This window comes from Lipophrys pholis, assembly GCF_963383615.2.
Source record: "Lipophrys pholis genome assembly, chromosome: 19".
In the NCBI taxonomy this organism is placed as follows: Eukaryota; Metazoa; Chordata; class Actinopteri; order Blenniiformes; family Blenniidae; genus Lipophrys; species Lipophrys pholis.
The window spans coordinates 7,613,532-7,735,427 of record NC_137647.1 but is presented as its reverse complement, the minus strand read 5'-3'; the positions used below and the strand labels follow the sequence as shown (position 1 = coordinate 7,735,427).

At 41.8% G+C, this 121,896-nt stretch overlaps 4 protein-coding genes and 1 long non-coding RNA gene across 7 annotated transcripts; 2 read left to right on the top strand and 3 right to left on the bottom strand.

The window, feature by feature from the left end:
- Nucleotides 1-2,181: 2,181 nt before the first annotated feature.
- On the bottom strand, nt 2,182-29,677 carry brsk1b (BR serine/threonine kinase 1b). The gene is made up of 20 exons (XM_080487067.1): nt 29,566-29,677; nt 29,037-29,131; nt 24,046-24,131; nt 23,793-23,933; nt 22,381-22,497; nt 20,878-20,911; nt 20,720-20,788; nt 19,540-19,686; nt 15,552-15,583; nt 14,262-14,426; nt 12,841-12,938; nt 11,815-11,965; nt 11,652-11,712; nt 9,132-9,402; nt 7,636-7,684; nt 7,105-7,228; nt 6,910-7,011; nt 6,345-6,453; nt 3,950-4,039; nt 2,182-3,864 (listed from the first exon to the last, which is right to left on the bottom strand). The coding sequence occupies exons 1-20, from the start codon at nt 29,651-29,653 to the stop codon at nt 3,641-3,643; spliced, it is 2,253 nt and encodes a 750-aa protein (XP_080343193.1). The 5' UTR covers nt 29,654-29,677; the 3' UTR covers nt 2,182-3,640.
- An 8,249-nt stretch (nt 29,678-37,926) lies between these two features.
- On the bottom strand, nt 37,927-51,123 carry LOC308124706. 2 transcript variants are annotated; one of them, XR_013936317.1, is made up of 4 exons: nt 50,985-51,123; nt 48,412-48,573; nt 39,663-39,773; nt 37,927-38,307 (listed from the first exon to the last, which is right to left on the bottom strand). It is a non-coding gene; the product is annotated as an uncharacterized lncRNA (long non-coding RNA). The 2 variants fall into 2 exon arrangements; XR_013936318.1 differs by lacking the exon at nt 50,985-51,123 and having other exon boundaries at nt 48,412-48,606.
- A 6,098-nt stretch (nt 51,124-57,221) lies between these two features.
- Nucleotides 57,222-58,848, top strand: prl (prolactin; the record flags this gene model as incomplete). Its single annotated transcript, XM_080487220.1, has 4 exons — nt 57,222-57,323; nt 58,164-58,271; nt 58,358-58,540; nt 58,657-58,848. The coding sequence occupies 4 exons, from the start codon at nt 57,222-57,224 to the stop codon at nt 58,846-58,848; spliced, it is 585 nt and encodes a 194-aa protein (XP_080343346.1).
- A 1,956-nt stretch (nt 58,849-60,804) lies between these two features.
- Nucleotides 60,805-67,398, top strand: LOC308124686 (dual specificity protein phosphatase 3-like). The gene is made up of 3 exons (XM_080487879.1): nt 60,805-61,088; nt 64,378-64,610; nt 65,698-67,398. Exons 1-3 carry the CDS (start codon nt 60,928-60,930, stop codon nt 65,904-65,906), a joined length of 603 nt encoding a protein of 200 aa, XP_080344005.1. The 5' UTR covers nt 60,805-60,927; the 3' UTR covers nt 65,907-67,398.
- Nucleotides 67,399-84,890: 17,492 nt separating this feature from the next.
- Nucleotides 84,891-107,529, bottom strand: LOC308124925 (thyroid hormone receptor alpha). 2 transcript variants are annotated; one of them, XM_080488319.1, is made up of 8 exons: nt 107,119-107,529; nt 102,928-102,989; nt 100,292-100,413; nt 96,786-96,933; nt 93,981-94,186; nt 89,891-90,037; nt 87,426-87,684; nt 84,891-85,692 (listed from the first exon to the last, which is right to left on the bottom strand). In XM_080488319.1, exons 1-8 carry the CDS (start codon nt 107,148-107,150, stop codon nt 85,442-85,444), a joined length of 1,227 nt encoding a protein of 408 aa, XP_080344445.1. In that variant the 5' UTR covers nt 107,151-107,529; the 3' UTR covers nt 84,891-85,441. The 2 variants fall into 2 exon arrangements, with proteins under 2 accessions (XP_080344445.1, XP_080344446.1); XM_080488320.1 differs by having other exon boundaries at nt 100,292-100,392; nt 107,119-107,466.
- Between the last annotated feature and the right edge of the window lie 14,367 nt (nt 107,530-121,896).

Sequence of the window (121,896 nt, the reverse complement as noted above, 5' to 3'; positions counted from 1 at the left end):
TCGCATTACACTCTACTTTGCCTCGGGTGTCAATAAAAACCAAAAGAAACTGAGGGGGAAAAAGAAAAAAAGAAAAAGAAAGGTGGCCAGAGCCTCGGTTTGAAGGCAAAACAATGGAGATTTTCACATTATAGTATCTCCTCCTGAAAGTGGAATTTTGGTTTGTGCCCAGCAAACTGGTTGACAGATGAACGAAATCCAAACTCAACAGGTGAAACACAACAAGATATTTTTGCAGCATCAGTTTCCAAAATGGCAAATAAAAAGGGGGAGGAATTATTTTAAAAGATTTGTTTTTTTTCCCCAGGGAATGCTGCTTGGTTTCAGCAGCATCGGACATCTATTGTTATTGACACCTCCCCTGTTCGAAAGCCCGTCTCCTACTTTTGCATTCATGAAAAGATAATCACACTTTCAACAAACACATGGCAAATAATAAATACATACATAAATAAATACATTTCTCAATAAATATATAGAACAAAAATATGTCTACGCTCTTGCAGTAATTTGAAAAATTTTCTTTTTTTTTTGACATTCAACATGGTTAGTGCCACTCTGGTTTGCTGGTTGCAAACAGAAAAAACGTAAAACATACACACATACACGCACCTTCTCACACACCCACACATCCACGCAAAGGCTGGAGCAGAGTAGAAAATATAAGGGTTAGACAGTCAAAAATAAAACAGATACATTTCATTCTTTCATAGTGGCTTTGTTTTTCCTCCCCGGGTGTGAAGTGTGCAGAGACACACCTGAGTCCTTTCTGTTTCTCCCTCTTCCATTGTTGTGTGTGTGTGTGTGTGTGTGTGTGTGTGTGTGTGTGTGTGTGTGTGTGTGTGTGTGTGTGTGTGTGTGTGTGTGTGTGTGTGTGTGTGTGTGTGTGTGTGTGTGTGTGTGTGTGTGTGTGTGTGTGTGTGTGTGTGTGTGTGTGTGTGTGTGTGTGAAGTATTTGTTACTTTCTGTCCTCAGTTTTTTCCTCTCCATTCAGAGAGGTAGCGAGTTTTTGTCGAGGCTTCTGAGTCTCAGTCTTTTGTCAGAGGAAATTAAACATAGAATGGGTTTCTGTTGCCTGTTTGTGAAGCTAAAAAAAAGCTTAAAAGACCTGGTGGTCTGGTTTGACCAGCCCGTTCAGTTTGTGAAAGATTCAAATAGTTTCCCATCTCTGTAAAGATCTGAATTTTTTTTGCCCCCAAGTCTGTCTGAATGCAATATTCACATGCCAGCATATACCTATTGGGTGATTCCTTCTCTCTAAGTTGCAGTTGAAGTGATTCTGCTCTCATATGTTGTAAATTTCACAACAGGACAGCACAAAAATGTTTGGCTGAAGCAGATATGAGGCTCCGGCTCAGCAACAAAGGAGTGTATCAGTTGTTATGGGCTTCTTTAACATGTCCAAACTTTTAAATGTAAACTTTTCAGAGTGACTTTTGAGATTTACTCATTATTGTGCCATTTGTCTTCTAAAACACATTTCTCTGAATTTGAAGAATTTGCAGATTTACTGGTTTGTATGGGGATTGATTGATATTGTCTCAGCGAGAAGGTCCAGGCTCAAATCCTGGTCGGGGCCTTTCTGTGTGGAGTTTGCATGCTCTCTCCCCATGTGCGCTTGGGTTTCTTCCGCATACTCTGGTTTCCTGCCACGGTTCAACAACATGCATGTGAGGTGAACTGTTGACCCTAAATTTCCCCAAAGTGTGAACGAGTGAGGTTATGTGTCTGTGTGTTTTCCCTGTGATGGACAGTTAGCCTGTCCAGGGTGAATCCTGCTCTCACCCATTGTGAGCTGGGAATGTCTCTGGCAACCCTGAACAAGATTAATTGGTATATAAGATAGATGGATGTAAATAAGGTAAAACAATTCCAGACTGCCGAAATGGTAAAAATGCACTATATAAGTCAAGTTCATTCATTCATTATCATAGCAAGCGATGCCAAAAGCACTTTTCATGCGGGTTAGTCCAGTAAAAAGTGCTTCAAATGGGACAGAAAACATAATTCAACAGCTTCAAAGACATTTTACTTGTTCATATAAATGTCAACGTGTTGAATGTTCTGGCTGTTTTGGTCGTATGTACTTATATCGTTTCATGTTAAACATTTTGTGTTTTTTTAAAAATTCATATTTATGGTTCATATAGATTAAAAAATGGCTTCTTTTTTTTTAATTTTGTGTGTTGGCAGGGGCTCTATGACAGCTGGATGACCCAATCAGCAGAAGGATGAAACTTCCATTAAATCCAGTCAAAAGAAAAGTTTGGGATAAGCTGTTGATGGTAAAATGGGTGCTTAAAATGTCACAAGCAAATCAGACATTGACAAAGTCTGCTGTTCTGAGTTTTGGCTGTTGAGCACAGACTGGATCAATGCAGCTTTCTGGCTGTTATATAGTTTTGCTCGGGCCTCATATCAGGTTCACCTGAACACCGATGATCACACTAACCAAGAACAGGAATCTTTTGGTTTTGGTCAATGTTGGAAGGTGCGACCTTGTAGAGAACAATAAATCATCAAGAAAGAAGCACATGAATGTTGCAAACGACAGATAAGAAGAAAAAAAAAACCCAGACCTGTCCTTTTTACCTGACTGACTCTTATTTCCTTCTATGAGTTTTCCTTAAAGGCTACTTGTTCTTCTTTTCTATTCACCTCTCCATCTGCGAGCTCTTTCCACTAGTGAGGGATTCTACCTGTGGTGTGACTATAGTGTCCTCGAAATGGAGCTAAATCTAACTAGTGATCCACTTATTCTCCTCCGTTAAAGGCAATATGGTATCATAGCTTTATCAGTGTAATTCAGAAATCATTGCGGGGCCTCTCGTACACTCAAGGAAAAGCTGCGTCCGTCCCATTTGTGATGTTCACCTCGCTGCAGGGCTGCAGTAGCCCTGCACCAGATCTGTCGTCTCTTGAAGTGCTTTCCCTCTGCTCTCACACTCTTGGATTGTTAAAACACAGCATTAAATGTTGCTGATTATTGAGAGGTAAAGTCCATGTTGACAACCAAGTCAAAGCGCGGACTCCCTCGAATAGTTCTTGTCCTTTTCTCGGGAGACGTCCAACTTTTGTTGTCCTTGATTGGTAAGCCAGAAGAAGGCAGGAGAGCAGACTTCCTGACATGTGACATCAGGTGTATTTGAGGAGATTTGCTGATTCAGTCTACAGCTGATTGACCAGGAGATGATAAATGAGAATGGATTGATGTGCTCCGTTACGCCCCCGGGTCTTTCTCCCGACCTGTACTGTCAAGTTTGAAGAGGGTGTCGCGTGTGACTGGTTGGTGGGAATATCATGTGCTTTCTTGACTGGTTGGAGTGGGTGAATGTGTTTCCCTGGCTGATATCATGGTGAGGTGGAGCTTTTTTTGGACATCCTCTCTTAAGGTGGGGTGAAGCTGCCCTTGAAGTCTGACAAGAGATCAGCTCAACCCGCCGAGACGAATCCTCCGTCATGTCCCCAGATCAGCTTCAAGGAAAAACTCTGCCCCCCTCTCCCCCCGTTCCATCCCATGGTTTGGGACCTGGGATTGGAGGCAAAGGCTGGAAGTAACAAAACAGGGAGGGAAAGAAGGTGGAGAGGACCTATTGGAGGAAGAGGAGACGACCCTCGTTTGTCCTCCATGACATTCTTTTCAGGTGTGAGACTGTGTCCCGTTGGACGACGACAGGAGTCTGGTCTTGTCTTTCCCCGAGCCCCGCCTTTGTAAAACGGTCCCGCTGCCGCTCCCGGAGCTGCTCCCACCGTCCGCCGCGCGCTCCCCCTCCGTCCGATCCCGATCCGACCCACTTTCGGAACGCCGGGAGTTCTGACGCGACGGGGTGCTGGGCTGACGGGAAGGCTGCCCATTCTTCTCATCTGAAATAAAGGGAACTAAACTTGAGATCAATTGATTGCGTTGGCGTTTGGTTCCGTGTGTGTGTGAAAGTCTGAGGCTACTCACCGGCGAGTGCCTGGACAGACGGCTGGTCGTGAGTGCTCAGGAGCTGAGCCTGGATGGTTTCCACCACTCGTTTGAATCTGCGACTGGGGCCTAAGGGAAAAGACAATTGACTCATCACTGCGAGCAAGTCAGAGATTTACAACCCAAGGTTTTCTACAGCCACATGGTGTTCCAGAAGGTGCCAGAAGGCCATTAACCCCCAACTGTTCAGGTTGCATTAGGAGGTGCGTCCAACACCATACATACATTTGGATGATACAGGGAGGAGGTGGTTGAAACAGACTCTCTGATTTACTTTTGTGGACAGACTAACAAATATGCACGTGGTTTTACATGGATGTAAAGATAGATAAATCAAACAACAACAAAGCAACGCTTACAGAGTGAAACACCTAAAAATAGAAACACCGCATCAAGAGTTTCAAAAAGTAATTCTTTAATTCTGGAGTTTTTCCACAATAAAGGCTTTTTACAGCCACAGACAAATTCGATTTGGTGATAGAGAAGCAAAAAAAGCCTTTCTGACTGAAAAGGTTGCAAATAGCCTGTATTAAGATCTATTCATATATATGGTTCAGTTTCATGGTTAAAATTATGTGAAAGGAAATGAGTGCGAGACAGCTCTTGTGATGTTTATCCCCAGTGCATCGTCTGCCTCCATCGTACCATAGTCTTCACCTCCTCCGCCGTTACACCAGCAGGCTCATGACAGTAAAGCCAATCTCCACTTTCACACTCGTCTCCATCCTGCCTGCACTCTCTTTTCCACCTCTTTTCTGGCCTGTCCATTGCTTTGGATGACTGACTCCAGACACTTGAACCAATCCGCATTCAGTCCAACTACCTCTCATCCTTTCATCTTCACCTTTCCATGGATCTCGCTCACATTCACTCACATGTATTCTGTCTGGCCTCTCTTCGCCTTCATTCCTCTCCAATCTCTCCAATGCAGACCTCCACCTCTCTAACTTCTACTCCCGCAAAAGATTCATATAGATTCAAGCATGCAAGATAAGAAATCTCTAACTGATTGTTCCGGCCACTTGGAGGCAGTAAATACAAGCTGAAAAAAAAAAATGCTAGAAAACAATATTCTCTGAAGAGAAGAGAGCAAGTCAACACAATAATAAGTCAGCAACCTCAAAAATGTTAATTATTAGGTACAATATTAAAAATATGACAAGTAAAATGCTCATGCTGTTTATAAATAAAGGATAAATGTTGTGTGTCACATCATTAACATGATTTATGAATTGTTACCACTCCAATGAAATCATCTCTATTCCTCAGAGTATCATCATTAGTTGTTTTACACGTGGGAAAAAAATCTTGCTCCTCAAGTGGTGTTCAAGTTATTTTCCGTGCACGCCTGTAAACATGCACTCATTTACCTGAGGATCCCTTGCAAGATTACAAGTACAAGTGCTGAGGATTTTCTCTTTTCAAATCTAGAAATTGTAGATGTTTTCACTGTTAGTCTCAATTCGTTTTCTTATTTGCCTTAAAGCAGACTACTTTACTTCATCAAGCAAGTGGCCACAATTTGAAGCTACGATATTTCCTCACATTTAATAGCTATTGATAGAAATACCTCCGTTACACTCATAGATAAGTGGTGCTTGTGAAGGATTTCTAGAATTGGAGACAATATTAACACGACCCAACATTTCTGATTTGCACTTCTCATGACAGCCTCAACATTTTTGTTTAGCCACACTTTTCCTTGATGTAAATGCACCTGATTTATACATTTAACCTGAAAATGTCAAAAACAGTGACATGATGTTTGATCAGTAACAATCGGCAAGTAAAACTGGTGCGATTTACAGTAGGGACATTTTTAACATAAAGCCAAAATGTCAAAAAGTCACATGTAGTCACCAGTAAATATCACATATAAATATCATCAGACAGTAATGATATTGATGTCATAGGAAGTTTGGTGAGAAATGTTTCCTATTTACACACATTTTAAAGCTCCAAATAGGGATTTATCAATTATTTCATTATCGAGTGCCCATGAGAGATAAGGAAAGAAAATGTGAAACTGTGAATGCCTTTAAATGCACAGTAGTCAATAACAGATGTTTGGATGTTGGTAATTTTACATGCAAACACTCTTATTGTATATTTCGGTGTAATTTAATGCACAGACACAATGAGATTACATCCAGTTTTTGTAAATAATATTTCTGGTTTGATTTCAACTATATTGTTCTGATTATAAAAAAATCAAAAATCACACGAGTGACTGACACATGTGGGTTAACTCAAAATTATTACCTTTTGCATACCTTGAATGTAATTCTATCTAGTTGCATCACTTATTGAAATGTTATGTCTCCTTCTATGAATCCCTCCATCTGTGACCTGATAAACAAAACCTCCTTCCTACCTGCTATCAAGGTGAATGTCACGCTGTAAATGCCCATTTCTCTTCTTCCTTCCCTCTCTGCTCGTTCCCTTTCGCGCTCCCGCTCTCCCTCAGAGAAAGCAATGTCCACCTACAAGAGAAGAAACAAAGCAGAGGAGAGTTTATTTCATAAATGAATGTGTGATTTTATCGCTTTTAAACATGTATTATATTTCTTGTTTTGAGGTGGAAAACATAAAAATTGAGCAAACCTCCCAGAATCGGTCAGTGTTTGATTTCACAGGTAATGATGTGATGATTTTGTACACAATTACACCGGTTATGAACTGAAATTACTCCAAGTATTAATTACATGCTTAAAATCAGAGACAGAAAATGAGTCATTTTCATTAAATCAGCTGCGATAATTCTCACAAATCATTGTTGTAAATGTGCTTCATCACAATTGGCTGTCTGACTGTGAGATTGAACGGACCCTGGCCTATATTGACAGCGCATAGTCCTTTCAATGAATCGCATGTAATGGAAGGGAACTAAAAACTCATGTGAGTAGTGAATGTGTAAATAAACAAAAGGGAACTCGTACTTGGAACTTGACTGGCTTCTGGAAGACAGAGGGACCTCCGGTGGATTTGTACTCTGCCCGGAAACTATTCTGAGAAACCACACTGTGGCTGAGCGATGGGATCTGCAGGAGTAAATAAAGTCTTAAATTAGTGTCTGTAAAGACGGGGGTAATACAGTGCAAAGTCGGAAACTGTTGACGCTTTATTGTACTCACCGAGAGGAAGGCGTGGACGATGTCAGCCTTGATGGAGCTGAGCGGCTTGTCTCTGATCAAAACAAAGATCTGCTCCTCTTTTTCCAGGCTGATGAAGTTCCCGAACCAGGATCTTTTCGCCAGTCTGCAAATCAATGGGTTGTTTAGGTCAAATTAAAAAGAAAGTCCATTTTGACCTGACAATAATAAATGAATGTCAGGGATTCAGGTCAAGTTTGTCATTCAGGTTTCTGGCAATTTAATCTCATCTTTCTGAAAATTAAAAAGATTTTCAGCTGATTCATGCATGTCTCATCTTATTATTTGATTGGACATAACTAACTCCATCCATCCATCCATCCATCCATCCATACGTCCATCCGTCCATCCGTCCATCCATCCTTCCATCCATTCATGGAAAAGCTAAATCAAACTCGTCATTCGACATGGACTAAATTATGACCGTCCCTTCAACAAAGGAATTGCTTTATATAGTGTTTACGCTGTTACATTGTTTACAAAATAAAATAAAATGTAGACATGCATACTTACTCTGGACTGGACTCTGGAGTCAAACTGGACATGTCCTCCGATGTAGGGACTGAAAAATGAAAGAGAGAGAGAGAGAGAGAGAGAGAGAGAGAGAGAGAGAGAGAGAGAGAGAGAGAGAGAGAGAGAGAGACAGAGAGAGAGAGAGATGGGAGGAGAAGGAGAGTAAAATGAAAAGGGCAGAGAATCCTGATGACAGGCTCTAATTTAACTGTGCAAATTACAGATGATCACAGAATCAGACATTACTCAACACAGCCGCAGGCTGCGGGCTGGGACACGTGCTCGCTTCTTGGTAATAATAGACCTCTGGTAAAGAGGCAAATGCAAGATGGAAGGGCTCTTATTATTTAAATTACAAACAGGGAACACAGTTCACGCTGACGGAGGGTTAGGGTTATACTGATGGGGCTTTGTGATGTTATCATATTTGGAATTTGAGAGCAGCATCACATTTTTAAATAATGTGTTGGGGTTAATTGAGATTTCTTCATTGAAGCATTAAAGAGTGGCCAAAAACGATTAACGGTGTATGGAAATAACAGTCGTGGCGTTATTTCAAGCCAACCAGCTAATCCTGGCTGAACCAGCCTTGCAGTACCATTTCAAACAGCATGGTGGTGTCAGTGAGTCACTAGTATTGTAGTCAAAAACCAATCAACAATAATAAACGAGGAAGCTCATGAACCTTCTGATTAAAAGTAACTGAAGGGGAACTGCTGAAATAAATGCAGAGTTTGTAAAAACTCAGAAGATTTTACAAACTGTTAAAGTAGACACTTTCATCTAACTTTATGTTGCTTGCTCTTTCCAACTGAGAGATCAGATTGTTCCGTTTAAATGACCAATTAAAGTGATTGGATTGATGCGAGTCTTTATATGCACCGAGAATATCATTCCATTCAGTCAGTGGATCGATCCCATAATGCTTTGCACTGTGCTGTTGACTGATCTCACCTGCAGTTTTACCCAGATTGACGTGTTGCTTTTCTTTTACAACTGAAGGACTAAAGAAACATTCTGCTTGAGTCTGATCGAGAAGAGATAATAACATGTTTAAGAGATGCATTGTCTCCTGCGTCCATCAGATGACCTTTGTAACAGTTTTTTTTTCAAAAGAACTGTGTGAAGCATCAAATAGTGACATGTCAAGTAATAGACATTCACAAAAAGCTCAGACAGTGGAAACCAGTCGAATCCATCATTTGCAAACACTCTGATCCCATCACAAACACAGTTACACCAACCGGACAGGGACAATCTAATGGAATAGAAATGATTGCAGCACAGGATTTTAATCTGATCTGTGTTTAATCGAACGCATCAATTTAACCACTGGCAACAGCTATGATCTGGACTAATCTCCAAAGGAAAAACTAGTTTGAAAAGCATCTCAAAAGCAGATTGTCACACAGGCTGACCTCCATGAATAAACAACCTTAAGAAGACGTGGCTGCTCTGCTGCTCACTCACACCAGATCTCTGAAGTCTCGTCTCACCTTGCAGTTTGCGTCGATGGAAGCGCGGCGAGCCCAGCAGGTTGTTTTTGATGGAGCTGAGCCTCGTTCTCCAGTGGCCCGAGCTGGAGGCGGCCATGCCGCCGCTGCCCCCGGGGCTGGAGGGCGGGGTCAGTGAGGCCCCGCCGGCTCCGTCGGCTCTGGAAGAAGAGGACGAGGAAGAGGAGGAGGGAGGGGTGGTGGAGGAGGGGTGTTGGATTTGGTGCACGGGCGTGCCCAGCGGGGTGGGCAGCGGCGAGCCCTGCGGCGTGACCTGCGACACAGGGGGAGGGGTGACAGAGGAGTTAGAGGACGCGTGGACGTTCTTGGACTTGAAGACAGATGGAGAGGGGAAGTTGAAGAAGCGCGGGATGGGGGAGAGGACGGGGGAGGGGGACGGGGAGGGGGAGCGCGGTGTCTGGAGGGGGAGGGACTTCATGGAGTGGAGCTGGGGCCTGTCGGCGGGGCACTTTGTGGGTAAGGTCTGAGTTTTTGGGTCGGGCGCCGGGCGGATCGGACGCGGGGTGGTGGCAGCACATCCTGGTTTGGGGTCTTTGGTGGTGGAAGATGCGGACGTGACTTCTGATTGGCTGAAAGTGAAGACCGGGCTCTGATGGACACACAGAGAGATGGAAAGATGGAGGGAAAGAGGTATGGATAGATGAGAGAGCAAGCAATGGTCATGAAATATGATTTATGGATGCGATTCATTAGCAAGATTCAATGAATGAGGATGAATTTGAGTTTAATTCTTAGTGTGTCTATAAGACTCTTTTCATCCGTGTGATGAAAAGTACAGGAACTTGTGCACAGGCCTCGTGGTGTATCTATGAAATGAAATCATGCATGACTGAGAATGTGACATTATGATGGAGAGGCATGACTCGAAATAACAGCATCAGCAAGCATTATTCCAGAAAAAAAGGCACAGCACAGGAAATTTATTTTTGTGTCTTTGATGATCACAACTGATATTTATGCCCTGAAGCTGCTGAAAACATTTTTTTTTAACAATATTGAATATACACTATGAAAAAGATGGTAATCAGTCAACAATAAACCACCCTGCAGGGGGCAAGGACTTGGACACTGCTAGTTTAAAAAAAACAACAACAATACATTGTGCCATGGGTCTGTTACTATGGATCTTAAAAAAACACTAAAGCAAAAGGTGCTTTTGCTAATTTCATAAACGGAAAGCTCAAGATAAGAATTTTATTGTTATGTAACCTCAAACTGCAAAAACTAAATTTTAAAAAGGCCTGTCCATGAGATTATGACTAAGAATTTAGGAAACTATGATTGATTTATTGTAAGATTTTTGCTTTATTAAATGTGTTTGCAATATTTGGTGTGATTCGCCTACAACTGAAATGACACATGACTTTAACAGCTATTTGCTTGGCTTGCACTGTAGATTTGGCTCATGTTTTCATTGAATGGGAATCGAAATCTGCATCACTTTACACTACAAGTCCTAGTAAACTTGACGATTACCAGGATGGACTGTTTGCTGGATCAAATATGAATGAAAAAGAAGTTTTTTTCTCTGCAACTCGACTGGAAAATTCCAGTCCAAATCCAAAGTTGTGCACTAATGCATGTAAGCGTGGGGAAATATGAAGTTTATCTTTGTGACATGTGATACCACTAATCACTTTTCCAATCCAAAAGTAAATCCATGTCACTGATACCAAACAGATACTTTGTACAAAAACGTAACGTGTGAGGTTAACGCTGGGCTTATTTAAATTACAGCTGATGCAAAGACATCAAGCAAATAAACAATATTCTTATTTTTGTCATTCATGCTAAAATACTTAAAATAGGTGAACAAACTCAAACACTAAAGCAATAAAACAAAAATAGCTATATTTCAATAAAATTAAACAGTTAACTTTGGGTAAAATAAATAGGTCAGAAAATGTTACTCGATACTCTATTATCTATAAAGTTAGTGATTGTTAATAAACACAACGACTTTAGTAGTATGTCATGATAAACATTTTTGGAACTCAATAATAAGCAGAATAAATGTCACTAACATTCTATTTGAATTATGTGACTTGTGCCAGCCTTATTATTTTGGTAACTACACTGTTTGGGTTAGGGTCTGTACTCATTTGATTTCTCTGGTGTTTTTCTCTTTTCATTAGTTTGATCAGTTTGTAGTGTTTGAACACAGACAGACAGACGTGAATCAGCTAAACGAACGTGCCACAAACGCGACATGGTAAATATCTGTATTTGAAAATGATAATCAATCTATAGGCAGACAAACTGGTCTGACTAATCTGTATCCACTGTATCCACTATTATGAAAATATAACAAAATCTAATCTCTAAACTGGTGCATCATTACAATAGAAAAAAAAAACAACCCACTGAAACATGTAAATTTCAGTATCGGACTGAAATTCCTCTTCAGTGAGATGCAGGCCGACATATACAGTATGGAGGCAAAGCAGCGGTAGGAGGCAGATGAGCATTTCATTTGTCACAACAAACATGTGAATTTCTTACCCTGGGACTGCTGAGAGGACTGGAGGACAGACCGGTTGATGCTCCGCTGACCGACCGAGACCTTTGGAGCAGATTACAAGAGTTATGGAAGTGAATGAGAATTGTGGATGCAAAACACAATTATTCTGCCACTTCAGCTTCTGGAGCCTGGATCTGCTGGTACCTCTGGCTGTGTGCATTAGTGTCCAGGGCCCTGCGTGGCGGTGTGGGAGATCCCTGCTCCGTGACACTCAGGACCTCCAAGCTTTTCCTCTCTGGACGACAGCGGCCGTGGCGGGTCAGCATGGGCGAGTCCACCCGCTTCCTGGGCGGGTCTGGGAAGACAAACACATTAAAACTGAAAATGACTCATGGTTTTGTTGCAACATTTCAATTCAAATTTATCTATACTCACGTAGTGAACAGTGGGATGTTTAACCACATCATATCAGATCATTGTTGAGCACCTGATATATTAAAGGTTTGTGTATGTAAAAATGATGCATGTATACACACGTGGAAGCTGATTTGCCGAATCAGCAGGACTGTGTTTAAGATGTTGCAAAACATTGGAAGAGGTTAAATGCTCATAGCTTAATGCACAACCAGCAGTGTGATTTACAATGTCTGACTGTATTTAACACATTTGGCTCAGTCTTTAGCAGAGATGCTGATATTGATGAGGCGAGATGCTTTTCCTCAGCTGACCCTCCACAACTTTTAATGCCGACTCCGTCACAAGATATTCCCTGTGTTGTTATCACGTTTGCATTATTTGCTTCAATATCTTTTATATGTTTCTTAACCGGGGCTTCAAATTTTCCCTTGCGCTATGTTCAACCACTACAATGTAAATGCAAGCAAATTGTTGTCATCTTCGCACTTTGGCATGTAAAACCCTCATTTGAACTCTGTGCAATTCTGGGCTTGCTGGTCTTAAAAGGACGTGTGGTTTAGATGCACTGCTACCTTGAGACAATAGACCAGTTAAAACCAGGTCAGTATTTTCTTATTACTTTGATGAAACAATTACGTGAACACGTACCGAACTTATACCCGCTCTTTTGATGTCACACAAGCAGTGGGCCGAAATTCTATGTTTAAGGATGTGACAAAAGCTTTGATTTTCAGTCAAGACAAAAAGATGCCACTAATATTTGGCGTTTCTTGTTGGTTAAATCAGATGGGTCCAAAGGTGGCTTTATCTCACCTATGTCATTTCTCGGAGGCAAATCTTCATCTTCACAGCTCGGGTATCGCTCCTTCCGGTCCAACAGGAGGTAGTAGATCATCTTCTCCTGATTCTCCCTGCACAAAGACAAAGAGCCGGGAGATCAGAGGGTGTCGAAATGAAACTCTCTCCTCGGACGGTCATGCATGAGACAGTTCGACATACGTGTGGTGACTGAGAAGAAATGGATCTTTTGGTTTGGTTTTTTCAACTTTCAGTGAGCAGAATCTAATCAGTTCATTCTTGCAGAAAGATTGACTCACTACTTTCACAGTAGTATTCATAATAAATATGTAAATATACACTCAATGCTTTCTTGAGACAAACATTAGGTTACAGTGACTTTGACTAGTTTCCTGAATTTATGTTCTTAACATTTCAAATACAGAAATTGAAGGTGTTAAAAACATGATGCAAATTGGATGGATGGGCACACAACTGCTTAAACAGAGAAGATATATACTGTGAAAGTAAATTTGAAAGGATGTTTTGGCAATGGTTTGCAGGTTCATCCATGTAATTGTAAATCTTCTCTACTTTTAGTGCTGCAGGAGGCTGGATCTGAGCCCAGCGGACTTTCGGACACAATCTCACATTCATTCCACCGATTATCCTCGAACACAAAGAAGAGATAGAAAAAAATCAATATAATGTCGCCTGATCACAGTCCTGATCCTGATGGTGAAAATATCTTGTGAAATGAGTCGACAATCATCCTTTCATAGAGAAGACAACCTTTTATCCAACAATCTCAAGGTCTATGGATTTGAAATGTTGAATCTTTTTCTTGATTTGGGTCGCAGCCTTTTATTGAAACATTTAGAACTGAATCCTTTAAAGACTCAGATGACGAAAAAGAACATTTCCAAGAGCTGTTTTTTTTTGTTTTTGTTTTTCATTGCCTTTTAAAGTCAGCTTTTGCAATAATCTGACTAAAATGACATAATCCATAGTTCCCAAAAATATATTTTGAAATTCAAAAAAGTTGCTGTCTCATCCTGATCACCACATGATAGCAGTCTGAGTATATTCCAAATTCCTTCTGCTTGATGGTTTATTGCTCGGTGCCGAGCGAACGGAGGCGACTCGAGGACTAAAGAGCTACAAGAGGCGCTGGTTATTGTGTTTCTCTCAGCCCTGCCATGTCAAGCAGCTAATGATGCAAGTAATTGGCCGGCCACAACGAGACAAAGCAGCTAATGAGGAAGACAGAGACCGAAACAGAAACAGAACTATTCACTCCGGCATGCTTACGACTAACTCATGTGTTGCTGTGTGTGTGTGTGTGTGTGTGTGTGTGTGTGTGTGTGTGTGTGTGTGTGTGTGTGTGTGTGTGTGTGTGTGTGTGTGTGTGTGTGTGTGTGTGTTGTTGTTTGTTTTTTGTTTTTTTTTTTACTCACTCCTCACTTGTAAGATCCTGTGTGAGTTTGACCCGGTCTCTGAAGCAGCCTAAAGAGTACATGCTTTCCAGGACGTCGGGATCCAGCTCCGACAGGGACACGATCCTCTTCACACACACTCGGCGAGGGGGCGGCTGCTCCGGGCACGGCTCATTACGACCACTCCTGATGGGATCAGGTCGAGTGTTTAGAAATTTGTGATAAAGACAAAAGAAGATGTCAAAAGCAATAAATGGAGTGTACTTTTTTTTTTTTTTTACTAAAACAGAAAGATTTATGACTGTGGTTTCACATTTTATGGTGTAACTTAGACAACAAAAACTGCAAGAACAGGTACACTGCAGAGAACAGGCTGGATACTATTGAGGGCCGGTTTTTGCCCGCGAGCCTCATGTTTAACATACGTAGTTCAAATATGCAATGATGTGATCGTTCTTTAATTATGCTTGTACATTAAAAAAATTTGAGTTGGAATACATTATTACTTTATTGCGACAAGAAAAGCTCCCTTTCTCTTCTGATTATTGTTAATTGGAGCGATGACGTTACATTTTTACTCGCAGAAGTGGAAACAGGAAAACTATTTAATTTTTTTGTTTTGGTTGCACAGGGAACTTAAACATCAGGTTCTTGGATGACCTTTGTCCTGGTTGTCACACCTCACAGTCGCTGCAGGTCATCATAAATCTTATTTTACGTGTCATTTTACCAAACTTCATAATTTCACTGTTGAGTAATACTATTCAAATGAAAACAAAATCATAGTATAAAGAGAAAGTCTTCATTCAAGCCACTTTATACTCAAAGCTTCACTATGTTTGCATCATCCATATTGCTGGGGAGCTTCTTTTGGCCTCCATTTTTGTCTATTCTTGCTCTCACATCACGGTGGCAGAGAGGAAACGTCCTAAAATAGATGAGAGGATTCATTCCACTCCTTGGTGGTTCTTCCACCTCCATCCGGACACGCCGCATGCGTGAAACATGTTAGTTCCAGTATAAAAATCCTCAGCGTCGCCGCAGCTTCTGATGTTAACGAGGTATTTTAAACACTTTCCTCTCCTCTCACCCTATATCACATATTTCTCTCTGGACCGGTTTTGAACTTCTCACTAGATGTTATTGATTTTCTGCTTTGAAATCTTTCTCTTTCCGGATAAAGTGTAGGTAGGTGGAACATGTTGATATAATAATAAAGTATATGTGAAAGAGGTGTTGATGCAGTGGGCGGACAAACTAAAGGGGAAAAATAAGAAGAAGCCAGAAGACGGAGAAAGTCGGTGAACTCACTGGTACCAGGCGTGTTTCTGTATTGCTTCTAGCTGTGAATAAAAGACAAAAGAAACCATCACAACACAAATCAAAGCACAGTTCCCTATTTCCTATCACACCCTCACAATTAACACATCCAACAATGTATTTTATGCCTGGATTTGTCATTTAAACCAATTGTTTTCCTTATTGACAGTCCATTTAGATGCTAAATGCACATTTGGAAAATAATAAATGACTTGTGTTAATGATTCGGCAAATTGTTTCCTCAAAAATCGCGAAAAACGGAAACATTTTCCATTCAAAGCAGATGGGATCCTGGTGAAATTTGAGCAGGTACACAAAAAGTACACCAAGACGTGCAGATAACTCAGTAATAGAATGCAAAAAACTGCAAAAGAAATTGGCCAGAAAAAGCAGATGGCATTTTGGCGAAAAACACAAAAAGGAGATGATACTAGTCAGCAGCGAGCGGCAGGCACACACCAAATGTAATCTGAACTTTACCAGCCATTCATATATTGTTATTATTTACTGGTCTGTCCCACTTGAGATTAAATTGCGCTGTGTATGGCCCCTTAAGTAAAATAAGTTTGATACCCCTGGTTTAGAGCTTAAACTTGGCTGTCGGAACATTTTACATGGCTTGTGCTACTTATAATTTAGAAACTATCTCACCAGTCATCTGTTCTTGCATTGCATATTTTTTTTGCCAGTGACCACCTGGCCATTGTAAAAATACAGTCAGTGAGCTTTAAGTGTTTCATTGAGTGTGCCCAGTTCGTAAACTCATCACGTTAATCAAAATAAACATTCAACTCATAAAGTGGATTAATGCAAATACACTGTTTATTTGTCCATTGATGGCAGAGTACGGCCTTCAGAACTCATCCATGGCTGATTGATTTAAAAAAAAAAAAAAAAAGTCACCATGACTATGTTGGTAATGTTGCATCAGCGGGCGAGCTGAACTCTTCTGCTGCCGTCCTGAATCTCCCCTTGTACATTATATACTCTGCATTACTGGACAGCGGAGGCCATCACGTTAGTGCGGCGCAGCCGTCTCTTGGGGTTGGAGTAATGGAGCAGCTGCAGTTCTGCGAGCACGTGAAAAGGGGGAAAAAAATGGGCCCGCTGTGCCACGCTGTATTTATACATCCGCAGAGAGGAAACCGGCCCGCAGCTGCGCGCACTGAGGGCGTCGACGTTTGTGAACTGCGGAGGGGAGATGTTCCAGCGTTTTTCTAACTTCATGAGGAAACACTGAGGATGCGCGCGCGTGTTTATTCCTTAACGCGGACTGCTGATGCGTGGCTCCTTTCCACGGAGGCTACGAGCTGACAGAGGCGGAGAGAGGGAGTCGGTCTGACCTGGTTTCAGGCTCCATTAATCAACAGCTCATCAGACAAACTCCCAGCTTTGATTAAATCTGCTCTGCTGTAGCTGGATGACAAACTAACCACACGTTTGTCTTTGCCTTTATTTCACATTACCCCCCCCCCCCCCCTTCCCCGTCCTCCCTCTTTGCATAACACATTAGCACAGTTGTCCCCATCTCCCTTTCTCTTAAGCTTGAATTAAAATCCCACGCCGCATGATTGCTTTATCCAGGTTTCTGACTGCAAGTGGAACTTCCTCCCGGCTTCCCGGCTCACTTACGCGTTCATTCATTCACTCAATCGCCCTTTTCCAAGCCGCTACATGTCTCTCTTTGTGAGGAGTCGAATTGCTTTCAGGAGTCGGTTTCAGTGCCTTCGTCTTTCATTCGGAGCGCTGATGAAATCACTTGATGATCCATTCTTGTTCGATCATGCGAGTGTGTCCCTCCATCACTCTTTGAACTTGTGAGCTTCAGCGAGAACGGAAGTTAAAAAAAAATAAAAAATGGGGGCAGTTCTTAAAAACGTCAGACTCCGTTCCTGCTTTTCGGCAAAGCCTCGGGCCCCTCGCTCCACTTCCTTTATTTTCTCATCATCTTTCTTATCAGGTTTAAGTCAACGCACATGAAGAAGCAAGGCCCAGAGCGTTCTCTTTTCGAGCAGACCTTATATTACAGCTGCACGATATCTGATGAACATGTGATGTGTAATGACGAACACTTAGAAATTAATAATTTGGTATAATACATCAACAAATCAATTGTCTTTCGTGAGTGCCTTTGCAATGATTACATGAGGCAAGACAGTGATGCTTTGAGGTGTATTTGGTTCATTCTATTTGTATAAAACCCATGAAAGCAAAGATTCTGACTCCATAGACTATAATAGATAGATTATAGTGGCTTCAATCTGCAAAATAATGTGATGATTTGACGTGTTTTACTCCCAAGTTTCCCAACCTGTTCTGGAAAAAACACTGAGGCAATCGTTTCAAGTGAAAACAGAAACATTTCGTTGCGTTTTGGGCGTCCGTACACAACAGCAGTGCTCGGAGTGACTCGAAAACGCAATTTTTTGAAAATGCCTCCCAAAGCTGGAACTCTCCGACTCCGTCTCCATGGAAACAGAGGAAAACTTTTCTGAAATGCTGGTACTGGGCAAGTGCACAACGGCCATTGTATATATTTCTTCTGCACAAACGGAAGAACAGTGGATGGACAATAGCACCGATGGCGGCTTCCAGAGTGTCATGACTCCCAGTCCATATTCTCCTGGGACTTTTTATAGCTATATATGTGACACACGAATGTCCATGTACTTGCCATAATTAATGTTTATATCATGTTGTTCTCTGCGCACAGGTGTGTTTGGGTTCATTACAAAAACAAACAACAGCACCCACTACTGGCCTTACCTGCTAACTATGTAGTTTTCAGCAATTCTGTCGTTTCAGTGTAAACCTTTTTCAAAACATTGCCGTGCAAATGCAAAACGTTTCTGAAACAAAAACTCCAAAATGATGCGTTTTCACTCGAAACGTTGGCCCAACTTCACAACCTGATCCTGTCAGAGATGTCCAGTCTTTTTCAATATGTATATTGTGCATGTTGACATCTTCTTTGCATAATTCTGGGAAGGTCTAATTTGTCTCTGTCTGCCTAATATTGCCTCCAACCTGCTTCCGATACCATAACAAGGCTCCAAGACATGAGCAGCAGATTGGACACTTTTTTTTTTCTGGCACTTTATCAGATTGGAGAATTTAGACAGAAACACTTCGAACTGTCTTGCATTCTGGCCTGTTGCAAAGTGTATAATCCTTTCGATAGAGGCCACTGCATTCAGAGCACATGGCCACTCACATGCCTTGTTTCCCGGCACAACGTAGACCAAAGCTTTCAAATACCTTCACTGACGTGCCTCATCTTGTCCAACTGACTGGTTGTTGTATTTACGGTGTGAGGCAGAAATCAGTGGAGAAAATGACGAATTATGTCAAGAAAAACTTTGTAATGCAGCACAAGATAAAATGCCCTGGAAATATTCCCTACAATCCAACATACAGAAATGTTTCCTTGATTGCTTTGGGTGCGCTACCAGCTCGTGGAAGCAGAACTTGAAAAAAAACCCCAAAAAAACGGCACCACCCAACTTGACATGAACTTGGAATACACCAAGTCACCTGAAATATTAGCTGATCAACCAAAACATGAGGCTGGTGTCAAATTACAAGCAATAAATCCTGAATTTCAGCCCATTCTGTGCCCGAGCAGGTAATTTTCTTTGGAAACAGTTCAGTAATATGACAAAATGAGTCCGATAAGTCCCAGTAGGGAAGACAAGTAGTGAAATTGTTCTAAAAGGCAGAATGTTTATAAATATACTTGTTGAGTTGCTTAGTCATGTCTGGTCTTTGAGTCGTGCGATGTCGCACCGCCTTTTCTCTCCTCCCAGTGACTCAGTTGGATATTGATTTTCATGGGTTTCTGCCTGCGCTCGCTGCGTGATGCACAACATTATATTGACACTGCTGTTTTTGAAGAAACATGGATGCCGTCTGTTTGATGATAGAGCAAAGACACACTCGCACACACAAAAAAACCCCTGTAAATTGTTTCTCTCCTTACTGTGAGTCTCTTGTCGGGATTCACTTCGATCATCCCCTTGAGCAGAGCTTGGCAGTCGGGAGGTATAAAGTGGGGCATGTGGAACACGCCACTCTTCACTTTTTCTAGAAGCTGCCGCAGGTTGTCGTGGTCGAAGGGCAAGGCACCCTGGGAAAGGAACGAAATGTGAGAAAATATTGTGGGTGGGTTTATTCCCTCTACGCACCATTTCATCAGGACTACAAGTCACAATTTGTTTGTTTTATTATTGTTTTGCTGGTTAAGTGACATATTACGAAGCGACCTACCGACCAAAATATACAGCTGTATACCATCTAGAACCACTAGATGTCACTGTATGACAACAGAATGCTGCTATCGCCATTATTACCGTATTTCGCTTACAGAGCAAGAAAAATGTCACCAAAAGGAAAATAAATCTGGTTTTAAGTGTTGCTAACATTTAGTAGTCTAAGTAGAAGCGCTGTGTACGACACAGAAGAGACACCGAGAAAGAAGGACTTCGGCCTCCAAAAGGTAATGAAGCAGAAAACATAAAATGTAAGCTCAATGATCACACAAACTATAAATGGGACAAAGGCCAAAGAGTAAATCAGTCAAAATCGGGGGTTTGTGTTACAATCTCTTACACACAAAACTACATATTTTCCATCAAAATCCATGAAGGCTGATTGTGGGCTAAAAGCAGGACTGCCAGAACTGAGGAAAATATACACAGAAGGTTCTTGTTTATCGATATAGTACTGGTTTGTTTTTGCTATGTAATGAAACTATCTATAACTGGGGGATTTACAGTACAACTCAACTTAACCAAATGGGCTCAGGCCGAAAACTAATCAGACCAGCTGAAACAAAAGGAACGAGAACAAATTTCCCCCAAAAAATCACTGAGTAAATCAACTCTATTATACTTCAGTGTAACTTCTATGGGTTTTTTTGACAAATTAAATTTCTATTCAGCTGCGACTGAATATTTTCATCTTAGGGGCACTACTTAGTTTCTTTGATATTTTATGAAATCTTGTTCTTGTTGTGAACCTGTTTCTTGGTTTTAGTGTTTACATGTTTGAAATAAGGCAATAGTTGGTGACTGCAGGTCTCCTCATTCCATAAAAGTGTTTTTGTCATAACTGCCTGCTTGGACTGGTTTGACTGAGGAGAACAAATAAAAACTTCTTACCACAAGAAGAGCAAAGAGGATGACTCCACAACTCCAAACATCAGCCCTGCGACCGTCATATTTCTCCCCCTGCAAAAGTAATTAAAGACAATAGTCCTACATCAGACAAACCGGAAAGGCATGACGTACAAAACGTCAGAAAGAGCTGAAGAACTTACTCGTATGACCTCTGGGCAAGCGTAATGTGGAGATCTGTGGAAAACACAGATAAATTAACCATGGTGAAATATATATATATACATATATATACATCACACAAAAAAAGTGAGAGCACCTGAGTGTTAATCCACAGGAAAGACTGAGCAGGTGAACCCAGATGGAAGCTGCTTTCTAATTTTATCTGGTACATCCACGTTCACACTGACGGTTTTTAAAAAGCTTCTAATGAACACTGCCGTCGATGGAACAGTCCAGAGGTGGAAAAGGATTTACTTTTTTTTTTTTACTTAAGTAGAGTAATTGTGTAATTCAAACAGATTAAAATGCTTTTTTTCTTTTAAAACATCTTGACCATTTTTTTTTTGTTTTTATGTTGTTTTGGTGATACTATTTTAACCAGCTGAATCACTAAGCAACAATATGGATCATGATTTCAATTTCTATAATAGTTTTGAGTCAAAAGCTTTTTTTTTTCTTTTTTTTCTAAATTTAACAAATAAGAGCCTGACTTATTTTTTTAACAGGAAGTCTTGGTATGATATTAATGTAACCTGATCCCTCTTCAATTCAACTTCCATATGATTGTCCTGTGTACTTTAAACTTATGTGGGTCTATAAAGTTAGAAAAGGTTTCTACATGGGAAAGTTTTTTTTTCAAACTTTTTTACAATTATTAAAAAGAAATGAACTGGTTGTTTTGTGCACTAGTTGTATCTGCACAATGCATATAATCAAATATGGTGTCCAAAGGACAAAACACCAACGGTGTGGGATGTTATTATAAGAAGCTTAGGGGATGAGTGTTTTCATAACCGTCACAATTTTTATGGTAACCTCCAGAAGCTACACCGATCTCATTGTGTGGTTTCACCTCTAGTCGCTCAGCATTGTTATATTTAAAGTTACGGGAACAAATGTGAAAATTACCAAGGGATAAAACTAGGACAGTTCCAGTTTGAAGATAAAATTACATGGAAAAAATCGTATTAACACTTCATAGTTCACTGATGTATCCCTGCAAACTTCAACGGCACAGTATGATTAAAGGACTTTGAAGTCGAGTGTAGTTAAAAACCCTTACGTTCCATTTTTATATCAAAAAGCCTGTTGAAAAGCATTAAACTGACCAAAAATCCACATATCTACTATAAACACTCTATAAATGTGACACATTTTTCTACCGACGTCTGTGGAATATTGGCTAAACACCTCTGTCGGACTCTTTATTGTCTTTAGGTGCTCTATTTATGATCGCAGCCTTATGGAGTGTACATATGTTTTACTATCACTGGTGCTGGTTTTATGTGCACAGTGCACGTGTTCAAGCACATTTTGGCGACTGGACGGTTTCTCTGACTATGAGAACGAGATGCTTTGACAAGCAGTGCAAGAAGATTACGTCTGACCATTTAATCCTCAGTCACTCTCTCAATAACACTAATAAACATTAAATATGAGTTAAATAACCTGAAACTTCCTGGGCTAATGAACCCAGCACTCACCCACAGCTGGTTTCTAGTAGACTGTCGCCGACTTGCAGCGAGGCCATGCCGAAGTCTGCTATCCTGATGTTGTTCTTCTCATCCAGGAGAAGATTCTCTGGCTTCAGGTCTCTATGACTGCAAAAAGGACACAAAGTCAGTGAACGCACCACGTAACTGACAGGGAAGACACCTGAATGCACAGTATACGTGAGATCCCTTGTTATCAGGGTTTTAACAGTATTTTCTTAAGATATTTGTCCATCAAGTTCATGTTTAATGTGTCAAGTCTGTCTTCATGTGTGCTGGATCTCGCCCCTCATGTGAAATGCAATAATTGAAAACTCCGATTAGAACTTCCTGTTACTTCTAAACATCTGATTCTACTAAATCAAATTACTGGTATACAGGTGCATAGACATTAGATTATTGTGGAGAAATCTAGACATGCTAATTTGATTTCTCATCATCACTGATGAAAACTGCAGATTTACATGATGATTGGAATAGCTTGATAACTCCAGAAATTGCATAATGGTCAGGTTTGCAAAACCCATGTAAAATGACTCACTGCTTACTTCCTGTGACGTCTGTCCAGGTCACCTCTTTAGCCTTTATTTAAGTTCTTTCTGGTATTCCTGTTTTTTGACTGCCTGTTGTTTTGTGGATCCTTTGGATTTGGGTTTTTATTAACCATTAAAGATTGCTTTTTGTTTCTAAAGTTGCCAATCTCGCTCTCTAACATGAATCTGGTGCAGTTTGTTACATTAATGAAGCATATTTTGTCTGATTTTGTAATTAAGAGAGATTTTAAGGGATATTTAGTGATTTATTTTACAACAAAATCTGTAAAGTAACTGACAATTACTGAATATTTTTGTGTTATGGATAGTAAAACAGTTCTGCATTTATAGTTGCTTTTATGTTGTTTATAAATGTTGTGATTAAATTGATGTGTTGTTGCTCTCTAGGATCACCTCTTACTTCCAGTTAGTGTAAGGGATTGATGCTTTTGGTCGTCTTTGTTGGAGAATTTCCCATTAAAATGCATTTATGACCTAGAAATCTACAAAATATGTGTAATTCTGGCCAATTCTATAATTTTCCAAAATAATTGAATATAAAAAAATATACATATTATGTCCAATTGTTACTTGTGTGACTTTGAAAAGTGCCAGGTGGAATTTGACCCTTGAAATATCCTTCAAGAAGTGTTTTAGTGAATGCTCTATAAATGGTAGTACCTTCAATTATACTTGGGTATTTATATTTACACAATACTGTATTGGATCTGATTTCTCGTGGCACATATAGAAGGAAAACGTTCACACATCTTGATCAAAAAAAATTATACATTCGTAGATTACGAGACAATTTTAGACCTGAAAGTGAAAATGTGCCGGAGAAGAAAAAAACGGCGGTTTATTACTGACCATATGGAATGACTATGGCAGAAATCGAGGGCGGAGATGATTTGCCTGAAGAACTTCCTGGCTTCTTTGGGGGTCAACCTGCCCTTCTTCACCAGGTAGTCAAACAACTCTCCACCTGACACATGCTCCAGCACCAGGTACCTGCGACACATATAGCTTCTGTTCAATGTTGTTATTCAACTCAGTTTAATTTCCCAAACTCTCCGAGGTTGTTGAAGGCAAGCGCACATGAGAAAGCCGCAGAGGTACTCACAGGTATTTGTTATTCTCATAGACATCATGCAGCTTTAGGACGTGAGGATGCTCTATTAGTTTAAGAATAGCTATTTCTCTCTCCACCTGCATTGGACACAGGGAGGGGGAGACGTGGAGAAAGGTTAAGAGAGAGAAAGAGAGAGAAAGAAAAGACGGTTAAAAATGACAAAGCTGGAAAATGTCAGCCGGGGAAAGGAAGGTAAACACGGTGAATAAAAACACAGTGCGAGGGGAAGAAGCGCGTATAAAGATGGAGTTAAGGGGAGAAATGCAGAAAAGATGGAGACAGTACAAAAGCTTTTAGTGAGGGTCTTTTTTTGTTTTTTTTCATTTCATTGAACTCCAGAAAGGAAAACAATCAGCCGCTGTAAGAAAATGAAGTCAACAATGCGGGGGTGCGATACGGCATCCAAAAGTTTAAGAAATGTCATGCCTAGAATGAAAAATACAAATATATGTTGCTTTTTTTTTTTTTTTTTTGGGGGGGGGGGTTTGCATTGTTCCCTCTGTGCATTTGTAGGTTTTCCCCCAAAACAACATTTTTCAAACAGTCTTAGGTTTGCTTAAGAGTAACGAACAAAACACGACACTGAGATCCGACCTGTGATATCGGCGATGCTGCCATTAAGAAGAAAAAAAAAGCTACGTCGTTACTAGAAAACTTCAAAACCATGTTCTCAGCCTGAGTTGTAAAAACATGCATAGTGCAACAGCAATAGGGGCAGGGATTTTCTGGGGGGGACATTTCACTGTATTTTGCACCACAATCTTTCATTAAAATTGAATTTATGTTGAAATTGTAATCATTTTTATGTAGTAATTGTTTGGTTTTGTGAAAACACATGAAAATGTATTAAAAAAAAACCTTCAAATTTAAAGGATATTGTGGCACTATTTTACCTGTCCAGGCCAATCAAGTTGAAATTGGGCTAAACGTGGCCCTTGAAATAAAACGTGTTTGACACCCCTGTTTTAAAGCAACGCATGACATAAACACGTCCCTTGCCTCTACCTTCACCCTTAAGTTCTCCCTCGACTTGGATCAACCTCTTCAGTCTCTCTAAGATATAAGAAAAATCAATTCATTCTGATTGGCTGGTTTCCAAAAACCCTCTTGTTCAGCTATACTTGCTTGCATGTGGCTTAGAGTACTTGTAATTTGACACCAGCCCCATCGTCTTGGTAGGTGCTACTGTTCTAACGTTATTAAAAAAAAGAAAATGTGTGCCGGGGTTACGCTGGCTCAAACATGCTCACAACCATTGACTATAGAAGGATGAACTCCATGGCAGATCTTTAAAAGTGATGTTCACTGGTCAAGCTGTTCCAACGCATCAGGCTCTCTGCAGCGTTTAATGATGACACATGCATTAGCCTGGGGTGTGTTAGACCAGCAGGGCATTTAAAACATGCAGCAGAGTGGCCCTCCAGCAAAATATCGCACAGCATTGATTTGAGTGGAGGGGACACAAGCAAAACCTTTAAAAAAATACACAAAAAAAACATGTTTTTTTTTAATTTTAGGTTCTTTGTCTCAAGCTGATGTTTGAGTTAGGTTTTATTTCCGCTGTGAATAAACTTAATTAACCATTGGAATAAGGTATGAATAAAAAAAAAAGTTACGGAAGGTAGGCAGAGACGGCAACTCCTTACGACACTGATGAAAGTCCTTGAAAGTTTTGCCGTCTCTAATAGAAACATCAACATTGTGTCATAGGTCCTCATCAAAGTAAACTCATTAAAGTCTGTGTTTCCTCACACGGAAGCAAAATCAAATCAATGCTGACTAACCTTCACTTTTATAAAAAAAAAAAAAGAAAAGAAAGAAAAACGTTAATTAATAATAGTTGTGTAACTTTTCCCAGGTCTGTTTCAGCCACTGCTGCTGCCCATAGCATGACCTATAAACGGAGTCCCCCATGGCACAGAATCAGGCCCACTATTGATTTGCTCGTCACATTGGCCAACTACAATCGTTGGGCGGTATATTTGCGTCATTCTCAGTCTGAAAAAAGGGTTAAAAGCTCAGGCTGAACTCTCCTTGAAGCTCAGCTGTATTCAGTTATTGTCATTTGAAAACAAACTGAACAAACAAAACAAAATCATCCCAACACCGATCTGCTGCAATCGAGTTTAACTGATTGGGATATACTGGTATATATAGTTTGAAACAATCAATTGCACGATTACCTGTAAATGTTAAAATATTCTGTATCTTGAACTGGGAAACAAAACAACAACTGCTTTCAACGTAAATTTACTTTAACTGGCTGAAGCTCGGTAAAAGAGTTAAGAGGTAAAGACGTTGAGTATACACACTAACATAGAGATGCGGTCATTTGACACAGAATAACACAACACATATTATCTGAGCCTCTCTTCTTTTAAAGCATCTTTTCTGCAAAGCAACAATTTTCATTGAAACTTGACACATTTAAAACGAGCCAAAGCCTTGATCCATCAGCTTTTGACAAACAAACAAAACATTACTAAAACAAAGACCCCTTTATGGAGCAAGCTTCCTGTGCATCGGTCACGTCTTGTTTCTTTTCAAACTAAATTTTACGAGTTGTTAACAGTTACAGAATACATCAGATGAGGTCACAGCTTTTTGAAGACTTTGAATGATCATTTTAACCTATTTACGGTCATTTATAACTATAAAATGTGCAATACAATCAGTTTTACACTTTCCTCCAGATTTAGTTCACATTTTTTAAGATTGTCCCCAAAAAGTTTCAACCCCCCCCCCCCCCCCCCCCCCCCCCCCCCCCGCAAAAAAAAGTAGTTCTTCTTCTTGCCTGTTTAAAACCAGACATAATCTTGAAGTAATGACCCGTAGCCAGTATAGCTTCATTTGAATGAAAAAATATGTGCAGAGCATGAATGCATCATGGATGGAAATATATAATTATTGGCTGTTCCGTGTTTTACCACTATATGCATATTGCAAAAAATGTATTATAAATTTCAAATACACCATACAGTATATGAAAGCCACACAACTATTCTTGTCTTTTGCAACCTGCTTGTACTTTTACAAAAGCCAAAGTGACGTGAGCACTCAGCCACAGTCAAAGCATCAACATGAAGGGGGGGAAAAAAAAAAAAAAAGCTATTTAAATTTCATTTCAGTCCAGTGTGTTTAAGCTGCAGCAGCTCTCATCAGAGGACTTAATTAGCAGAATGAAATCATCCCTATTGTTCGGTGTACAGAAGCAGTGCCCACACACTCCACAGCTCCAAGTTACAACACACCGACGGGCTTTTCTGAACAGAACTAAAGACTCCTTTTCTGTTGCTATTTCTGCAGAGTGCACGCTCCCATGGGGTGAACATGGCGAATGTGCCATAATTACTCCGCCACTCGGGTTGAAATAATGACAGATTCGCTGGGAAACAGACAAAGGATTTCTGATGGATGGAACTGAACTTTATTGAAGCTGAGTTTTTGGAAAAGGTGATTCCAAGGGAGTAAATACTTTTACTAAAAGTGTCCCCCATGCAGCCGCAGTGTGTTCGTACCCCGGCAAGAGGCTCGTTTATTGGAGTTTGGTTCCTGTATACGTATTTCCTGGGTGGGCCTAATTGGAAGGGGCTATATTGAATATGCATGTCGTGCTTTTTTCTTCACATCTTTATTTAACTTAGATTTTATTCAAGAGAGAACATTCATAATCCATTTACATTTGAGCATAACATGGGGGGGGGGGGGTAGTTCTTTCTGAAAACTGTGAGCTTATAAATTATGCTAATGCAAGAAAACCACATTTTATATTCGGAGGGATTGCGATTTTTTTAAAAGCTCAAACAATTTTTGCACAAAATGCTTTGATGCAACTGGTATGTAAGGTGATTTCAAACGTGATCCCATCTAATACAACAGGCAATCTAAAGAAATGTCAACAATTTAATGCAATTTATTTATATCTCAATGAGAAAAATGCTAAAACATTCTTGGATTTTTTATTTTTTTTCTAATTGCAAGTAAAAATTGTGGAGATTTCTTATATGAGCACCCATTTTACCTTTTCCTACTTTCTGGTTGTTTGTACATTGTGATGACGCACAAACAAACTTCCTTTCAAGACCCAAACTTTTGAGCGTAAAGCTGCAGGGAAAATACTCTAATTCTTCTGACATGAATAGAAGACAGTTACTTTTACCAATGTACCTCACATGTTCTTTAACAGTCACATTGTCTCGTTTGAGATTTGCAATATTTGATAAGTAGCCTTGTTGGAGGCCATGTTTTCAAGCTTATTAAAAAAAACCTAAAAAACCCTGATATTGCAGAAGCTGTGTCGATTCAGTCAAAGCAAGCCAACGCAACTTGCACCAAAGATTCATTGACCCAGTGCACTCGGGGCTGTGCACTGAATAATATTAACAATGATGATATTTGTAACAGAAACGTGCAGAATAGTCATAATTATAGCAAGTATTTGTAATAAATGTGCAAACCAGACTCTAATAAAGTAATTGCTCTATGGCTTCAGCAGGTCACACCCTGGACAGTCACACACACACACACACACACACACACACACACACACACACACACACACACACACACACACACACACACACACACACACACACACACACACACACACACACACACACACACACACACACACACACACTCACATCCACACATACGACAAATTCAGTCGATGAGTAGCCTCAAATGTATGTTTTTAGTGGGAAACCACATAACCTGGAGAAAACCTCCCCTAGATAGATCATGCAAACTCCACGCAGGAGATCACACCAGATATCTTCATGCAAAGAGATGAGAAACAGTCAAGTAAAGTCAATGACTAAGACCACAATCTGATTACATCATGATGACACCAAATACCTCCGAAATGTTGATCATTACCATCTCTACAGGCCAACAGCACACAGGCAGTATAAGACAAACAAACAAACAAACAAAAAAAAGACATGTGAGTAAGTAGGTGAGAGTAATTGTGGGTACTGAACCTTCATCAGGACCGATTCGGACAGCTTCTCCCTGTTGACAATCTTAATGGCCACTTTCTGCCCCGTGATACAGTGGACACCCAACTTCACCAGCCCTGAGAGGCAGACAGAGGGAGGGAGAGCATGTTTGAACATCGCCAATCATGATGCAGTGTGAAAACAGGAAGGAAGTGATGGCATAAATAATTCAAAAAGCTTAAATTACATTGTCACAAAGTCAGCTATGCCTCCGCCCCCCCCCCCCTTCCCAATTCCCTTCCCAAAAGACACATTTAATCAGACGCTTGATGGAATATATGCTCCCAACATGTGTTTAACATTTGAGGCCCTTTAAAGAAGGTTGTAAGAGGAATGAAAGCACTGAAGATAAGAAGGAATGAATGAGGATTACACGATGAGCCGTGATTATTGACGAAAATGGTTCGGGTGCAGCTCAGTGGGATCTGCTCATGCACCTTGCAGACGCCCTGCTCCTTCCTGAAGGGAGGGTTTTTGGGAAGGGGGGGGGGGGGGGGAGTCGGGGTCCTACCTGTCTGTCCCTTCCCGAGAGTCTTCTCCAGCCGGTAAGGCCCCACGTACTGGCTGGATTGGCCAACCGACAGCTCCTTGCTGCTCATCTTTCCCGGAGATGAAATCCTATTCCTGGTAGAAGGCAGATCAGGATCGCGCTCGGTGCTCCGTGCGTAATGCCGTAACGCACATCACAGGCGGCTGCACGGCGGCGGAGAGGAGACGGGAAGGAGAAGGAGGTGCGGAGGACTGGTCGTGATCTAAAGCCGGGCCCTGCAGGCTACTCCCATGCACTTGTATGTCATGCGGTCAGGTCTCTCTCTTTTTTCTTTTCTTTTTTTTGATCTCCAGATCGCAGGAATCAGAAGGGATGTGTAGAAACGATCCGATCCGGAAAAAGTGTGAACAGTCCCATCAAACCCACCCACCCTGCTATAAATAACTACTTTAAAGCTGATTGATCCAATGTAGCTTATGCAGCTGGACAAAATATGAAAGTAGAGCAAAGAAAAACCTTAAACAGACCCGGACTGGACGCTACATTTACCACAGGATTGATTTCTGTAAGAGCAGAGTCTCCAATAGCCAAAGTCAGATTGTCCTGATTGAATCCATTCACAGATCGATTTCAGGGACCCCGGTCCTTTTGCGCCTGCGACCGTCCACGAAAAATATTTTCGGAATCTTCCACGAGCTCTCACATCCCTCCTGCGGGCCTTCAGTTTGGTCAGGATCTGTCTGTCTGTGTGGATGCGGCGTTGTCCAGATAATAATCTATTATCACAACAGCATCAGCAAGAAGAATGGGTTTTCCAATATCCGGTGCACACTTTGGCTCACCCCCTCCCCGGCCCTGCATCAGGAAATAGAGGAAGAGGGGGTAGAGCATTAAAAAAAGGAAGAAAAAAAAGAATAGAGAGAGAGAGAGAGAGAGAGAGAGAGAGAGAGAGAGAGAGAGAGAGAGAGAGAGAGAGAGAGAGGGAGAGAGGGAGCGAGAGACAGAGAGAGAGAGAGCGAGAGAGAGGGAGAGTCTGGAGGCAGGGACGGTGGCCAGACAGCCGCAGCGGGGAGAGGGAGCGGTGCGCACGGAGGACGATCACAGCTCGGCCCGGCGATGAATCCGGTTTCTCGAAACAACAAGCATCCTCAGCTGGCCTGGTGGTAGCCGACTCCCCGCCTCTCCTCTCCCCTCCCTCCCTTCCCCTCTCGCTCCCTCTCTCTCCCTCTCTCTCCCTCTCTCTCTCCTTTGGCTCATGATATCACCGCATCTCCTCCCTGCGCCGGTTCAAGTCTGATGATGCGCAAACCTTGTTTTCTTTTCTTTTCCTTTTCCTCTGACGGGGTGAAAATCTGCTCTCAGGGTGTCAGAAGTTGGAGGGTAGCGCTCATCACTGACGGGATGTCCTCCTCTGCTGCCCGTAATAACCCCCTTTCTCTCTCTCTATCTTTTTTTTTTTTTTTAACGCACCCCCTCCTCCTCCTCCTCTTCCTCCTCCCTCCTCTCAGGCTTTCTTGTCTCCATCAGCCAGCATCAGCATCCGGGTTCCTTCATCTCCAGAGCCCCACCCCTCCCCTCCTCTCCCACTAGCCCCTCCCCTCCCCTCCTCGTGCCCCCCCCCCCCCCCCCCCTTTCACTACAGCAAAGTTCCTCATTATGTGATTGGCTGCAACAACCAGGGATGTAAGAAGTACCACATGGTTCAATCAGACGCACACAAAAAACCCCAACAATATTTCAGTGACAGAAATAATGTTGTGAAAAGTCTTTTGACTGCAAGCAAAGTGTCCCAAACCTTCTCCACACACTACTGATGAATGGGTAGACATCATTTATGAAATACGTGTGATGAGAATCCTGTTATTTTCTCTTCAAAGTCCCCAAGTGTTTACAAGAATCCAGACAAAAAGGAGTGTGTATGTACAAACACATACAGTAAAAACAGATTTCATCTCATTTTTACTTTCTTTTGCCTGTTCTCATGTCCTGTTCTAAAGAATTCACATTAATGTCCTTGGATGTGCACAATAAAGAAAAGAATACCAGAAGAGTTCAACTGTAGACCAGAGGCGTGAATCAGATCGCCATTGATGCTTGGTAATACACGAGGAGAACTGCATTTTTAACTGGATTTAAAAAAAATACCTAAAGAAATTATTAAAATCGAAATATTTGTTACACAATTTAAAGATGTCCCATCTCTTTAAAAGATGGTTTGTACAAAATATAATGACCCAATTATCGATTAAATGTACTTAAATTGTGTGACTTTTTTTTATTTGCAGCTCAAAGAAACTCCATGTTTAAAAACCAATTATATTCAATCAAACCTGTTTAATATTTCATCAAGCCAGTGACCATATCTGCTAACTTCCTACTTTTCTTCCTGTGATTTTAAAACCAAAGGCGGTAATGAAGTTAAAGTTGTGCCACTTATTGACATAAGCTTGTTGCGGGATTTTAGAGAACTGGTGAAAAATTGTGACGTCACGTCTCATAATGAGATAAACAGCTTTGTTCGATACAAAGAAGTCTTGTTTGTATATTTTTGTTGTGAGGCGAGATCAGGCTAATCCACAGTTCAGTACTGACACCAACTCTCCCCTAACATTCACTGGGGCAACTGGAAACAAAATTCTTTGACAATCAGGATATTTTCTGAGCTGGAATCATACCTCCTCCTGTAATACTGACTGTCCTACAAAATCACGGGTCACTTGCAGAGAATTCACTGGAGAGAAACGCACCTAGAAACGTGATCCAATTCCACGGCAGCATTTAGCCAACAGCCCCTATAAGTAAACAGGCTGGAGTTGCATTTTACAGCTTTCTTCTCTTGTACTGGTTTAAACTCACCCTACATGGTTTGTCACATTCAGCCATTTACACGGTGATGGCTGCCATCCAGACGCTGGCCCAGTTCATTCACGGTACTTCAACATAAAGAACAAAATGGAGACTTGAACCCACGATTCCAACCTGCTCTGCCAACTGAGGCGGGGTAAAATATATTTTTTCCACTCAGATGCTTGATGGTCCTGTACACAGTCTATCTTGAGTTATGCAGCAGTGAAATGACAAAAGTTGTTTCATTAATATGAGGCAATAAGGACAATCTGCACCTTCTGAAGTAGTACTATTTTTTTTTTTTAATTCTTTGTCGAGGCCATTGATGGAAGTTGTAACAGTAAATCGTCTCTATGCTTCCAGCTGCTTGGGGCCTTCCTGTGTTTGAGTTTGCATGTTCTTCTGTATGCATGAGAGGTTTTTTTTTACTCCGAGTAATCCCACACGAGATTAGGGTTAATTGTTGACTCTAAACAGCCCCTCTCATTTAATTACAGCTGAAGAGAAGATGAATATTTTAAAATCCCTTCTCATGAAATGTGTTTTTTTCTTTTCCTACATAGAGGTCCTCGTCTCTAGAACATGTACACATTATTAAAGAGCAGCCGTCAGTCACTCCTGACCTCCAGGACAGAACATAATGTGCACTTGTGATTAAACTTCACATTGTGATATCTGTATGACGTTGATTCCCAAATCTTAATCCCTTTTTAGTCTTAATCTCCTGATACAGTCAGGTTGATGCAGCTCAGATTATCTAACAGCGTGAGCCCGTGTACGTCCGCTGATCTCACCACGATTGTGCCGCATGAAAAACATCCATTCGCACTTGATTTTTGTTTCTTCATATCATTCCAGTATTGATGCAAGATCGAGATTGACGGAAAGGAACGTGCTTCCTTTGATAATATCTTGGAATTCCTCGGATAATCCTGAATAGCAGTCAATGCGACTGTTCCCCCACTGGGTGGTGCTGTTGTGCTATGATGTGCGCACATATTCACGTGTCACGCTCCTTTTCAGATATAAAATGAATTGACCGTGGCAGCTTGGTGTTTCTGTGGATAAAACTGAGGAGTTCCATTTGATTCCGGTGGAGATTATTGAAAATTGACGTATTTTTAAATAAACATATTAAAAACATGCGCATTTTATTCCTTCAGTATTTACATTTTTAAACTATCGATGCCAAGAAACTATCAGGCTTGAGTGCAGTGCAGGTCGGTTTTAAAGCTGCTTTGTTCTTTGCTATTTTAAGGTGGAGTTGTTCCAATAACTGTCACGTTTGTGTGGTTGCCTCACAGCAAAGGGTGAAAGTTCAAATCTGCGCAGGGGCCCTTCTGTGTGCAAGTTTCCTGCAAAATAGATCCTCCCACAGCGACGAACATTTCAGGTTTTATGGAGGTTAGAGGTGCACAGGTGTGTACGTGCGTGTGCCTGTGTGTACTGAGACCTGTCCATGTTCTTCTGGGATTCCATCTACTCTCTATGCTCTTCACGTGAGCTGTTAACTTTTTATTATATCTGGTTTTTTACACATCTTGTTTTAATTACAATTCTTTTACTGTATTGTCTATCTTTTATCTTTTTTTTTTGTCTGAACTGTGCACCTTCACTTCCAATTCATTCGTTCATACAAACACTTTGATCCGCTGAAGTGTTTTAAATGTGCTTTATAAATAAAGTTGATTTGTTTAAAACAAAAACAAAAAATGGGTTACTTATGGCATGTTGAAATGTTTTGAACTCAATCTTGAGAAAGGAAACTGATGAATGGTTTACCTAACAAAGTGCCTGAGTCCGAGAATTAATTATAAACTTTCTCAGTCCTTGTCCACATGATTACTTTTGTTCACGGTTAGCCGGAGAGAAGAGGTGAGTAATCTTACTCCCTTCTCCCCAACACAAAGGTTTCTTCTATTTATTTATTCTATTTTTAATACCTGGTTTATGCACGTCACGGCTACAGGGAGGTGGAATCTACTCCATAAATCCAGCCAAGACAGGTCTCCAGTCCATCAGAGCATGCACACACACACACACACACACACACACACACACACACACACACACACACACACACACACACACACACACACACACACACACACACACACACACACACCTCGAGGCCAGTTAGTCACCAATTAACCTAACGCTGTGGCTCAGGATTGTGGGTGGAAGCCTGAGTACCTAGAGAAAACCCACACACGTCTTCTGGCTGTGAGGTTGCATCACTTCCATCGCCACTCAGGCCTCGTAATCCGACCAACATGGATCTGATGCTGGACGTGTGTCAGGACACGGAATCAAAATGAAGAGGGAATCAAAATGATCTGCCAAACCGAAAAAGAAGTAAAAGTACGGCTCTCCATTGTAATTGAAATGAATAAAGCGGAGGAGGCGAGTCAGTATCAAATATTTCTCCTCTGCTACAGTGATTAAGTACTTCTATATTTATGCTTCAATGAGGCACAAACTGGCTTTTTTTGGGGGGGTTTTAATCTCGATGACAGGGGTGTCAAACATGAGGCCTTTGGGCCAAAACCAGCCTGCAACAAGTAAATTGTCAAAATGTCAAATAAAACATACATTTTTAGATTGTGTGTTCTTGTTTATTAGTTTTTTTTACATTTCACTGCATAATGCACGTTTCATTAATATTGGATTTATGTCAACACTGTTGTAATTGTTTGGTTTTTGCAAAAACAAATGAAAAAAACAACCCAAAAAAACAGCGACAAATAATATTTTAAATTTAAAGGTTATTATGGGATTGTTTTAAACACTCAAAAATGATCTTGGTCTCTATGTGGCCCCTGAACTAAATTGTGTTTGACGCGTCTGATCTACTGTATGAAGACGATTCAGAGAAACAGTTAAAGCATCAAAGCAGCTGATTGTAAAAGTTTCACACACTGAAGCTGCAGAAGGTGATGAATTTAAGAGACACGCAATTCCACAAGAAGTGGTTGAACCAGAGACTTCCTGTTTTGAAAGTAATAAATAATTTTTTGACTTGGTTATTACGTGTGTTTCATTGAAAATGATAGATTTAATGGTGATTTATGTCATTGCTAATGATTAAGCCTGCTGATAAAACAGCAAACATCATTATTATAACAATAGTTATATGAGTTTGTGTGCATAAAAACAGGTTGACAGTGCATCATAGAAAGGCATCAATAAAGACACATTCTTATTTTTGTGCTTCTACTCACTTAAATAAAGATGTTGAATCAATATTTTTTACAAGCAGTAGTACTTCTACTTACTTTAGTATAATTTGCTTCAGCTTTATTTGGAGGAGAAATGTACAAGTGCTTCACTGCTGAGAAAGTCTAGGATTACACCCTACAGAAAGATTCACAGTATTCATACACTGTGCTGTTTATTAAAGTAGATTATCGGTATATTTGAGTACTAACGTCCTCTGGCTGGAGCCGCTTTCATGCTCCAACATGCAGACAAACACCCTTTGCCCTTTAGGCTCCTCTCTGCACAGGCAGACAGAAATATAGTATCCCCCCCCCCCCCCCTCGGTTAAGCTCTCCCGAGACATTTAACATGAAGCGTCGGCACATGGTATATCTGATGTCAAGCACAGAGCTGTGCAGCTTGTTGCAAAGTCACACATGCACATTGTGGTATTGTTCAAAGTTTGTATGGAAATTAATGATTGATGTGGCTCTTTCTAGTCCTCTGTAATAAAGATAAAGAGTGTGTGTGTGTGTGTGTGTGTGTGTGTGTGTGTGTGTGTGTGTGTGTGTGTGTGTGTGTGTCGTGGCTTGTTCTTTCATGTGTCGATAGCTGGGGAACATTCTGGGAAACATGGCAGGCTGTTTACACAGGCACATATATACAGTATGTACTGTATGCACACATGCACCGAGTTCCATCACCTGGACCGTGTTCAAGAAAACTACGCTGAACACAACCTGTGCAGTAAAAGTTGTCACAGTTGTAAAACCTAAGAATGGGAACATAGACTGGGACAGAGTGGCTTTAACGCCCTCTTGTGGACACTATCGTCACATAAAAATTAGGGAAATATGCTTCAAGGAGCTTTTTTTTTTGGTCTATGTTCATCAAGTTTGGGGGTACACCTTGCAAATCCTTTCCAGGAAGTAATTTTTTTTAATGCATTAACAGCAAAAAAATAATAAAAAATCAACACCCTATGATTCATTGTTTCATTCATGCACCCACTGGCTTAAAATCTTGACCTCTGACCGGGTGTGAAAGTAGAGGACAGACTAAACTGGGAATGTGTTGGTGTCATGTAGAAAAGCCTGAATTTACCCCCTGAGGGGGGTCAGGACAGTCCAACGGACAGCTGACAGTATTGATGTCCGGTAGCAGCTCTGTGGCCAGGCCGACGTGATGAACGTAGTTCATTGGACAACCTAATCAACTGATGGCTTTAATCTGTTGATCAAAACATTCGTTTCGGTTCTGCAGTTTAATGCAACACGTTGAGAACTTTAACTTGCAGTTATTTGCACAGCTGTCAGTTGGAAAGTGAAATGACTGGACTTTCCTGTCATGCATGCTCATAGCTCATGCACGCCTCGTTCAAAAGAACAACGTCCTGACATGTGACCTTCATGCCCTTCATGCAGAAAGGCAGGTCAGAAATGGCAGAGCAACAAGTGCAAGCTAATGAGCCTCAGGGATTATTCTCCAGGAAGAAAAGTAATTCTGATTTTCAAAAGGCAAAAAAAGTACAATTTGTGGTTTTGGATATTCAAAAGTACGTATAGTGAAAGGAAAAGACTGTAATCTTAAAGGGTGTTGCAATATCACTTCCCACCACAAGATGGTGTGTTGAGTTATAATTATGTCTGATCTGGATTTAGAAGAAGTAATTTAGAACTAGTTCCTTCTCATTGTCAATCGCTGCATTAAAAAACAAAACACTTTTTTTTTTAAAAAACATGAGTTTTGAAAAGATACGGTTCTTCTCTACTTTCCATATACATCTGATAGACAGAAAGTTGCTGGTCAGAGATATCAGACTAGTTGCAATAGCTGGTGAGCTCTGTTAGCAGGTCTCGTTAATGCTCATTGTTACGTAGGATACAAATCAGTCATACTGCTGTCAAAATTGCAAATTTATATTCTTTAGCCGCAGCTGTTTTCATACGACTGTGGTCCTGGTAAAATCTAGTTTATGTTACAACTGTGCAGTTAACTGTGTGCTGATGTAAAGTTTTCAGGATAATGGAAGACTTGGTACTTTATCCAGTTCTTGATCCAATCATTTCACATAATCATTTCTACATTTTGAGAAACTAAAGGTGAAAACTCAGACCGAGTGACTCAACACTGCCACCCAATGGCCAAAAGTAGTATTGCATAATCCTGCATCATGTAACTTAAAATCAACTTGTGAAAGTAATGATATCGAAGCTAATAAACATATGGGTGGACTTCGAGTTTTGCTTTTCAAACTCTTGACATGTATAGAGAGATTAATCTTTGTCCGGGGTCCGGTCATCTCAAAGAAAAGGCGAGAAACCACAAGTTCTTTTTATACCAATTATTTGATACTTTTATTTCCATTTATAAGTTTTCATTTCAAGTCGACAATTTACATCACAGCCCATCGGCTCACTGGAATTGCCCAGGTACTGCATGTCAGCCATAGAGGGAAGAAGGGGAGCGGTGGTAAGACTGAGGGACACCAGATAAGGCTAAAACAGAGGGGGGGAGGGACAGGGGGGAGGAAACTGTGGTTACTGCCACCAGATCCCAAACTCAGCCCGAATCAACACAGTGTTTTTCACGCTATGATCATCATCATCTTCAACATCATCATCATCATCATCGTCATCATTGTTGTTGTCATCGTTCAGTCCAGTGCTGTTGTGCAGAAGGGAATGCTGGGAATTTGGAGGACTCAGTGCGGTGGACCTGGAGGAGACGAGATGTGACACGAGATGATGATGAGACACAATTTGAATTAGCGCTCATATCAATAAGATCGCTTGACAACAGATTATTTGCAATTAATTTATCAGATCTGTTTCTGTTCGTGAAGAAAAAAAAACATGGGACTTGTTACAAAATGTTTTAATTCGCTGTATCACTGATTTGAATGTTATTGTTGTACATGTTGGTAAGATATGGACCAATGAAGACTAAGTATACATACTGGAGCCAGAATTTTTAATGTTTTGTCCCGTACGTATTACTAACTAACAAACATTAACAAACATGGTGGAAAGTTTATTTATTAAGGTACAGAATGGAATATGATGTTGTTTCATTTTTAATATGAATGAATTACCCGGGTTTAAGTCCCATTACGTTAAGAAGGACTTCTGATGTAAAAACTACGTTTATGGTGCGATGACTCCCTGTGCTGTTTTAATCTGTGGCTAAAACATAAACAAAAGCAGAGTGATAACAACTATTTGATAGATATCTGCTTGTCATTATTATTTCCACTGAGCTGACCAGTAAGTTAATGCACACACAGTATTCAGCCTAAAATCATTGCATTTAAACATAAAAAGGTTCCCAAACTTGTCTGGATGTGAATATTATTACCATGACATTGAAATCTTCTACGCTCCTTGGCATTTATGAATAGCAACCAAAATCCCCTTGCTGCTGTCATGTGAACTCACTACTAACATACAACAACAAAACCATCCACTAGAATGAATGAAATCCTTAAGACTCATATTCAACTCCGTGTTCGTCAATATTGTTGTGAAAAAATTACTGTATTGTGTGAGTTACCTTATAAGCACCATGAACTGAATGCACAAAATTCAACTTTTGCACTGAAACTGTAACCGAAATAAACCATTCATTCATTCATTCATTCTCTATGAAGTGAAAAGTCTGTTATGAATAATAACGTACATGTTCAACTCATAAACTATTAAGTTATTTGTAAGCACAACCTTACAAATGCTTACAGTATTTAGTGTAGATGGCAGCAGCATGATTGATTAATTGATAAAAGGTTGAATATTTATGGATTTTAAAGCTTTTTTTTGTAATGTCCAGATTAAACTTTTCGGGCCTAATAGAAACTCTACTTCAGCAGTTTGCGGTTAAAGGTTGCTTGATTTCTATTTTGGGGAGCACAAAGCATTGGAAAAGCAATAGAAATGGCACCACACATCAGCATCAGCCTGCATCATGACGTGTCATGTTAGTAAAACAAGACCCCGAAACAACTAAATGTTTGCATTCGTTGCATTTTTGCTGTAAATCAACAGAAGACAGGTAAACTGCATTTTTCCAGTTCTTACATTTGAGGCTGGAGGGTGACTCCTCATGACGTCCCCTCAGCCGCACTCTTCACACAAGCAGCGAAGGCCTCCATCAGGTCTTTGCAGCCCTCAGCTCCCTTCTCTGCCACACTGAAAGAAACAACAAAGTTGTGTTAAACTGACGTAGCCACACTTTTCAGAGGACTCCTGACGGACGCTATTGACAGATCTGATGCCGGAAGGGCCAAAACAAATGCAAAGACGAGTAAAATCACTGTAAAAGGAGAAGCAATCTGAGGAATAGAAGGGAGATTCGATGCCAACGACATACAAAGAGCGAGAGAGAGAGAGAGAGAGAGAGAGAGAGAGAGAGATTATTTCAGTCTCCCATTCAGGAGTGAACACAGCAGCCGACACTGACACAGTGCATTAGGTTGATGGAGCGAAAGTGGGGGAGAGAAGGAGGGAGGGAGGAAGCTGAGGCAGATGAAAAGGGAGGTGAAGAGAGCAGAGCCATGTGCAAGGTCCCATCTGTTTGACTGGACATCAGAGAGGGAGGGGGGAAAGGAGGGGGGAGGGGGGGGGGGGGGGGGGGGGGCACGATAATGCTGCAATGACAAGATGCGGAGGTAAAGAGGAGGAGGAGGAAGATGAGGGAGGAGGAGGAGTTTCAAGTTACATCAATATTAGCCTACAAAGACCGGCTCCTCCTTCAGCTTCATGGCATCTCATCATCTCCCTGTGCAACTCGGATACATTCGAAAACAGCTTTTCCAATAATGCAAATCCAAAAGCTTTGGGATTCTAATCACAGTAAAATGGACAATATATCGGGGCACTAATAAAATCAGCTGAAGGAGCTTTAAACCATCAATTAGGGTGATTGGTATCAGGGACACTTTTTAGAAGTTTCTGATAGAAAGCATATGTCTGCTTTAGTGTATAGATTCTCCGTTTTGTTTCTTGTGACATGCTTTTTTAATCTTACATATGTATTCAATTGTTAGAAGCGTGTTTACTTTTATTTCGGTGTATCTATTATTTTGTATTTTCACACTTATGGTAAAGCATTTCATAAAATAAGTACATTTTACTAGACGTTTCTCTGTGCTCTGTTGTGATTAAGTGTTACTTTCATGAAAACTAACACAAAGAGATCAAAGAGAAAAAGTATTGAGGGTTTCCACTACATTACCCACAATGCAATGACTCCTGAGACGAAGCGGGAGCGTCAGAGGTCTGGTTTCTGACTGAAACTTAAATCAAACGGACTCAAATGCATCACCTGGGGTTGTACAGTTATTTGAATACGCATGCATCCTGAATACATCAACTTCTTCTTCATCTTTGATGATGAGTTAAGTTACCCACAAACTCGGATATATTAGCGGTCCTACAAGTTTATCATCCGATAGAAGTCGGATCTCATAAACTCATTGGCTTTCAAATATGTAGTTTATTGTCGCAAAGTTCTTACAGTAGTTGCAAGTTTTCCCTTCAGGACAAACAAAGAAATGGGACAAGTCGCCTCAGTTATGAAGAACTTGAATTACCATCCGAAGAGCAGAGTTGAAAGGGACTTTCTTGTTTGAAGTTCGGCAAATAGAGCACAAAGATAAGAGTTAACGTCTGTCTCTTATGGAGCACATTGTTTTGCTGCCAGTCTCAAAGTGTCTCCAGGCCTCAATACCAACATTTACACAGAGACGTCAATGGAGCTGCAACGCACCAGGCTTATTTTCAATTGGGATGTTTGGCAAAAAGACACAAATGAGACTCAAACCAACAATCCTGCGATGAGAGGCCATGCAGGAATACATGCAATGACATCAGGTTTTTCACTCTGCAATCCAGTGGTGGTTGTGGTTTCATTTTGCGGCAGTAAAAATGTTGGAAAGCGGCGTCGTCGATTCACTTTGCTGTGCCACATTCATTCAGAGGGTCACATTTGCTGCTTTATCTCTCTGTGTTGTGGCCGGTTGCCTGTTTGTGATGTAACACACAGCTGGCTGCAGCAGATTATCATTCAGCGCTTTAGTTTGCCAGCAGAGATGGAGCGAATGGTGTGTGTGTGTGCGTGTGCGTGTGCGTGTGTGTGTGTTGCTTGGAGAGGTCAATGGGATCCATTGGACTGGGTGGAGACCGTGCGGATGCTTTTCTGAGGGTGGGTGCTTGCATGGGCAGAGTCGATGAGTGCCTGCGCTTGATGCAACGCACTGATGCACCAAACATTAGATCAGCAGCAACCCCGAGGGTGTGTTCTCCCATAATCCACAATACACACACACATGTACACACACATGCATGTATGTCCCTCTAAATCTTGAGAAAACGATTGAGAAACTGTGTATTTTGTTCAAACTAGACGCACAACACGACTGTATCTGTAATCTAAAAGCAGCCAGTGTGTTTACACTCCTCGAACAACAGCTTTGAATCTATATTGTCCTGAAGATGCTTGCCTGCATGTTTAATAAGTGAACGGGAGGATTAAGTCCTCAGTGCCGGGTGGTCACATGCACAAGCCGGAAGGGGGATGGGGGGGGGGGACTAGAAGCTGATGTCATCATTACTGCCATCACGCAACCTCCGGAGAGAGAGCTCGACTGAGCGAGGTCACGTCACAGAGTCACCATGCAAAGCTTTCGGGGTCGCCCTGATCCGATGAATTCGCTCACGTAATGCATAGTCCTGCTTTCAGGAGACCGGAGGCACACTTTCAGGACATCCAGGACCCGAGCTGGACCCCGCGTGTGCAGGGATGAAGCGAGTGGTAGTAAAGTGACGTCACCCTCCTTCACTCGGACACAATCAGGAAATGAATTGTGAATTATTCAGGCAGGGCTCGTCGTATTCGGTCCTCTGGGACGAACATGAATAATAGATGACCGAGCAGGTTCAGCGGTAAAACATGATGCAGGGGCCAAACTGTAGTCAACAGATCATTTTCGAGTGTCATTGTCTTCTCGAATCGATAAAAAAAATATTGCATTTTTGGAGAATTATTCTTTTTTTTTTAAACTGTACTTTATTTACAAATCAATACAAGTTCACAAGTTTCCAAAAAAATAAAAAGATAAACCCGAGTGAGGATTGCTTATCAGATCTTGTCTTAGTTTAGCCCCTCATGTATTGCCACAATATACAGAAGACATGAAAATACCAAGTAATCTTTTTGAAGGTCGCGTAACAATGCTGACGGCTGTTCAATGAAAGAGGGATTAAATCTATTTTTTCACACTGGATGGCCCTGAAAGTATTGAATGTGGCTTGTGAACGGCGAATTGGAATGTATTTTGAAATTGACTAATATACACAGATACATATTCCAACTAAAAGGTTATTATATAATGATATAGTTTTTTTTTTTTTAATCTATGAAGTTGGTTTTGCATTGGAAAGTGTGCAACCGAATGACCTTAAATTACACCTTTCGTAGGATTATGACTTCTTTGAATGCGATAACATTTCAGCTGTGATGAAAAAAGATTATAATGAATTTTAATGATTTTGTTTAAAAGTGTGTAGCTATTAAAATTGACTTTATTGCCATTATACCATGTTCATGATAGATTATTCTGTTTCCAGATCATGTGTTTCAGTCAAAGATCATCTCAGTCTTATATTGGAGATTGGAGGTGTTGGGGTTGGCTGGGACGCAGAACATTTAAAAATGTTTTCTAGCGATGATCTGGAGACTGCACTTGCTTTAAACCAGCAGATGATAGTTTTAATTGCCAAAGGAAGTTGATTATAATGTATTTTTTGATATTTGGGGTTGAGGCAGGTTACTCAGCAGGATACTGGGGGCATAAAGCATCATAAGAAGTGTACAAAGGGGGGTTTGCAAACCCCCAGAAGATTATCTTTTCCACCCCTCCTCCATATATATCATTTGAAGACCTTCCCCCAAAAAAAAGTTCTTTGGAATTTTTCCTGTTTATTGCACAACTCACCCCTGACATGGAATCCCAGCCCTTGCCTGTAGGGGCGGTAATAAACTCTTGTTTGGTGTAGTAGTAATTACTACTCATCCCCTGTGTGGAGTCTTTACCAGGTGCTCCCACAGTCCAAACATCATGAGAATTTGTGTGACTGTCTCTTTCTCAGTTTTTTCAAGCACGTCTCTAAGCTGGAAATGTGTACATGAATGCACGGTTTAATATCAACAACACATGTTTATCAGATCAGACCCAAAAACAGAAGTTGATAAAAAGTCACATTCAAAGAAATCAAGGTATTTTGGGGATGTGATTATAGTGTAATGTTGAGTAGGATTTTATACACTTTTGTCAATTATAACAAGATAATACCTCCTTAAGGATTTCCTTCCACACTGGTGAGATGCTTACACACACACACACACACACAGACACAGAAAAAGAAAACCTGCCCCCCAAAAAAAAAAAAAATCTAATAATACTGACTTTACACTTTAGTGCTCGTGTGTGTAGCTCCATTCAGAGGAAGGAGCCTGGAGTCGGCCACAGCACTCAGATTACTGGCTTGTGTCGAGTCGCCAGATTCCACGAATAAAACCAGCACGCTTTCCACAGGCGAGAATGTACACACATGTCTGCACATACAGTCGCGGGCAGCCGGTAACAGAGAGGAAAACCCCCGCATGTGAACATGTGCTCCCGCTCGTCCCTCATGAAAGTGGACACAGTCTCAAAGTACGGAGGTCCGGACCCTAATCATAATCTTAACGGTGTGGGGTAAAAGTTGAGGATGCACAAATGAACTCAAAATCAGTATTTGGTAATGCAATCAGCTTTTTGTCGGGGAGGAAGATCTCAAAAAGCAATAAATTATTAAAAAAGAAAAAATAATATTTTGAGTAGTGACAAGCTTTTCCCAAATATGTAGATTCAAGTAACACCAATGTAGACTTTTTGGAATATAAGTTGACTTTAAGTTTAAAATATGTTTTGCAAGCTGAACTTTTACTTCTTATTCAATGGAATCACATCGATTAGTAGGTTGTAAAAAAGAAATAAAAACAAAAAAGCACATCTAAAGCAGGAATTCATTTGAATATCTTTAAAGCGTCACTTGCTCACTTGCCTGTTGCACACTTCATTGTGTGACTTTGCCGTTGTGACCTTGACAAGGTCGTCACTCCCACTCTTATTTATAATGAAAAATATCGTGAAAATGTCATCTCTTTGAAAAATCCTATCAAAAGTATGTCAGAAATGTGTGTTGAAATGATTCAACCTGTTGCAGGGAGGGATTTTTAAACTTGTTTATCATCTCAACATGAAGGCCTGAATCCAACATGGCTGCCTCCGTGTGTCCCCGGCTGGGTGCGGGGCCTCGGCTGGTCCGGGTGGCTCCGGGTGGGAAGGAGCAGGTGTCAGGTGGAACAGAAACATGATCTACAGCCCGGGAACATGTCAAGGATGTCATAGTATCCTGCACGTACAGTCTTCCTTGGACACACGTCAATCCATGTTCTTTACCATTCGGCCGTCTATAAATATACATGGAGTTCTGGTTTTCATTATATAGAGTGAAGTCCATTTCAATCTATATCTGGCATTAGAATCGGTCCTAGACGGAATCAAAGTGACGGTCCAGACCGGCCCGTTGGGGTTTTTCTGTCTGCGTCGACATTTTGGGAGATTTAATGAGGGAACCACTTATAGTCGGAGGCTGGAGTCCAAATTGAAACGTAACCTGTTTCACTTGAATAAAACTAATAATAGCATATAGTTTACGATATAACACGCATGGAAATATTTTCAACAACCATAAATAAAAATAAAATCAAGCGTTGGATAAAGAAGTCTCCGTTATTGGCAGTTTTCCAGAAGGTCGGTTTGACTGGCAGCGAGGGCTGCCCGGAGAAGAGGTCACTGTCAGCGTATTAAATTTACCCGCATGGCCACATGTAACAAAGGAAACTTGGGAACATGCTTGACTGGCAAAGACGAAGCGGGTAATGTTTTGCATTGAAGTTTGACCAAAAAAAGCTCCTCACTCGTTATCGCTGCTTAGAGGCGAACAAATTTAAGCCTTTTCTCATAATGTAATAAATGATCAAATCGACAACAACATCAGTTTTGAGAGGAATTCCAAACAACCTTCTGGGTTAATATAGAACGAACCCTTTTCGCTAGCTTGCTAGCAAATTTTAAAAAATTGAAACGGAAAGTCTTTCTTCATCTAAAGAACATCAGCTCCATATTTATTTGGTTCTCGCTTCACGTTTTAATCCAAACAGCCCCACAGGAAAAGGAAATGGTGCTTAGTCTTTAGCTGCTTCATTAGCGAGTGGCTAATGGACATACTGCGAGGCCTTTAGCCGCTAAAGGCTAATGTGTATTGTGTGTCGGCAACTGTGCCAATCTGTTGCTTGGAAGTCATGAAAGAGTCAAACTAAAGGTATAAACTTAACCCGAACAACAGTTAGCTCAAGTCGGGCGAAAACTGTAAAACTAAACGGCAAAACAGATTCAGGCGACGGCTTTTTTCCAAGTTCACATCACTTCCTGCTTAAACGTTCATTAAAGATGCTTTAGAGATCACACCTGATAGCTCTGCATAAACATAATATGCTCTTTTCTGGTGAAAAGAAATCTGACATCACAGGAGGCAGAGGTCATGTGAGAAAGGTCGGGTGCAAGCAAGGTCAAGTTTATTGATACTCCAATGGGACGACTGTGGCCTTGAGATGAGCGCTGGCAGCTTAACACATAACTGCAGGGTCATATAGCTACACAAATGCGGCTGCTGCCCGACCGTCTTCCTGCTCATATGTTCAGCTGAGAGCAGCTGCATTCATATATTCTCCGCGTAATCATTTCACAGTGGGACAGGCTACAACCTCGAAACAACCACAACTTTAAAACTATAAAAGTGCAATTCATCTCTTGGTTGCTCCATGAATTCTCTTTTAAAAAAAATCCTTGCTAGTGACAATGTGATAACTTCTTGGTGTTTATTGATGCTTAATCTGTAAAACAACTCTGTCGAAAGTTCTGCATGTTTAATGAATTCTGCAGGATTGTAGTTCTTTCGGGCGAGCTCGGATAGGTGTTTAGGTACCGGTAATTTTCCTAATAGCATATTTTAGCGAGTCTGTCTAAAGAAAAAAATTGCTTTATGCATTTCTTCAAATCAGGGATGCTATGAATGCAAAGTAAAACCACTCATATGAAAGAAATCCCCTTGTATTGAACCTGAACCTTTTTTTTTTTTTTAGATGAAAACGACAAGCCGTTTTGCTGTAGGTGTGTCACAATGTTGTTGTTGGCAAGATCAAGAAATGATGTTGGCTATGAACCTTTGATGTGGGAGCGTGTTGAGGAGGTTCTGTTTGGATTCTATTAGTGTTGACAGAACAGCTGTTCATGACAATCCACTTTGCCATGGCTGTAAAGTGGTACTTGACCTTAACACTGCAAGTTTGCACACTCTCCTCCAATCTAGTTATGAATGGAATGGCAAGAGAGGAGTTTCCTTTGTAGCAATGCAATACAATAAACTAAACACTGCAGATACCTCAAACAACAAGGTTCAAAGTATCGTAAATATTCTGAGAGTCCAGAATGAGCCTACGCACATGAAAAAGTGCCGCCGAACAGCCCGGCTACATACCAGAGGTGCTCGTAAAAAAAACTCGGCATCGTCTTCAGAACAGCTCAACCTGCGCTGGAGAATCTATCTATGTAAACCCTAAACATAGAACACTGTCCAACTGAAGTGTCGAAGGCGTCTTGGTGCGGCATAGGCAATTGTACAACTTTAGCACATGATTAGCCAACCTTACACGCCTTGCTTTCCTCCCCAAGTGCGACCTGCTGTCTTATCTGCAGGCCTCACACGCCGACGCCTTATCAAGACCCGACAGTGTTCCCCAGACTAGAAGCAATACTCACTGTCATAATATTGGGTTGTCCCATGAAAAAGATGTAATTATTGGATTTGTAGCTACATCTCTAGATATTGCAATCGTGATCCAATGTCGAGAGACAATTTTCCTACAGGACTTCGAGCTTGATGCTTACTCGCAAAGTCTGTCAGTGGTTTGATGTGTTGAAGTGTTATATAATTTCAGCTTTTTGCTCATCGGCTGAAGCTAACTCCATACCGGTGTCCCTGACCGTTGACACAGCAAATGTCTGAAGGATACACCAGGGACGAACAGAACGAGCTAGTGCAAGGTATTCTGGGGAAAGGGAGGCAAGTGACGCAAGCAGATTCCCAGGCGTCATCCATGCGTGCAGACATCACCCCACCGCCACTCATCATTAACCCCTCAGATTGTTCTGCCCGACAAGGGGTACCCCAAGTTTTCAGAACTTCCACTGTTGTTATTCAGTGAGGATGTCAAATTCAGTTACATCCCAACGGGGACAATCGTCGTTTTTTTTTTTACGCGTAAACCGAAGCATCGCTTCAGGAGACTCCATTTTAACATGGCGCCTTTGAGGTCGCCGTTTCCCTCAACTAATCTCTCCAATTTGAAGGAAAAATTTAAGGGGGATTTTCGCTATCGTCGCATCTTTTTCTGAGCTTGTTAGAGAATAGTCAAGCACTTCACGGGTGATTCGGGTGATCGAGTTCTCAGGGTTTCGCTGCATGAACGTCACAAAGGACAAATGATTGAAGGCATCGAAAGAGTGAAAGCTAGACAAAGAATTTCAAGATGATTCAACGACTTGATTTCATGGTATGAACCTCGTCTCCTTTTCTGAAAGTTTGGCTGAAGTGGAAGAGACGAATGTGGACATTTATGATCTGCACACAATCCCTTTGCAGCATGCAAGCCATCACCTACCATTTGTCCAGGTCAGCCTTGATGGTCGCACAAGCAGCAGGGACGGGGGCCTCAGCGGGGGCAGCGGCGGCTTCAGAGTCGGACATGTCTGTGGTGCTGGTGGTGCTGCTGCTGTGTGGTGTCAGGGGTGCGTGTCCTGTCCTGTTCCTGTCCTCTGAATGCCTGTAGATCCCAGTCCCACCAAGAGAGAGAGAGAGAAAGAGAGAGAGAGGGACAGAGAGACAAGGGAGATAAGAGCGGGTTGGCTAAAGGGGAGGGTAGTGCTGGAGGAGGTGGGTGGAGATATAACATGTGAGAGTCAAGCACACGTGTGTACACAGCAGTCAGGGGAGGGGCGGAGGGGTGCAGGATGGGTGAAGGGGCAGTGACCCGGAGTGAATTGCAGAAGAGGGGGATTGTGAAACGAGGGCAGGAAGAACAGGGGCTGTTGGGGTTCCTGGTTGGCTGAGGTTCATCATGAGGTTTATTACCGTCTGTGCTATTTTAGTGGAAACGGGGCAGCAGAGTGCAGGCATGGAGGAAAAAGTACAACACTGCAGGGAGAAATGCAAGTTAGGACGAGACAAGGTGCATAAGAATGTGTGTGTGTGTGTGTGTGTGTGTGTGTGTGTGTGTGTGTGTGTGTGTGTGTGTGTGTGTGTGTGTGTGTGTGTGTGTGTGTGTGTGTGTGTGTGTGTGTGTGTGTGTGTGTGTGTAGCATGATCGTAATTATGTGCAGTCCCTCTACATGAGCTTCTACAATTGACAGCTGCCATCTAGTGGTCACTTTGTGCCGTCAGCTGTAGCAACTCTGCAGCGGTGGCATTCATGGCAGCACATGGCTGCCGTTCGGTAAAGGTCAGAAAATATGATCCAGTAAAACACAATAAAAGACCTGTATGATTTGAAATTTGTGTCTAAAAGTAGTTTAAAGTATTTGTTGCTTTCTATCAAGATAAGTACAAAGGGTTTTCTTATGGCTTTGAAAATTGGATCGCAAATGTTTTCAAGGTCAATGTCAGGACTGGGAACCTTCAGAATTTATGATAAAGGTTGACACAGAAATGGCTTTAACCATCAATAGATTTGTAGTAATTTCTCAACTTTTAAAAATGTATGTGCTAAAAGTGATGATTCTCCATTTTTCTTGGGCCTGAAACACAGTTCACAGCCAAACATATTCAAAAGGAAATTGCATTAAACTCTGAGGAATTTGTCTTTTTTCACTACTTTTACAGGAATTTTTTCATTTCTATTTCACAACTTATCGTCTAAACTTCGGTCTTGAGACACAAAAAAGAAGAATAACATATTTTTTTTAACATTAAAACAGATTTTCAGGGGTTCTTTTCTTAGCTTGTTCACCAAAAGCTGAACTTTTCCCAGCTTTCTTGGAGGAGGATTTGCTTTGGTAACATGCTGAAGAAAAAGGTATTTATCAACAAGTGGAACCAGTTTTCCTCCTTCGGTAGCGAGAAGAACATTTTTCAAAACGCTCTCTGTAGTTTTAATGGGACGTCAACCCGCTTCCCCAGGGTCGTCCTCCATTATCCTTCATTGCGAGACATTATGGCCCCTTGTGTAACGTTACAACATGAGGTGGCACTGCGTCTTAGTTGTTATGTAATGCAACAACCTGAAGGAGTCTGGCTCCGGGGCAACCCTTGCCTGGTGTACAGGCTTCAATCGCTTTTGTGAAGCACAAAAAGCTGTTTGCAAGGACTGGATTTTAAATGTATAACCACAACAACCGCTCAAACCTCTTCTACTTCAACCTTAACATGTTTTTCTTCTCATGTGGAAATTTTGACCTCGTGAAGACCTTGAACTCTGACACGAGTCTGAACCTCGCTTGATTTACATGGCTGATTGCTTCAATTTGACTCGGACAAATGAGTTGTCATCAACCTCTGCAGGGGGCCGAAGGCCACCTATTCCTTTGAAATGTGTGCAGAAGAACAAGGTGACAACTAAACCATGCAGAGCTGTGGATTCCCGGGTCCAGGAATGGGAAACATTCCCATAAAGAAGGCATTTCGTTGATTTTTACAGCCTCGTTCAAAGAAATGTTTTTCTTTCTCTATGTTCCAGCTTTCTCTTCACTCCTAACTTTAGACACATGTCCACTTGAACTGGTTTGTCCCAGTTCCTGAAATACTCCTCCCCCCTCATCCATATTCCACTGAGCAAAGTGCCTCTAAATTACATCAGCATCAAATGTCAACTAATTAACTCCCTGCGTGGAAAAACCTCTTCTCATCCACTTTCTCATGCATTGAAATGTGAAATAAAGCAGGTACACATTATGATCTATAATGAAGACGCATAAAAGTGAAATTATAAAACAAAAAACAAAAAATTAAAGAGTCTTTAAAGTACAGGGAATCCTCCAGAAAAAAAAGTTTTGAAAGAGCAGCAGGAGCTTGTAATGTGAGCAAACAGAGATGAGCTTCAATCAGAAACCAATTCCTCACCTCCATGTGAGCTCATGTGCATCTGGACAGGAGGGAACACTGTGTACTTTAAGTAGCACGAGGGTCTTCCTGTGTGGAAAGACGCTCGTATCAAGAGTGCAAGTGGTGGTGAATTCCTACCTATCTGCAGATGGGACGCCTCGGTCCTGAGTTGCTGGAAAAGTGTGTAAGTTGTGTTGCAGCAGTCAGAAGGAGGGGAAAAAAAAGCCAAAGGGGGACTTTGACGGGCTGCAGACTGCTCTGTAGTGAGTGTGATCTCAGTGGAAGGGGGTGTGTGCAGGCTCTGGTTTATGATCATGTGTGTGTGTGCATGAGTGTGCATGTGTGTGCACTCAATGTATGTGGGGCCGAGAGACGGAGGCGCTTGAGGGGAGGGGGAGCAAAGAAAGGGACAGAAGAGAAGCTTGAACTTATAGAGCAACAGACTGAAAAAAGAAGAAGCCGATGTTTGAGATTCCACAAGAGTTAAAGACAGAATAAAGGAAGGACCGTGCATGTGTGGCACATACACTGCATTCAGGCTGGCTGTGGGAGACTGCGGCAAGGTCGACGTTTCAGCCCATAAAATTGTGAAATACGGCTACTGATTGAATTCTGTTCTCTGAAGGTCTCTCTCTCATGCATTCAAAACCTCCAGGCTCCATGCTTGCTCTGCATGAGATAACACTATATACATGTTTAAACACTCACACACACACCCACATAAATTGTTTTCCTGTCAACATGCAGGCATTCGCCTGCAGCAGTTTGGCCGCGCCGGAAAAGGCGGCGATAAAGATCGGAGGATCTTTGAAAGTCAGTCGGGAGGTTACATATGAGACGGCTGCTGCGATGGCGTACACATGTGCATTGTGTCATGTGCGCTGGTGTAGACTGAATGGAAAAGGACGGAGGCCGCACTGTAAAACAGGAAATGGCGGATTTGGTCTTTCTTTGCTGGAAGGTCTCCTCCCTGTCCGGACTAAAGCAAAGCATCCCCACCGCATGATGCTGCCCCCACCATGCTTCTAATTATGGCCAAAAAGTTCAACTTTGAACTTCTTTGATCGGGGGACATGTTTCTACATGTTTGACGTATCCTCTGCACAGTGACCGAGGATCTGTATCCCAGCCTCTGAGTTTAAGCTGTGCTGGATAAGTTTCTTTTCCCCGACCCTGCTTCAAACTTCTCCACAACTTCATCTGTGACCCTGTCATTCATTCATTATTTATACTGAGAAGAAATGACGCACAGGTGGACTCTTTTTACCCAGGTGAGTCCTCTCTACTGATTAGGTGACTCCTGAAGGTGATTGGTTGAGTTTCATTGAAGGCAATGGGAGTTCAGAGGGAGCTGAATAGAAACGTCATCCACACTTTGAAAACTATGTGGCATGTTTCTTTTCAGGTCATAATTCTGCTTTACGTTGTTGTTCCTCACATCAAATCCTAGTTGGTCGGTGTAATGTAAAAAAAATAAAAAATAAATTGTTCAAGGAGCATGAATACCTTTTAAAGGACGAACAAGTTGAAGCAGTGGGTCAATTTTTACAGTGTTGCACGTTGTTTGGACATCCGAAGTGAAGACCTATGGGAAGTTCTGAATACAGGACGCAGGGGACCTGTTGAACTCCGGAGGACGGCCGTGACCTTGACGTGCTCAGAGGTCTCACACACGTTACTTCACATGTAAAGGGCAAGAAGACAGATCCTGAATGACCTGTTCTTGTGTGTGAAGCTTCACGACTTTCTGATTCTTTTTCAGCAGGAAATGTCCCCAGTTTGGAATAATAACATTTTGTCTGCAACCAAATGTATCGGAGACCATAAAATTAATGTCAGCATGAGTAAAGGTTCTTTTTTTGAGCCATTTTAATGTTTTACCGTTGATTTGAATGGTACAATAACCTTTATTGACGCTGTGCATTTTCACGACTTTTGTAGTTTCAAAGTGCTTCAGATTATAATCTGTCAGCTGATCTTTGAAGAGTTATTTTACCAGATACCAGAAATAATAAGTAACTAGTGACTTGATGAAAGGAACATGACTGTACTGTAAATGTTATTGAGAACGATGTTCTAAAAATATCAAACATCGGTCACTTTCATCTATTTGCTGATTAGAAAATAATATTTCAATAATTTCACATGTTATTTAAGTAGGAAACCATAGGTTTTTTTTATGAAGACAAAGCAGAACAAAGGTTTCATTTCCAGATAACTAGTTACTGTTCATTTAGACTAACCAGAAAAGTAACCCCACTACTTTATTAGATAAATAGCTAACATCACAAGAAACAAGTTTTCCACTTAAGCAAAGCAGCTTTTTCTATCATTCATTTTCTGTACCAGCGTTATCCTGATTAAGGTCAGTTACTCAACTCAAACGGGTCACCAGTCCATCGGACCACCTCCAGGGACGAACACACTCGCCTCCATAACCACATCCGATCCACATGCCAGGCATGTTTAGATTGCTAGAAACTAAATGATGTTAGGAAGACCTGTGCAATTACAGAAAAGAACGTGCACTCGCCACACAAATGGAAATTCATGTTTCTGGACTGCTGAATGAAACCACTGCACTGCCCATGCACCAACCACTACTGAAGCTTGTTGTTGTGCTTCAGGCCATGAAGCCTGTGATCCAGTGCGATCAAGCTCAGGTGTGAAGAAAGACCTGAAGAGAATTACAAAACGGTAGATCGGTTCATTTCAGTTCATTTGTGAATATGTCCATGCGCCACCCTCCTAAGATTTTTATTTAGAAAAAAAATAAAAATTTTAGAAAACCATGTATTATTTACCTTCCGCTTCACATTGTGATGGTTTATCACACACAATCCCAATAAAATACATTTACATGTATGGTTGTAATGTGATTTGGTTGTAATACTTGTGCAAGCCTCTGTATGTCGACATTTGAGAGCAGCACTTGTTTTGTAGCTTTATTACGAAAGAAGCTAAATATATATGAAATTGAAGAAAGTGGCTCAAGCAAATAAACATAAACCACAACTGATGATATTTGTGTTCATTTATAGAGACGGTGTGCAGAAAATAAGGGGTGTTAACGTGGAATAACTCACAAAAATATGATATCAGCATTTCATGAAGGTACAGAAGAAGAAGAAGAAGAAGAAGAAGAAGAACCTTATATACAGTAGCGCCTCTATTTCGTCACTTGTTGCTATTCCACATATGTCCACCAGATGTCACTAATAATCTGACACAGACCAACCTATCACAATCAGCTCAGTTGAACCACAATGCAAAAAATCTATATTATTCCTACATAACTGACACAGATCTGTAACACCACGCTGCTCCTCATGTAGACTTTAAGCTAACTGCTGCAAACATTAAAAAAAAACAACACACAGTCTAACTAAAGTTGGAGTGGCCGAGGCCAGTAAATTGACAGAAAATCACAAATTGCAAAGAACTAATTCCATATATTTAATGGAACTTGAAAAATTGCAAAAACAATCCATTGACTTTTTTTCACATCAAATTCTGAGATTGTCTTCATCGCAGTTCCTCTGCAGGTTAAAAAGTTCCCTGGTGCTTCTCAAGACACAATTTCTGCAGCTTTAAGTATGTATGATTTAGTTTTTTTGTTTTTGTTTTTTTGTTTACAAATTCATCCTCACTCTGTGCTATTTTTATGTTTTTGCTGTAACTATTCATTATTCTATGAAAACATTATTTGTTATAGAGGAAAACTCAACAATCCCAACTGACGAAGCATGGAGGGAAGGTGGAAAAGAAAACCTGACTTTCAACAGGAGGAAACCTGCAGAACCAGATTTTGGAGGTGGAAACATTGGGATGAGAGGATAGAAAGAACAAAAAAAAGAGAAAGAGAGAGACAGCATACGCTCATTATTGGACAAACTAATCCACTGGGTTGGAGCAGGAGGCTCAGATTACAAACTTCCAGTTCCGCTGGCCGAGATCCTGCAGGAAGGGAAGGACAGATTAAATTAAAAACATCTAATTAGCACGAGCAGAATTATGTCTCTTATCATTAAAATAGTTTATTATTAATAATAATAATAACAATAATAACAATAATAACAACAACAACAATGATAATAATAATAATAATAATAATAATAATAATAATAATCATAATAATAATAATAATAATAATAATAATAATAAATAACAAGAATGATAATAAATAATAATAATGATAATAATGATAATGATAATAATAACACTTGGGGTGAAACAAAGCATGCAATCATCAATTTAATTTAATTTAATTTGTATTTATCAATGCTCAGACACTCAGTAGTCACATTTAGCTGTTATATTTTCATGTAACATTAATCATAAGTATGTAGTTGATATACTGCTGTTTATATATTTTGTACACGGTACATAATTTATGGTTATTTAGACATGAAAACTCTTGGTGCTCGCTGATCCAACGGTAGATATTGTAAATGTATGTGTGTTTTATTTAAATTATAAGTACTGTTCAGGTCTGCACAGTGTCAACACAGCTGGAAGGTCGGCACGGGAGTTGTAGCATCTCATATACAAATACAAAAAAAAAGGTAAACGTTTAATGGAATAGAATGGAGGTTATTTGTGAATGGGGATAATGAGAGAGAGATTTTCTCATCACGTCAGAGTGTCCTGAGGGATAGTTTGTAGATTTTTCCATCTAATTAGGAAATGAAATTGTGTTTTATTTAGGTTTGCTTACAGCAGATGGGGGTGAAAGGTGGGAGGAGCCGCGCCGTGGCCTCCAGTAAGAACAATAACCGGTAATAATGTCGAATTAACGTCACTGCATTATTTCACAAGCTTGTTTGCACATTCACGTTTTCTGTGCATCATTCAATCGCAATCAGAAGGAAACTTTTTTCCACAACACACACACACACACACACACACACACACACACACACACACACACACACACACACACACACACACACACACACACACACGCTGCTGCATCCATTCAAAGCTCCACCACCATGTTTCTCATTAAAAAACTGGTCCAAGCGAGTTCCAGACAATTAGCACACGTTCACCCAAACGCTGCATAACCAAACCGCTGGAGCCAGGAAACTATAAAAAGGGAGGCAAAATGGAGCAGGAAGGAAGAAGAAGGGAGCATAAAACGAAGAGGAGCGAGAGAGATGGCTGACAGGAGGAACAATGGACGCGAGCTCTTTATGACAGGTGAGGTGATGAATCAGAGAACTGAAGTGCTTTATTTATAATATGGAAGACTTGATGTGCTTAGGGAGACAAAAGGGAGCAAATTTAAAGATTTGGGGAGGAGAAATATTTGGTAATCTTGAATTAAAAAGCAATTTAAAAAAAGAAGTTATCTATAATGGTTATTAACACGTTTAGGTACATTTCCTCTCATTTGAGAAGAGTCGGAGAACTTCTACCTAACTGGTGTAAATCACTCTGAACCTAATGAGGGGATCTCTCAATAGACTGACACACACACACACACACACACACACACACACACACACACACACACACACACACACACACACACACACACACACACACACACACACACACACACACACACACACACACACACACACACACACACACACACACACACACACACACACACAACAGCATAAAAAATAATCCCAATATCAGAAACATGCGATTAGAAATAATGAATTTCAACACTTGGTTGTTGTTACATTTTAAGACCTACTTTTTTTTTTTTTTTTAACATTTGTGTTTTTTTAGAGTCAGCTTTACAAACATGCAACTAAATGTTATTTATACGTCATTAAAAAAAACAAAACTGTTCCCAAGTATGAAACTCACAAAATTCACACTGTATTTCACCACTTAGCATTAAAATAGTATCTAAAAGGGCTAAAATGCTCAATGGATGTCTTATAAAAGCTTTCACAATCCTGATGCATCATGTTATTAGTGTCCAGCAAATCATGTTTTTCATTAGAAAGTGATGCGTTCTGTAGCTGTCATTAAGTTATAATGATTACTTTAAGTAAAAACAAGAAAAAGCTGAAAGTGACCACAATGGGTTTAAACCACCCTGGTAAAGGCCAAAGGTTGTTGCTGTGTAATAAGATCGTCTGCAACACTTCAAAAGTTTCCTAAATCCAGCAGAAATCAACAGACCTGCAACTCTGAGCTTTAGCGACATAGTGGTGTAACTAGTAAAGTAACTCCACTACTTTTTAAAAAGAGTTTTTTATGACATTTTCAATGCTGCTCATCATTGACGCAAGTGCAGTGTGAAAAATCATGCCATAATAACTTTGAAAGAAAATTCAGGTTCTGGGAGTAAAAGAAAAACTATTTTTTTTAGGAATGACCTCTGTTTTTATGTTCACAGTTTTGTACATGATGGCGGCGTGCAGCGCCATCCCCATCGGCGACCTGCTCGACCGAGCCTCACAGCACTCTGACAAGCTGCACTCCCTCAGCACTATGCTCAGCCAGGAGCTGGTCAGTGTGTGTGTGTGTGTGTGTGTGTGTGTGTGTGTGTGTGTGTGTGTGTGTGTGTGTGTGTGTGTGTGTGTGTGTGTGTGTGTGTGTGTGTGTGTGTGTGTGTGTGTGTGTGTGTGTCATGTGATTGGAAATAACTGCCACATCAGTGGCCTTCAACCTGTGGCCATTGTGTTTATTAGAAGTATTATTACTAGTACTGATACTAGTACTATTAGAAGAAACATTTACTCCAGCCGTGGTGCACATGTGTCGCAGCAGCATTTCAGAAAAGTTGCATTTTCCACCATTTCCACTGAGTCCTTTTGAAAAGTTCAACCATGGGAGCCACTTTCAAAGAGATGCGTTTTCAGTGGCTCCGAACTCCATTGCCATGGAAACGGACACCAAAAGAAAATACAAAAGCAACTAAAAAAAGAAAAAAAGAAAAGAAAAATGGGAAGAAAAACTTGCACAGGTAGTAAAAGAAAAACTCAAAACATTTAAACCTGTTAAAAAATATATATTTCAAAACATGTTTTTGAAAACAAGTCAAAATTCAAAACAGGTCTAAGTTCAAAATAAATTGTTTACTGTTGTAAATTGTGTCCTAGTTTCAGCTTATGATGGCCAAATGAAGCTTCATGAAACACTTTCTTTATTATCTGGAGCCACTAGATGGCGCTGTTTGTTGAACAAATGTCTGAGAAACACATTTCATTGCCAGTCCTTCAGCAGCTATCTTCAAACCAAGCGCGCCCTCTGGTGGAGCCAGAGAATAAAGAAAGGGCTTCATGAAGCTTCATTTGGTCTTGACTTGCTGAGTTTTGTTATGACAATCATCCTTTTCGTCCCTTCCAGGACTCTCATTTCCCCCCGATAGGCAGAGTTATCATGCCACGCCCCGCGATGTGCCACACCTCCGCTCTACCGACGCCCAATGACAAGGAGCAAGCCCTGCGAGTATCAGTAAGTCAGCCTTCACAGCTCCATTGTCTCGCAGGAGACGTGCAAGATGCCGGGATGTTGGATCTTTGGTGTGTTTTCTCTGGCAGGAGTCAGACCTGCTGTCATTGGCTCGCTCCTTGCTCCAGGCCTGGGCGGACCCCCTGCTCGTCCTGTCCACCTCCGCCAACACGCTGCCCCACCCGGGCCAAAGCCGAATATCCAACAAGATCCAGGAGCTGCGGGAGCAGTCCAAAAGCCTGGGAGCCGGCCTGGATATACTGTCCGGAAAGGTGCGCCGACGTGCAATGAAGCGATGCCGAGAACAATGATTTTGTCAATAAGAAGCGTATTACGGGATGAATAACTGTCCATCCCCCCCCCCCCGTCCCCCCCCCTCTGCTCTCAGATGGGCCCAGACGCCCGGACCGTCTCCGCCCTGCCCTACGGAGGAGGCAACGACCTCGGCCAGGACAAGATGTCCAAACTGATCAACTTCAACTTCCTGCTGTCCTGCTTCCGTCGGGATTCCCACAAGATCGACAGTTTCCTGAAAGTCCTCCGCTGCCGGGCGGCGACGACCGACCCTCAGCTGTGCTGAAAGCGCGAAGCAGAGCTGCTTCGCTCCGCCAACTGCAAATCGGCACATGCTGGGACTCTATCGTAGACTCTGTTCTCATCGCTCAGGCACTGCGACGCGCTCGAGGGCCAAGATAAGGATGAGATGTGAAGCACGCGCAACATCTCCAGCAAATTCAAATGTGGTTTCACCGATAAAACAGCTATCGGTGCAAAAATCATAGAGTCAAATACACCAGAGCAAAACATCCAGGTTTCATTTTGGCATTTTTAGAGACGCAATCTGGTTGAGGTTGTGTCTCTAACGGAATGTAAATGAATCCCTTCACAGCTCCCTTCAGGCCTTTTTGTGATGTTTGGCAGCAGAAGATTGTCTTGTCCAATATTCTGAGGAGTTGCAGCATAATGTGGAGCCTTTCGGGAATTCTTTCCATGGGCGATTCGCTCATTTTAGGGATTAAAATAGTAATTTAATGCTGCAGAATTCTTAAAATGACTAATGAAGTGACTGTAAAAACCTTCCAGCACAACGTGTCAACGTGGCAGCCACGGCTAATCCGGCATTTAATCAGATTTAATTCGAGGTCAGTATTTTTCTCACAAGATCATTATAACCACATCGAAATTCTTTAAATATTTCTTATTGTCACACGATAAGCCAAAAATATTTTAAGTCACAAAATTTTTATTTTTTTTTTGCTGTTTGACAAATACTAAACTTCACAAAAGTCATTTATGACGACTTCTTGAGACATTGGGATTTAGTACACATGGGGAATTTTGACTTCGTCATATGAAACAACATTAATGCTTTTTTTATCCACAGACACGTTCGTCTTGAAATTTTCAGATTGGTTACACGGGAGATTAATTCAAAGCGAAACACAACATTCCTACAAGGTTTTGGTTTGCGGGCTTCACTATGCCGTTGTCACCCAGCGGGTCTGGCGCTCGCACTAAAATCTCATCCTTATCTTTTTCTTCAGCTTAAATCAGACGACTCCAACTGCAGCCTGTCGGAGCGGCTTCCTTAAGGAATAACTTTTTCTTCCGACCTCGCGCTTCACAGATGTTATCCTGCAACATTTGCACTTTAGATTTGACTGAATGCAATGCCCATTGCTTCGAATCCTGCAAGACTAATAATCATTAAAAAAAAATCTATTATTGCATAATGAGAATGTGTTGTTTTTCTTTAACTGGGAATCAATCATTTGAGAAATTGAAGGATCCATTGGACACGTACTTTGAGAAGCTGTGCATGCTCTCTTCGCCTATAACTAGTCATTTCTACTAGCGCAGTGAAACGATTACAATTTTAGAATGAGATTAATCACACAGTCGCTGTGGATTAAGTTTGATTAATCACGGTTAACTAATTTTTAATCTCAACAATCGCGTTTTGTCTTGCATGAGCAAACAGGCTCCAGAGAGAAGAGACTATATCTGCACTTAACAAGTTTATTAAACACATTTAACAGTTTATGTTAACAAAAAAATTATCTATTATTCAAAACAAACATTTATCCACACAGATGTGACTCTAACATTTGTAATCAGATTGAAGATGGTCGTAGATTAATACATGTTAAAGCCTTATATATATATATATATATATATATATATACTTTTTGTAGATGCTCCAGATCGTGCTGCAGAAGCTTCTGATGCTGATTGGTTTATTAAGGCGATATGACAGATTTGTTTCCGTTTTTGCATGGTTGGTCTCTTCTTCGCCGTTTTTGGGATATCTCTGGGGCAGCGTTACAGCGCCACCTATAGGCCTGGCATACGCACTACATCGTTTAAAGTATTTTTTCACTTTGTAGCATGGACGCAGATGTTTCCCGTGTGTACGGGAGACTTATTTATGAATGGCGAATAGAAAAGAAGATCTTTTTTTTTCCCTAACGGGTGGCACTGAGGGTGGGCTGGTGGCCCCCCGCCCCGCATGGAGCTGAGCTCCGGCCCTGGCGGTGGGCTCCTGTTTATCTCTCACGCGTACAGACACACAGTCGCTCCGTCTGGAGGCGCACTGACATCAGCCCGGTAAACCGACACCTCTCCGCCACCTGCCACCGCCTCCGACCGGCCTGACAACATGAAGAACAAACCCGGCCAGCACGTGAAGCCGGCGGCTCCGGAGAGCTTCGAGGTTTCGCTCCAGCAACTCAACGACCTGCTGACGGACGACAGCGGCTTCTACAGCTGGCCGACCAAACACTTCCACGAGGTTTACAACAGGATCTACGTGGGGAATGCGTGAGTCATTCAACACATTATTCCTTATTGTTTTTATTAATTTATTTATATTTCCTGCCTTTGCTTCATATTATAGAGAATTTAGGTCATGCAGCAGCAGCAGCAGCAGCAGCAGCAGCAGCAGCAGCAGCAGCAGCAGCAACCCTTGTTACTATTTTGGGATTATTTTGACTGCAGTCATGTGCACACAGCATGAAATAATCTGATCAAGGGTTATTATTAGATTATTGTGCAATTCCCCCAAAAAGCATTGTTTATTCACGCAAAGATGCTTTGGGATTACCCTTTTATGTCTCTAATTAATTAACATATATTGACATTATTATCCAAAGCAGTTACACCGTTGGAATTTTCAGAAGCGCAGAGGCATGCAGGGAAGCAAGTCGTTTCATTTTTCTGAAGGTGGGACAGATTTTTCTTTTTTGGAGGCGAAATGAAGCAGACAAGGTGGGTGTCAGAGGGGGTGGGGGGGGGGGGGGACGAGACGAAAATAGCTCTGCAACTTCATCAATGGTTCTATTGTTGAATTCAAGGCGTCTTTAAGGGTTTGCTGCATATTTCAAGTTTCTCCAAAGATCATTCCAGACTCCTTTGTGTCCCAGTGCCCTCAGTCTTTGGGTCAGAGAGAAGAGACACTTAGTTTTTATTAATCATGGAGCTGAACGACCTGAGACTGGTTTTAGAGCCTTATTTAGAACTATATTGTTCTTTTTTGTCATGAATTTAGACAAAATAGCTCTATCAGCTTGAGTTTTTGTTGTAATAATAAAAAAAACCCTGCATTTTCTGTCTTTTTACATATATATATATATATATATATATATATATATATATATATATATACACACACACACGTGTTGCATTAATTTGATAAATGCAATAACTTGTGGTGGAGGAGAACTGCATAGATGTTCCCGCATTATGAATCATGTTTCAGCCACTGGTGGCACACAGTATATCATGTTCGATTGCAGCGATGTCGTAAGCGTCCATCCATCTTCTCTAGTGCCTCGTAAACTTTCAGGATCGATCGCAGCGGACACGTCTCCGGTGCAAACACAGCGACGGTCACACACAACCTCAGAGTCACCAAAAATACCTTCCTCTTCACGTTTGTGGTAGGAAATACATGTGCAAGGGAAGAACATGCAAACTGCACAAGCGAGAGGAATCTGAATTTATAAAACATTTACATGCAACACAAATGACACTAGAGCCTCTGAGATTGTTACTCCATGTAACGTGAACGACTGATATTTAACAGGGTTATAACAACTCTAATGGACATTATTTCAACCTGGAGGTATTTACTGGGTTCACCGACACACGTTTACTTTGGATTGTTTATCTTGTTATCCTCTCCCCATTAGAAAAAGCAGCCTGTTTAACAACACCTCCATAAATTCTACCTGTTTTAGGTCTATTTCTCTTCCCCAAACATCAACGAGCTGCTTTCTTCTCCTGTAAAGGAGATGTGGACTTAAAGATGCATATTTCTTTGTTAAATGACACTGATCGCCACTGCTAATATCTGATCAAATGTCTTTTTTTTGTAATTCCCATAGACGAGGATTTCCTTATTGTTGCATTACAATGACGGACCACTGAGGGACGTTGCCAACAAGTTTGAATGCCAAAGCTGCATAATGTTGTCTCCAATATAAGGGTCTTTCTTTGTTCTGAAAAATCACGTTATCAGTCTTCTCGGCCAGTGGAAGGTCTCTGGTTTGAAGCCGGGTTTGGCTCGCAGGCCTTTCCGTGTGGAATTTGCATGTTTTCTTGGAGTTGTTCCAGTTTAAGCCCGCGGTCCAAAAAACATGCATCTGAGGCTAAATGGCGACTATCAATTGTTTGTAGGTGTAAACGTATCGTCACCTGGAATCAGTTCGGATCGGCTCCAGTCCCCTACAACTTTAAATTAGACAGAGTGGTTATGAAAGGTGAGCTTTAGAAGTTTGTCTCCCCCCCCCCACTTATTTTCTTTCAATAGGAATCTCTTCTCAAAAGTTGAAAGAAAAAGTAACGCCAGGAAAAAGCCACCCACAGAGAAGACGCGCCCCACGCTCTGAAATGATCAATCGCTCAAGTAAGGCCTGAAGTTTGAACGAAATGACATCATGAAGCGTTACCTGTGATGCCAAAGCATCACTTTGCAGGTAATCTTGCAGTCTGTCACATGTTAGACAACAGAGCGAAAAGAAAAGTGATAATTGGGAGGCAGGAGAGGTCCAGAACAGGAACGTGTGAATAATTCAGCGTGTGGAGCATACAGTATTTAAAGTCCATTACAGCTCTGGCACACAGAGCGGGCCAGGGAAAGTTCTGGAAACACACCTTCTAAATTTTACATGACTTATCTGAAAGCCTCAAAAGACAAACTCCGGGATGTGTTTTCTGAGCGATGAGTCATAACTTGTGTGTGTTTGAGGAAGGGGGGAAAAACCTCCCGTGTGCTCGCTTTTATTCTTCCTGCAGAAAGGAGTCGAGGAGGACGGAGCAGAAACACTCCAGCCTGTTACATTACAGCCAGTATCCTCACAAATATTGTCTGGGACATACAGCCTCCCTGCACACGCAGCCTCGTGACGCAAGTGTGCGCCCACGCATCGCTTTCTCTCTCTCTCCCTCTCTCTCTCTCTCTCCGAGCGAGTGATTTATGGTTTGAACGATCTTGTCCTGATTCCACCAGCGTGCCTCGACTCTATTTTTAGCTCTCCACGTCGACTGTGTGATGCAGTTCTGCCAGAGGTTCCCCCGTGAACAGCAGAACTTCTATCTATCACGGCAAGTGAGTTAAATGGCAGCCGCAGACTCCTGTAATCTTCCCTTTAGAGGTGAAGAGATGAGAAAAGATCAACAGGTGGAGCTTCATTCATATTGGCTCATGTTGGCTCGTGCAAGGAAACCTACATAGTTTATTGAAAAGACAACCCATTCTAGGGACGGCTGTCAAACACACACTAATGCAAAGACACAGCACAGTCCAGCCCCAAACTCCAAATAATGTTATCAAGAAAAGAGAAAGACAAAAAAAAAACAGGTTAAAGAGCTGGACGGGGTGTTTAAAGGTCTGGAAAAGCAGGACACAGGAGCATAGAAAACCACACAAGCCAACAACCAGACCACAGAAGATGTCCAACATATACTCTGCGGCCGCCAGGTGCTGACAATCAGCTGCTTGTACAATTGTCATTGTCGATAAATACTTGATGAATGGCATCGAACTTTATAATCGATAGAGTGACTGTGCCTGGTGGCGGCGGGGCACCTTGTTTTTTTCCTGATACAGATTCGTCGCCACCAACGTGATGCGTCTGAAGCGTCTGGGCATCACGCACATCCTGAACGCGGCGGAGGGAAACTCCTTCATGCACGTCAACACCAACGCAGAGTTCTACGCGGGGACGGGCGTCGTCTACCACGGCGTGGCGGCCAGCGACACCGACCACTTTGACATCAGCGTGTACTTCGAAGAGGCGGCAGATTTTATCGAGAAGGCGCTGGCATTCAAAAATGGACGAGGCGAGTCTTTCATCGATGGTCGTAAATACAGTTCATGTAGGGAATCCCAATACGAGATATTAAAGATCATCTGTAACAACTGGAAAAAATGTTCACTGAAATTGCTTGGTTGGTTGGTTGGTTGCTTGGTTGGTTTGTTTGGCTGGTTGGTTGGTTGGTTGGTTTGTTGGCTGGTTGGTTGGTTTGGTTGGTTGCTAGGTTGGTTGCTTGGTTGGTTTGTTGGCTGGTTGCTTGGTTTGTTTGGTTGCTAGGTTGGTTACTTGGTTGGTTGCTAGGTTTGTTTGGTTGCTTGGTTGGTTGGTTGGTTGGTTTGTTGGCTGGTTGGTTGGTTGGTTGTTCGGTTGGTTGCTTGGTTGGTTGGTTGGTTGCTAGGTTGGTTGGTTTGGTTGGTTTGTTTGGTTGGTTGCTTGGTTGGCTGATTGGTTGCTTGGTTGTTTTGTTGGCTGGTTGGTTGGTTGGTTGGTTGTTCGGTTGGTTGCTTGGTTGGTTGGTTGGCTGATTGGTTGCTTGGTTGTTTTGTTGGCTGGTTGGTTGGTTGGTTGTTCGGTTGGTTGCTTGGTTGCTTGGTTGGTTGCTAGGTTGGTTTGTTTGTTTGGTTGTTTGGTTGGTTGCTTGGTTGGTTGGTTTGTTGGCTGGTTGGTTGGTTGTTCGGTTGGTTGCTTGGTTGGTTGGTTGCTAGGTTGGTTTGTTGGCTGGTTGGTTGGTTGGTTGGTTGGTTATTCTGTCAGTTGTTGAGTTTGTTGGTTGGTTGCTTGGTTGGTTCTTTGGTTGGTAAAAACTTTCATTAATCTTCACTGCAAATTGTAATTTTGATTCACAAATGAAGGAAAATGTAGTCAGGCAGCTCACAATTTCACTCTTTCGCGATATAATTTGCACAAATAGAACAAAAAAGTTCAGAAACTGTTTGAATCTGGAGAAAAGTAAACAGATTTCCCGGGTTTGCATCGCGACGCGACGTGATGGTATTTGCACGCGGGCTCCACTATCAACAAGACGGCCCATGAGTTCCACACTGCAGCTGAAATTGTTCTCCGTCTCACATATTTCCTCCACCAACCAGTCCGATCCGCTGCTTGTTTTCCAGGGAAAGTCTACGTTCACTGCAGGGAAGGCTACAGCCGCTCGCCCACCTTGGTCATCGCCTACCTGATGCTCCGTCAGAACATGGACGTCCACACCGCCCTCGCCATGGTGCGGCGGAAACGAGAGATCGGACCCAACGACGGCTTCCTGCGCCAGCTCTGCCTCCTGAACCAGAGGCTGTCGGACCCGGGGCGGCTCTGGAGCAAGTGAGGCCCAAACAGGAGCGTCTGGAGGAGAGAGAGAGAGAGGGAACGCGCAGTGTTTCTTTGACGTGTTGAACAGCGGGAACTCGCCACGCATCGGTTCTGGAAACGGAGGCGCTGCGTGTATCTCCATCACACCATAATACACACAAACTACTAACACGTACATGTACTATTGTAATTGTTCCCACGTGGTGAAGGTGACAGTGCTCAGCAGAGTGTCTTGTGTAAATTCCAGTCGTTTACATCCGCCGCTGCTGCGCTCACGCTGCAGGCCGGAAGATCAAAGTCTGATTTTGTGACGAGTCGTGTGCGGGAATAGTGAATTTTTTAAGTTTTGGTGCAATCTGAATCCACAAAATGATGACCAAATGATTAATGGATTTTCCATTATGTTGCTCGTCTTGTTAGGAAATGTGGCGCTTTTCTCATTCCAATGAATTTCAACAAAATCATTCAGGCTCAGTTTGCCTTGAAAAACTTCGGATGCAGACGATATCCAATTTAGAACCAAATATGAATTAAAAAAAAATGTATTTATACTGATAAGACTGTCATTAAAAAAATAAATAAAAAAAGAAGAGAGCGCTACGGCTCAAACTGGGCAGACAAAGTCAGATTTGGAGCACTTTCGTCCTGCAGCGAGAACGTCACGGTAGTGCGCTCGCGTACCGTCACTTATATTCTGAATATTAGACATGTCAGAACTTCATCTTCTGTACAGTTTGGTGTGTTTTCCTGCTGCTCACTCTACTAGAAAACCATATCCAAGTACAAAGAGTAACGTTGCTGTGCATACAAGTACTGAGAGAAACAAAAAATCGTGAAAAAAAGCAAAGAGAAGTGACGTCTGCAAACACTGCCAGATGTCTCCAGTGGGACCCTGTGATTTCATTCCTCCTGAATTGTGAGATTTGTCGACCACTGGGGGATTTTGTCTCAGTGATCAATAATACATCTTAGGGAATCTTGTTTAACCTTTTGACCTCCTGTTCAGAAGCCTGCCTGTATCAATCCAAACTTTGTATTGTGGCTCCCTGGCTTCATAAAGGAAACGTTCTCGATTATAAAAAGGTGAAAATGCACTTTTTGAAGTCACTTTGAGAGACTCAACCGTCCACTGATTGTAACGTTAACCACTGCCAGAATGTGGGACCTGTTTGCCAGCGACCGATAAACCTCTGTGTCGACCCCTTTTTGCACTTTTGTGCGATTGGTGAATTTTTTTATTTTTTTTTTTTTGTCCGCCTGTCCGCAGTTTCTTAGTACCGTGCATGCTTTTGTGACACGTCTGTCTCTATGGACATGGCTGTGCATATTCGCCCCCCCGTCGTGATGTGTGTCGTTGCGGCTGTGGATCTCGGTGTGTCAGTCTGATGTGTCAGCAGGCTTTCGTCGACTCCCACGGATGATCCCACCGCTCCTATAAGTGCACTTTATCTAATGACACCGGTGATTGTTGTAGCTCGCTTTTCATACATTCTGTAATAAATGGTGGGAAAAAGACCCGGTTGTTTCCTCTTTACCCGACAAATCCACTCATCACAAAGAGTGTCGATGGAGGGAGTCGATCTAATGTCCTGCCCGGTCACATTTCACACAACTGGAACCCGCTCCTGAAACTCTAAAGATCTAGTCCTCGACACAAGAAGCAGCTGCAATGGAAGCCCTTCATCCAGTAGAGGGCGCAGTAGGACAGCTTCATCTGTTGCGCCATTAAAGCGCAGCAGCTCTAATCACAACAAGCCCAATGACAGGAATTGAAGGATAAGAGTCAGAATACAGGCAAATATCAAGAATGTATCCAAAACACCTGGTGTGCAACATGTCCTCTGCAAAATTCAACATCAGCAGGAGAAGGCAACAATGAAAGAAACAAAGCAACAAGAAGAAAATACAAAAGACAACTCAGCTGCAAAGGTACCTGGAACAACTACTGTACATAATAGGGATACAAAACAACAAGAAAGACACACAAAACAACAATGAATGATATGAAAGTTGACACAATGAGACACAAAGAGACAAACTTTCCAAACAAAGGAAAAAAAAAAACAATTTTCCTGTCAAAAAAACATAAACATGTGTGCATCAAGATGGTTTTACAATCAAAACGCCCCAAATGTTGGTAAATAAAATTAAAATCTGCAATAACAATGACCAGGAAGACAGAAACGATGTAGAGAACATCGTGTTATAACCCACTCAGGTGGCGCTTGGTGATGTCAGTCCTCAGATTGGTCGCTAGGGGGCACAGTTGGACTCAGAATGACTGAGGCCTCCTGTTAATCCAAACCTTCGGTCACTGGGATTCTCATCACTTATCGTTTCCAACACATTTACCATATCAACTCGCCACAATACCAGGAAATGACTTTGTTATAATGAAAAGTCTCATGCAGCCATTCAAGAAACAGAGATATTGTAAAGCAATGAGAGGTCTCACTCTGTCAGAATAACCATGGTTCACTGTCACAGCAGACTGAGGCAATGTGTTCCGCCTCCAACGCTGCAATGAAAGTCCATATCATCTAAGAAAATAAAACTGCTTTAGATAATCACCACCGACGGGGGCAGAACAGGAGCAGGGGTAAAGTGACAATGGGGGGTCAGGGGGTCATTTTATAACACGATCTGTTTCCATTTAAGTTCAGTTGCTCCTTCATTTGAGACCAAATGTGCAGTAAGTATGGGTTTAAGTCTTTTTTTTTTTCACTTTGTCTGAGTTGATGTGATGTACTTGGAAAGTGGTGTGTCGTCTGTGTGTGTTGGTTTGGGTTTAATACTGCTGCAGGGACCGAATTCATGTTCACACACTCACAATATGGGCTCTTGTCATCAGAACTTCTGCTTTGACGTTGGCCCGTTTTAGCTGGTGGAAGTTGTTTTGACTCATTTGGGCTGTTTTTAATTTTCACAAATGGCCTTTTCTCAAAATGAGACACTTTTTGGGGCCAGTTTATTTTGGACACGTGGCTCCTGAGCAGCAGGTTGCAGTCCCCCGGTGTGGAGGTCAAGGTCAAGGTGGAGGAAATGACGGCGAGTCGACGCTGTATCCTCCCAAACCACACGTGTCTGACTTCATTCCACATGCTGGGCAGATCCTCGATGGTGCTCGTCTTCCTCACATGTTTTTTCTTTGTTTTCTTCTGCCTCGGTTGACACGGGGACACGTCTGGCCGGAGAGGAGGGCAACTCCCTTACGCAACGCCAGTCTGCATGAACGCCTCCTCGGGGGGTGGGGCAGCCATGTGCTCCTTCTCTCTCCCGCTCCCAGTTGTGTGTTTGCACACGTGGGCGGATCCTCAAAATCCATTTCCTGCTCGTAGTTGTGTCGTTGTGATGCGCCTTAGCAGTCGTAAATAAGCGTCAACTTAATTCTCCTATACCTCTCAGGCTCAGCGATTTGGAGCGTTTGAGATTCACAAACTTCCAGGAATCAACTATCTACATTTTGAAATGACTTTTTGCCTATTTTGATATGACATGCCTCATTTTCTAATCAACTATTCACATGTCAACTATAATACTTACATTGCTCAGGTTATTTGGACCCGTTTCAATGCGACAAAGCCAATAGTGGTAATAAGAGATTTGTTCCATTACCATAATGACATTTTGCCAATAAAGTTATTACATGATTGAAGTTGTGTCAAAATGTAATAACAGCAGCCAGTCATGTAATAATACATAAATAGAGCGGGAATAATTTGTATTTGTTTTTTGCACCTTTTGTGCAGTTTGCATATAAAGAAAAATGATAGGATAGAGACATATAAAAATAAAAAAATTCTACATTTTTTACACATCCCAGCATTTGGAGCTACCAGTGGATTGTTTTTCATGACAGTAAACCCAGAAAACCAAAAACAGCAGAGTCCTCGTTCATTTTTAAACAAGAGCCGAATGTAAACGTCTCGTCATATCATAAAGAATGCGTGTTATTAAAAAAAAAAAATTAATAAAAAAAAGAGGTAAAAAGAGACAGCGTGTGGTTTTTCTAAGCAAACTGATGAAAAACATGAGCAATGTCAGTAAACGTGAGGAGGATGAAACTCCAGTGAGTTATTTATAGACCATGGCTGGGAGGCCTGTTTCCTTTAGCTGAGAGGAAAAATCTGTAATGTGGATGTCCCAGTCTGTCAATCTGTGTGTGTGTGTGTGTGTGTGTGTGTGTGTGTGTGTGTGTGTGTGTGTGTGTGTGTGTGTGTGTGTGTTCCCTCCACACACACACACACACACACACACACACACACACACACACACACACACACACACACACACACACACACACACACACACACACGTTTGTAAATGACTCTGCGCTCCCATAAAAGTTGGGACACTGTATAAGGGTGCAGAAATAGAAAAGAAGGCGAGAAAAGAAGATGAATGTTGAAACGGAGCAAAATGGGTCAGCAGTTTCAATAAAAGCTCATTTTTATCTGGACGTTTTCAACAAGTTTCCGAAATCGTTGGAGGAGCGGCATATTAAGAAATGAAAAAGCCATACATCCACCCACTTGTTTTTTTTTATAAAACGATGCTTTTCCTGTTTACTTGAGTCCATAACCATCACAATTACATTTTTTAATATGCCGTAAACTTCTAACACTTCGTCTCTGTTATCGACCACATTGCACATCAGTTCATTGACTTTTTTTTTTTTTTTTTTTTTTAATCTACATTTCACTCAACTTCCAACTTCTGTGATGCTTCGTTTGTATTAATGCATTCACACTGCACAGTGGGAGTCACTCGCTGGTTAAATATTAACTCGCGGAATAAAGCAGCTTTGGAAACGACAGATCTCCAACACAAAGCCCAAAATCAACACATCTGTTAAAAAATAAATAAATAAAAAAAATAGAAAAAGTGAGGCTCTTTCAGGTCCTGTGAGTCCGACCTGTCACCACCTCACGGTTCCTCCTCATCAGAGCTGCATCAGGCAGGATCAGTCGTCGATATCTGCGGCCTGACCGTGTCTCCATCCCTCTTTTGTAATCGGATTAATTTGCTTGAGTTTGAGCGGACGCGTGGACGCGTGGACGTGTCTGCGGCTGGAAGGGAAAACAAGGTGTTGCCCGTCTGCGCAGGAAATGTCAAACACTGTCAAATCGAATCACTTTTACTGAAGTGATTTTTTTTTATTTTTTTAAAGCTTTTACTAAAACAACTGCTGCTGAAAGATCGTTTGATTTTTAATAAAACAGACTTTTAGAATGAAAATGTATTAAGAGAAGTAAAAAGTGTAAATCTAGATTTGTGAATGGATTTCCACCCAATGAATCACTGTTCTATCCAGGAAACAGACGCTCATCGGACCAAAAAAAAAAACAATCAAACTCCACCACATGACGGGAGAATCAAGAAGAGACGCTTGGAAGCAGAATGAGACCTCCATGTGTGCCCCCCCCCCCCCCCCCCGCTGTCACCAGGTGCAGACAATCAGGTGAAACACATCAGAGGAGGGAGCAGCAATCAGACAAAGAGGGGACGTGAAACGCAGTGAGATTCTGTGTCTAAACACTCAGAGGTGCAGTATGAATAAAGCCATTGTTGTGACGCCGCGAGAGGGAGCGTCGGGAGAGTTTGGTGCTCTTTAAGTTTATGATTTAAGAGTCTCGGCCAAGCAGAGTCTCCGGGGCGAACGGCTCTGGCTGGAGTTTTTTTAACTGCGTGTCAGCCTTTATTCGCCATGTGTTTATTGCATGAGCGTAATTGACAGGACAGGAAACCGAGCTGGAAAATAAAACCCAATTATCCTCATCAGGAGTTGTTGGGTCGTAAGCAACTTTCTGAGCTTTGGACTTGGCGGCGCGACCCGCCCGCACATGTTTCTTTCTGCCGCGTCCCCACATCCCCGCTAAGCCCTTCCACCGACGGAGCAACGCCAGGAACGTTTACCTCACTATTCAAGGCTCTGGCAAAGAGTCAGGTACAGATCCAACCAGAGAGGAAAAAAATAAATAAAATAAAAAATTCTTAATTAATCTGGGGGATTAAGTTTCTGGCAACGCGTTTTAACCAGACAAACTCCATGTGTTGTTTTACCAGAGCGCCAAAAGGTCGTTCACATTTCCCTCGATCCAGGTTTATTATCCCGACATACCGCAGGTGAAAAGAAGCGTTTGGTTTAGACTGAAGGGGTGTGTGTGTGTGTGTGTGTGTGTGTGTGTGTGTGTGTGTGTGTGTGTGTGTTTGACCTCGTTGGAGAACCAAAGCCATGGAAAAAGAGCTTCACACACGCGGTTGAGACACGAGGAGCAATCACAATCAGACCAGACGACTCCTGCAGCCTTTTCTGATTAATGATGAAGAAAAAAGAAGCCATTGTCTCCAATTCTTGCATAACGATATGGAAATAAATAAATAAATAAATAAATAAACAAACAGACTGGGACTGAAAAAAATCCAAAAATCTTCCAGATGGACAAACTGCAGTTTTCTCAGACACGGAACACGTTTGGTATCTTCGGCGCTACGGACTGAGGAAGATAAAGTCAGTACTTATTGTTTTAATTTGACCAAAAATAATCTCTGTTTAGACATCTCTAATCTCTGGACTCACGTGTGCTGAAGATGTGAAGTGAAGCGGGACCTGGAAGTCCGTGTGTCTCCTGATCTTTCAAAAAGCTTTGAGGTTTTTCTCCCTTCTCCTCCTGCTCTCGGTCCGCCTTCTCCATCTTGTTTGTGTTTGTCTCTTGTCATGCAGGGAGAGTCGCGGCAGCTCAGGAACCCCCAGCGTCGGCCTTTTGTCTGTCCAATCAATTAAATTGGACCACAGGTGGACTCATTTGCGACGCGCTTCAAGGATGATTAAACCAAACAGGACGCACCTGCAGCAAACTGTGGAATCACTCTGCGGAATAAGAAACTTTGCCGCTTTGCTTTTCTAATAAAGGTACAAAAGGGAAAGAAAAGAAGCTTTTATTTATTTATTTTTTTTAATTCTTCCTGCGCGTTACTTCAGCCCAGAGGAAAGGGTTTGACTCCGACCGTTCAGAAAATCAGACGTCCAGTTTAAGACTTTTTCATGTGTGAAAACATTGATCACAATGAGCCGAGAGGATAAACTCCTCAAATGTTTTCTACTTCTAAGAAATAGTGATTTTAATTAAAGAGATGGGATCAGTTAGTTATTGAAGATGAATGAAAGGAGACATATGACAAATATGTTTAAAGATATTTTGTCGCCAATTCGCTTCATTCAGCCACCATGGCTATATTCTAAAGTTTCTATCTATTTTATGCACTATAGTAAAATTAAAACTCAAAGGGGTCATATCGTTCAGCCTTTTCAACACTTTCACTTGAGTCTCGTTGGTCCAAACACGTTGTATTCAAAGTTTCTTGCCCCAAATTCAGCTTTTCCTTGATTTTTGTCTGTGTGAGCTGGACTGGCTCCGCCCACACATGCCCATCTTGGGAAGAGGCGGAAGTACTTCCTCTCGTGGTGCCATGTGCCAGAGCAGAGCTGCCTAATTGTGGGAGGAGTCAAATGGAGGGGCCTCCCTTGATTGGGATTGGCTGAACCCCCCCATGACACTATACAGGGTTTGATTTCTGATTGGCCCGTTGGAGCAACACACTTTTTAAAACCTGAAACAAGCCAGGGAGAGAGAGGACAAACTTTGTTCACTTCTGGGGCGTCATTCCTGGTATGGGGACATAGTACTGCTGGAAAACCATTAGAAAGTGAATTTTGCATCATTTGACCCCTTTAACTTAATTTAGCATTTACTTGAAAGCAAAAACACGGAATTTTATCTTTAATAATTGGAAATAAATTCAGGCATCAAGGGGTTAAGGGGGTGGGGACGTCCTTTCCTTTCAGTTTTCAAATTTATTCATGCGAAAAAATCTTGATAAACAAAAAGAAATGCAAAATAAATCCTCCCATGAAAAGGCCTCCAGGGACACATTGCTGCGAAGAAAGAAATCTGCATGGGGGGGTCACGGAGAGGCTTTTTCCCAGTAAGACGCCCCCACCCAAATGTCCTTCTTACCAGACATGACAAAGAAATGTTTAAAATAGAAGGAAAATCTAGGAATAGTTTCATCAAAACACATTTTTCTAACTTAATTAGTGGCATCTGTCATGGATATTAATGAAAATAATCACATTTGCTTGACTAAAAAAAACCTCAGACTCTTGAGATTTGGCTGCATTGAGTGATAAACAGGAACAAACTGAATTACTCCCCGAAACAGAGACAAAGCAGAGACAAAAGTGATATCAAATAATTTTATAATGTTGAAAATGAATGTCACATAGCCACAAACACAAACAGCTTTGAGCCATTGAGATGCCATTCTCTGATTGTGCCATGAATGATTTGTCACAGAAAACAAGACAACAACCGTGCCCATTACAAACCCACGACCGGCCATTAATCTTTTTTTTTTTTTGTTCTTTTTTTTTTTGTTTAGTTTAGTTTTGTTTGTTTTTCTTTTTAAAATCAAATACACCATCAGACTCTCATCTCGGGGGCGCTTCAACCCACGTCACATTCAGCTTTACATTCAACACTGTGCTCTGCCAACAAAGTTATGGCTGCTTCGCAAGCGGGAAACGGGCCGACTCGCCTGATAATCGCAGTGGTGGTGGGGGTTTGGGGGTTTGGGGGGGGGGTCTGGCCGGGTTGTGTGCTACCGCGTAAAGTCACAAGGGAGGAGGGTGGTGGCGGTGGGTACGGGGGGGGGGGGGGGGGGGGGGGTACTGGGTCTGCAAGGAGCAACAAACAAGAACAAGAGAGGACATTTCCATCACGGGAATAGGAGTCGGGACAAAGGGTCTTAAAACTCGTTTCGTTTTTTTTTTTTTTTCTCTTATTGAAGGCACAATTTCGTGGCCTGTGTTAAAACACTGGGTGCAAACAGCAGCAGCACGGGAGTTCGGAAGAGGATGACATCTTTCTACGCAGATGACGTGTGTAATTTGAGCTTGCTCTAAACGACTCAGCGGGTCCCTCTGGCGCGCTCTCGTCCTGATGAAGCCTCAGTCCTCTCTTGGTTTGTCAGGGCAGAACACACATCGAGAAGGAATAAATACCTGCCAGCCGATGATAAATACTCAGAGCATGGCCTCGTAGTTCATGCTATCGATTCCTTATAGACATAAACAAAGTTAAGTGCATTGTTTTTTTCCGAGCCACAATATTGTCACAATGGTAAGCGTTTCTACCAAATTCACCCAACGTTAATGACATATCTTGAGCAGATTCTTTTTTTTAAATCCAGTCCAGCTTACATTTCTGGGATGTGAAAAGGCTTCAACCGGAAACTTCCAAACTAAACTGTGCCTTGCCAAACAAATTTCAGGCCACCAAAAATATGAGGCCCGCATGTTTTGAATCTCCCCGACGCCGCGCTCGGCTCCTGTACGTTCCAATTGTTCCATGCTTGAGACTGATCACTCCCCGCTCCTTTACTCTGGTGCAAAGCAGTAACAATGAGGTATGAATAGTTGTATAAATCTTTTTTTTTTTTTTTTTTTCCACCTTTTTGGTTTATATTGTGATGTTTTTACTGTTTATACTTTCATATTTTTGAATGGTGAGGCTTACTTTCCATCAAAAGCAATAATCTTGTCACAACATTGAGATTTATATAGAATATATATGTTTGTATGGCAGATTTATACATTGCAAGATGATCCTGGTCTGAGGTTGAGATTGACATGAGTGTGAGGTTTTTTTTTTTTGAATGTTTTTTTTTTTTTTTTTTTTTGTCTTTTTGTTGATCCAGATCAGGAGTAAGAGCAAATACCTAGTTTAGCAAGTGATACAGCCCAAGCAACTGCGGAGAGCAGGTCTCAGATTCACATTCACTGTCAGTTCCACTAACTGGATGTCGGATTGGGAAACGAAAACAAAACAAAACACTTCAAATTACCCCCAAATTTCGAAAAATATTTGGACTTAAAACTGTTGGTTAGGTGATGTTCTGTGGAAACGATAGAATGTAAGGGAGTGTAGCGAAAGTATTTGCAAGGAATTATTTTTATAGTTTTACCTAAAGATTTGCCGATAAATTATTCCCAAGTTGAATCTTACCCCTTTAAAAAAATGATTTAACATCATTTCAAGATGAATGAATCCGTTATATTGGTTTCGATTGTTTCACCTCATCCAAGCGCTGGAACCACGAAAAATAAAAAAGAACACAATTAAGTCGGGTCTTTTTTTTTATTAAACAAAGATAATCTTTAGTGATGTTCAACTCTTCTAAACACCCATGAAAGTACGTTTTGTATCATCATTAAAGTGAATTTATTACAAAAAAAAATGTGTTGGAATTAAAGCGATCAACCCTACACAATTAATTTTTCTACACTCCCTAAAAAGAATAAAAAAATTAAAATAAAAAATAAAAAAGTCTTTTAGTCAAAACATAAAAGTTTGGTCCGACTGGTCCTCACACAATGAGAAGAGTAAAAATGTGCGTGCTAATGTTCTCTTCAAAGTGCCAACGCAGGAGAAGTTCAACGATAGAAGAATTTGTAGCGGGAAGATGCGCTAATTTGGTATAAGACGGAAATATATTGGAAATATTGTTACGTTTGTGGTTTGAAGGCCTGAATTAACTTCATCATGTCTTATAATGCCACCGGTGTGCATAGGAAAGTTGTGTTCATTTAGAAAACTGAAATTGTCCTCGTTTGAAATTATATTGTACAATAATGCCTGTCTTAAACCTTAAACTTTTTTTTTTTAATTTTTACTGAATAAGTGCTTCTCATCCAGTGGTATCCCCCCCCCCCCAATAATCCAATGAGACTACATAAAAAACAAAATCAGATTTGTTCTTTATTTGTCTTGTGATTTAAGTCTACCATATGAACCAAATATTTCTACATAGTTTTTTTTTTTAAGAATTTTATTTTATTTCAACAACTTCATGTGTTATACTGAAGCTTTGAGCGCTTCAAATTTGCTTTACACACGGCTTTGGAGATTTATTTTAAATACAGTTCGAAATTTCTTTTTTTTTTTTTTTTTTACTCATGATTATACCCATGCTACGGTTTTAGCGGAACCTAGCGGTTGACGAAACGGCGGGAAGCAGAGAAGATTAACGACGTTTAAAAAGTTGAAAAATTGCTTTTTATTCTCTGAAAAATTCAGAATACAAATTCAAACCACACTCTAGTTTTTGACGCTAAAATGTTTTAGGTTTTCGTTTTTTTGACGACTAAAAGTCGAGCACTGTCAGACAACAGTGAATAATAAAGTGCTACTATATACAACTGTTAGCATTAGCTGGCTCCGGCGCCAAAACTCCTCATTGTGTGACGCGACCAGCGGACCTGGATTAATTTTAACTAACGCGATCCCGTGTGACGGTTTCTTTTTGTTTGTTTGTTTGTCTTTTCTTTCAGATTTGTCGATTAGTGAAACTGAAGGTGAATTGAAGCCCGACCCCTGGGTGATGTTCGAGCACTAGCTACCACTGCACCAACGATGGTCTGAAAGTGCATATACAGCCATATTCTCACAGTAAAGCATCAACACAGATAGACAGATATTCACTTACCAAGAAAAATCAGATGCAAATTAATCATGACATAAAAAGAATAATCATTTAAAAAAAAAAAAAAAAAAAAGACAGCTTGTTTTTCTCCACCCCGAAACAAAGTCACTTCATCCCTTGCTTTTACATCACTCAAGATATTCAGTCCGCACACCACAAGTCTTTTTTTTTTTTTTTCTCTCTCTTTTTTTTTTTTTTTTATATAAACATACTATATCAAAAAAAGTACGCATCAGTAGCAGTCTGTCTGTCACGCGATCCGGGTTTTGAACCCGGCCCGCAGAACTCATCCATCCCTAGAATAAGCAGAACAACGAACACTTGGTGCACAACGAAAGCAACGTCATCAACAACATCAAAAACAACATGAGTGTGGGACTTCACACCGTGTCTTTAATCGTACAATTTTAGTATTTTACATTCCACATGTGGACATATTCCTGCAGGGATTGTCGTCTTTCTCCACCAAAGAGTGCTAGTATGAGTTGGAGTAGGTTTGTGTGCGAGTGGGGGGGGAGGGGGGAGAAGAAGAAGGTGCACACCGAGTGGACGGCGGGAATAAAATCGAGAGAAGAGGTGTCGGGACGGGAATCGGGGGAGGAGGGGGGTGGGGTTCGAAGACTGAAAAAACAGGGTATTAGATGGGGGGGGGGGGGTAATTCGGAGGTGCGAGGAGCTGGAAGAGAGATGTAAAGAAAGAGTGAACGGATGTTAACTTACAGATGTGTTCCCTGGGTAAGTAGTAAATAAAAGCAGTAGTTGATCTGTTCGCAGAGTGGTTGTTAGAGTTCTTGTGCCATGCTGCATCGTCGAGTTCACATTATAGGTTATTGTAAACGTAACATAACCCTAACTCTAATCGAAGAGACCGAGAGAGAGAGAAAGAGAGAAAGAAAGAGAGAGAGAAAGAGAAAACACAATTCTGTGGTCACGGAGCAGAAATTATGGAGACTTTTCGCTTTTCTTCTGCAGCTTGTGTCGAGGGGGGGGGTGGACACAGGGCCGGGCCGGGCCGGGGGGGGGGGGGGGGGCGCCGCCCTGTGCACCACGACTCAGACCGTGTTGGAGAAACGCAGAGCAAATCTTTTTCTTCTCGCTTGAGTTTGCAACGAATCACAATCCCCTCGATTCCAGACAGAAGTTGGATGAAACACACAAAACGTCTGCGCGCGACCCGAAGCGAACCATTCAACCTCCGAACCCTGATCGTGTTTGCGTCCAGTCGTCCTGATCGTTCTGCCGACTGCCGGGGAAGCTCTTTGAATTACATTCAAAGGAACGACGTCAATGTCGTCGCCGCGCGGAGACGCTTTCGTCGTCTGAGGACCGATTTGAAGTTGGAAATAGTTCTGGGGGACTTTTGTGCATTTCCGTGTTTGTGCACCTGTCGCATCGAGGAAGACTCAATTAATACTGAATATCTGCGTGTGTAGAACTTGTGCTGCGATCAAGATGGGGGTCATTTATTCCAGTGGTACGATGGTAAGCATGTATCTTAACGCACACGACAGCAGAAGAGTCTCGGTGCGATACACACCTTCCTGCAGTCCAGATCTGCGCTTTCAACACAGGTCTGGACGGCAACCAGAGTCCAGGCGCAAAATTATTGAATTAAAAAGCAGAAATGATTCGCATTTGATTTCAATCCAGACGAACGTATCTTTTTGTGCATTCATCCAACGTTTCTAGAATCACACTCTCGGGGGAGGGGAGGGGCTTTTATGATTTCTTGTTTCATGGCGAGGAAGTTATGAAGCCATAAAAGTTAAGAAGAAGAAGAAGCATTCCATGTCTTTGAGTTTGCTGCAGCGGCCTTTGATGTGGGAAAAACACGCTGGCGCGCCTTCCGAACCTCTGACCACGGAGGTCACGGAGCACGGAGGGAGCGCGCTCTGTCCAATCTGTCCAATCAAAACCGTCCCGATTAAGAGATCAGATTTAAAAGAAGTAAAAGTGGAATTGCCCGCGGTCTGAACTGCAGAATGATGGCGTCAGTGTCCGGGTTTAAATGGCTTTTTCGGTGAAGGAGGATGATGGTTTGCTGTCTCTCTGCTATGCTGGTGCATCTGATCATGGCTGAAGGCAGTGTGCTCTGTGGTGCTGGTGTGTTCATTTATTTTAAGAGGACAGGGAGAGGATTTCTCCGGTGATCATTTGGCTGAGAAAGAAAGAAAGAGAGAGAAAAGGAGAGAGAGAGAGAGAGAGACAGAGACAGAGAGGCTGTGCTGCCAGCTTGGATCGCAGACCGTGGCGCCCGACCTCGTCTTTGCAGTCTCAGAAACGAGGGCGGCGGCGGCGGGCGAAACCGAGGACGACGGGAGGAGCGGAGTCATCTGGGAAGGGCGAGATCTATGAAGGCGAGCTGGTGGTCACCGCAAGGCAAACAAAGCGCGTCGACTGGAAACTAACACGGGTGTGCAGACGGACTTCTGACACCCTTTTGCTACTTGACGGGACGGGCGGAGTCACGGCGCGAGCGGAGCTGGCAGCAGGAGATCAGCCACTGATAGCTCTAATGCCACGTACAATAACTGTAACATTTATATATATATCTATATATCTATAAATATATGCTTCTATACTGTATAGTGTATATTTTGTATTACCGACCTCTGCGAGGCACATTGACATGTCTGAATTACTAAGCCAGCAGTTTCCCCGTCCGAACCACGACTCCCCTCCCCACCCCACCCCCCTCCCCTCCCCCCTCCGGCTGCTGCATGGCTTTCATTCACAGTGATAGTGAGCGGAGTACAAACACAGCAGGCCTGGAGACAGCGGGTGTGAACCTGTACAGCTCGATCATCCTATTGCTGCGTGCGTGTGTGTGTATGTGTGTGTGTGTGTGTGTGCATGCGTGCATCCCTGTATAATCAGCATGTTTTATTTAAATACCCTGCAACATAGATTAGTAACACTGAGAGTGGCGGCGCCTAAAGGCCATATGTCACAGTCCTTGTAGGTTTTTTTTTTCTCTTCAAACCAGGTAACCGGGAGATGAGAGAGCGGCTCGCGTGTGTCGGAGAAAGTATTGTTAAGACTGCTACAGACAGGCAAGAGCAGGAAAGATGTCGGAGGGGTGTTGGAGGAGGTGGGGGTGGGGTGGGGACGGGGGTTCAGGGGGGGCCTCTACGGGATACAGACATTGTGGTTTTAGTGCAACAGAAAAAAACCTGATAATCATTTGTCGTGGATGGCAATTGGGGATATGGTTGGTGGAGATCTTCTCAGCAGTGTTAAACTCATGTAAGTTTTCCGGGATAGGACGGTCGCTCAGAAAAGTCTTCTCGATAGCCGTAGTCCGTTTCTGCCGCGACGGCGAGGGAAGGATCTGGAGACGCATCATCGCAGGGTCAGTTTGTTTTGTTTGTTTGTTGGTTTTCTTCTTCTTCTTCTTTTTTTCAATTTTTGCGTGGCGGTTGCAAGCGGCTTGGCCTTTGCGTCGCCCGGCCACAGTTGCACACTCGCCGTTTCCCTCACCTCAGCCCGGGGTGACGCCCGGATACTGCTGACCCACTCGCTGTTTTGAATTCACCTCCCAGTCGCCACCCACAAGTCTGTTGGCCTGACCCGACGGGGCCGTAATGGCTTCCACTGGAGTCCCAGCTTCCAGCTGTCGTCCTCCTTTCCTCCGACAGCTTTGCGTCCTTATTAAGTTCAACCGGCACACGGTCAATGTCCCAAACTCACCCACCCCGCCCTCGCTGTCATTTTCAGGACCCGAAATAAAAAAAGGAGGGATTGAGAGGAAAAAGAATTCAGAGTGACTCTTGGTCCCACATGGTGTGTGTTGAAAGTCGAGATAGAGACGTCTGCCGAGTGAGCGGTTGATCCATGGCCCGTTTCAGAAAGGAGCAGCACACTCACAGGGTCCATGCTGGCAATTCGTTTGTACACTGTGTGTACCTATATATAGATATATATCGGGATGGGTGACCAGCTAAAGGAAATAAAAACCTGTGATAAAGAGGAGATCCGATGGTTTTGTAACGTCCTGGAAAACATTTTCTGCTCCATGATTTGTGGCTGCTTATCTCTGTAACCCTGAAATCCACCATGTAATGTGTGATTCTACCCTGCGTGTACTTAAGTATTTCAGAAATCACATTATTTTTGGGACTCTAAGTTGCAGGTTTTTTTTAGAGCTGGTAATGTGACAAAATACACTGGTGCATATCATCTGTGACCACCAGATGGCAGTGTAGGACAACTGAATGCTGCTACAGGAACAATGAAAAACCTCCATTACAATTCTATATGAAACTGACAGTCAAGCGCAAGTAAAAGCTATGCTGAAGAATTTAAATTAAACAGAACAGCAGAAAGAGTTCGTGAGAGATTAGAAAACAACGAAAGCTAACCATGAGCAAAAAGCATGGCCTATGCACCTTATACTCAGGTGGAACTTATAGTCCAGAAAATACGGTAATAGTTTATGTTTTGCCATTTCTAAATGTTGAATACAGCTAAATATGGAGGCACCTTTTGGGGCTGCTCAATATATCGCAATATCAACATTCACGATATGTATATATATATCGAATGTCGATATATAAATAAAAACAACCCGACAAAAACTAAATTAAACAACTGTGTCAGTAAGTGGCCAGGTCTCGATACGTTATGATACCTTTGAGTATTTTCCAGAACAGTAGAAAGCAGAGCAACTTCTGAAACACAACGGTAATACAGAGCAGAATCACCGGCATTGAACAGAGTGACCTCCGTCACCCTGGCTGGTGGCGTCGGAGCCGAAACACGAATCTGGTGGATTTCACGGATTAAAAGAACTCGCAGTGGATAAAATAAAACACAAAATAGATCTCAAAGGGTGCCTTTATCCTGTGATGAAATCTTTGTATCGTGACGTAACAGCTACGGATGACCCTCATGATCACCAGATCCAAAACTCTTCAGGAGTTTTCTGTGGGTTTCTCAGCTCCATTGCCACCATAAGATAAGAGAACATATGAATCGTTGCTCCCAATAGAAAGAAGTGGAGAATCAAGGTGGCTGGAACTACTTTTCCTTTAATTTGTCACCCATCTGTGTGTGTACAATATATTTATATATATAAATTTATTTCTATATAATCTGCATGCTGTGTCTGTTTGTGTGTGTGTTGCAGACAGAGGGGCAGCTGCACTGAGATGAGAGGTGAGGTAGAATCTGTCGGTTTCAGGCGGGACTTGAAATGGGAACAGGCGCCGTGGGGGGAAGCCTGCAGAGGTAAGGTTCCCGGCCCCCTCCCACCACCGCCTCTCCGTGCTGGTGCTGAACCCAGCAGGAGGACGGCGGGGGCGCTGAGGAGGTGGAACTGCGGAGGGCAGGAAGGGAGGAGGTGGGGGAGCTCCGACGAGGACACGCACGGAGACGGGAAGTGTGTGTGCAGCCCGGCGGGATTTTAGCAGGGAGAGGAGATGAGCAACAAAAACAACTGAGGTAATACATGAGACAACAACTGAACGGATTCGTGTAATATGCGCGTGTGAGGTAATGAAAACAAGAGGTATGTGTTGGAGAGGTATTCTAGCTATATAAATATAAGCAGATGTTCACGGGAGGCTGCAGTTTGTTAATAATGACATTAGATGCAAAAGCATAAGATGCCATGAACATAACCGTGCTTTCAGTCCAAGTACTATTTATTATTTTTTTTAAACTAAAAGTAGAGAGACATAATACTGATGTGTGGCACACATTCACAAACTGTGAATATTTAAATTTCATCAAACGTTGTCCGTTAGATACTCAGCTGTCAGATATTTGGCTTTTTAGTGGACGTGAATACAATAATCATCTGCTGTTTATCGCTACAATACATTTACTTGCTAAGTACTATGTTTGGCACTCGCATACTTTTGTTCTGACTAATTAACTAGCTGATTATGGGGCTCGAAGCCTTGCTCAGGGACCCACAGTGGTGATACGTCAGCTGTGGGATTCGAACCTGCGAACTCCCGATCCCAAGTTTGCTTCTCTAAGCTCTGGGCCACCACTGCTCCACATCACTGCACCTTTGAGGTTCAGTGTTTTGCTCAAGGACACTTTGACATATTGACAGAGGAGCTGGGGAATCAAACCTACGATATTCCTGTCGAAGGACGACACTCCACCACCCTTTTGTTGTTTTTTTTAAAGAGCGCTTTTTTCTAGGAGACTCAAAGCATCTCTGATAATAAATAACTAATTTTAACACTTCGTGAAGAGTGGAATGCTATACATGCTAACATTAGCTCGAAGAGCTAACGCCTTTAAACACATTAATATTCTAGGAATATTAGCTTAGCGCAAAATTGAAAACATGTGGAACACAGCCGCATCTTTTACTCTAAATATAATCTTAGAGGTGAGGAATAGCCACTTCGACTCTCATAAAACCAGAACATTTTAACGTCTTAACCACGGGACAACTGCTTTCAGTCTCTGTGGTGAGCTAAGCTAAGTAGCTATTCGCGACAGCTGAATATATAAAGTACAGACTGTTATTTAAAACAATATCTACAAGAGAAAGCACAGTGATGTTCATCACATCTTATAAACTTTCAAGGTACAATATATAAGATTTTGGTAATGCCACACGTGGCCATTGGATGGCGATAGTGAGCCACTGTAGCGTTCATTTTATCATCCTCTTAAAGTTTTGGGAGTCTGCTGTTAGTTACCACGAGCTTTAACAATCATCTTTACTCAATCGACTCCTGGACTGAGGACAAGCAAAATGTCAAAGTGACTCACCACACCACCAAATGTTCCAAAGTGGCATTACAAAACTGGACGGGCTAGAACTACAGTAAAAATTCCTACAGCACCATACACAAACGCCTCCGAGGTGACGTTAAAAGTGTATTTTTCTACATATTCTCTTCATTGTTATAGCTTACTGTTAAACTCTGTGAGGTAAAAATATTACATATTGTACCTTCAACGTAGACTATTCGGCTGCTCCCTCCTACAGGGGGCGCCACAGCAAACCATTATATACTTGGCTAGTTTTTACACTGGATGCCTTTCCTGCCGCAACCGGGATTCGAACCCTGCTCATTTAATAAATTATGTTTATCTCTGTTTAACTGCAGCTACTGTACATGACGCACGTGCCAATAAATACTATGTTTATAGATATAAAGTGTTCCTGTTGCATGAATGGCTCTGTTTTCTAGCTAGACTACCATCACCCACACTATTAACGAGGAAACACATTTTTACAATGCATGAGGTAAGAGTGTGGGGATGTGATTTTACATATGCACGCATGTAGTGTGTGTGTATGTGTCTCTGTGTGTACATGAGAACGGTACAGAGAGGTCAGTACGTGAGGGAGGTAGGTTGACGGACACTCACAGGGCCTCGCGAGCGTGGACAGACGACGACGACGATGCGTTTTGTGGTGGCGCGGACGCAGGGGTGGGGGTTGGGGTAGGGTCGTATTGGAGGGCTGGGGGTCGGGGTATGTGTGTGTGTGTTGGTGAAGCGCTAATGGTCAGGTCCCAGAGATTTCAAGAAAATGGACTACACTTGTCTGAGGTGTTGGGTGGGTGTGCAGCTAGTCGAGGTAAAACCGAGCCCCCCGGTTTGCATCAGTCGCAGGAAAAGTACAGCTGTTTGTCCATACAGGTGCGAAGAGGAGTTAACTGATGTGTTTGCATATAGAGATACTGTACTTCGATGGCAGTGTGTTTAAAACCTGTGAATAAATCCTTAGAACTCCGTATGTGCGCACTTTTCAGAGTGGCGAGAAGCTTTGCCAGGTGACCAGTGTGTTTTCTTATTGGTGTGGATGTGTGTTTGCTGGTGGCAGGCGGTGGGTCTTGTGAGTGTTTGACAAATAAAAAAAGGGGTTGGGGAGAGGAAAAAAAAACAAAACAAAAACAAAAAGTTAACGGATCACGTTCCCACTGAAGGAAAAATTCTTTAAAAAAATTTTTTTAAAAATCCTTCTTCTCTTGTCTTTCGCCCACGCTTCCTCATCACCCCGCATGCGTCCTTTTTGTCAGAAAGACTGATTCACACATCCTGGTCCTCGAAGACCTCCAGGAAGAGCGGGGGGAACAGTTCATTGGGACACTCCACCTTCATGTGGAGGAAGCGGCTGGCGTGGCACGCCCCGATCATGCGCAGGTCCGTCACCTTCATCAGCAGCTTGGGCCAGAAGTGGGGAATGTTGTGCTTGCGGTAGTTGATGTAGTGCTCGAACGCCAGCAGGTAGGCCTCCTGACACTGCTCGATCTTCTCCACGCTGGTCAGCCCCGAGCGGTCTGTACGACAGGAGACAGGACAGTGCGAACAACGTTTAAAAACCTCTTTTGGATCAGACAAATAAATCCTTCAGTGTGTGGCCCCGTTTGAAAAAGGCATCGTTTTTGCGTTTTCGTTTCAGAAAAGTTCAGCGTTTACAATGAAATGGCAGAAATGCTGAAAACGATGTGGTACTCATGTAGGGCCACTAGTGGGTGCTGTTGTTTGTTGTAATGAAACCACACGCGTGCATGCAGAGAACAAATGGCTATAAACATTAACAAAGATTGGATTACTATTACTATTACGGCAAATTAACTATTTACTACAGCCGTGGTGTGCATGTGCAGAAGCAACGCTTCAATAAAGTTGTGTTTCCCACCATTTCTATGGAGAAAAAGTTTGAGAATTTTGAAAAACACCCAAAATGCGACAAAAGTTTCCAATTTAAAATGTGTAAACTTATACGGCTTTCCACTAAACGATTTTTGTTAATCACCTTCACACACCACCAAAAGGAAACAGCTGCCCCAAACGACTTTAGTATTATGGACTCGAACCTGAAAACAGTTTTTGTTTGAAGTCGCTCCTAAAATCGTAGCAGTGGAGCTGCAGGATATCGGGCGAAAATGCCATAACTGATTAGCACACTTGAGTAGACAATAGCAATGGGTTTGTTCTTGGAAATGTGCTGTTTTCCAAATAACAGCGCTCGTTTAAGAGTAAGAGCCAAGAGCCTGCTCCAATGTGTCATGGGAATTTCACAATAACAAGGAAGGGTGAGGGGGGGAAAGCACCTGGAACACACGATGCCTCCACGAGTGTGGAACGAACACAAACTCTTTGAAGTCAGAAAAACTTGACGGCGGACACAACAACATCTGTGGTTTCAGGCTGAAGAATACCTAACATGACTGGTAAAGCGATCCCAACATACATAAGAGGCGCAGCTCCTCTCTGAAGTAGCAGGAGATGTCGGTACAACGCTCTGACAGGACACATTTTGTTGCATCGCAAAACCTAGTTGAGTAAAAAAATTACAAAAAAAAAAAAAGAATTCTCTGCGCCAGCTGAGTGATGTGAGCCCAGAGGCAGGGATCTCTCTTATTATTTATGAGTCGGTTATTGAATATTTTACTGTATTTTTGTCAGGATCTTTTCCATTCTGAGCGGGAGGAAGCCTCTGATGCACAGTGAGGAGAGGTTGGGGGGGGGAGAAAAAAACCAACACACGGAAAACAAAAATGACAAGACCACAGGTAACAAGGAAACAACGAGAAAAACAAACGTTTTATAGAATCAGAAATATAATGTAAAACATGTTCTTTGAATGTGTAAAAACAAATACTCACATTCACTGCAAACAGTTTGAAAACAAGCCATTTCTGACAGGAAGTCCAATCCCGTGTTGGTAATGACGGCTTTAATATTCACGTAAAGATGTTCCCATTGTGGAGGTATTCCCACGGATTATCGGATTGCAGTGAGATTTTGACTGTGCACATAATATTGATGGCTTCTGTGGTAAGCGCACACATATAAATACAGTATTAATGTTGACATTATATAATAACCATAATCCTAACATATCGTCGTTTCACCTCTGATTCTGTATATTCTGTTGCTCGGACCAGTGAAATGTATTGCATGTGTTTGTGCTCGTGACGACTCGACGTTCACAAAGCGTCAAAGCCTAATCTCTGAATCTTTTCCAGGTGGAACTCGAGCCAGCGTCGCCCCCGTTGCCGCTCACCTGAGCTCATGAGCAGCACGGCCTGCATCAGGGCCACCTCCGAGTCGTCCAGGTTGAACTGCGCCAGGCTCTTGCCCAGATCAAAGATGGCGTCCGACACCACGCCCAGCCCGCCGTTCTTCAGCTGCTCGCGCTTCACCGCCATCTCGCCGTTGAGCGTCAGCGTCTCGCTCTCCGGGTCGTAGCGCACGGCGGCGCGGAGCGACATGATCTCCATGCAGCAGCCCTTCAGCAAGATGATCTGGTCTTCACAAGGCAGCTGCGGGAGAAGAACGTTTCCGGTCATCGGGGGAAGGAAAATGGACACACAAAGACCAAGACCTCAAGTTTATCACCCTTGAAAAGGAGCTGCTGAACTCAAATTCTTCTGACGTTAATTCTTCTGAAAAACACAACACAATTATTTGTTAACTTTCACTGCTGCCCCCTAGTGTCCACAAAACATGTGATCGCCCAGTTGGAGCGAGAGCTTTAATGTAAATATATTACATTCCCATATAATACTCAAAGCTGCCTTGTACATGCTGTGGGAAGGTAACACGCTGTATACTACACCTGACTTACAGTTTTAGCAAGTAAAAAAAAAATAATTTTTAGTTTTTGTGGGGGATTTTCTAACTTAGTTTTTTATTACCTTTATCTTAATATAGTTTTTACTATATTTAGTCTACTTTTTGGGCAGTTTTTTTTTTTTAAAACGCGTTGCTTTAATGTATTTCCTTTATTTCTTTGATAAGTACTGTGAATTGTGTTGTGTCTAAATGGTAAAAGAGGAATATATTTGCCTCGTCTTTCCCAAAAAGCTGAGTTTTATTGTTTCATTTTATGGTTGGAGCATCTTCTACAGGTAATATAAATAGTTCTAGACCCAACAACAAACATTGGTTCAGTGAAATTGTTCCAATACAAATGGAAGAGCAACAATTCAGTAGTATTAAGCCAAATTAATATCGTTAGCCTGTTAAACAGTCTTCTGATAAAACCTGCGTGTTTGTTAACACACAACACTTCATTTGTTTGTCTCCGCTCTGTTAATCACCTTCCAGCTTTTATCAGTTTCAAACCCAACAGATGGACGTTGACAACATGTGTTTGAGGTTAACATGTGAAACTATAATTAGCAGGTATTAATTTGTAGAAGATACAACACTCCCTCAATTCCCAGTGAGTAATGTCACTTAGTATTAGCGAATGAAGCGTGTTTGGTGTTCTGGCAACCTGGTTTCCCAGTGGAAACATGGGACAAACCAAGCATCACATGGGAGCTGGATAGTTAGTGGATGGCGGATTTCTTAATCTGGATTACATGTAAAACAAACTTTAAGTTTTTAAATCAAATTAATAGTTTTATCCACCAGTTTCATTTCTATAAGGGTTTCTTTCAAAGGGCATTTCTCCTGCTGGTTATGGTTTATTTTCATGTCCCCAAACGTCCAGCAAGTAACTTCAAAACTTGTCTCTTTGCCTCAAAACGATTTCTAGAAAAGTGGAACTGACTGTCAGTAATGTGTCTGCCGTGTTGGACATAAGATGTTTCGGAGCACTGCGGAGAATAACGTACACGATTTATCTCACAACAAATCCCCTGCTGTGCTTTATGTAACCGGGAAGTCCCTACAATATACATGATGACTGCACTCAGCTCGGTGGGGCACGCACGCACGCACGCACGCACGCACGCACGCACGCACGCACGCACGCACGCACGCACGCACGCACGCACGCACGCACACACACACACACACACACACACACACACACACACACACACACACACACACACACACACACACACACACAGGAGTGGTGACTCATCATTTCATCCACAGAGACAGAATTAGGCAGATGCGCAGGGGGCGGAGGTGGATTATTATTCGGTATATTCCCAGATGATGAGCAGCGGGGCGAAAGCTGCAGAGACAGGAAGTGCCCCCCCCCCTAAAAAAAAACCCCAACTCATTTTAGTTCAGGACTTCACCATATTTACTGAACTGCCTGCAGAAAAACTGCATGTTTACTTCTGCAAATTCACAAATATACACAAATATAGCAGCTGTCAGTAAAGATGCTGCTCATTATAAAGCACGACTTTGTGTTTTATGAATGAGTGAACATGTTGGGGCGGATACAAGAGCCAAAGGAAGTGAACACACTAAAATATTTATTGTAGAAAGTAGGCGCACAGTAATGGAAACTTCACTGACACTGCAAAATACTGTTTAAACACCTGGGATATTTTCTTTTGCATTTTCTTTGAGATTTCTTTGGATAAATGCTGTCAGCCAGTCTCTTGCTGCATGTTTTCTGAATTTAGACACTCTTTCGTCAGCTTTGCGAGTTGCGCCATAAATCCCGGATTTACCTCGCGTACCCTTGCTCAAGTCCGGACGCTTGATTACCAAAGCATGTGCTCTACATGTGTTTCCCATCCTCCGGACACACAGGCTTATTTCTATTCCACTCACCTCTGAAAACATGGGCAACTTCTTGGCAAAGTCGACGACGCGCGTGATGGCGGGAGTCATGATCTTGGTGAACTCACTGAAGGCTTCAAGGTCCACCTTATCTCCGTCCGACGTGGGCATCATGGGGCCCTGGCCGATATCATCGGGCTGGAAGCACAAGGGGAGAATCGAGGCGTTCATTCTTTTTGAATCGGGGCTGGTTGTGACATACAGTATTTAACAAAATGTCTCATTATACGGTTATGAGAAACTCCCAATTCTGAGGTTTCAACCTCCCAAAGGCTCAAACAATGATGCTGGTGTCAAATCACAAGCACTTTGTATGCATATGCATATTGGTGGCATGTTTGGAAGCCGAACAGTCGAAAGAAAGTTGACTTTCACACACACACGAGCCTTTGAATCTGAGCTCCCCCCTCCCTCCTGTAGATCAGTGATTAGCTGGCAGCAATTAAAGATGACAGGAAGTGGATTCTTGGTCAAGTTGGAATTGTAATGGGACAAACTATTACAGCAAATCTTCATCCAAATCTAGTTAGATCGCAAACAAAACAGCAATAACACATTACACGTTGTAATATAAAGTTGATTTAATGTTTAATGTTGGATGAACGCTTGTTTGCAAAGCCGTTCCTGCAAATGTTGATTAAATTAGTCTGCGGAACTATTAAGCATCTCACCAGTCGGCAAAAGGAACATTGATCTGTTCAACAAATGAGTGTTTTATTCATGTACAAGGCCATTTAACGATCATAAAGCAGCCTGCCGCATGGCAGGCTTTCAGAGCCGTCAGTTTTAGAGCAACTCGGGAGGAAAATAGGAGATATTCTCTCACTAAAGAAACATCGACGGGCAGAACTTTCATCGAAGCCAAGGGTTTCAAACACATTTTACTTCAAAGCCAAATACAGTCCACTTTCACCTTGAGTGGGCCGCACTGGTAAAATAGTCCCATGATAAGCTTTATATTTAAACTTTAATGTTTATTTTGTTGTGGGGCAGAGTATCTGTGGTGAAAATGTCTATATTTTCACAATATTCACAAAATCTATGCAAAAGCACAACAATCTCAACATTGATCCCATTTTGATGAAAACTTCAGGTGCAAAAAACAGTGAAATGTCCAAAGAAATTCTCCAATAATTTGCTATATTTCCCGGCAGAATCAGAAATATCTCAGCTCGGGTCTTAGTGTGCCGTTACATCTGCAACTCTTTAGAAATTCGCCTAAAAAAAAATAAAATCGATATATTCTTCGTAATTTTAACAATTTGGTTGGTGGTTTGGCAGAATTGGAGCTTGTTTGACACCCCGGATCTAAAACACGGAATAAAGGTATCATTGTTCGCTGTGTGGGAGGAAAGATTTTTGGCATCTAATCACAAATTTGTTGGAGTGGAGCAGCGCTGGCCAATTTGATATCGTTTACCCAGAGACTCTGTGATCCGGCAAGATCAGCTCAGGATGAGTACACTGGTCTTCATTAAAATCCAGTAAAGAAAGTAAAGAACGGGATACAATGTGGCCATTTTAACATGTCTGCTTTCCATTTTCGTCTCTTAACCATCATCTCCAGGCTGAACTGGTGTAGTGCTTAGCTGTTCTGGTGTTTGGTTTAGTTTGCACGTTCTCCCTGTGTATGCCTGCGTTTTCTCTTGACTTGAGTGTAATTTCCATGTTCACATTGAGAAACAACAGTATGCAAGGTGGATATCAGTGTCGCCATAAACCATATTTATAAGCCAAATGTTTTATTCATCCATAAAGAATCTTTTTTGGGAGGTTGAGCCCAATCAGAGCTGGTGGGTACACAAAGGTTTAAATTTCTCGTTTCAGAGGGTGAACATGAAGAAAGATAAAGATAAATATGGATTTTTTTTTTTTACTGTGAACCACAAAAAGAAAAAGAAGAAATTTGCATAGTAGACTTCTATTACATGTTCAGAGGACTGAAAACCCTGAGCCATGGCTGAAAGCTCAGCTTGTGGGTTGATGTTTGATTCTCTTTTTTTTCATACTTTTTCCCCCTCTCTCCCTCCATTGTACAGCTTTTACAATAAAAATGGGGCTCAGTCCTGTTTCTTTTTTTTTCTAATGCATGAAACTAGTCTCAGCTGGTGCTGCGGTGATGAAACACTGACTAAGAGAAAGAAAGAAAAAAAAAAATCCAGAATCTTTGAAAGTCACTGCTCATTAAAAGGCTCGGAGACTCACATGGCAACAGCGTGGAACCAATTTAAATACCGCCACGCTATAAAAAGACAGAGCAGATAGTAGACAGGAGTGCAGAGCAAATTAGGAACACATCATCTGAGTTTAACAGGCTGACAAAAGGATAATGAGAAGAGCCATATCGCGGAGCAACAGGGACAAATAGGCTGGAGTCAGCTTAGAGGGACGCGGCGGTAGCAGTGCACAGCTGATCCTCATCCTGTTTTGATGAAGAGGGATAATGGGAACACGAGCGCCGCGGCAGACAGGAAGCAGCTTTACACAATGATGAAGCGGCTTTGTGGACCACTTGGAGGGGTAAACTTGAGGGTCATTAGCAGGATATCATAAATCAGCCAGACAACAAACGGCAGTAAAAATCTGTAAAAAGAAAAAAAACCATCCGCTGACATTGAGCACGCTATAATGTATTTACAAGGCGACGCAAGAAACAACAGCGAGGACTTCTGACGCCCATTTAGGAAAAAAAACAAAACCAGTTTGGACATTCCGAGCAACTGTCGTGTGCCTATCTCTTTTTGGATATTGTCTATATTTCTCTGTAAAGCTGTGACGTTACAATAGAATCAGATTGTACTCTGATTGGCTCTGTTGCTCAATCCCAAATACACATTCTGCTCTCTTGTCTCTTTTATTCACAAAAAAAATAAACTATTTCAAAAATGCTTGTAAAAAAAAAAAAAACAACAAAAAAATGTAAAAAAAAAACCCTTGTCTCTGCCTTTATTGGACGGTTGCTTGGTAACTGCCGTCCGACCTTTGTGCCTGAGTAACCATCGGCGTCTTTGAACACGTGAGTCGGCATGAGGGGAAGCCGCTGATGAAACGGAGAGCCGTCCTACTGTCTTTCTCCACAAAATGAAAAGAAGTCGATTTCCTTCATGCTGGAGGTTGATTTTTGAAGTGGAAACGACTCCCAGCACACTGCGGGGAGGAAGCTTTTGGAATAACGAGCTGCATAAAAGAAGGAAGGAACTGCGAGTGTGGGTCCCAAACAACGCCCGCTCAATTCATACAGTGAGTTCATGCTTTCGGGAGGGTTTGGATGTTTTCTGACGCACCTTTTTTCTTTTCTTTTTTTTTTATAATGACGCGGCCGAACCGTCTTTAATAGAATCTGCATGATGCTTCAGTTTCAATTAAACATAGATTATGTCAATCCTCATAAGTCTGCATCAACAACACAACATACACGTAGGATAAGTAGTTTATTTACACTTTGCATTAATGTGCAGCAGAATATAAAAGTGACAGAGAAAGATAAATACGTTAATTTGTGCCTGGAATTATTGCAGATCCTTGTCGCATATTGCAAGTTCAACTCCCAATGACTTATCATTACAAACTAATACAAATATATATTGTGTATATTTTGGGTGGCAGTGGTTTTCCCATTTATCTCATATCGATAGGTCCAATACCTTTGTGCGTACTAATTGCATGTTCTTCCCCTGCCTGATAACCTCAGCTTCCTTCCTCAATCCAACATGCACGTATAATCTCCGTGTTCGCTGCAAGAGACTCCAGTCTTCAATAAAGTGTTTAAAGAAGAAGAAACAGATGCTGATGCTGATGTCGGCGCTCTTTCTTGCCGTCTTCTCGAGCTTTTCCCAAAAGCATGATGGGTACTGTCTACATTGTTCATTGAGATGTGCAGCATGGGCAACATATGGCTCGGTCACTGCGGTGCTTAATTAAACGAAAAATAAGCACAGTTTGAACATTACGTCATCTCTAACGACGCCTCCTACAATCCCGATCGTTCCACTACATAGAATCCATTCTCAGAGCCGCCATGTCCGCGATCCGACACGCCACTGCTAAGAAGCCACTCCCGACCCGACTGGCCAGAACTTACCAGGAACTTGCGTTTCTGTTTCCAACTGGAGCCCTGGGCGTTGGTGTGCCGGTGGGCTTCGGTCACCATGGTGATCAGCTCCCACTCCGCGGTGTCCGGCTCGGGCCTCACGTTTAGCGTCTTCACCATCTCCTCCCGCTTCCTTTTCTCCCGGTTCTCTTCGATCAGGCGCCGCTTCGCCACGCGCTTCGAGTCGTCCAACACCACTGTGTGAGGGGGGGGGGGGGGGGGAGGGGAAAACGTTTATGCGACTCCGTGTGCTTTAGCTCCGACGGCGGCGATAACGGATAGATTTGACTGTAATTTGCACGCGACACGAGTAGACTTTGCGCTTTAATGTCCATTCTCGCCGCTGAACCTGAAAGGACATGGCTAATATTCATTTATGAGCTGCGGATGGATGACTAGTGGACCAGATGTCTGTAATCAAGGAGCTGCGCCAACACGAGCGCTCTGCGTCCATTCAGCATCGGTAATACGTTCCCACAGAGACGCCCACTAAATGACTTTCAGCTAATTTGCTCGGGATAATGACAGTTGAACCGGAGTGCAATCCAAAAGAAATGTGAGTCAAGGTCATTAGAGTATACATTACTTTTATAGGCATCTACTGTGTACGTTGACGTTGAATACCCAACACTTCATATTGTTGTGTGCAGACTAAGGGATCGTATAAGCGGGTTAAAATTGCACGCGCCAATTCTGCTTCACCGAGTGATGAAAAAAATAAAGGTGGGATATTGAAGTGCTCTGTGCTGGAAGTAAACTCCAGATGTTGTGAGTTTGTGTTTTTACCAAAATAACCGGAGGAACGGAAACTATCTCCTTTATCCACAGGAGCACATGTACAGCTAAATTAAACTCATCCCCAGCATGAAGTGGAAGGACGTGCAGATGTGTGACTGCATTAAGTAACAGTAGAGGGATTTTTTTAAATGTATTTTTTTCCCACATTTTCGGGCTTATTCAGATTTACACGTGACACAATTTAATAAATATTATGAACAAATGAGAACAAATTGTACTTTTTAACTAACCTGATGGACCTCATAACATCTCCATTCATGTGTATCCACTTTTAAAGACTCCTTCTTGTCAAATATAGACGTGTGTGTGTGTCTTTACATGGTTTGAATTCTGTTGGCTTAAGAGATCCCATTGTCCCGTTTACATGAACATTAAATGAAGTGATTCGATGCACTGAATAGATCGTCCCCATTTGCTCAGCGGCTCAATCTGCTCCGTGTGCACATGATCTCATTTGGGGAACGAGACTGCGTTTGTTGTATTTCTTTTAGAAACTGTATCAACCAGTTGCTTTTCCACTTCTATCTTTTTAAAAACACTGTGCTTAAAGCAACACGTTGGGAATTACTTAACTGATGTGCGCCCGTCTCAGAGCAGAAAGTAATCTGATTAGCTGTTTACACGGACTCTGCTCGGCTCATAAACAACATTTCACCAACTCCTTTGATCCCATTGTAATTTTGCCGCTATGTTACAGTCTTCATATTCTTTATTGCTTTTTATTGTATTTTAGAACACTCCCCCTTTTAAGCCCTGCTGTTGTACAGCACTTCGTAACCCTGGTAACTTCTGTATGAATAAACTTTATTATTTCATTGTTCAGATTCCTTTCATGCACCTTCAAGAGCTCCATAAAAAAAAAAATAAAAAAACTGCCAGCGAAGCAGCAACAAGCAGGACTGAGTGTGTCTGCAAGTGTCACCCTGATGCAGGTTTCATTTTCACATCCAACACCCAATAATAGAAAATGCATCTGATCTCCTCTGAGAGATCTTGAGGTGTGCAGGTGGTGGATTGATGTCTCGAGGCGGTGGAAAACAAATACACTGCAAACACCCGATCTGAAGTTTTTGGTGAAGTTTTCTTCCCTATTTTCGTACAAGCATTATTTTGTGGAGGCAGCTGTAGTCCATTAATCCTGGATTTACCGAGACATTAATAGAATTAGTAGGATTCTGGGGAGTTTGTAAAATTCCTGCAGCATCAGATAACAACAGGCTCTCTTTGGAGCAGTTTCTCCGCATGTTAATTCTGCTGATGTTCAGATCGATAAACACTGAAACCTCAACATGTATGTCTTTTGTATGTTTTGGCTCAAACCTCAGGTTAAAACAACAACATTCAAAGGCCTTTAACCCGTTTCCTCCTTTTGATGGTTTTGACAATGGCTTTTATCTGCTTTTATCGTTCATGTTTACTAGTATTTTTTCAGGCTTTTATTTCCTAATGACTGATTCGCCTCATTTTAACGCTCATTTTATTAGTATGTTTTCATGTCCTTATTCTCTCTTGTAGCACTTTGAGTTTGTTTTTCCAAAATGTAAAGTGCAGTACAAACGAAATGTATTATTTTTAAAAAATCAAAGTGTTTTGTCTTACATTTTTTTAATGCTATAAATGAATTGCTGTTGTATCTGTGTCAGTGACAGCAGCTATGGTTTTAGCCAGTCTTGGTTCAGAAAGGAGATCAGCGTCAATAATTAGCATATTTAACTTCGGAACGACTGGAGATCTTCCCCCAAAATCCCAGTTTGCCGTCACAGTCACAGCTAATTTTCTCCAACCGACGGTATTGAAAGTAGAATTTTCATTGAGTCAACTATGAATTTTAGTGCAATTCATCCAACTCCTGTGAAAATATCAAGAGTGGTGTTGAAAAGTGCTGACTGACAGAGTCACGACCGCAAGGATACAAATATTTATGCTGCGACCTCGCAGCTTTTCCCGCTGGTGTAAATACTTGGACGGAGAAGACTTGATGAAGTGCTAATAACTCACAGTCCATGGCCATTCCCACAGAGATGCACTTCTTGAAGCGGCACAGCTGGCACTGGTTGCGGGTGATCTTGTCGATGATGCAACAGCTTTCATATTTACAGGAATAGGACGGATGGAGGTTTTTCTGGATGGTTCTGCGGAAAAAACCCTGGGAGAGGGGAAAGGAGGGAGTCAATTAAAAGAGTGATTGAATTAAGGGAGAAAACATGCAACTCAGAAATCAAATCCTAAAATAAAATAAAATGTTCTGGTGTTCCGATCAGCATAAAATCGGCTCAATCACATGTCAGGCTGAAGATGGCGTGGTGGGACTGATGCACAGTGAACATCTCTCATGTCGGAGAAAAAAACACAGCTGGAAGCCGGCCTGATTGGAATCACACTGCATTAGCGGCTTACAAAGACTTTGTTTTATAGAAACAGCTGGGTATCCAAGAAGATGCTAAAAAAAAAAAAAAGTTGGGAAAATCTCTTTTCGAGGACGACTCTTCACTCGGAAAACTACAACACTTCACTGTAAGAACACTTATAAAACACTAATATTAAAAGATTATTGCACTATTTTTTTTAATCATAACTGCACTTATTTCTCTATTTCAGAATTTTGAAGCTTCTCGTTTCTGATGTGGTTCAAGAGTCGCTGGAGCCATTTTTAGTCAGGCTGCTCTCTGGGATGCCAATCATGGGATAATAGATGTCTTCTCTGCAGCTTCACACCTGCTATCAAGGAGCCTCCCGCAATATCTGAACAGCTTCTGAAAGGTTGATTCTTATTGAACGGAAACCTGAGCACACGTCAATTCACATTTTATTTATGAATTCTTGCTGCTTTTCAACCACGCAGGGTGAATTGCTTGTTCAGGTTTAGTAGAAATGATGGCTGTCCTGGAGCAGAAAAATACTGAAACATCCTTCAAATGCTCAACAACTTTCTGCACCAGGAAGTATAAATATTCAGAAACAAACATGTTTAGGGAAATTGGCGTTAAACCCTATTCCGACGAGATTGTTGACTTTTTCAAGATGGATTCAACTTGGAATATCTGGCACTTCAACCAGTATTACTCTGTTTGATTGGACATTTATACTGCATATTCCCGATGTCCATGTGACAAATAGCATATGACGACACAGCTTTGTCGCTCTGGTTTCTGGTAGCTTTTGCATTTTTAAGAGAGCGGCAATAAGAGTGTTTCAACCATAAGAACTATGAACTATGTTTAGCTGAAGATGTTTTTTACATAAATGTAAAAATCCAGTGAACCAGAAGTACATCCTTTTATCCACTATATCCAAAAAAAGAGCCCATATGTGCACATATCATGACAAAACTACAACACTATCACCAAAAATCGCTTGGGTGCCTGATAGCAATTTGTCTTTTTAAGGCCCCGTTAAAAGTTTGCTCCCTAAGATTTCCATTATTGCTTCGTTTCGCTGTTTTGCCCTACTTCTCATGTTTTAGTTCGTCTGCACAGATGCAAAAGCTGAGCCATCTGCAGCTCATTTCAATGCATTTGGCCTTCAGTTTTTAATCAACAGCATTTGGAGGAGTCGCTACTGGAGTTAACGTCGTATGTCTGGATTTGAGAAACGTCACAAAGAGAAATAAGAAAGCAGAGTTTTCGCATGCTGCAGTTTGATAATGGCATAAACAATCACAGTTTTCTTTTTTTTTATGATAATTATCTGTTAATTAAAGAGCCCTAAAAGGGACGGGGATCATTGTTTGGCTTTTTTCTCTCTCCTGCTTTAGGCGACTCTTTATCTTTAAAACGTCCATTAAAAACCTTCCGCTTGTGAAATTCACGGCCCTCAATAAAAGAACATAAACACTGCCTCCATGGAGCGCGAACTCGGGCTCATAAATTGAACAAGGAAGACCTTCAAACTCTCGGCCTCTCTTATAAATTTAAGGAAAATATGTGAGAGGAATTTAACTGGAGAACAGCTAATTAAATTCTTTTTAGATTTGGTTGGAATATCTGATTAAAGAAGCACACAAGTTCCTTTGGATTGAACACGTAGAGCTTGTTTGAGAGTTAATCAAATCAGAATAATTCATTTAGGATGAATTAATGCTTTAAAACTAGCAAATGTTCAGCCAAGCATAAACCACTTTTACGTCCTGCTTCAGCCTTATTGATTCTTTTTTCTTTTCTGTTGCTCATACTTTAAAATCATTCAGCTGACTGTTGCTGTTTGAAATCAAGCGTTCAATTTTCTTTCTGCTGTCAGGAACATTTATTTTTTTCCCTCGTCTGATGTCAGCTGTCATTTCAGCTCCAGATCGACTTCCTTCACCTCCTGTCAGAGGCATCAGAGCCTGAGATGCTTCACACTCTTTATTCCAACGCTTACAGTTTTTCTCTGCTTTGGGAAGTAAGACAAAGAAAGGGAACGAGGCTGTTTGCGCTGCCTGCTTTATTCCCCAAATACACATTGCTTATACATGTGGAGAAAACTTTGACACAGCTGTCAGAAGTTTGACTGTGCGAGTGATGGTTCGTGTCAACAGTCACTTAAATCTGCTGAACTGTCAGAGTCAGTGTGACGTGATGCAGACAAAGAATTAGCAGGTAACACACGACTGTACCGCACTGTAAAACCACTGCTTTTGTCAGTCATTTACAAATACTGAAGTTTCATCTGGCTCGTTCTTTGTTTCTTTCGTTCTTAGTGAAAATAGTTGAAAAGCTGCATTCGTATTAATGCCGTCTTTGTGATTTGTTCTAATACCAGTGCACTTTCTCTTTTTGCAGTTTCCACCCACAGCGTGTCGATATTTGTTGACTTTTTAGTCGGTTTCCCAAAATTCTGCTGCATTTCTGCTTCTTACTTCTGCCTTGTCATCATGTATGTAATAGTTACGCAGTGAAGAAGTGAATTACGATCTTTTAATTCCAATAATTTAGTGCCGTAGGGCTCCCGCTGTTGACATGCAGAGTGTACGGAGACAATTATCCCAGTACATTCATTGCCCATGTTGGTATTGCTATGACGACAGATTTATGTCATCTCCAGTGACGACCCGAGATCAACTTTTCTTTACGGTAGGAGCACCTCGTTAAGCTCAAACCTACCTGGCATTCCTCACAGGACCTAAAGTAGTACAACACTGTGATTTTCCACATTTCACACAGAAGATGGGCCATCTGTCAGTTTGAAATCTGCCGCCTTGTATGGTACAGTCAGTCGGGTTTGCAGACGACCAACGATAAACAACTTTGGACAAACTTCAATGACTTTGAGTCTGAAATTCCATGGTGGTAAAGTCTCTCCAGTAGCTCCTGGAATGATGCATGGTCTCCTTCTCGTTGGATGTACCAAGTTAACTTCAAATTCAAGGCACTTTAATCAGATGAACCGCGTCAACTGACTCCTCCCCATCGACTATATGCTGACGATACAACTTTGTTCCGTAAGAGTTACTTTTTTCCGGGACGCCACCTTTTAAAGCAGTAAAGGCTCAACACTGTCAGTAAGTAATAGATGTTGGACTCTACCTTACAACCCTCGCAGGTGATGCAGCGGTAGTGGTAGCCGGTCGCTTTGTCCCCGCACACCACGCATGGCTCGTCCTTCTCCAGGTAGCTGGGGATGTACCCTGGAACAGAGACGCTAAGAGCTATAGGAGAGGAGGAGGAGGAGGAGGAGGTCGAAGAGAAAGACGGGACGGAATGAGAGAAGGGTGAACGAGGAGGGGTGCCAGCGAGGACAGGGAGGGCGAACAGGTAGGCCGACGAGCGGTGGTGGTGGGAGGGGGGTGTCGGGGGAAGGAGGGAGCAGTGGTGGCAGGGATGAGATGTGGAAAAGAGGGAGTGGAGGGAAGGCAGGGGGGGCTGAGCGTTATCACAGGGGGCTTCAGTGAAGCAACCTGTGCACAGGGCCCCCGAGAGACTGTGATACAGGACGGAGCTAAACGCAAAGAGCAGCGAGTCTCCCCTGAACAACACAGAGCGGGTGTCATGCCCGCTTATGAGGTTTACACTCACATTCTCATATTCATCAAATATATTCTTTTCAACTTGCTTTTGTTAATGTTTCTCCTGTGAAGCCTTTTGATGCTTTGAACTCAGAATATGTCTGAACACGATGTTTCCCCTCACAAGTGTAACCTCTAAGCTGCCATGCTGCTGCACGGTGACTGACAGTCATCTGAGGATGCTCACAAACACCTTCATCCTCATTCAGGCTGCCCACCCAAACGACATTTTGCAAACATGCATTTGAGAACCAGGCACCTTCAGACCCCCTCCACCTCGACACAACATAACCAAACACACACATATACACAACGTAGCAGACAAACCAAAGTAAAGTTTGTTGACTGCAATTTTGAGTGTCTCGAGTGTCTCGAGAAATACAAATAACAAACAAATACAAGAGTAAATGTCCTTCACTATAACCCTCTGTTTGAGCTCGGAGGGACTCAACACAATACTTTTTACAGATACTTTTGAAAGATATTTCTTTTACAGGGAACATTTTCTATGGCAACCGAGTAGAAAACAGTTTGTTATTAACAATGGCGACGGTCAAAGAGATTTACCTTTTGAGAAGGAGAATAAAACGGAGGTAGAGTTGTCCGTGAGTCCGTTAGATATATTTGGATAATTAAAGATTTATTCCTCTGATATTAACAATTACCGACATTTTAAATATTTCATTTGATGGACGTGTTTATTACACTCAGCGGTTACACTACGATCCATCGACTTCTAGATATGGGTGAAATTATCCCTTTTGGCTGTGATTGACAAGGTCTTAGGAGGCTTTTTAGAGGCAGAAAAGTTAGTAGCTCTATGGAACGGGACGTTCCGTCTTCATTTTCTGTCCGTGGTACTGCTCTGCACTGCGGGTTTAACTGCAGTTGTGATTTATTATGCGATTACTTGGATGGGATTTGCTGCAATGTCTGAATGTGGCGAGCTGCCTGTTACACAAGCCTCCCCTGCTCACTCATTTCCCTGATTGAATAAACTGTAATGAATCTCTGCTCTTTTTCTTCATTACTGCCAATTGGATGATGGAGGCCACCCGAGGCATTCTACACCTGTGAAGGAGGGGTTACACCTTCTCTTCCCCCTTCAGGAAACCTCTTAAATGAGTGTTTTTCACTTTTATTTCTTTCATTTTGGATGTGTTTTTTTTTTTTGCTTTAGTTTGAGGGCGAGGGCTGAACTTAACGACCCAGCGCGAGGCTGATTGGGACCTTCGCCCTCATTAGTTTGTTTGAACAGAGGCCCACATGTCCTTACTTTGTTTCCAAGGCTTTTGTGAGATGTTAATCCAAAGTAACACTCAATAGTTTTCTGAACTTTAGCTTTGGTGCATTTTTGCATGTATATATTGATTCTTTGGAGCCCTCACTACATTAGGACTGCACCACGGCATATCATTAATCATTCTTTTCTCAACAATGAACTTTCTTACTTGAATTTGGCTCATTTTCTTTTTTTTTTTAAGCATGAAGCATGTTTTTTTAATTTTATGAATATCATTCCTGGATGTTATTATGCTGCATAATTCATATCTAATGCTTGTAAAGATGTTTTTCAAAACTGAAGCCTGCTCACGCTTGGCTTCAAGAAGTGCTGAAAAGTAAAAAAAAGTAGCAGGACTGCACACTGCTGTGATTCGCACGAGGCTGACGCCAATTATGAAAGCTTATTTAAAGAGCCAGGTAAGAACTACCCGCAATGAGAAATACTGCATTCACCCTCTACTGAGAGAGAGAGAGAGAGAGAGAGAGAGAGAGTGAGCTACCTTTGAAAGACCTCATAAGGCACTTCATATTAATTTAAACCAAATGCTGGTAGCCTGAAACTTTAATAGCCTTAGCTCCAGCTCTGCGAGGTGAACTAATTTGTGTTCAACAAAGCGTCCGAGAGAAACTCGAAAATGGCGATGAGGAGATTATCATATTAATGACACAGAGGACACCGCTGAAAGCCCGGCGGGGAGCGAGCTACCGAGTAACGGGCCAAACCCCCCCCCCCCCCCCCCCCCCCCACCCCTCACCCCCCCTACCCCACCCACTTCACATCAAAAATCTCATCACAAACAGAAAGCCTGCTCACTTGCTCGTGTAGAGGTGACACAAACAGCAACAGCCAAGGCTCAGGTGAGAAACGCTTACCCGACATGCTCTTCACCGAACACTGGCTGTTCTTCCTTTTTCTCTTGGGCACATCTGGCCACCTGGGAGGGAAGAAAACAAGATCGCAGTCAACCACGCTGCAATGCTGGCTGCATTTTAGAAATCTGAGCACACCCCCACTACCGCCCTTCATGCGTCCATCGGTTTTTAATTGATGACTTAAAGCTTTAGGAATACACTGGAAACTGCCTAAACTTATAGGAATCAATTTACAGGCCTGTAGTCATTCTAACATTTATGTCTATTCAGGCATTTAACTGAGGTTGAAGGTCGAACACAAACTTGTAGCTCTTGGAATGATTATCGTTGCCTTCCTGTCTTTGGAAGCTGAAATGTCGACAAGTTACACTGTGAAAACTGAATTTGTGGAGGTAATTTGTAAAAAATTGGGTTTTCTTTACGTGTATATCTATTTTCTTTCTCCCCACAAACACTTATACCCGTGCTAAGTAAGTTAACCACTCTTGTTACACAGGTTATTAGCCTTTTACCGGGTTTTTATGTTGGCTTTTCATCTTGTGGTGCATTAAGTGGTAGAATAGTACCATCTGTACGTTACCATCTGCTTGTCGCAATCCTCTGTTGTCACGACAAATTAGCAACGTCTTGAAGGTTAAAATGGTAAAGTAACACAATGACAAACTCAAACTTTCTAAACATACTCTCATTTTCACTCTGAGCGCTGTGGAAACACTGATGTGAGCATTTCCATAAAAAAAGCCACGACAGCAGCCTGTTTGTACCAGTCATTTCTGAGTTTTCTACACCAACGTGACGACATCACCCTCCGGACGGATCGCATTGCTGACAGTTATGATGTGCCTGGCTGGAGATAAGATGCCTGATTTTTATTTGACCGGAGGGATGTCTGGGTCAACTATGTCCCCAGTGTGATCTTTTATTTTAATCTTTGATTGTTTTGTTTTTTTTTCTCCTTCCAACACAACTACGTGCTTAAATCTTTACAGTTCGATGACTCATTCTGCTGTTTTTGCCCCTTTAAACACACAAAGGTCACCTCGGGCTTTCTGTGTCTTTTCAGGATTACTAGAAAAATTCATACCAGCATGCATGCACAAAGACATGCACATAGATTGTACAGACACGCTCTGCAGGATATAGATAATTCCTTTACTCATCTTTTTCTCTAATTCCCTATCCTTCCTCTGTTCTCACTCTCACAGGATGAAGTCTGTATTTGCTCCTGGCAGAAGATTTGGATTACCGGCCTTTCTGTCGACTGTTTTTTTTTTTTTCTTCTTCTGTGTATCCACATGCCTGCCTCCACACCCCTCCCATTCCCTCTCGCTCCCCTGTAAAATCCCCCTTGCCCCTCCCACTTTGCCTACTCCCGTTGCCAAAGCTATGTTCTCTCAACTTTACTCCGAGCGTTTTTCGGTTTCCCCCTCTCCCTCCCTCTCACTCCAAAAACTACCATCAACAGTATTAGGTAACACCACAGATTTCCCTCAGTTCTCTCCCTCCCTCCCACTTTCTGGCTGTCAAAACCATTTTCCTCTTCCAAACCAAAAATAAAAAAGAACAAAAACATAAAGAGAAAAAAAAAATATTCTCAGTACTTGCTTCTGTTCATGGTCGATCAAACTTATTAACTTTATTACGGTACACATGGTAGAAAACCGTCTCGTCTGGATGATAATCAATGTGACTTGAGTCACTGGAACATAAAAAAATACCTCCGTTATATCACTGTATTGAGTAAAATCAAACATAAGTTTTTTAGGTTTACGTCAGTGTGGCTGCAACATGAGGGATTCACTCAAATTCACGCTGGAGGCCAAGTACAAGAGTTTCATCGGATCAGGGGCACTTTTGTCTGAAGTTGTTCTAAAATATTTATTTTGGCTGTGAGGCATGGATCAAGCGGTCATAAGTGAGTTTAAAATCACCACAACACAAGCATCTACAGTTAAACATTGGAGTTATCTATTTAAGAACTGCAACAAAGGTTCTTTGTGCAACTTAAAGCTGCAATTATTCATGCTGGACCACTAGGGGGCAGTAGAACAAGTTCAAATTGTAACTTATCTGCTATTGCCAACTCCTGTTTTTCATACAAGTCAAGTATTCTAATCGGCATTATTTTCTTTAGGAATTTAAATCTGCTGATACCTCAATCACAGAATTCTGACTCCTTTTGTCTTGAAACCTTTATCGGTTTTTCAATGATGAGAAGAAATAGTTGTGTGATGCATTTGAATTGGTACTGCTCGTGTAGAAATGTATAGATTTGTGTTTAGTGATGCCAAAACCTCACACTAAACACGCACGCTAAAGTGCCGAACATGTGAATAGTGCTAGAAATCCTGAAATATGTGCCATTTTGCTCAGTTTTCCACTTTTGCCACATTTTTCAAAATGTAAATTCCACAAAAAACTATTTCACTTTTCTGACTTTAAAAGTCTTCAAAATTTGGCCCTTTTAAAAGCTCTTTGGGGTTGAAACATTCAACTTTCCAGTACTTCACTGAGCACCCTATACAAGGTTAAGGAAGACCAGATAAGGATCACTATCCAAACACGATTTTATCTCATCAGATATTCTGCTATTTGTTAATGCTGCCATTGCTTCACAAAAAAGAGCCAACTTGCTGCATGCAGAGATCAAATCAAGGTCAGCCTTGAACTTCACAGCGAGTTTCTTTAGGTAAACCACCCTTGGAGCACATGGCATGCATGCTGCAGTCGCAAACACAGACAAAGTCTACAACTCTGCCCAGAGGGAATCTGCTGGAAGATCAGCAGCTGAACACCCTGACAACAAGTGAATTGTCAAGCGATCACAGTTTTCAGAATGAACAAATTACATTAAGAAGCAATATCATCTCCCACAAGACGAACCAAAAAAAGGATTCAACATGATTTCGCCTCTCGTACTTCACTTAAAACTCGATTATACGTTTTTACAGCGTGCCATTTAAGACCTCAACTGGACTGAGGGAAGGAGGACATGGAAGTGGCAGCAGATTGATGGAGATGGAGGCCGATGAAGGAGAAAGACAAGGTCCTGCTGTAGTGTGAACCTTTGACTCCAGTCGGTGGTCCCGGTGTTTAAAGTGAGGAATCCTTTCTTTCTTTTTTTTCATTGAGCTTTGCCTCAACCCTGACCGTCGAGCCGTCACTGAAAGAAACCAACGCTGCCACCACCATGTGGGACAGGATCAAACAGGTGGGGAGCAATGTTTAGCTTTCCTCGAATAGAAGCTAGAAGAACAGAAAGTTACATCTAACAGTCAGTAAGTCATACTTCAATCCATCTGATATGGCCACTTCATTCTGAGTGGGTTTGAAACAGATCCCTCTGACCACTGGACATGATACAGGGTACATCCTGGACAGTCCGGCAGAGTCATGTACTTGCATTATTCACTGAGTGGAAGGTCTTGGTTGCTCTGCAGTAAAGTACAGATCATTTACGGCAGTGATGGAATTGTTTCCTGATCACGTTCATCAACAAGTTGTTCCAAACTTCTTGCAATGAAGAATTACGGAGGGGACTATTCTCCTGGGAACCCTCCGAGCAGTGCATTTTCCCTTTTCGCCTTTCCAATCATCCCATGCCTTGAATGCAGCTCCGTGGACGTCATGACCAGCCTCTTACATTCAACACAGGTGGAGTTCAATCGAGGTCTTGAAACGTGCTTTGAAGAAAGGCTGGGGTTAGAGCCTTCATTTTCAACTATTTTAAAAGCATGGATTAATAAGGGTGAATTTACAGTGCAGGATTAGTTTATCAGAAATCTCAAGAAACAAAATTGCATGTGAGAATCTGATTAGCTTTCCCCTGGAATTGCCTCAAGAAAAGCTTGCCATCAGGCAACCTCAAAAATCATGTGAATAATTAAATAATTACTGGTTTTATCAGATAAAATCAGTTTTATGAGGTCATATGTTGAAAATCTAATTGTTAGAAGAACAACCTGTTCTGAAAACAAACAACAAGAGCTTGTTCCTTTTTCATCTGCTTTTTCAGACTAACTATTTTGAACCTGCAGTGAAGGGCATGATGCCAGCGGTGGCGCACGCACGCACACACACACACACACACACACACACACACACACACACACACACACACACACACACACACACACACACACACACACACACACACACTTCTGACACGTGCACAATAACATTCACACAAACCTGTTGATGCAATACGGCTGTAAGATATGCATGTTGCTCCCTTTTTCTTTTTGCAGGAATATCCGAAGACGAGAGTGTAAACCCAGCAGCTCTTTCTGCTGTTGCAGCCTCCCGGGAGTCAGCGCATGTGTCCCTGCTCAGCCCTGCTCACATGAAAACAAGCTGAGGTGGCGGACTTGAATTCCTCAACTACCGATCTTCCAGCAGATGCTGGTGAAGCACATGAGGTCCGGCTTGAGTTGCTGCTGTCAGCTGCAAATATCTGTGGCAATAGTAGCTCCCTGCCTCGGACTGGCTGCTGAGGAGGAATGGCCACACTGTATATTTCCCTCCCGTCACCCCCTCCTCCCCCTCACTCTCGGCCAGCCTCCCTTGCCACCTTCCCCCCTCCCTCCCTGCCTCCCCGTCTGCACGCATGTGTAGTTCCTACGCCCTGACGACATGCTCGCTGTCATCACAACACACCTCGTCATGCCCCGCTCACTTCCTCTCCCTCATTTCTCCTCTCGTCACATGTCACTCCCGCTGATATTTTCACTTTTTGATCCCTGTCACTTTCTCCCCTCATGCTCCTTTTGGTTCCACTATTTGCATTTGTATTTTATTTTTATTTTATTTGCTCTTTTCATTTTATCCCCTAGGACAAAAAAAAAAAAAAGAAAGTTGCCTCTAAACTGAGTTAAGCTTTAATGCTAACTTGATTACATAACAGCAGTCTGGTGCAGTCTCCCAGGTTCAGCTGAGGGACGTATTATGATGATGCCACAGATCAGCCAAATTAGGCTTTTCTTTCATCTTTTTTGTGTAAACGTGTATGTTTTTGTGAGCAAGTGTAGAATCAGTTTTCTGTTATGTAAGATACAAATACATTTGGAGAATATATTGAAATTTATTTTTTGAGCCGTTTCTTAGAAAAATACTGAAACATCTATCTATCTATCTATCTATCTATCTATCTATCTATCTATCTATCTCTCTATCATCCATCCATCATTTGTTTACACACGCACACACACACACACACACACACACACACACACACACACACACACACACACACACACACACACACACACACACACACACACACACACACACACACACACACACACACACACACACACACACAAATAGTACTTATTTATTGATAGTAATTATCATTCAAAATTCATCTTTTACTGTATTTGTGTGTTTTGATGGTTAAAGCAGATTGATTGACTGACGTTTTGATCTATTACTGAAGGTTGGATGTGTCATGTCTGCAGTGACATAATCGAGTCTTTTGCATTTTTTCACCTTCAAAATGACAATAAAACCGACACACTTTCGAGTTAGCGCTCTCAGAAAACTCAATCCTCGGGGAATACTGCAAATAGGACGCGCCGACACACAGAAACGCCCGATGGATCAACTCGTATGTAAACTGACCAACACTGAACAGAAAGACACAGCTGCGTGTGTGTGTGTGTGAGATTTTAACTCCAAACCTGGTGTAAAACCATTGGGAGTAGTTCCCCAAGAACATTTCCATTTAGCTACGCAATGCCCGCTCTTCTTATTACGATGTTTACCGCACACTCAGTGTGTTTTAACAGCAGGATATTCATGTATTCATGCAGAAGTGAGGCAGAAAACAATGCAACGCTTCAAGGTATAAAGTGAATCTCACTGACAAGAAGTGAAGGTTACAGCACTATGAAGCTTGGAGAAAAAAAAAGCGACAATAGATTAAATTCTTTTTTTTTTTTTTTTTCATTGTGATCTAATCAAAACATTCCTTTAGTCCTTTAAGATGGGGTATATATGGAGGTATGAGGAGTGCAAATGGAGTTGGAAGTTCTTTAAGTTGTTCAAGAAAACTTCCAAAAAAGTCCCAATTGCTTTCATGATACTTTAACATGAAAAAAAAAAGAAAAGGAAACTGCTGCTAAAACACAATTTTAAGTGAGTGGTCTCCAACAAATTGCATTCAACCTTATCATCGAGTGAAATATTTAGAACAATCAATTAATTTGTGTTTTGCATTCACAGACTTGGCGTCAAGAGTCGCCGCCTCCTCCGGGATCGAGCCAAGCTGGTGAACTTTGAGCTTATCCCACAGCGTGAACTTAAAATAGCCGCTGTAAGTGTGGAGGTACCCGAATTAAGACACAGGACATTTGGCTTGCTGGAGACTGATGTCTCAAGACTAATCCACCCTGTCCTGTCCAGTCAGGAGTAAAGGTTGACAAAGCTGCCAAGGCCGTGGTGACGGTGTAAAGCATCATTGTCTCTGCTGGGGAAAGCTGACGTCCAAAGCAAGCAAGAGAATGAGGTACGGTTGTTTGTGCCAGACAAACTTTCTCATTCTAATTTTTTTTCGAAAACTGCTGATCACTGGGGTTTTTACGATCTCTTTTTCCAGGGAATGGCCCGTGAAAGAGATGCTATCTAGTAAGCAGTAGTTCTGTGAGCGAAAATACTCATTGATACCCGTCACAGGTCAGAGGAGAATGGACAATTGAACGATTGAAAAGCAAACAAAAAGCTGATGGTGTACGGCAGCAGAAAACCACACTGGGTGTCTAACCGGCTGCTCAGAACAGGAAACAGGAGTCTACCGTTCTCACAGGCTCACCAGAACCTGATAAAGAAGACAGGAAAATTGTTGCTTGGTCTGATGAGTCTTGATTTCTGCTGCTACGTTCAGCTGGTAAGGTCAGAATATGGCATAAAAACAAAAAAAACAAAACATCTAGGCATGGAGCCGACCTGCTTTGTATGAACGGTCCAGGCTGGTGGTCTCATGGTGTGGAGGGGATTCTCTTGGCACACTTCAGGCCCCTGATCCAGTCTCCAGTTTCTGACCATATTCATCCCTTTATGACCGCAGTGTACCACAACACACCAGGCTACAAAGCTCCAACCATCGCAAACAGCTTTATGTGAATATGATGATGAGTTCGCGGCACTAAAAGGGCTTCCAGAGTCACCCGATTTCATTCTAAGCACATCTGGGATGGAGAGTCACATAATGGATGTGCAGCACCTTGTTGAATCTATGCAAAAGGGGGTCCAAACCTAACACCACCTCATGTTTCGGTGGTATAAAGTACACTTTAACTGGACTTTGACATCCAGGAGGATTACTGCTACTATCATGGGTGGTGTTTGTGTTGACGGAGGCCGCAGAAGAGCCTCCCGTGTATCGTTGCATGTCACGATCAGTGCTGGCACACTACATGTTGCAGGTAATTGTTTTGCAGCCCTATTGTTTTGGCTTGTGCGGTGGTTCCCTCCGAGACCTCCGGCCTGCATATTTTACATGTCTCCCCGCTCCCACACACCTGACTGAAATGACTGGGTCGCCACGAAGCCCTGCAGAAGCCCGATAACGCCACATTCATGTGATCCATTGCCCTCCGTCTGAACCACCAGGAAGCTGCCGATGGCAATTATGGCATCCACTGTATCTCTTGTGGCCATGTCTTTGTGGGGGAAAAAAATAAATAAACAAAAATACGACAAAGGCAACAAAATAAAAGCAGAGCGGAGCGTCCCAACCAGCAGGGCCAGAGAGACATTGAATCACAGCTTATGCTGGAAAACAAAGCGCCCCCTTTTAGTCTTTCTGGCAGATTTCCAGATTCTGCCTTCTGTTTTCCTCTGCAACACTGCATCCCGTGTCAACACCACTGTATCCTCTTAACTTTGTACAAAAAATAAATAAAATAAACGCCTCACCCACTCGCAGTGTATGAGATTTAAAACAAGGGCCCCCTTCATACCGAAACTCCAGAACCGTCAGAGCGGAGCCTGATTCAGAATTCCATGGGGGACGTATGACCGTCATGTGGACATAAAAAGTACATCCCATGGAAATTGTTGGGATTTTTTTTTTTTTGCACAAATTTGGGCAAGACAATCATTTCATTCACTTTGGAATCACAAAAAACAAAAATGAAGCACTCAGAAGAAAAAGACACTGAAAACAGACATATTAAAGTTGAAAAAGTAAACCCATTACCTTAAAACGACTTAAAATAAAAGCTTGATAACAATTCTGAGTCAGAATGCCATGTTTGTAAAGAAATATTTTAGTTACAAACTGAACAGTTTATTACAAATGTTAGTGAAGAGATTGTCTCGTAAAAACGGTTGATACATGACTGTACACCATGTTAACTTATTTTAATCAAAGCCAGTAAAACCTATCAATACTTTTGTTGTGTCAAGCTTGAATCTGCGCTTAGGGGCCTTCGAGTTCTTCATGGGTATGAGTATTTTTTCCCAAAAACTACATTTGAGGTTTAACTGGTGACTAAAGTTGCGTGTTTATGTGAATATGAGTCTATGTGAATGGTCAAGTGACCCCACTGACAAGACAATATGTTTTTCATTCATCCATCTTTTAAACCGCACTCAGTGTGAACACTAGCCGAGTTCAAGATTCAGGTTGCGGTGATTCACTGCGGGGACTCCTGTGAACGGGGAGCCGCTAAATAAACGGTTTCCTCTCACGTTATTTAGAATATCTGCACGAATATCATTTTGTACGTTATATAAAAATGCTTACGGAGTCTCTCCTATCGTTTAGCGTTTGGGGACCGATAGCAAGATTTCCAGATTATCTCATCCCAGTCTGAAGCGCCTCACACCGTGTTCACATTGTGTTCCTCACTTTCACACATTTCTCTCAGTAAATCCCCTTTAATAACGTCTCAATAGATTTGTGACAGTGAACTAATTTAATCAGTTTAAAAACTGATCGCAAGAGGGATTTGATGATGTTCAGTGAACCTTATTGTGTCGCTCACCATTTAAAAAAAATATATTCATAAATCAAATGATAAATTATCAGCTGCTTTTCATGCAGTCAAACCAGTATTCATTGATTAATTCAGGTCACATATTCACAAAAAGCAGAAAGTTCAGCACAGGCGAGAGTGATTGGTTTTCTTTGTATCTGTATTGAGTGACTAATTTGATGTTATTAAATGGGTACAAATGATCATATTCATGATACGAATTCTGTTTGCATTTTATAAGTCAGGAAAATTTATTCAGTAACTTCTCACTTTTTATTCCATATTCTGATATTTTGGATCGCAATCTGTCCGCATACGTTTTATTCCCGGTGTGTTGGTTGGCTTCTTAGTTCAGAGACCTTTTTGTGTATCAGTATTACCTCTTCAAAACTTCAACTACAGATTTGCCCTGCTTTTCTTTTTCTGGGGTTGGCTCGTGCTCCCTATATGCGTGAATGAATAATTTTCATTTCATTTCTTAGCGTATTAAATCGAAAGGGGACCCAACAATTGTCGCCAGATGTTTGACCGTGCAAACTCATATCGGAGCAAAGGGGAACACGATTGCCAAATGTGAATTAATACCTTCGATGACCTCAGAACATATTGAGCAAATCATAATGAGAAAAATAGAACATGTCGACATCACTGAGACACAAAAAAATATAATGACTGCAACTTTTGGATGAAGACGTTAAATCAGGGCTCAAGTAAGACTTTTGACCTGTGGCTCCTTAAATCAAACCAAGAAATGACTGACTGAGACTGAACCCGAGTACAAGTCTACAATGACAATGAAACTTTGGCAAACGCAATATAAACTGTTAATCTTTCAATCAAAACGGCTGGATGGCTTGATTCTCTAAAGATTCTTGCCAGGTTTCTGTAAAATAAAAGATTATGTGTGTGACTGTGTTCTGTGATCACTGCCAACATGAGGGCACGTGGGTCTCACACGTCCATCCAACCGTTTATTTGTTTGACAACAACAGAATAAGCCTTCAGAACGTCGCCTTCCAGTTTCAGTAACTATGTTTGATACGAGTGTGTACCGAGTCTGACGGCTTGGATTTTCCCCACCGGGAACCAAAATCCCTGCGTTTCAGACACTTTCAATACCCTTGAAACATACGGTTTCAACAAGAATGAGAAAATCGGACAAGTTAAGGCAATTGCAACACAAAAACGTGACGCCTGCAACGTTTGGATTTACACAAGGTCTCAAGTGAAAAGGCATCGTTTTTTTTTGTTGCATTTTCATCTCAGAAAAGTTTTGTGTTTACAATGGAAACATTTTGTAAATGATGCTGGTTCACATAAAAATGGCAGAAACATTGAAAACGACGTAGTTTTCATGTTGGGCCACTAGTGGGTGCTGTTGTGAAAAGTGTCACAGGGCCTGAGTCTGAATCTTGCAAAAACCCTTTCGGTGTTCTGCCAATATAGTTTTACCGAAACCCTGTGTGTCTCGGTGATCTTCACTTTGGAACCTTCAGCAAACAAATCCAATCAGTTGAGTCAAAGTCGCTGGGTATTTTGACTCTCAAGACATTTTCGGAAGGTTTTGGGGATTATTTTTACAACAAGAATGGAAGCAACAAGCTAAAAAGATAATGATGCCACTGTGACTGCTCACTTCTTTGACAGTGACAGAGGAGGCCTTCTGTTTCATAAACTATGCTCACACCATTGTGAACCTACCCTGACGGCTTTTTCTCTGTCAAGAACGATACCCTTGAATTTCTCCAAGCTTTAGAAAGTCCTTTAAACTCTCTTGACCTGAGCCAAACTTCCAGAGCTGACTACAATAATACCGTCACAGCTGCGCCTTCACGGTTCCTGATGTAGATCACATGACAGCTTTTCTGTACTCTGCACACTTCAAAGAGGCCAACTTTCTCTTTCCGCCTCCGTTGACGGAGGAACGCTAGACTGTAATCCTCCACCACCTGCTTGTTCCCACTGATGTTAAGGGAGAGGTTATCTGGTGGTGTTTTACGTTTGCCCAGCGCAGACTGCTGTTGGAGAGCCCCGCCAACAGCTGCGGCGCTGCCTCCGAGCTTCAGGAGTGTGTGGCTTTACATACAGTCATGGCTCAGGTCCAACAGCGAGGACAAGAGGTTTTTTTTTTTTTTTAACCACTCGATTTGGTTCAGAGTGTCCACAGGCTATCATGTGATGGATAACCGTCAAGCTGGAATGAACTAAAAGGCAAAAAACTAAAAAAATCCAATTGAAAAGAAGCTTGGCTTGCAGCATGTCGTTCTGCTGTGGTATGAAACAAAGTGGTCAGAGTTCAAGTAAGTGGTGGGAAAACCTACCACGGTGCGGGGACCTCCATGGTGATCATACTGCACCTTTATGCAATAACATATTGAGCAGAATTGTACACATTTTATTTGGAGATGGCCGAAGATTTTACAGGTTAAACTTCCTTGAGCTAGGAAGTTTTACGTGACTTCATAAAACTTTCCATCCCTACATAGCTGCAGTTGCTTTACCTTGGATGTGAAGTGTTAAGGTGAAAGAGCAGAGAAGAAATCTCGATTCAAAGGAGAATTCAGTCCCCCCCCCCCCCCCCCAAACAGTGACTTCTTTATTATGCTAACTTTGGCCTCTTCACCTCAGTCACAGACATTTCAAACAGATGCTTATCTAAACAACAGAGCGTTCAATATGTATATGTCAGACACAAGGACTTCTGTTGCTTTCAATTCTGCAATGAATTCCGTGAAGTATTTTTCAGTGCATTTGAAAGACATTAATGGCATTAGCAAACTATAACATGACTAATGCTATCGGACATTAGGTATCGCTGTCCGGGAACGACTGCGCACCGCTTAAATTTGTGGAGATGAAACACCAGTAAATGTATTATATTTTTAGCTCTATGAGGTTTTCTTGCAGCGAAGGTTCGGTCCAAAGAATAACTCAGCTTCTACCTGTCTTCTCCTATACGTCTTTTCTTCACGCTTCGATTTGACCTGGCTCACTGTCCACAGACGCTACCATTCAAATATTTTCGAATTGAACTGCGTTGACCTGCTATCTCCTGCTGAACGTCCATGAAGTAATCCAACAGTGCGGTTTCCTTTCACGGATCAATAATGAATCTTTAACTTTTGCATTAAGCTGTTGATTGCCAGAAGATTCCGTGTGAAGACATGAGTTGAGGCTTAACCGGGTGGAGATTCAAAATGCCCTGAGCAGTGATTCAGGAAAGTTTCCAGTGAAAACACATTAGTTTTTGCATTTTTTTGTTTGAGAAAAGTTTCACGATTTGAAAATGATGCCCTTCCCACAGAAACCCTGAAAGCGCTGAGGTTTTCACGTGGGGCCACTAGTGGGTGCTGTTGCACAGTTTGTCGTGTAGACAGAGGTCCAAAAGAAAAAGCTAAATAAAGTTTTCCGTTTTCACGTTATTTAATGTTAATTGGGGCCTCATGCTCTTGTTTTGCAAACTCAAGGTTGCTGGTTTGATTGCCCATCTCAGTCAAAAAGTGTGTGAGACACTCCACTATACACGTAACGTCTATGATTTTTGCCGCAATAAAAAGCTGAAACACAATGAAAATTCTGGTTTAAAAACACTCAGAAAAACAAACTTTCTTTCTTTACACCAGTCACGACTTTGTCTGAAAACTATTTGCCCGTGTCACACACTTTGAATTATATACACAGCTGTGTTTGCTTGCGAGACTGGAGATAATAAACTTGACATACACGGCAAGTCTAGAGAGGACAAGGCACTACTAAGTGAGGAGGAATGTTTATTTTTTTTTTCAAAGCAGTAAAGAAAAAAAACATATTTGTCTATTTTACAGACAAAGCATTGCTGCCATTCATATAGTCAACACTATCTGAGAGAAGATGGAAGATAAATAAAGAGCTTTGTCGGTGAATCCACCAACATTAAATGTATTCAAAAATCAAATGTTAAATATGCCGACATTAAAAGATACAATGTGTCACTCAAGGTATGAATCAATACAAAGGAGCTGAAAGGAATAATCCAATGCAATGTTTTAATGCTTACAGCAACCCCCACAAGGATGGCGCCTGTCTTCCTATAGCAATTGAAAGCAGCAAAACACTGAACGAGTGCCACCCTCCGTAGATGTTTCCAGCAAAAGCACCCCAGAGAATAATGTGTTTTGGCTCTCAAACAGAAATGAAATCAGCTTGGAGACGCGAAGGACACGGGCTCTTTGCATCAGGGATGATTATGTGCGGCTGTGCCTGCATACAAATCAAGAATCAAGTGTACAGTATGTCACAGCCTCATTGTAAATCCAGCCACCGTTCAGACATGTGTCAAGAAAACAGCCAAGTGAACCTGATGCAGGCTGTGAAACCTTCACTCTGCCTCGGAGCTGGAAAAACGCTGCCAAAGAGCGACTGGTTAAAAGCTCCTGATGAATTAAGACACGTCGGCAGAGATGCCTCGGCTCCATCTTTACTGTTCGGAACATCACCGCAACAGCAGATGTGGAGATATTTTCCAAAAACCCCACGGTTAACTTGTCATCAGTGTATCAACAATGAAGACATAATGTTTTGTCGGCAGTGAGGTTTTTCCAAGCTGTTTTGGCCAGAAACAGAGTTTATGACTGTTTTGTTTATTACAAAAGACAGAATATATTATTTTTTATAATGAGTACGTCTGCAGAGGATCATTTTTCACATAGAACTGTTGTGGGGATGCTTATACTGCTTATTCATTGTCAAACTTTCTAACTAACTATTGTTAAATTCTTGACTTCAGAGACTAATGGAATAAATGTTGAAAAGTTTAGTGGTGGTGACAGTGAAGTTATGGAATCCTGCTCCATTCATCCTTGCATACAATCTTGTCCAACTTAAGGTCACAATGAATAAAGTGTTCGGTTCAATCTCCCGACCAACACGCACAGATCGACCAAAGCCGACTTGCCAATTCAGCAATATATGCAAACGCCAAGGGTTAAGAATGCTAAGAATTAACCGTCATATTAGACAAAACCCAAGGAAATAACGTCCCATAATCCTTTGCACTGCCCTCCATGACATTGTCACCGATATCAGACAGAAAATAATTAGATTGAAACTATTTTAAAACTATTAACTCTCAAAAAAGAAAAGCTCACAATGATTGAAATGTAAAGCAATGCAATATTACCTCAAGTGATACCAAATAAGTGCAGTGGTCTTTACTGTTATGGATCATTTGTAAAGATTAAACCAGAAGGTGTCTACATTGGCCTAATCTGCACTTTTATTATTTGTTTCATTGACATCTGACAAACTAATGGTTTTCCTGCTTATAATAGTCAATCAAAATATTACTCCCTTTCACCCACTTTTAATTTTAACCCCTAAGTTGTTATCTTTACTTCAGTATTAAAGTACACATTATTATTATTACTATTATTATCAATAATACTCCATAACTTAACATTCCCACATATTTTAAAATGCAGTTCGGTGCTTTTTTTTGTGTGTGCAAATCCAACATTTCACTGTCATGACAGTATGGTTGTATCTACTCTAATATGCTTATCAGGAGAAAATACATATACATGCATAGTAGACGTATGTACACGTATCTATTAGGGTTTTTTCTTTGGAGAATTATTTTTCATGTTTTTATGTTGTTTTAAGCATGCGAATTCGGTCACACACGTATCTCTTGGGTGTTTAGGTCTGGAACAGGTGCAAAAAACACATTTCACTGTATGTTATCCCATGTATAATTATGCCAAATAAAGGTATTGACTTGAAGCCAATTTGAAAAAAAACAAACCAAAAAACAGTCAAACGTCCTCAAAAGATTCTCCTATCGCTGTTGCATTATGCATGTTTATTACAAATTCCACCAGATAGCATGGCTTTGAGGCGAGTTTGATGGAAAGAAATCTGGCCAGCTTTCAAGGCAACATCACAAATATCTCAGCTCGAGTCTCGGCGTTGTGTCGTGTCCACTCGTCTAGCAGAGGATGACCGCACTCTTTCAGATCTGTTTCCAGATGGATAAAGCCTGTTGGTGAATGGAGCACATCTGAGTGTGGTGTTTTTATTACTTCTTGGTCATGGACCAAGGCGTAGAACAAGTCAAGTTTTCAGCTCACCATAATATCAGATCTGTTTTCCACTCTCTCTCGTCTTGAGGAGCTCATGACCTGCTTGATTCAGAAGTCAAGCCATGCCAACACTTGCAACTGAAATGAATGAGTCATTATGAACCTCTGCAAAAGGCCAATACCATTGCTATCCACCAAAAAACATTCAGTCATTCACAACAGGTCTTTGTGGAAATATAGCGGGGAGGGGGCGGGGATCCCAACAAACATAGTCCCCCAACTGGCATACCAAGAGAAGACAAAACAGTCTCCACTAATATGTTCAAGGTCTTGGCGGAAATCTCAAACTGGACAGAACAAAGTGTAACCTGGGACCATTGCACCCGGCAGCTTTACTCATGGATTCCCTGCGGTTGTAATCAGGATTTGTTCAGTGATCAGATTACATCTGTCCATGAAAACACCGTCAGTGTCGGAGGTCACCTGACCTCAGTTCATGATACATGACATACAGCTTTAACAATCCAGTAACCTTTGGAGAAGAAGGAGCGCTACAGACATAAACTACCACCCTGGTAAACTAGCACAGTGGAGTCGAGGGCTCCTTTTGGTATTTTCCTTTATGTGTGAGACGTTTACATTCTGTGTGGAAAAGATGATTACTGCTGCATGATATTAAAAGAACATGCAATCTGTGATATTGTTGTGAAGGAGAGCAAACTGCGATATGATTTATCATAACTAAACAGACACTTTAAGCATGTGATATCAATGTCATGATTGATCGTCTATTGGGGTTTATATCACCAAATAACAGTACAATACTGTTGATGTCAGTAAGACTAAAAGAAACAGTACATGTATCTCATTTTATTTTTCTCGCAGTATGTTACGTCAGATAACATGCCGATGGCTAGTCAGTACTGGAGAGGAATGACCTTAACATCAAAAACAGTATGAACATTCAGAGTCTGGGGCAGAAACACGTTAGGAATGTCTTTCATTTTTCTCTGTATTTCCTATGTAAATCCCTGAAAGGAAACAGCCCGGGGTTTACTCAATCAGGTTTGCAGGAGATCAAGTCAGCCTCTGCAGCAGGCAGGACAATGAGTCTCGTGTCAAATTACAAGCATGCCGCCCAATGCTATCAAATTCGGAAGAAACGTGGCTTTTGAGGAGAGAAAAGTTCCAGTGTGAGATGAGCAACAAATGTACCAAGTAAGTATAATAGGAACCCTTTAATCAACCCTGAATACCTTCTGCCATCGTCTCAATAGGAATTCCTTGGAAATACTGAAAGCTCCTGTGAACGTGACTCAATGAGGGATTTGAATGGATTCAGTTGTGTTATATTGGATTATTAACCAAAGAAAGGCTATTATACTCCACTCCCTGTGCAGCACATTGACGTGGTGGAGCTGCGAAAGCACTGATTAGCACTGCACTTTACAAACGTGCAAGGATATTCAAAGCACAACACACTACCCTCTCATTTGTAACATGAACTTAAGCCTCTGAAAGCACTCTGACATGCCAAGACATACTTTAGCACACAGGCACACACACGGCTGGAGTCCTACTGTTAAGATGTTAATTGAATCGAGGTGGCGAAAGCCAAACGTCTCCGAACACATTCACGCCGCATATTCACACACAAACAACTGCATGCACGCACACACACCCATTTTCTAATTTCAGCACCCGCACTCCAGGCTATGTAAAGTTGAATCTGCGTCTGTGTTCGTTTCATGTGCATGTGTTTGTGCATGCCCCATGACTCAGGCATCACGGGGGGGGAGGGGTCAGGGCATGAGGCAGCACTCGCAAAAACACGTGCATGCTCAATGACACTCAGCGAGAAACACACACTTACACACACACGCGCATGCGCAGCAACACAAAGTGACAATCCTCCTGTTGATGTCACATATTGAAACGTCCTGAGCTGTCCTCTGGTTTCTGTGGTTCCATCTGCCCCTCGCTGCTCCTAATCCAGCTCTCTCCACTGCACTAATCCACACACGCACGCACCCACGCACCCCCCCCCCCCCCCCACACACACACACACACGGCTAGACAGGTAGCTATTTTAGATTTTTCTTTTTCTTAATATTTATAAAATTTTATATATATATATATATATATATATATATATATATATATATATATATATATATATTACACACTCTTCTCTAAATATTGTCTCTATATATTGTCAATACAGTTGTTTATGTTTTATTCTTTATTTTTGCAGTTTGCATTTCTCCATTTAGTTTCCTATTTTTTTTTAAATGATTAATTTTTTGATAAAAAAAATTATATATTTAGCCAAAAGGTGTTTGTATTCTTTCTCAATTATTTAAATCAGATTTTATATATTTATTTAGGAATAATTTTATCTTATTTTAATTAAAAAAAAAAAAAATATATATATATATATATATATATATATATATATATTTTTTTTTTTTATATATATAAAAATAAATAAAAATTGTGTATAAACAAACAAACAAACAAAACAAACAATTTATCTCCTCCAAGTAATTGTTTACAATCCACTTTATTTTACATGTGTTCATAAAAGCTATGGGGCAATGTATTGATTTTTGTTCCACATTCATTTATTTTTTCCCATGTTACTGCAAAGAGTGATGTTTTCAAAAATAATTTTGGATTTACATGACTTGGACACATGCAATTTGACAAATTATTGTCAATTGTTTTTAAATATATTTTTGATGTACGTAAAATCATTTACTATAATTTATTATTTTTTAATAAAAAAAACAAGCACTTTAAATACTCAATACTACATATTTTCAAATGTTCTGGTGCATTGTGGAACATTGACTTTATATTGTTTTTATTTGATCTTTTGTCAAACTTGATTAGAGCCTCTATTCTCACTTTGTGCTGCGTCTACCTTTGCTTTTCCCAAGTCTGTGTGAATGTCTGCATGTGTGCATGTTTGCGTGCAACCACACGTGCAGCAGAAACGAGTGCAGACGGCAGCCTGACGGCGTGCTCTGCCTCCCTCCTTTTACCCTTCAAAATTAAAAATAAATAAAGCATACACCAGATACTGAGAATCGACAGGATTGTGCAGCTCATCATGTGATCATCTGTTGTTGTTTATTTCACTGCTGAGACTATTTGAACTTGTTGAAAGTGTGGCCGTGCCCATTCATCCCTGCAGCTTTTCTTTCATCTGCCATTTCTGTCAAATCGGTAATCTCTGCTTTCCTTTCATGTTTGCATCAAAGGTCAACACACTCACACACACACACAAGGGCAGATGTGCAGCCCATCTCACACACACAGGCGCAAACACACACACACACACACACATGCTCCAGCTCACCCTTTCTCGTCTCCCTCTGATGAGTTGCTATCCTGCTTGTTGGACATTGGCTCCATTTTGCCTCAGTCCCGTCCGGCAGCCAATCACAGGACAATGAGGCGGACCCCGAGCTCGCCAGCCTGCTCAGCATTCGCTGGCGGCCCCTTCAGTAGTCGACCATCTGAGGCTGCGGGCGGCGACTGGCTGGGAGGAGCAGGATGGGCGGGACAGATAGCTGAGGAGACGGAGAGAGAGCACACAAAACCATTGTATCATAAAATATTACACTCCATGTTAAATTCACACGCTTACATAACGTTGCATCTGCAGTTCCTTTTGCTTCCGCCTTTGTAAACACATCAGAGAGATATTCGAGGTTTCTGCGCATTTGTTTACTTCATTCATTAGTCGTGCAGGCCTATAGTTGGTGATCTTCTAAATGAATAAGATTTATATGATGCAAGAAGAAAATGTCAAACACCAGGTCAAACTGTGCTAATGTGAGACGTAACTGCATTAACAGTGGATTTGGTGTCAAAAACAACAAAAACAACAATTTAGTCATCTGTAACATTGGTTGATGTGGGAG

What these genes read in the sequence shown, in the direction of transcription:
- brsk1b (XM_080487067.1), bottom strand. Translation starts at nt 29,653, where the DNA reads ATGAGCAGCAAGGAGCTGTCGGTTGGCCAATCCAGCCAGTACGTGGGG. An exon ending in TCCTCTTTGCTCTTCTTGTG is followed by an intron (nt 19,687 to 20,719) that starts GTAAGAAGTTTT and finishes TTCCTTTCCCAG; the next exon opens with GGTGCCTTGCCCTTCGACCA. An exon ending in CAGGATCTTACAAGTGAGGA is followed by an intron (nt 12,939 to 14,261) that starts GTGAGTAAAAAA and finishes GTCTTTGTGCAG; the next exon opens with GGAGAATCAGGAGAAGATGA.
- LOC308124686 (XM_080487879.1), top strand. Translation starts at nt 60,928, where the DNA reads ATGAAGAACAAACCCGGCCAGCACGTGAAGCCGGCGGCTCCGGAGAGC. An exon ending in AGGATCTACGTGGGGAATGC is followed by an intron (nt 61,089 to 64,377) that starts GTGAGTCATTCA and finishes TTCCTGATACAG; the next exon opens with ATTCGTCGCCACCAACGTGA. An exon ending in GGCATTCAAAAATGGACGAG is followed by an intron (nt 64,611 to 65,697) that starts GCGAGTCTTTCA and finishes CTTGTTTTCCAG; the next exon opens with GGAAAGTCTACGTTCACTGC.
- LOC308124925 (XM_080488319.1), bottom strand. Translation starts at nt 107,150, where the DNA reads ATGCATATCTTACAGCCGTATTGCATCAACAG. An exon ending in CAGCCGTATTGCATCAACAG is followed by an intron (nt 102,990 to 107,118) that starts GTTTGTGTGAAT and finishes CTTCCCTCCCAG; the next exon opens with GTGGCCAGATGTGCCCAAGA. An exon ending in TTCGGTGAAGAGCATGTCGG is followed by an intron (nt 100,414 to 102,927) that starts GTAAGCGTTTCT and finishes CCTCTCCTATAG; the next exon opens with CTCTTAGCGTCTCTGTTCCA.